The sequence below is a fragment of the Planococcus citri genome, chromosome 4 (genome assembly GCF_950023065.1).
Source record: "Planococcus citri chromosome 4, ihPlaCitr1.1, whole genome shotgun sequence".
Lineage (NCBI taxonomy): Eukaryota > Metazoa > Arthropoda > Insecta > Hemiptera > Pseudococcidae > Planococcus > Planococcus citri.
In genome coordinates, this window is record NC_088680.1 from 56,054,960 (window position 1) to 56,163,153 (window position 108,194).

The 108,194-nt window shown below is 31.7% G+C and overlaps 3 protein-coding genes and 1 long non-coding RNA gene across 12 annotated transcripts; 2 read left to right on the plus strand and 2 right to left on the minus strand.

Moving 5' to 3' along the window:
* The first annotated feature begins 485 nt into the window (after positions 1–485).
* On the plus strand, positions 486–6,706 carry Ktch (Ketchup). Of its 3 annotated transcripts, none has more exons than XM_065363967.1 (9): positions 486–1,026; positions 1,592–1,839; positions 1,899–2,058; positions 2,321–2,382; positions 2,885–3,170; positions 4,945–5,155; positions 5,278–5,540; positions 5,748–5,950; positions 6,051–6,706. In XM_065363967.1, the coding sequence occupies exons 1-9, from the start codon at positions 945–947 to the stop codon at positions 6,396–6,398; spliced, it is 1,863 nt and encodes a 620-aa protein (XP_065220039.1). In that variant the 5' UTR covers positions 486–944; the 3' UTR covers positions 6,399–6,706. The 3 variants fall into 3 exon arrangements, with proteins under 3 accessions (XP_065220039.1, XP_065220040.1, XP_065220041.1); XM_065363968.1 differs by having other exon boundaries at positions 491–1,026; positions 2,897–3,170; XM_065363969.1 differs by having other exon boundaries at positions 491–1,026; positions 1,914–2,058.
* A 92-nt stretch (positions 6,707–6,798) lies between these two features.
* Positions 6,799–94,535, minus strand: Mctp (multiple C2 domain and transmembrane region protein). Of its 7 annotated transcripts, none has more exons than XM_065363962.1 (20): positions 94,395–94,535; positions 38,264–38,527; positions 31,897–32,037; positions 26,165–26,450; positions 19,617–19,768; positions 13,615–13,747; positions 12,813–12,955; positions 12,604–12,683; positions 11,904–12,012; positions 11,680–11,828; positions 11,317–11,472; positions 11,043–11,229; positions 10,524–10,720; positions 10,210–10,423; positions 8,235–8,380; positions 8,007–8,136; positions 7,816–7,911; positions 7,597–7,703; positions 7,279–7,486; positions 6,799–7,195 (listed from the first exon to the last, which is right to left on the minus strand). In XM_065363962.1, the coding sequence occupies exons 3-20, from the start codon at positions 31,951–31,953 to the stop codon at positions 7,118–7,120; spliced, it is 2,628 nt and encodes an 875-aa protein (XP_065220034.1). In that variant the 5' UTR covers positions 31,954–32,037; positions 38,264–38,527; positions 94,395–94,535; the 3' UTR covers positions 6,799–7,117. The 7 variants fall into 7 exon arrangements, with proteins under 7 accessions (XP_065220034.1, XP_065220035.1, XP_065220033.1 ...); XM_065363963.1 differs by lacking the exon at positions 94,395–94,535 and adding an exon at positions 79,787–79,805; XM_065363961.1 differs by lacking the exon at positions 94,395–94,535 and adding an exon at positions 60,587–60,959.
* LOC135843944 (tigger transposable element-derived protein 6-like) lies at positions 62,952–64,581 on the minus strand. The gene has a single exon (XM_065362014.1). It carries the CDS (start codon positions 64,568–64,570, stop codon positions 62,987–62,989), a length of 1,584 nt encoding a protein of 527 aa, XP_065218086.1. The 5' UTR covers positions 64,571–64,581; the 3' UTR covers positions 62,952–62,986.
* Positions 94,536–97,587: 3,052 nt separating the features above from the next.
* On the plus strand, positions 97,588–104,748 carry LOC135843483 (uncharacterized). The gene is made up of 4 exons (XR_010558325.1): positions 97,588–97,977; positions 98,060–98,223; positions 98,320–98,509; positions 98,606–104,748. It is a non-coding gene; the product is annotated as an uncharacterized LOC135843483 (long non-coding RNA).
* Positions 104,749–108,194: the final 3,446 nt, after the last annotated feature.

Consider the following 108,194-nt stretch of genomic DNA (forward strand, 5'->3'; position numbering starts at 1 on the left):
GTGAAGAACCACACAATATGCTGCAGCTGGAAAAACAACATTTGCAGAACGTATACAAAATACATTGACAATAACTCGAGTGCATTTTTGGTTGCCTAACCTCTCTTCAATAAAGGCAGATAAATTCGAAGAAAAAAACTCGATGTGAAAAAAAAGAAAAAGAAAACCGTTTAAAAATGAAGTGTTACACCATAAACAGAAATTTTAAACTTGAAAACTTCCAAATTGCGGTATCAATCGAGTACCTACCTATCGTGTGTGGATTATCAGTCACAGCGTACAATTCGGTGCATTACCCAGCCAACTTGAAGTGCTCAGAAATAATCATCATCATCATAAATAAATCACTCAAATTATTTGAAAAATGTAGATTATTATGTACGAATACTCACCATGGGCACAGTCACCGATATTCTGTGATACGTCGTTATAGGCCGCTGATCGAGAGTAAAAATTTAGAATTTTTCTGATCCCTCGAACAGTGTGAGTACGTATATTCTAAGAATAAGTACATAAGCAAGCAGTACGTGAATCACGTCGACGTCGTCGGTGATAATCAAAGCGTATCGATATATACGCTATTGAAAAAATATACTTTATTTTCGCATTTTAAAGCATTAAGAAAATTCGTTCGAAGGCGTTTCTCGTACATTTATTCGCGGATTCGGCGGAATTGACAAAAAAATCGCGATGTATCCTTGTTCGTGATGTGGTTTTTACTTCTGGAGACGAACAAATTAGTTTCAGATATCTATTTATAAAATTATTGTGCGAGTTGTTTCGCGTTTATTCTTAGAAAATCGTATAGCCATAAATTTTCTAACTATTTTTTGATATATTTCTAAAGCACGTTTACTGTCATAAATTATCGTAAATTTAAAGTGAGTAGCTAAAGGTATGCAATTTTTTCAAGTAGTATTCAATGTATCTGAACGTTTTGTGCGATGTACTCGCGATGCTTGTTGGTTGTTTTATTGATAACTGAATTGAGCAATTGTTCATGGGTGAGGATCGCAGGTCCACCAGGTAAATTTATACTTTTTTTATGGTATACCTATAGTATATGTATGAAATAAGTTTAGGTTATTTTAGAATGCTAGTACGTGAGGAACATGAGTTTTTTCTATTTTAAAACTGAGAATGATAAATTTTCACTTACCAGAGCACGAATTTGTGTGCAGAATTTGACGTGAATTTTAACTTATTAAATTATATTCACTTGAGAAGCATTACCTTCACTTATTATCAACTGAATTGGTAGGAATACATATCATTTGTACCTACTTAATCGATTAATTGTTATTAAACAAGGAAATGTTGCTCGTAAATTATGTTTAATTTATTAGCAAGGTTGTAAATTGACTGAAAATATCTCATAGATATTGAAAAATATCTTGTTGATTGCTTACTCAGTTATCAGCAAGTACTTCAGGAAGGTAGTGCTTCTTCCTTTCAATGCTGTACCTGACTCTAGATATACTTACTGAATAGCCTTAAAGTTTCTTATGCTTATAAATTTCCTTAAAAAATATTTTCCTTCAAACGATGAAATTCAAGTCAAGTGAATTTAATACCTAATTTTTTCGTTCAGCGGATATTCCAAATAACCAGAAAAAAGTAATTGATCATAATACTAAAAATGAAGTTCCTACAACGAGTCTTAAAACATCATCAAGTGAGCAAAGTTCAACGACAGTACACCAGCAAGATCAAGGAAAAAGTACGAGTACTACTACTACCAGCACGAACTCCCCATCTCCAGAAAATATAGGCTGTGGACATTTTTTAACCACTACAACTACTGAAGAAGATGATTGCTGCGGTTACGAGGCATTACAGGTAAGTTGCATTTATTACTTGAAAGATTTTTCAAAAAACTTAAATATTTTGAAATTAAGGACGTATTTCCGCAGAAAAAAGTGGAAAAATCTCTGACAGATATTTCTCCTCGAATGAATGATTCGGAAATATTGAATGAAATATATTCGTTAATTGATGATATGGATGAAAGTATGAATAAGATAGTAGATGATTTGGTTTTTGCCGTCAAGGTGCCAGGTGAGCTTTATTTTTCAATTGTTGGTAGGTAAAGGTATATATATTATGTACATACTAAATTTAAGTTTATCTTGAAAAAAAAAAAAGAGAAATGCACCTATGTATCTCCTAAATAATTTAATGGATAGCTATATAAGTATAATGTTCGTAGAATGAACTCATGATAATGATATTTTCAAGTTGCATCGAAATTTAAATATCTTTGCAGACTTACCCACCTATTTTTTTGAAATTGCTTAAGTGGTTGTTGTTGATTTTGCAGAATCGTTCGATGAAAGTGATATCGATACAGTTTGGAACTTTAAAGAAGAACACACTAACGATGTGAGTAAAAAACTTTAAAATACTCGAGTTCAACTTGTTTTTTTTTCTTCTTTCATTACCGCCAAGAATACAAATTCGTTTATCTCACGTCTTGCCTTTTCAACTTTGAGTAGGTAGGTAAATAATTACCCAAAGAAAATTTGGCTGCGAAGAATAAATATTTAGTTACTAAAGTTAGAGATTGTGAAAATTCAGAATTAGTGACCTATGTTCATTAAAATCGTTAAAACTTACCTATCAAACTTTTTTTTTGTATTTTGGGAAATGTAGGTAAGTCCATAAAAAAAACTGCTGGTACCTTCAATTTTGAATAAAAAATTCATAAAATTGATGAGCCATTTTAATACCGAGCTTAAGATAGACATCTACCTACTTAATTCATGGCCGGGTAGGTATACCTTCATTCTCTCACTCAAAGTTGACTTCAACGTGAAACATATCTCTACCTAGTACCTACATAACCTATGAAATATTTTCCCATGAATTTTTCTATTAATAGCAGTTTTGGTTGCAGGAAATTGACATCAAATTGCCAAAAGAAATCGTCAATCACATGTATTTTGAGAAAATTGACTTTAAAATCGCCATACTGACTCACTTTAGTCATTCCAGTTTCAATACAACAACTGAAAAAGGACAATCACTCAAACATGGACCTTTTATCATCGTAAAAACTACCTCGCGGGATGAAATTTCAATCGGTCAACTCGCGTTAGAATTTCAAATTGATAGAAAGCAACTGGAAGTTCCGAAGGGGAAATGGAACTGTAAATTTTGGAATAATGAAAGTAGGTTTACTTAATTCTAATACGTACCTAAGTATAGGTAGCTAAGCTGTAAATGTTTCAATGAGTGACTTTTTTTCGTAATTGTTTAATCCTAGAATCATAACACGTTAGCTTCAGATTCTGTCTTTTGTATTTTTTTTAATTTGTGGCGAAGAAGAGGGTTGGATACTGTTGCAAAACCACTCAGAAAGCATAAAAAAATAGGTACTAACTACTAAGTAAAAGAAAACGTTTAAATTTTGGTAAATTGCAAAAATTGTATGAACAAGTATTCACTGTTCTGATATAAGTTAATTCAAAAAATCATTAAAACCACTAAAAATTACCAAAACTAATACAATTCAAGTAAAATTTGTCAAAAATTCATAAACAACTTTTTAAAATGATGCACATGAATAGGTAAAGGTAGATACACTACTTACAAAAAGTGCTAAAAAATTAAAAACAAGTTGTTATAAAATGATCTGAAACGCCCTCAACATTTAAATCACTAATAATTATTTTAAAAATTCAGACATTCTAATTCAATTTGCCAAAAGTGCAGGAAAAGAACTCGAAAAAGCATTAAAATTATTTAGAATTACCAAAATATGCCTAAAATTCCAATTAAAATTTGCTTATTATGCATGAATTACTTTTAATAACATAGAAATGATAACCGTACAAAAAATCTTGAATATCGCGTTAAAATGATGTAAAAATACTGAAAAAAAATATATCAAAATATTCTGAAAATTGCCAAGATGAACGGGATTAAATTTTATTAAAATGTGTCAAAATTGCATAATAATTATCAAAAACGTGTTGAAATTTAAAAAAAAAAAAAAATTGAAAAACTCAAAATCGCAATTAAAATTACCCAAAAGTATCTATTAGGTACTTAAATTTCAGTAAAATTTTGCAATAATTCGCCAAAAAAGTGTTATAGAAACGCGCGGATTAAGTGATGTAAAAATACCCAATAAAGTATTAAAATCGTAATGCCAAAAATGATAAAATTTCCATAAAAATTTGGCAAAAATGAATCTTCTACTACATAATAAAAGTGATAAAAACGTGTTGAAATTATGTAAAAATACTCAAAAAATCATTAAAACAAAGTACTTATTAAAAATGGCACAAAAATAGTAAAATTTTATTATTATTTGACAAAAATTCCTGAAAAAGTGTTGAAAACGCCTAGAAATGATGTGAAAATGCACAATATCTTGAGTATTTAAAATCATTAAAATTAACCAAAAATGAATGAAAAAGATTGATTCAAAAAAAAATTGAAATCACTGAAAATTATACTTGCAAAGCTTACCAAAAAATGTATGAAAAAGTGTCAAGAATTAATGTGTCAAAATGATATGTAAAAAAGCACTCATAGTCATAGAATCATTGAAATCACTGAAGGTGATCCAAAATTAACGCAATTTCAATAAAATTTGCCAAAAATACACCATAAGGTGCTGAATTAATGTGTGATTTGGATCACACTATTTTTTAGATCAAATCAGATTGGATTTAATTGTAGATCCACTCTGATGCAATTTATTACTCAAATTTTGATTCCATGGGATTCAGTTGGATCGAATCTCATTAGATTTATTTTTATTCAATTTGATAGGTAAACTTCTTCTCTAACTTATGGTCTAGATCAGAGCTTGTGTCCAATTTAGATCTGAGTAAACTTACTTAGGTACCTATCTACCTTCATCAAAATTAAAATTTGCATGGGAATAAAATATAATTTGTGCTCATTATTCTTCAATGTAGCAATTTTTTACAGCCCTTGATTGGGATAAACGAGGAATTTCAACGATAAAAGACGAAAATTATATAACATGTCAGAGCAGCCATCTATCCGCATTTTCTGTGGTAATGGATCCTTACGCCGGTACCGAAGATGATGATCGATTTCTAACTGTAATCAGCGTGTTGGGATCCTTATTGACTATTCCTTGTTTAATCATTACTGTAATCATGTATCGTCATAAAAGGTAAACAGTGGCAGAAATTCTCGTTTCCCTTTCGGCTTACATAAGTACCTACCTATCTATTAAAAAAAAAAAAAAAAAAAAAAAAAATACCTATCAATAAAATTTCAACTTTTTTGTTGCAGAGCTCGACGAAAGAAGATATCTTCAAAAATACTTATGAATTGCTGCGCATCGTTACTATTGTTGCATTTTTCTTTTTTAATTTATACATTTTTTCGCGAAATTTTCCCTTGTTGGCTTTCGAATTTTTTGGTTCACTATGGAGTATCGTCGACGTTGCTGTGGACTGCAGCAGATGGAATAAATATGTGGAGAAAACTATTCGTCGACATTTTCGACAAAACGAAAACAGTTTTTTATCGCTGGTGTAAAATCATTTCTTGGGGTAAATTAATTTTTAAATAATAATTATTAAGGTAATATGAGAATTAAGTTAAGTATACATACCTACGTAATATAATTGTATTATTTAAATAGCAAAGAACATGAATATCATCCTATAATTTGATTTTAAATCCATCATTCACGTATAAATATCATGAATACATATACCAAATCATTCAGGTGACTCAATACAACTTTCTGTTTCTAGGATTTCCTCTACTGGCCAGCTTAATTGGGGTCATATTGACCGATTACTCAGAAAGAGACGAATGCGGAATTTATTTCAAACACAATTTAATACTGTATTTGCTACCTGGTGCTCTAATCATGATTTGCAATGTGATATTTTTCGCCATCATGTTCATCAACGTAGTATGCAAAAATAAAATTAAAAGCTTGACCGGTAGAAAGGTAGGTAACATACTCTATTATAGGTGGTACCGATTTTCTCAAAAAAAAATGAAAAAATACTCATTGCAATAATTATTTGTGATTATTTTCCGTATTTCAGAAAAAATATATCATGTCATTAGTGCAAGTATTCGGATTATTCTGGTGCATTGCATTTCCTCTAATGTGGCTCGGAGAGACTCGATTTCTCGGACATCTTGTTTTCACCATCCTTGTGGCTAATCAAGGAATCGTTATTTTCTTCGTTCGTTGTATGAATGAAAGAGAAATCAGAAACGAATTAATGGAGTACACGGTGTACAGAAAAATATTCCATCACGTTTTAACAATTTCGGAAGAAAAATCTTCTTATAAAAATGGAAAAACCGAAGTAACCGGAATTTTTTGCATGTCTACGGGCAGTGGGAAATGTATTTTAACGTCTACCGATATGGAATCTAGATTGTAAATGTAGTTAAGTATTCATCGACGAATTGTGATAGTGAAATACCTCGAAGTTCAAACTCATGTTTGGAATAAGTGGAAGTTTAAACTTCCAGTTAAAAATTTTTTTTAAAAAAAATCTAACAAATCACAAATTTATCTATATGTACAGTTCAATTTGAATTATTTTTCTTCGAAATCCTTATTTAATTCCTATTTACGTGATACCTATGATGTTTTCTGTGATATGCTTCGTAACATTAAAATAGTAAGTAAGTAAAAATGATCCAATATTTTCAACTATCTGAATAAATATTTTTTGTTGAAGAATAATCTGTTCACGGAGTCCTTCCCATTAATTTTAATTTACTTACACAGTCGGAGTAAAAAAAAAAAAAAAAAAAAAAAATGGAAATGCAAGAAAATAAATTTGAAAAAATGAAATTTATTTAATTAATATCACAAAATTTAAGTAAGCTCATAAAAATTTTAAAACGCCGAAACTCTACTGGAATGTAGAAAAAGAAAAAAAAAGGAAAAAGAGAAAAAAGAGAAAAAAATAACATAACCATAAATATACCTTATAGGTTATGAAGAGCAATATTTCGAACATAAATAAAAATAAAATGAATAGGTACTTCCAATAATAAAAACAACATAAATGAGATAAACTTAACAATTAAAAAACTAAAACCGTCAACTACATAACAATGAAAAATAAATAAAATTTTAAACAACCATATTTTAGGACGTTTTGGGTTTTTTACGAGATCTCCTTTCAGTATCAGTTGTCGGTTGAGATTTCAGTTCACGATATGAGATCTGCAACAAATAACTCGGGTAATGAAAAGCTACACCGCAAAATTGATTTAAAAAAAAAAATCAAAATACCACAAAAAACTCACTAAATCTTCATCATCGGGCACTCTCGACAGAAAATCTAATAATTCGTTATTAGGAACTGTATCCGGTCTGAGAAGTTTCCTCGAAAATTTATTTATACCCCAGATCATAATCAAGTAACGTACAGGAATAAAATACAGCACTATCGTTATCGTTAGCAATAATCCGATAGCTAAATACGTCAGAAATGGGACAGTAAAATTGAACGTGCTAGAAAAAAAAATAACAATTTTGATTATTAAACGTCATTCATCTACCTATAATAACGTGTAGACACGATATCGATTCGTTCGAGGGAAGGAAAAAAATTGCACAATTACTTTTTCACACTTTCACACAACGATGCGATATAACCAATTGAATTTTGTACCGTTTGAGTGACTTCCTGGACAGCTTGCAAACGTTCTTTCAAACTTCGTTTCTCTTCCTGAAAAAATTCATAAATAACTCGACGGTTTTCGAAATTGCCATCATTACAAATAGATTATCTATGATGGATATTAAATAGAGCAATTTTCAATTCAGTTACTCCTACGTACCTTGTCTTTATCGTCATCGTCGTCGTCATCGTCAGCGATATCTTCTTCGTCGTCAACTGCAGTGTTTGGATTCCAGCCACCGGTTAATTTTTGTACCTAATTGTTGAAAATATTCGAAAAAAATTTCAATATCAGGTTGAATATTCTTTCATTCAGGAAAACTCTTTAGACTTCGGTATAGGTATACTTACAACATAACAAGCCAGAAATACAAGCAGCAGAGCAATTGGTGCCATATAAGGTTCGAAATAGTGACACAGCAGTATGAATATTACTAACGCAATAATACTTTGTATCGTAGATTCCCATTCGAAACAACTCCTGAAAATTGAAAAAACAACGTACATGAGTGAAAAGATGAATGTGTATAACGTTGTTTTTCTTTCATTCCCATTTTGACCAAGTTATAAGCTACTTACTGAATGAATTTACTGAATTCTATGAAATACATTATGATATTTTTCAAACGCATCACATTTCGAACGAAAACCTGCCTTTTGAATTTCATCTCACTTTGCATGTATTTTTCTTCTTTTGGGTTCAAAGTACGTATACAAGCTCTGACCTGGAATAAACATTTTGAAAATAAATTAAAATTCATCGACTACAAATCTGATCTGATCAACGGGGCATCGAAGGCAGAAGAGGTGAAAGGGAAATTTATAAGCAGGAGAAGATGGACAGCTGAGAAAACTATTCGCACCAAGTTTCTTCATTTTATAGAAAGGGGAAAGTCTCTAACAGATTCTTCAGAGGAACCTCATGAACTGCCTGTTTTTGATAAGTGTTTTGAAGTTCTACTGCCAGCTTTGAGCTTTAAGGTCTTAAGTAAAAATCACAATTCGCGGATTTTAAAAATATAAATAAAAATATTAAATGAAAAATCAGGATTTTTAGCAGGACATTTCTAAAAGTATTTCATGGGGGGAAATAGTAAATTTTTTTCATGTACGTATTTTCAAAAAAAAAAAAAAAAAATATTCAACATTTTTAAAGATAGAAAAAATAGTAGATAAGTATGGAGAATTTCAAGGTTTTCAATTAAATAAAAAAAAAATCTGTCAAAATGTTTCCATTTTCAAAAAAAAAAAAATGAGAAACAAGAATAGGTACAATTTTTTAAAAATAATTTCAAGTTTGATTGAATTAGATGAAGAAGATGAACATAACTTTTTTGAAATTTCAACAAAAAACGGAATTTTTGGTCAATTTTTGGCAAAAATTAGACGTTTTTTTTGCAATTTTTGCAAAAAAAATGATTGTTGGCAACTTTAATGAAAAATGAGTTTTTTTTTGCAATTTTAACAATACAGACACAGACAGAACTTTTTTGCAATGTTAGAAAAAAAGACTATGACTTTTTTTTAGAAGTGTTGACAAAACAACTTTTGCGCAATTTGGCCCAAAAAGATTTCCCACTCACAAAAAATAATGGCAGCAGCTAATTTCTGAATTTAAAATGTGTAAAAAATGTGTCGACTTTTTACCAATCATCAAAATTGAAAGGGTGAAAAATGATTTTGTTTTAAATACTTACTTTTTCAGTTTTTCTCGCAATGATTACGTTTCTATGGTTCGAAAAGATTTGAGTTTACGTGAGTTTAAAAATGAAAAAATTTCTACTTCCTTTAATTTTTGTCGTAAGTAAAAGTATAAGTCACGTTTTTTGCTTATTTTGACTTGAAAAATCCATTAGTTTTTCGAAAATAAAAAATTTTTCTCCAAGTTTTAAGCAGAGTTGTACAAAAACGTGTTTAAAACGTTTTTTTTTTGTTTGTTTTAAAACAGTTTTTTTTCTTGTGTACAACTATTTGTTTAAAATGCGTTTTAAACACGTTTAAAATGTGTTTTAAACACAAATTCATTTGTTTTGGGTTCACCAGACATCAATTTATAAAATGTGACGTCATAAAATAGCTATAAAAAGCTCAAGAAATATTGAAAAATTGAAATCAAAACACAAAATTTGTCTCTAAAAATACAGTTTGTTCAATTTCACTTTTTTTCAACAAGAAACTAAAAAAAAAAAATTTTTTAGGAAATTGGAGTTGAAAAAAAACACGTTTAAAACAAAAAAAAACACTGTTTTAAACAGCTTTTTATTTAAAACATCGTTCTGTTTTTTTTCATTTGTTTTAAACGTGTTTTAAACATGTACAACCCTGGTTTTAAGCACTTGGGCTTTTTATTGCAGTCCTCAAATTCAAAACTGGCTGCTAAATTTTTGCGGCATATAGTATGTGATCTAGGAGGCTACCACCTGCACCTCTATACCCGGAGGACAACTCATAAAATTCTCTAGTTAGGTACCTAATTAATTACCCATATCACCCATATGAACATTTGGACTTGGACAGGTTTGTAAACCATTTTACCATTAGAAATATTTATTACCGTATTCCAAACGATATTCATTTCTAGTAAGATCTGAGGAGCATTCCCTTTGGCTCTGCCTCTGAGTTTTTTGTCCTTTAAAGCATACCATTTCTTTTCGTTGTTACGTATCCTGAGAAGAGGAATAGCTATTTTACCTAGGAACTCCACTTTGTGATCTTTATCTTCGTCGTAAACGGTTACTTCTAATACTGAATGAATATCTTTAACGTTACTGAAAACAAAATAAATAAATACATTGAATTTTCTGGATGAGAAATACTTCCATTTTGAAAACTAAACTGAAGGAATAGGAAAGTAGGTAAATAACTTACAATGTGAAAATTTTTTGCCAGGATGGCGTCAATGTTTTATATTCAGTCTGCGTTTGCAATCTGGCGTTGACTAGTTCTATCACACAAAATGGATCAGATTTTCCACAAATGTCAGCTGATGCTAATCCTTGGGCTTTGTACACTTTTACCGTCAAATGACCTACGTCTCTTAAATTATGGAATGTTCTTGAAACAGTCTATACAAAAAAAAAAAAATTGAGTGAGTTTATTTCATTTAATTACCTTCGATTTTGTAGGTTACAAGCAAATTGTTTGAATAAATAAATAAATAAAAAAAAAAAAAAAAAAAAAAAAAAAAAAATGAAACTGCAGAGCTTTAGGCAGGTAATGACTAAAAATCGGTGAAAGGTCCAACAAAAATGAATAACCTAAAATTTCAAAAACTAAGTAAGCATACAAATATAGGTTTAAAAAATAAAAAAACAGATCGCAATTTTAGAAATGGACAAAAATTTTTAAAATTAATTTTTAGCACACAGTACGTATCTCTTTACTTACATATCTGTTTTCAATAATATCCTTCTCTTTTGAATTTGTATCGTAAGTTGTGAGATCAGATATGGTTTCCGATGCTGTCGTTCCACTAATGGTCAACAATATTGAAATCGTTCCACAGCCTTCTTCCAATTCTTTAGTAATTTTGTGCGTCTTCTCACGTTCCAGATCACTCAATATAACTGTACATCTGTGCATAAATTACAAATTCCAGGAATAAAATAATTAATTTTTCGAAGATTAGGGTTTAATTAAATTGTTACACGATTTAATTTACCTTCCCATGAAATCATCAGTTGTCCAGTCTTTATCCCAAATAGTGATTTCCAATTCTTGAGACTGGTCTTCGTATAAATGCAAGTCGAATTGTTCTAACCATTTGGGATTTAATGTTTTATATGCTACTTTACTTTTATATTTTTCGTTACCCAATCTGAAAAAAAAAATGAAAATGTAATACAGACAGATCTACATTATTAACTATCTGAATATTTAATATTTAGCATGAATATTACAGTTCTATATCACCTTTTTTTTCAGTCAATTAGATACTTACAGTTCATTTATTAAAAAAAAAAAAAAAAAAAAAAACAAGAAACAATAAAATATTCTCAAATAAAAAAATAAATATATTACCTACCTAAATTTAACATACGGATCGCTCAACCCATCCGAATCCATCGAAACCAAATTCGTTCCTTTGATTAAAACAATCGTCACAACCGAACTCCATATTTGACTTTTCAGCCTCTTATTATTATCTTGAGATTTCGCGTTTCCTTTATAAAACTGAAAATTACTCTATTTAGTAAGCAACTCGAACAACATTGATTTTTTTTCTTTCTCTTTAACCATATATCTTACTTGCTCTTTATCTTGTTGTGTGCGAGGCCATAAAGTTGCCGTGAGCAGAATTTCGCCTAAATTTTCCGATCCTTTGTTGTCTTCTAATGGTAACGTTAATTCGTGAGGCCTGAACATTGTAAATAGGTACGTTTTAATTATTTTTTTCCTTTTTGAAAAAACCCCTTAGGATGTTTGAAAAAAAATCATCTTTGAAATTCTCGAGACTCGACGAATAAGTATACGAAGATGCTCGTAAGATCAATGAAATTTGATGCCAAGAAAGAAAAAAGAAAAAAGAAAACAACGAAAGATAGTAATCTAATGTTGGGCTTTTAGCCATTATCAAAGTCGTCTTTGTTTTTTTATTATTATTACTATTATTAAAGATTTTTTTTTCAGTTCTTTTATCGGTGTTTTGTTCAAGGATTTATACAAACAGTATTTTTTCAAGGTTGGTTCGATTTTTTTGAAATTCTACCAATGGGACAGCATAATTATTTAATAGTACATAAGCATATTGAAAAAAAAAAAAAAAAAGTAAAAAATATTTAGATAGGATGCGAGAGAAAAGCAGAAAAAATTTGAATCTATAGTAAAAACTGCAATAAATTGATCGAATGAGCAAAATAAATCAGCAGTCAGTAAAATACATAGAATAAGATTTTAAAAATAAATATGTTATACTCGAGTAAAATTATTCATAAAATTATTCACTCACTTTCCAAAATCCAACTGAGTAATATCTAAAAAAGTAGCACCAATAAAATCGTCTTGAAGACCCCAATCGTAATCAAATACCTGAAAAACCAAACAAATTGCATTTCAAATAACTTCATCGCCATTTAGAAAATAGGTATAAATAACTTCGAATACAAAAACGTCGCGTTAACAAGTACCTAAATAATAAAACTGCACCATAATCCTTACCTTTATCTGGACAGGTAAAAAAGGATCCTCAATAGGTAATGTGAAACTTTCATCCCACAAAGGATTCAAATCTCTATAAATAGTTTTAGACTTGTAGACTAGTTTTCCATTAATTTTAAATTTAACATACGGATCACTGGTACCTGCGAAAAAGTTCACCGTAAGAAATCTTCATTAAACGAAGGCTCGTTTACTTTAAAAAACACAGCAATGAAAAATTCATGCCTAATCCGCTAAGTCTTTCTATACAACTAGCTCGGAAGAATAATTTATTTAAAACGAGGACCTACGAGTCGAATTTCTTCGACTAGCTCGTTTTGTTCGTTCGCATTTTTTTTTTTGTTTCTATTTTTTCTATACGAGAAAATTCTCATGTAAGTCTACATTTTTATCCTTTATACTCGAGGGATTTAGAGTTCTAGATACCAAGACTTTTCATAAAGATTAGCATTCAGAGTTCGTGGTAATTCGACCTTCATTACAAATCGCAATATAAATTTCAATACATGTGAGTTATGTATTTTTTTTTTTTTTTTTTTTTTTTTGAAATAGGTAGAAAAAAATTGCTTGATTCCCTTGGTAGGTAGGTAATATATTTTGGCTTAGTTACTTGAAAGATAACCTCGTTTATCAATTTATATATTGACTATTGAGCCATCAATTTTTATTCAATTTTCCATAATTGAATATTAAATTATATCTCAATAACTATCTACTATAGGTACTCAAGCATAAGTATAGAGGCTGCTACTTAGATTAATGATATTATTTTTTTTATATGAAAAAATTTCTGGATACATACCACTTTTATCTTTGGCAATCAAATTCCTGCCACATTTTAAATGAATTCTGAGTTGAAAGAATGAATATTGTCGAAGAGCTGTTTCTCGACTGACGCCGGATTCGCCTTTATTATTCTCTCGGAATTCATCTACCTGTAAAAAAAAAAGAAAAAAAAAATGAAATTTTTTCCAAATGTGAGACACTATCAGTTACTCTATCTATCTATTGATGGGAATTATTTATGATATCAAAACTGAGCTTAAAAGGGGAGGAAATGAAGCTTTACCTATTTAATTGATATATACCTACCTATCAAAAGATCACCCCAATTATCTCACCACAAAAACTTCCGTCTCTTCTTTTAAACTTGAACTCTTTTAAATTACATAATACACATACAAGAACATCACTAGCTTTCATCTTATCTTCAAAATTCATATCTCATTTCTCACCCACGGTATCATACGATTTGAGCATCTGTATCGTTGAAATTCATCAGTATTCGAAGCGATGTTCTTCATTATCATTGTCAATATTCACGTGGTGCTAAAATTATGTTGTTATACTTATGTACACCATTGTTCATATCATGTTTAACAACAGCATCCAAACCTTACAACACTCCACCAGCTGTACAATACGAAAAAGTCATAACGCATCAATGGCCCAGCGAATGCCGTCCACTCAGACCAGGTACCCTTTCAATTTACAACAACAATATCCAACCAGTCGAAGTGCATTACCTCACTCACACCATAATGGATGGTAACGAAATCGTATTCGAGGAAATACTCAAGTCTATGTCGTTCAAAGCTCGGCAACTATCTCAAGATATTCCTATCTCGTATCAGTTTGAGAACCCTCAGCTTAAAGATAAATGGGATGTGAATTTTCGTTTCGATGGTAAAAATTATACTTTCGAGAATAGCGAAATTTATTGCACTTTTAACGACGATAGCAAAGGCATATTAATGATAACGTTTTTCAATTATCGTCGCACTTGTAGGTTTAAAATGGCTGGCGGATTCGAAGTGCCATTTTCTTTGATAGAAACGTAATAACCTGTACTTAATTTTATGAACGAGCAGAGTTTATTTACTTATCTATTCGGATTATTATTTGCACGATACGGATACCTACCTAACTATTTATTTCATTCATTTTTTGTCGACAATGCAACTAATCTTTTTTCCCCTTTATTTGGATGTAGTGAAAAATTATGTTATTAAAGTTTCAAAAATGCATATTTCGGTTTTTAATATAAATTTTTGAGGAATAATTAAAATTTTGAAGGTTGGCGAAAGTTTAAATTAAAATAAGTAGATATTCATTTTTTTTTTTTTTTTGAAAGTAGGTATTCTGCATGAAATTGAAACTTTTCACCTAGAAGATGAGGAAGGGAATTCCAAAAATCCTCAATGTAAATATTTTTTAGAAGAGGATAGAGGGTAGTAAAAACAATTGTGAAAAAGTGATCAAAATCTAGATCCTTTTATTTTTTGTTGCTTTTTATTAATATACCATTTTTGTGTTTCTTGATTCGAATTTTCATTTGGGATAGGGGAGAGAGACCTGAGATGTTCATAGAAGTATTCGAGAGAGTATTGGAAAGCCGAACAAACTTCATTTCATTAGATAAATTTAAAAACAAATTTTTGCAATAATTATAATTTTTCATGGCTAGTGTAGCTAAATTTTCATCAAGTAAACGTTTTTGGTATTTTTATTCAAACACTCGTGGTGGTGGACTTTCAAATACTTTTACTACGAAGTTTCTAAAAAAATTCATCTGCTCAAAGATGAAAAACATTAAAACATTTTTCGACTTTCGTAATTGCAACTATTTCAAATACCACGAGAAAACCAAAGGTTTTAATGTTATTTCACCACAATTTGAATGTACCACATCAAGAAACATGAAGACTTAAAAATCTCGTAGGTATTCAAAGAGAAGAATGCGAAACCTAGACTTTACGCGAGGACACGAATAATAATGCACATTCTAATGAAAACGAATCGAAACGAAAATTTCAAAGCGTTGTTTTAATTTTTTTCATTTCAAAAACAAAAACTTTCCTGTAATTTTTGAAATTCAAATAAAGAATTTTTATAACGAGAATATTTTCTCCACATTAGCATTTTTGCAAAATACGTACTTACATAACTCTAAAAAGTAAAAGTTGTACACCTATTTTTGTTTTATTTCATTCGTTATTTTTTGCAAGTAAGTGAAAATGAGAGAACCGAGAGGTCCTCGGTTTTTGTTATGCATCGAATGTATAAAAATCAAATTGCCTGTTTGAATTCTTCGCATAGTCATGAGAAATTATCAAATACAAGTGTAAGTATGTACTTTCAAATACGTTAACTTTACGAGAGTTTCATTTCCAACAGATAACGTCAGAAAATTGTGTTGAGAAGTGCGAGTGTTTACAATCAATTCTTGGAATAAAACATCCTATCGCTCAATGGTACGTAAAAAAATAAATAAATATAACAAATGATACGTCAAATTTTTACGATTTATATTCAAGATATTTACGAGGAAAAAGATGGAAACATAAAAAATAATCATACTTGAAAATTTAAATGAAAAAAAAAAAAAAAAAAAAAAAAGGGAGAATTCGAAATTTGAATGAAAAATTATGGCATTTTTCTGTAGTTTGAACATAATAAAAATCATGGAGATGAATAACTGTTCCTAGTAAGATCAATTAAAAGAACACGTTTTCAAAACACAACGTTAAATAATACAATTTTTCATGCACTTTTTCATCGTCTACAAAAAAAAAAAAAAAAAAAAAAAAACAGAAAAAATTAATTGATAGAAATTTGAAAAAAAATAAATAATAACAGCTATAAGTAAGTACTTTTTGGGCCATTTCAGGAGAAGAGAGAAGAGAGAGGGGAGTAAAACGTGAAAATCTAGGTATTGATTAAAATGTTACTTATATGTATTGTAAATTTAATATTCGTCATTTTCAGGTTTAGATTTTTGTACCTACCATTTGTACCGAAAATTTTCAAAAAAGTCCTTAAAAAATTCTAAATTTTTTATGTTGATTTTTGGAGCAGAATTACACTTTTCTTAGGTCCACTCATTCTTACAAAAAAAACTTTCAGTTTCTCCCGAAACAAATTTTCAATACCAGAATTTTTGATTCTCGAATTTTCAGTTCCTGTATTTTCAATTCCATAATTTTTAATTCCTACGTTTTCAATTCCCGATCTTTCAGGTTCCAATTTTTCAATTCCCGAATTTTCTACACCCAAATTTTTCAATGTTTTCAAAATCAACATTTTAAACATTTATTTCACAACTTGGGGGGGGGGGTGGAGGTGAAAAATTTACAATATTATGTTGAATTTATTTTTATAAATTTTCGAAATTGAAATTATAAATTTTGAATGTATTTTGAAGCGTGGTAGGGGGGACAGGAAAAATATGTTGATGGAAATTATTCATAATTCGCAGCAAAAACTTTTCAAGTAGGTAATTCATTTGAAAAAAATTTTCAAAATGTTTAATTCTAAAGTTCAATTTGGAATAGAAAAATTACACTCTTTACAAGTCTTTCATGTTTTTCTGAATTTAAATGAGGTAGGTGCTTCGAAAAAAGGAATGCAAGATAATATACGGATGGGACTTTGTTGTAAATTCATTTGCAGCAAAAATTTTCTAGCAAATCTCCTTGAAAAAATGAAAAACAAACAAACAATTTTCAATTCTTAATGTTATTTTGAATGGGAAAAATTGGACCCTTTTCAGGTCTTTTGATTTTTTATAGATTAAACAATTTTGAATTTATTTGGAAAAAAGAGAGGGTGAAAATAGGTTCTTTAAAAAAAAAAAAAAAAAAAAAACAGTGAGATAGATGCAAATTGAGGTGGAAAGGCGAGAGGGTTCAACACACTCGTGATAGTCCAATATCAATTTTTACAATATAAGTACCATCTATCTTTTTGAAAAAAAAATATTACTATTTCTTTTGTTTTTTAAATTAAAAACAGTTGAACTTTGAATTAATTCTGGAAAAAAAGGAACATGAGTAAAATATCCGTGCAGTTAAAAAATGTCAAGGATAAATTAAATACTTCTTTTTCAGACTCAATTTTACAAAAAAAAAAAAAACAAAAAATCATTCTCACACAATATATTTATTTGAAATGTATAAAATGTTCAATTTTCAAGCTGATTCAACTGGAAGGAGGGGAAGAGGAAAGAGAGAGAAAAATGAAAGTACTGCATAGTTCGGTAAAAAAAATTGAAGACAACTGTCTCTTTTTGGATTTATTTTGAAAAACAATCAAAATGATTTTTTTGATTTTTTTAAAATTAAAAGAAAAATCTCTTAGTTAAGATATGAAAATTGTCAGCTAAAATTTTCACGAGTTCGTTTGAAAGCAGTAGAGCCACGAATACAAAATTTAAATTCTTCAATCATGGGGAAAAAAAGTAAAAATAAAACTCCAATTCTCCCTCCAATAAAGATTTTCATCTCTCTCCCCTTGCAAAATAAAAACAATATCTTATTTTCGAAATCAAATGTAAAAAAAAGACCAATTTCCAATTCCAAAGAGAATCATATTCGTACCACATCGATAAAATCCATTCGAGAAAAAAAACCATCCACCTCGTTTCAAATACCTTACGATGAATTCGGTATCACAAAACATTCTATCGCTATCTTATCAAATCAAAAAACTTAATCGCCTAAAACATTCGAACCTATGAATTGAAAATTCAAACCGCGAAAACGATGTTCATCTTCGCCATCGAAAGAAATGTTTTTTAGCCATTTTTTCGTATCAAAAATATGCTCGTTTACTCATGTATCCTAATTATCGGCGTATCGTTCGTGTTAATAAATGAAGCAGCCAAACCGATAGCCAAATCACCAGGTAAGGCGGCAGCCGGAAAACAAAAACGACCAAACACCCACGCGACTACAACGGAAGCACCCAAGAATAAATCCCATAAATCGGTGAAAAATAACGGATCGAGAAAATTCAATCGGACTATTCCACCTTTTCGTTTGTATCAAATATCGAATAAAACTTCTTTCACGTTGAAACCCTGGAACGAGAATGAAAACGGTAAGCTGGAAAATGGCACGATGACTTTTTATAATAGACTCGAACAAGCCGTGACTATTTACGAATTCAAGCATTATATTTACAAAAACGATGAACCTATTTATTCGGAAAAATTCAAGAATATCGTCATTCAGAGGGCTCGTTTAACCGGTGATCTTACTTTTCGTTATCATGATGGCGGAGATCCCAGTTTTACAGATTATTGGACTATATTTTACATAAACAAGGGTCAAAATTTAACCACCACGAAGGAGAGATGTCTGTATAATGTTGGATCTGGTCCTGGAGCTATACTTTTGATTTCGTTTCAAAAACATCTAAGTCAACCAGCTAGGATTAATTTTCGAAGAGTAGGTCTCAATGAAGGTACTTTTTCCATACGTGAAGTGTAATTTCGATATTTTTTTATAAGTCAAGATATGTTGTAATAAAATGTATGAAAATAGAATCCATTTTATTCTTATACTTATCTACTGTAAGTTACCCTAGAATGAATTTCAGATAAAATATATAACCACGAATAATTATTGGTATCAAACAGAGACACTTTTATTTTATGTTCCTATTCTAAAGGCCTCTACGAACACTTTTTTTTTTGCATTTTCCAAAAGTGTGTTATTAATGCAGCTTTTAATACAGCTGATACAACTGCTAATCACGACATTACATCCTAAAAGCGTAAAAAGTTATACTTTATACCCTTTTATGGGTCATTTTCAACACGCCATTATGCATAAATTTTTCCACTCTCGTGACATCGCTGACCAAACACCTTTTTTTTCTGATAACATTATATTCCACAAATTTGGGTAATTTTTACCATTTGGTGTATTAAATGGAAAAAAAAAGGACGCTCTCGTGCTCATGGGGATGATATTAAATTCGTTAAAAATTTATGACTCTAGGTAACTTTTTTTCGCTTACTTTATTTTGATATGAATAATTTTCAGTGCATGAAGGTTCGATAACTTCTTTCATCTCTTCATCGTGAGCATCTCCATTGCGACAATCTTCGAATCTTATTCTTGGTGATATGTCATTAGTTGATTGATTCATTTCGGCTGAATGAATTATACCTGGAAACAGAAATACGAGTAAATAAAAATAAACACGTAATAAAGGTCTAGGTTAAAATACGTCATATTGTGTGGGTTTTTGAAAAAATTACGGTAGATGTCATTTTTGTTCTATACAAGGAAGAATATGGCGTCTCATTGCATGACGAAAATTTCTTTATTTCTATTTCCTCTCGCTCACGCAGATTTACCAAAAATATATTATGTACCTACGTGAATGCAGACTACAGGGTGTTTCGAGTGATCGCGATTTACTGTTTTCCATTACATGATGACGCAGTAGTCTAACCGTAAAGGTATGATACATGAGTTGGTGTAGGCTGATTAATCTGCTTACATTAAAGCAAATGAATTTGTCTACTTTGAACTTTGAAGGGGAAAATGTCAGAAGGAAAGATGATATTTTTAGAGAAAGATGTTATTATATGATTTCCATGATTCGAAATTTTTTTTATACATTATTGGAGATTACTTTTACGTCAATCAAAACGGTTTCACGTTAACTTATTTTTGTAAGTTAGCGTAAGCATTACAAAGACAGCTGGCATGGTATACCTTTTTCTCACGCATATACAAGAAATAACAATGAAAGTTGAAGGTGGTTTTTTTGTTTTTTTTATTCCCATGAAAATGGTTTTCCAATATGTATTTGGAAAAAACAGACCAACAAAAAAATTGCCTTTTTGAATTTTCAAGGTGGTCTAATCTCATTCTTGAATTTTTCAACTGACGTTTTCAAATTTAAAAATTGCTCATTTTTAGAATAATTTATTTCATTTTATTGACTTGTTAAAGTAGCACAGTAAGCACTTAATGTAAGTAAATGACTTGTAAATTCCGCTTGCGGTCCCTTACAACAATAAATTATTTGATTTGATAAATTGAAAACTATGAAATTTCAACGATTTCCCAACGACTAACCAAATCAGCGTCTTCTTCTAATCCCCAATTTTCTGATCGTTCTGAAGCTTTTAGTTGAAAACTGATTTTTTTTTTTATAATAAAAATTTTGAATTTTTTCATAACGAATTTCAAATTTTTAATACTTAGCCAAAACTTTAATTGAAACCCTTTTTCGACCAGTCTAAAAAAAAAAAAAAAAAAAAAAAATGCCATTCCACATTTCAGTCAATTTTAGATAGAGAACTCAAGGGTGTTTTGACTAAGTAATATCTGTATTACTTTAGTTTTGACTATATAAGTAAATAATTCAAAAAAAAAAAAAAGAAGAGCCCAGATGTTTAGTATTGCATGAATCTTTTCATAAGGTATAATTCTGAAAAAATACGTAGGTTGTATTCCATTTCAAAACCAATTAAAAACAATTAAAACCATTTTCCAAAATTTCTGAAACTTTGTCTATAGGAAGTTTTTGAAACCGAAACTAATTCGTAACTACAAAGAAATTGTTTCATAATGATGTCTTTGCAGATCGAAAGGTACACATAAATTTTGATTAGGTATCCATCACCTATATAAAAATACAATTAATCAGCAGTTTTATAGCCAAAATTGATTTCTATCCATTCTAAAAAAAAAAACTGAATTTCTGCAGAAAATCGATTGTGCGCTGCAGGCTCTAGGACACTTTAATCCGGAGAACATAGATTCAGTAGGTTGATAGGTAGTAAGTAAGTGGTGACAAAACATTCAACGTTTCAACTCGATTATATTATGAGTATAGCACGACAAAATATTTTCAGATGAGTCAGAGTGGGAAAATAACAGAAACTGTGAAAAATGAGCTAAAAGAGAACCAAAACAAGCTCGGATGCCTCTAAAAGTTTTGAAAGCTCAACGTAAATGCATAAAACAGATTCAATTTGATGAGGACCGTGTATTGTTGCACAGTTTGATTTTCGATTCGAGAAATTTTGTAAATCAATGTTTTTTTTTTAAAAAAATAACATTAAACGATATTTTTGGAGAAAAACGAAACTATAACAAAAATTGAAAACCCAAAACGAAATAAAAATCAAAATTGTTATACAAATAATGAACTAAATAAGTACCTACAGAACGCTTCGTTTTCGTTTTTTTTTTTTTTTTTTTTTTTGGTCTTATTGTTGAATACGAGTGAACCGAAATGAATTTTTAGCAACTTAAACCTGTGTACCTACAATACACTTTTCATATCATTTTTACGAATAAAATTTTCATCTAAAAACATAAAAAATAATTTGGAAATTAATGAAAATGGAAAAATTTATTTTCTAGTTCTAATTCCGCTCTTTTTAATTTCATGTTTTGCGTACAAGATTTCATCCTCTTTCAGGTTCACGTTCTTATGGTTTTATACAAAAATAAAAAATTGAAAATTATTAAATGAAAATTCTCAGTGGCGTAGCCAGGATTTTCTCAAGGAGGGGGCAAAACCAGATTTTTAGGCATGAAAAATCGAAATGAGGGGTAATTTTCTGGAAATCTATTGTAATGTGTAGTGATTTCATGAAAATGAAGGCAAAGTTACTGCTCGAGGGAAGCGAGAGCGAAAATTTTCGGAAAAAATGGGTCCAAACAACGAAAAAACGTCTATTTTTGCATATTGTTTTCTTTCAAATTTTCGCTCTCAAGGGGGGGCTATGGCCCCCTTCGCCTCCCCCCTTGGCTACGCCACTGAAAATTCTTAAACCTCATCTAAAGTGTTCAACACAAATTCATTTGATGATTTTTTTGGAGAGAGGAGGAACGAGACGGAGGGAGGGAGGGGTTAAAATTTCACTCATCAATTTCTCATTTGTTCGATATGTAGGTAATCAGGTAATTTGGGGTTCATTTTATTTTATATATATATCTATTTGGGGGAGGGGGAGAGGTGTCATGAATTCCTTTGCCATTTCAACTTTGCCTTTTTCACATTTTCATTTAATCAGAAATACCTTTAGGTATGTACCTATTTTTCCAACTTGTCCATTTTTTTCAAAAAACGTAAAATTAATTCTAAAAATTAGTTATCTTTATTTTTTGAAAAAATTAGTAGAAAAAAATGTTTTCAATTTTGCTAAAGTGGGAAGATTTAAAATAGGTACTCCAATGATTTTTTTTTTTTAAATCTGCAGGGGGACATGAATTGAAAAATTCGAAGTCTGATATTGGAAAAAATAATAAAAACGGAATAAAAGTAGGACTTGCAAGCTTAGCAGAACTGTAAGACACCCTATATCATTTTTAATAGCCTCTCATATCAATGACCAATGACCATAAATTAAATAATCACGTACCTCTCTCAAACCATAAAAAATTTCAAACTTTTGCTTTTCTGCTAAAAAAAAGTATCAAAAAATGACAAACAAAACAAAACCGAAATCAAAATTAATAATTATTATTATCCATTAATAACAAAAAATGAAACCAAAACCAAAAAACGATCACAAAAAATAAAAACTTGGCAAACCGAAACCAAAAACAAAAACGAAACCGATGCATGGTTTTACAGTCTCCAATTCTTTACTCCAATAATTCAAGTTTTAAGTATAGGTAGATGTTTCTATCATCAATTATTAGAGTTGCAAATTTTCTCTAAATTTTAAAACTCCAATGACGTCATTTTTTAATTTTTTGTAGGTAGGTATAAGTAATTTTGCTTTATTATTCATCACTTTTTAAATTTTTCTTGTTCTAATTTCACGTTGATTTTTGGTAAGTATTTGTACTTTGCCAGCATCAGAGCTGTGAAGAAGAAGAGGGCAAAAGGGGCAATTCCCTCCAGGTGTCAGTTTCGTGCGGGTCCGGAAAATGTACAACCTTGGATAATTCATATAATCTATCGAGAGAGAGGCAAAACAACATTTGCTTTGAGCCAGTTCATTTTTAATTTTGAATTTTGATGGTCTTGGTAAACATTTTATATGAAAAATATGAATAATGAACGATTCGTTGAGACGATAGATTCATTCACTCAGATATTTAGTTACTTTTCTGAATACAAATTACATTGCAAATCAAACCAAAAAATGTTCTTTAGAGTTTTACGTAAATATGGTAGGTATACGATTTCTATATTTTGCTTTAACGATGCACTCAACTTGAAGCATGCTCACAAACATATAAATTCGCCAATATTTAAAATTAAAAGAGCAATTTTATTCAGTAGGTGAACAAAATTTCTATCATGTAGGTAACTTATTTTATTTAAATTCAAAAATGACAGAAAGAAAAAAGCTCTATAAATGTAAATCAATACTAGGTACATAATTTCCACTTACAATAGGAACTGAACATCAACTACCTACACCTACAATGTGTATGTGCATTTACATAGTGTTATGTGTGAAACGTACTCGTATCTGGCGTTTCACCAACAGTTCACTGCTTTTCATTTAATCTTATATAGGAAATTAAATGTGAATAGATTCGTCTGCTGTTGAGATTTCAAAAGAGAAAAACCCATTCATTTTCGAACGTTATTTTTTCATCGAGCTGTCAATTTATTCATCCATTCGATAGATATTCGCAGATTAAATTTAGGCGCAACAACAAATGAACAAACATAATTTTAGAATGCTTATTGAAACGTCGAAATGGAAAATTTTCCAAAAGGCTGATTTCAGTATCCTTCGGGTCAATAAACGTAGTGAATTTATATGAATCATCGATATCAGATATCATTAGTATGTACATCCTCAAAAGTTGCTTCAATTTAACAAAATTTTGAGTTTAATAAAAAGATACTCAATCCCATTATTTACCTCAGTTAATATTTTTGAGAGGAAAGTTTAAGGAAAGATGGACGCTTGAAACAATAAAAATTTCAAGCTTGATTGGCTTGATCCATCATACAAGGTGATTGAAGATTGAATCAAGCAGAACGAATATATACCTAATCGATAATTTTTTGAATTAGGTAGGTACGATTTTTTTTCAAAATCTATTCGTAAACCTCTTTTAATTCTCAAGTTACTCAAACGCTCAAACAATTAAAACGGTGTTTATTCCTTCAATTTTTAGAATAAGCAGCATGTTCGTTCGACATTTTTTTCAATTCAAATTTTCAGCTCAGTCTAATACTTCCTCAACACCCTGTAAAATTTCTATGGTCCTGGTTACATAAAATTCGTGCTCTTGAATTTGATCATTTGCATGTCGATCATTACACTCGGTGACTCGTGCATCAAAATACAAGTCTGTGGTCTCATAAAAAAGTAGGGAAAAAACAGCAATTGAAATAAATGAAATACTACGTATTTATTTCACTAGAATTGGCGTATTACGAGTAGGTAAGACATAAATATATTCACACCTCTCTACTGAAAAATACCCGCAATTCAATTCTCAAGCAAACTGATCAACAAAATACAAGAGCTACTTTTTTTTTTTTTTTTTTTTTTTCATAAATGAGCTATCGACGAAAATTACAAAGCAAGCATCGTCAAAAGCTTCAAAACTTCGATATATAGACAATTGAAATGGCGTGTTTCTGAGCTTTTAAAGACGCTAATAGATTTCATTGACGTTTTGACACTTTAAGTGCTTCCTTTACCTGTAGAACTTTCTATCTGTCTACCACATAAGATGGATGAAGTAAGAAACCGAAAGAATCTGTATATAGATATCGTCCAATACACCGCAAGAAAAAAGTTATTCATCGTCATAATTCGTACCATTTTTTTTAGGCTAATTTTTCGCCAAATCGTTCATTTTTTTTGCCAACCTAATCCAGTAAAATACGCGAAAGATAATGGTACCCTTTTATTTCTAGAGCTGGCAAAAATATACGATAATGTGATAATTCAACAAGTTGAAAGTTTAATTAAAACTGTTTGAAAGTTACAAAGTGAGTTTTATTTTCGAGCCTTCGAGGGGTACATAAGTACTTCCGTCGTTGTGAAATATTTATCAAAGTTTTAGATAAAATCTCATTTATTTCGTTCTATTTATGGGGAAAAAATTGAGAAAATTTTTCGATTAGGTACGTGAAATATTTCTTTTTAGTTACACGGTACGTCGGTATAGCCGATTTCGATATAAAAATCCAGTTTATCTCGCGCGTTGGAAATGTGACAAAATGTCAAAAAACCTGTAGTCGACGTATCGTCGAGCTTTTTGATACGAAAAATGGTGGCAATTTTGACAACCGAGTTGAAATTCAGTCGTAAATTACAAACGTAGGTATCTAGGTAGGTCATACGTTGACGTATATTTTTTTTCCTCTCCCTTATTTTCTAGCATTAAATAGAAGTTGGTATAGGTATTTTCGTCGAAACATTCGAGTTTCTTTGGATAAACAACACTGCTCTGTTTTTATTTCGATTTTGTTATATTTGCGTTGAAAGAAAAAGCGTACGATTTTGGGAATACGAGCGAATGGTGACTTTCTATTTATTGCGTTGTCGTAAAATTCTTCGATGGGCGATAAATTAATTCGGCGTGAAATAGACTCGACTCGATCGAACTCACCTAATTTTTGCGATAAGGAAGACGTTGTTTTTTGTATTGCCCTGTGAAACGGTGACTGCGAAAGAGGTGTTGCTGAGCTGCTATGATCGGATGAATTATCAGCTGCGTAATCTGTACTGTATCCGACTTCATAATGGCCATACACTTTACGTACTTTGTTCGGCGAATCGTCACTTATGGCTTGGAATTCTTCGCAAATGCCATCGCCTCCTTCGTAGTAATAGTCTTTCTCCGAAGGTGACTTTGAATTCTGCTTATCACGACAGCGACTTTTCGACCATCTCTCCTGTACAAAAATAAACACACCAACGAATAAGTTTTTCGAAATTATGAGATATTATACTCTTTATTTCATCGTCTTATGAATTATTTGTCGTCAAATTTTCCAGATTTGAGCCGTATTAAAATATTCATCGTCTCTGATTCTGCTTTTCTCTCACGACTCGAAATAAGCACACGATGCGATATAGGTATACTTATTTCGATGTTGAAAAATAGGTACCTTCGTTTAACAAACCGTCTCGTTGGGTTATATTTTATTCAAGATCAACGCCAACTAAGAAATGTTGAATTTCAAAATTACTTTTTAATCAACTCGCTCGACGCAGAATCTTGCAAAAATGTTTTCATTAGGGGCTTTTTCTTGCTTTGCTTAATACGTCAACATGGTCGCTTCGGTGAACACATATTAGCAAAAAGTCGAAATTAAACTCGAATGAAAATTAGGTACCTACCTAATGTAAGTAGGTTTGGGTACATTTCGTGGGCCTAAGGGTTTTCAAATTACATTTTAAAACATATGGTAGGAGTCAGTGGCGGACTGGGTCGGTTCGGGGCCCCTGGTGGATGCACTGAATGGGAGGCCCCCCAACATTTTCCCCTTCCCCCTTGAGAATATTTCTCGTACTGTTTTTTTCTCAGGTTTGGATACTTGAATCTAAGTTGTGCAATTGATTTTTGCTTTCGTCTGTTTATTAAATATTTCTAATATGGTAACAAAAAAGAGGAGATTTTTTGAGGGAGGTGGGCAAAAAATTTACCATAAGAAAAAAATACCAATTTTACCGAATAAAATGGCAAGTTTTTAAAGGGAAATAAAAGATGAAATGACAATTTTGTCAATAGATATCATTCGCATTTGGGCTCATGAAAAATTCTTATTTTTCCTTTTGGATGTAAGTATGGAGTTTCAAAAATGGATTTTTTTGGTTTAGAGAAGAGATAGAAATTGACCCAAGCAAAGCATGGACAAAAGCTTTTAAGAATTCGTATTTTGAGAAATAAAAGAAAAATTTGTTCACTTTTTTAGCTCAAAATTATAGAACTTGAATGACTGTTTTTTAAAAATCTCAAATTTGAAAATGAATAGCAAACATGCTCAGAGCGGAGTGAGAGCAAAAGCAAGTTTTGAGAAGTAGAAAATCAATGTTTTTTGAAGTGAAAAGTGTGGTGTTTTTTTTTGTAAGAAAATTTCTTGAAATTTGAATACCTACTTAATAGATTTTTATAAAAGTTCGATCTCAATTTGAAAAAAAAATTTTTTGAGAGGTAAAAAACAATGTTTTTTGTGGTGACTGATGAGTTTATTTTTTCGACCATACAATTTTATAATTTGAATGTACCTACTAAAATTGAACATTTAGATTTTTAAATAAGCAAAAGATAAAAAAAAACTGACCCGAGCGGAGCGAGGGCAAAATTTTTCAAAAATTTTTATTGGAGAAATTGAAAATATCATTATTTTTTAAATTTAAATATGACCCCAGGGGTCCCGAGACGCCAAGGGGCCCCTGGTGATCGCCAGGTAATCATAGGCCAGTCCGCCACTGGTAGGAGTAGGGCTAGCAGCACAAACATTTTAGGTAAGTATTATTTTAGCATGTTTTACTTTACGAGACTTGGTTCTGAGATTATTTGAGAGGATGAAGAGGGTATATTTTTACTGGACAATTTCACTCACGTGTCAACTGTAATATTATTCAGCCAAAAAAGGCTCAAAATAGAGCCGAACGAGTGGAAATCTTCCAAGTAATCTACAAATAAACAGGATTGAAAAGAAATTCTGGAAAAAATAACTCATAAGGAAGGCGTCCTAAAAATCAAAAATATGTTGAATCGGGCAAAGCAAAATTGAAAGAGCTTTCATAAATACACCTCTATCCAAAATTTCAAGTTTTAAAGTGCATTTCTTGATTATTAGTAAATTTTTGAAAATCCAACTAATTGTTGGGCTGAAAATGTGAAAATATCTCATTTTATCAAATTGACTTGGAACGTTTAAATTCGGTTTGAATACTATTTTCGAGCTTCTCCCCTCGATTAGAAATAGTTCCCAACCATTTAAAGCAATTCAAGATTAACCTCCAGCAGGTTTTTAAAATTGGAATTTTTACAAAATTTGATCCCATAAAGAAAGATTAAGTATCTCAGATTTACTTTACAATCTACTTTGAGCATACTGAGTCGATTAAAAGTAATTTCAAGACATTCTGAAGCCTCCAGTCACATTTTGAAAATTCCAAATTTTCAAAAAGTGTCCTAAAACTTGTCCAAATTAGCTTTAGTAGGTACCTCTAAGTTGTAAAGTATTTTAAAATTACGTGGTCATGCCTAATTTCAGAAACTGATTTTCATTTTTTGATTTTTGGAGAATTTTTTGAAAATTTAAATTATTGAAAAAAAAACAAAAAAAAAACCGGACAAATTAGTGTTGAAAACTGAAGTTATACCTACTCAGTTCATAATTCATTATCAACCAAATCCTCAAGCCTCCAACTAATTTTTGGATTTTCCAGTGTTAGGAAACTTATTATTAAAAAAGGATAAAATAAATTAAGCATCTCAAGCATCAGCTATGAACCATAATTTTATAGTCTTTGCCATTTTTTTGATCGATCAAGTACCAATTTTGTAAACCTTTTCCTTGGATTTATTCTTTGTTTTAAACACTAATTTTTCCTGCAATTTTCTTACCAAATTTCACTGAAATTTTATCGCTTTTTTAAAAATGAATTTTTATTGTTTTTTTTGTCAACTTCTCACTTTTAACATTTTTTATGTAAAGTTTTACCTTTCACTAAAATTGTATCTATAAATTTTGGTAATTTTCATCAACTTCAATAATGATTATTTTTTTGTATAATTTCCACACGTTTTTAAAGACCTTTTCGGGCAATTTTGTCAAATATCGGTAAGATGTTCTCACCTTGATAGTTTTTTTTAAAATTGATTTTTTCGTGTTTTTATTTTATTTTATCATTTTAACAATTTTTTACTCAATTCTTATCCAATGTCTTTGAAATGTCATTACTTTTTTTAGTACTTCTCATTTATTGTGATCATTTTTTAGTGTCATTTTGAGTAAAGTAGGGCCTACCATGTTTTAATCACCTTTTCATGCCATTTTTGTCAAATTTCATCGAAATGACTGCCATAATTTTTGTTTGGAAATTTTCTTTGATTTTGAGGCTGTTTTGTGTTTTTGGGCTACCACAAAGTCCAAACTGAGAAATAATAATAAAACTAAAAAAAAAAAACTTGATGATGTTATTTTTGTCAAAGTTCATTAAAATATGTACAAATATCACTTTTTAGTACCTTGAGGCTTGTTTTGTGGTTTTTACACCTATCAATAATTTAACACATTTTAACACAATTTTTACCAAATTTTATTGAAATTTCATCACTTCTTATCAATTTTTATTGATTTTAAAGCTTTCTTATAATTTTTGGATGATTTAACATGTATTTATGGAATTTTCACTCAAGTTCATTAAAATATCATCATTTTTGGGAAGGTAATTCATCATTGATTTTATGACTCTGATGTGTTTTTATAGCTATTTAATATTTTTTAAACAGATTTTTTTAATACTATTTTCAGAAAATTTCATTGAAATGTTCTCTTTTTTTGATTTTAATGCTTTTTTTTGTATTTTCATATCATTTTAACATGTTTTCAAAATTTTCCATACGTACCTAATTTTTTTCGAATTTTATCAAAATTTAATACTTTTTTTTAGTAATTTTCATTGATTATTATTCTATTGATGTTTCATATTAATCAACTTAATCTAAATATTTTCCTATTAAAAAAAAAAAATGTCAAGGTTGGGAACCGTGTTTTTATCCTACTTCTTTGAGGTCTAGACACATCTTTCAGCCTACGAATAATGCGAAACTTTGAAAATACATTATATTCAGTCGTATGTATCGAAAATTCATACAAGTTGAACGCTCAAATTATTAATTCAAATAAACTTTCAAGTGTTTTCATTTGCAGGTTTGTACGTAAAATGACGTCAAACTTTCATACAAAAGTTAAATTTGAAAGTTCGCCAAAACGTTTTTCCCAGATTCGAGTAATTATTCATATTATCATTAAGTGGGTAGGTAGGTAAGTAAACCATAGCTCAGTTTCAACACAACACATTTAAACGTAATCAGTAATATCTAAACAATTACAATTTTACCGAAAGTTTCACATTCGATTAATAAAATTTTCTTTTCAGTGCAAACTGAAACTTTGTTGCCTGACAATTATATTTCTTACAGAAAAGGACTCGTGATAAGGATAAAATTATCTATATCGTGGTCTAGTCTGCTCGTCGGATTGTATTAAATAAAATTTCACGACTTTTCCGGCTCTATATAGCTCTTGCAATGATATTTTGGCTCGTTTTTGTAGACACTTGGAAATTTGTTTTCGATTACAGCCGCTCTGGCGCCTGAAAGATTTTCAAAACTTGGGCTATCAAATTGCAAAATTTGCCCGGATTCGATTGTTTAACTTCCTCTATCCGTTTGTTTGGTTTAACCCACTCGTAATATTCCTATAATACCTTACTTTGAATGAACTGTTCAAGAGAATTTCAATGCCTTAAATTTTATTAAAATAATTTTTTCTGTTACCTACAAATTTCAACTCCCTTTTTTGTTGTAACAATTGCAAATTAACATAAGTAGATAGAAAAAATTTGAGCGAATTTTTTAAATAAATGTGCCTCTCCCCTCCACGGAATATTTGCCACACACACACATAAGGTATGTTTATAACAAAAAACGCAACAGCTCCCCCCCTGCAGCATCGTAGAAGCCCATAATATTCAGAAATTCCCAACCCAAAGACATATTCGAACGTAGAAAATCTACATGCGAAGAATTCCTTATATAATCTGGAAGACATCGTACCCGTTAATCTAATTGAATTTATTCTACCCTAACGATAGGTAATTTTATTTATATAGCTGACTGGTTCATTATATCAAATCATGCAGTTTCTTCTCTGGTATTTTTACGTCATCTCCGTTTTCTCCCTAAACTAACATTATGTGATTCTACAAGTAGGCTTTGGGGATGTTTTATATCGATTTTGAACGTCGTTTATGGTATTATATTTGCCTGGCAGCTTTACAGATGAACATACCAAATAATAAAATCACGATAATAGGATTAAATTTCCAATAAAATCAGCCAATAAGCGTCTGTGGGTACGTGTAGGTTGTCGGCAGGTAACTACACGAGAGTCCCATCTACTTAATTTCTAAATAAGCTTTGAATTCGAGCCAAGAAAAAAATTCAACCCTGATCCTAATGCTTTCATATTATTTTTAAAAATAATTTTTTTAAAAAAATTAAATAGGTATACCTCCTTATTATAGAAATGACGAAATGAAATTAATGATTAAAAACTGTTTTCTTCCTGTTGTCGATAAGTGAAAAAATATACTTACATGGCCAAAATAAATAGGTAACCCACGACCATAAAAACTTGACGTTATTTCATACATTAGCGACACGTTTTGTCCATTATTACTTTCAATAAAAACAATTCAACAATCATCGACTGTCTCCGTGACTTTCAAGATACAAAACTATAAGAACATAATGGAAACTCATTAACAAATCCGACAAAACACTTGGAAATAGTATGAGTGAAATTTCCAAACAATATTTCTTAGATAGCGTAGGTACATTTGACTCGAAATCAATCATTCGAAAGTAACGCATACGCGTTATTGTTGGGACTCATTTCGTAGAAAATTCCACAGCAAAGATGAATTTATTATACGTGATGTAATATTACAGAGGAAATAGGGCTTTGAATGAGTTACTCGAATAATACAAAACGAACATATCCATTTGTACGTCGAAAATCAGCTATCAAAATAAAAATGTATTCAAGTTAAACTTTGGCACGCGTAATAATTGACAATAAAGAAAGTTTTTGGATGAGATGAGATGCTTTAAAAGTTTACAGACAAATGACAGTAGATATTTTCTTATAAATTTCCCAACGTTATGCGTTTAAAGAATATAGACTGGTAGCGGTTTTACAGGAAAGCTTATAAATACGAGCACGTAGGTAAAAATAGAGGAAAGTTTGAAGACGAAGGTTACCCACGGTTTTGTGATATTTTTGACGTTTAAGAATTGTCGTTAAATATTAATGAAATAATGAACAAGGCCTCGTGTCAACTGTTAAGCATATACGAGTAATTTTGCACCAACACCTAAACAAAATTGATGTTTTCATATATGGACGAAAAGTATGGAAAGTATTTTTTGTCAGGAAGGGAAAATTTTGAGTAGGTAAATAGGTATCTTCCTTATAAAGGTAGGTAGGTATATATTTTATCAGAACATTTTAATTAAATATATGCATTGCACGCGACAATGCACGCATTTTAAAACCCTCGTGTTGGTAATTTTTATTTTTGCAGTTTTTTTATGGTTATTTTAGTCAGCTTACGTTTAGTTAAAGTATGAAAATCATTTCAATTTTACGACTGCGCGTAAACGGTGCAGCCTTTTAGAGAATTTTACACGCATAATAAATCATTCGTATAATTTATGAACAGCTTTCACGATGAAAATTTACTCACTTGAAATTTTGTTTTAGTTAACGGTGAAAGCAAATTTTCCCCATCGCGAATCAACTTTATACTTAATATTTCTCACGTTCGATAATTTTTTATTTTTTCTACTCTAATAAGTAACGTTTCTCTACGTTACCTATTAAAAATTGCTCGAAATTAACGTGAAAATAATGAAGCGTAAATGGTTGCTGTTTAACGCGATAGTTTTCGGGATAAGGGCTGAGTGGTATTAAAAATAGCTGATCAGAATGGAATGGTGATAATTTTAAGCTTTTAGCTGCTTGAAACCATTAACTAATGCACGTTAATCGATCACTTTATTTTGTACGAATAACGAAGAACTCTATGGTACATTTTTGTTGCCCGGCAATCGCGTTTAAGCAATTAATGCGACGATGGCGAGATTACTAGAATAAAAAATGAAGCATGGCTTTCTCCGAAGTCTCGATGGAAAATGGGTAGGGAACAAGGGAGTAGGTATAATTAATCATTACCTACTAATTGTGAATGTAGAAAGGACTGTTCAAAAAATTATGGATCAAAGATGGAGTAAGTATCCATGTACCTATGTAGTGAAGTTTCAAATAATAAAAATCGTTTTCCAGTGTAACATCAATGACACTTCTTTAAAGCATCTATGACAGATAATTTTGCATTTTGAAACAAAATTTTAAACAGATTAAAAAACTTTTTCAATGCCAAAATAACCAGGCCCATCCTCAGCATAAGGGCAGCCAGCCAGGGTTGGTAAAACGCTTTGCCCTGGTTGGATGAATTCGCAAATTTCTCCTCTTTCAAACAAATTTCAAAATCATTTTTTAATTTTTTGCAAGTTTGCATTCAAAATAATTGCATATTAAATACTGCCTTGCATTCAACATTATCCCTATTACTGGCTGCACTGACAAACATTTAGTATTCCAAGTTGTGAAGTTGTCCCAGTAGCAAACGTAAAATCAAAGAAAAGGAGCGGTAGGTACAGTGATTTTGTTTTATCTAAGAGTTCTGCTATTCACGAGCAAAGTGATGAAAGACGAGTGTAAAGGACTTTATTTCAAAATTTTGGATATGCTGACCACTGAAATTCAGGAGTGATTTTTAAATAATTCAACGTTGTTCAATTTGATTGAAAACAGAAGTACTCACCTATTATATAATTTCAATTTTGAAACTGGCAAAGATAGGTATCAGAGCTGAAAACGGTTACGCTACCCGCTAATGGGTATCTGGTGAAAATACCGGCTAAACCTGCTAGTGGCTGGTATCAAGTTGATTCGGGTGTAAATAGTAGCGTATAGCGAGCACAACCCGATTGATCTTGAACTTAGTCTGCGCACGCACCCCAAAACTTGATAATGTGTAAGTGGGAGGAGCAATGATGACGTCATGCCAGTACACCAGCAACTCATTCAACTCGCTACAGGTTTTAATGTGAACCAGTGTAAAAAATTTTCAACTCGCTAGAAGCTACTAGCGAGAAGCAAGTCTGTAAGATTTTTTAATGAAAAATGGTAAACTTTGAAAGGGGATTGTGCCAAAACTATTGAACAGATTTTCCTGGAGTTTGATTTATTTTGCTCAAAAAACATTCAAAAGCGAGGGTATGTCGAGATATTTTTGATTTAGGACATTTAATGGCTATGATAGGGAATTGAATGGAGGTACTTTAGATGCTCACATCTCTGTTGGAAAAGCATAATTAGAAAATATGGCTACATACCCTCGATTTCATAGATGAAATATCAGTAGGTATTGGTGAAAAAAAATTGGAAGAATTTTGAAAATTCACGGAGAAATCCCCGTCTGAAGTTTAGATGGGAGCAGGTTGCGGGACATAAGCGTAGTGCAACTAAATTTGTTCACTCGATTACACGCAGTCTTTATGAACAAACAATGAAAATAACGAACAAATCGGCTTCATATTTTGACTGGTTGTCGAATTACAACAAACTGGACCAATGACTGCGACCAGACCCGAAAATGCTAACAAGACCGACTGGACCTGACTGGACCTGAGACCTCTAAAATAAATGAAGAGCTCTATTCCAAAGTGGGTTAAGTCATTTTTAAAAAAAAAAAACATGTTTTACAGAGATTTTTACTTCAAAAGTGAGTTAAGTCATCGATTTTTCAAAGTGATTTTTTCTACAAGCAATTGTTCAATGTCCAAAGAAAGGAAAGGTTCACCGACCTTTTGAAACAGAACAAATTTTAGCAACAAAAATTTTAAACGCATTTTTTGGTGAAAAAAATGACTTAACCCACTTTGGAATAGAGCTCTTCAAATATATGTAAATATTAATCAAACAGATGACCCTCTTCAGAAAAAATACTAGGGACAGACCAAGACCAAAGATGTTTCTAAAAAATTGGACCAATGACTGCGGTTTGGACCTCAGTTATGTTCAATTTTTCAAATTTAAAATGCCATTTTAGGTGCCTATTTCAAATAAATTTCCATTATGATTCAATTTCTTTCAAAGTTTCAATGTTCTGAAAGCAAAAATTCCATTTTTCAACTCATTTAATGTGTTAAGAAGTTTTTTTCTAAAAATTTCTGGTCAGAATGGGGCCGGACTGACCCACAAAGACAAAAAATGTAGAACAGAATGACCAGACTGAACTGGACCACTTAAAAGCTCTAAACAAAGACCTTGATTTTGGAGCAACCGCAAAACTTGAGTGGTTCCTACAAGCCTGTGTAATGTTTTGGCGCATGTTTTTCAATAAATTTCTCTTTCATTGGTACATATTTTACATATTACATTTACAATGACTGATTGCTGAAATTATTAACCAAATTCAAAATTTGTGACCCCCCCCCCCAACAACTCATAAATTTTGGTAAATTTTAATGCCCTAACTACAATTTCATGTGACCTGACTGAAAAAATCCTGGCTACAGGCCTAAAAATAACGCAAACAAAAAAATTACTGTTAATTTACCAAAAAGTTACCTAATTTACAAAAAATTTACTAGTAATTTACAAAAAAAAATCACTTGCAATTTATCAAAAATTACTGGTAAATAATTTAACAAAAGATGCTTGTAATTTAGTAAAAAATTACTGGTAATTTATAAAAAAAATTACTGATAATTTACCAAACAATTACTGGTAATTTACCAAAAAAATTACTGGTAATTTACCAAAAAAATTACTGGTAATTTACCAAAAAAATTACTGGTAATTTACCAAAAAAATTACTGGTGATTTACCAAAAAAATAATTTACCAAAAAATTACTGGAAATTTAGTAAAAAAAAATTACTGGAAATTTAGTAAAAAAAATTACTGGTATTTTAGTAAAAAACTAAAGGTGATTTAAATACAAAAAATTACATGTATCATACTCATTTTCATCAGATGGTGTGATTCTTTCCCGCAATTCGGAAAAAAATGTGCTAATCCATTAAGAGTAGGAAAAAAATCAAAGATTTTAATTTTGCTGAATTTGCAAAAATCATGTACCTACTCAATGTTTTTTGAGTTGATATTAGTCTATAGACACAATTATTTAAGCTCATCGTAGTCACCCCAAAAGACAGTCAAGGCCCAGGGGCTCCCAAAATAGCGCGATTCGATTTTTCCAATAAAAATACATGAAAAAATTTGACGAATATGGTACAAATTCAGGTTGATCGTGAGGGCGGTCTGAAAATTTTGCCACGACGAGGGGGTTCTCACCTCCCGTAACCTCCTCTGCATGAGCTTTCATGTAAAATGCACAGACGAATTTCACAAAGGCTTCCGCTCAAATTCAGCAAATTTCCAATACAAACATATAAAAACTAAAAACTCCCATTACAGTGAAAAAAACACCTGGCACACATAAACCTCAACTCCTTCTACCTACATATACATATATTTCTTCAAAGGCCCACTCGTGCGTGAATAATTGAAAGAAAAAACTACCATCAGTAAAATATATGTGATTTCCAGACACAAAAATATACCTTTTTTCATTTCACCGAACAAAAGGCAAAGTCTCCCAACATTTATCTCGGTTTATGCATTGGTTTTAATTCGAAACGTATGTAAAAATAAAAGCAACGCGACGAAAAGTTTGAAACTTTTTTTTTTCTTCAAATTCACCAATGATTAAAAAAGCCATGCTTAATTTAAGCATGACAAATGTGCACTCAGCTTTATTAAAAAAATTTCAAATTAGGTACATGGTTTTTGAATTTTTCTGCGCTGTGGGCTCAGTGCTGCAGCATTTATTTTTCCTTTCAAGCTAGCTTTAAGGTACAGTAGGTAATTCTCTTGCAGCTTAACATTTCTACGTAGGTTAACTTGCAAAACCGCATACATAAACCGACCTAATTACAGTGGGTATGAAGATGAGAAGCTAGGCAAGATGCAAAAATACTTAATCCGGGTCTATTCTATGAATGAATAAACCACTACGTTTAAATAATATTACAAAGTTTTAAACCAGCCGGTATAATAATATGTAATTTTTAGTTAGCGATAAAAATGCTGTTGGCGACAGAAAAGGTGTTTTTCCAGCCGAGGGAATAATGAAAAATTAATTTTTTGAAAACGTGCGAAAAGTTGAAAAAAAAGGTCGGTGGAGATGTAATCTTATCGTAATGAGTTGACTATCGCGTAAAATAAAAACGTGCAATAAACGAGGTCATTTTTGTTGAAAGGGTTATAGGCCTATTGCATGAAAATAACCGGGAATATTATTTATTATAAAATCAACAATGAACAATTAGATCAATCGAATAAAAGAGACCTAAATTTCAAATGAGAAAAATATACGATTCAGGGATAATAGAAATCTACAAATCACACAACATTTTCATAATTTTTCAATATTTTTCAAAATAGTGATAAGGGCAGAAGAAAGCCCTAAAAAGTCGTACTCAAAAAATAACTGAATATTCAAACTCTGTGCCCTCGAATTGATATTATCGTCAATTCCATCCCTAAAATTCAGCCTTGACCTCATCAACTTGAAATGAATGCAGCTGAGGAAAGTTCAAAACCCCAAAAACTCCAATTAAAGGAATTTCTTGCTCAAAAAAATTCATCTCAGAGGTAAACCTAGGTAAACCTAGGTAAACCTTCCTTATAAGCATAGGTAATGCAAGTCGACAGAACCGAATTCATTACCACATGGTGTCTATCTGCATCTCTGGCACTTGCATTTCAAAACAAGATAGTACCATCGGGCGATTGTAACCTGAAAATAAGATCAAAAGAAACGATTACCTCCGCCTCTAACCTTGAGGGAGGCGAAGAATGCTTGCGTTTTTTGAATAACGGTAGCGTGACGACTCGGCGATTCTTGTTGCAGGACTACGTTAGCACTTTCATTCGACGTTGACGCTTGTTGATTGGTGAACTTGGCAGTATCTCCTCGATGCCTCAATTCGGAAGCTGATTTTGATAAATGGCGTTTCCCCAATTTGCTTTTTAATAACTGGTGCGTTTCTTTTAACGATTTTGATGAAACGTGACTACGGAATTTCGCCGCTGTAAACAAATAAACAAAACGGAATGTTTAGATTCTATGCAGAAGTATTTACTACACAAGTACAGATCATATATTTTTTACTCTGTTGCTGGTTGGATGGGTGCCAGAAAAACATGCTTATTGCTTATATGCGGTTAAGCAGACTGTAATAATTATTCTCTCTATGAGTGAATGACCAATTTATCTTCGAATTTAGTTTTAATTTCCTGCTAATTGGATATATTGTTTACCAACAGACGAAAAAATACTACTTTTTTCAATTTTCAAAAGGCTTATATACCTACACAGTTCGACAGATGTGTTTATAGTTAGCTTTGTTCCCACATGCATGTTTTGTGAGCGGGTACGTTAATGGTTTTGAAAAAAGTAAGCCTGATTGATACATTTGAGGTACCTATTGACTGCAGTAATTAACTTGTCAGTGTTTTTTTTTTTTTAAATTTAAACGTTTATTTTCAAAACCTGTCAACTAAAGCTCTGCTATAATTTTATGGAGTTTTTTCTCAGAAAATTTAGATCCAAAAAATGCACATTTTTTCACTCGCGTCAAAAGGTCATTCTCAAATCGTGATGCTAGCAGTGAAAATAAGTACATACATTTCAAATTCAAATTAATTTTCAACTCCCTCCCAGAAAATTGCTGCGTTCATCCTTTACATCATCGACACTGATTTCGTCATTATGAAGATATTTTTTAGTCAACTTTTACATTTTACCACCATTTAAGTACTTAGGTATTTATAAAAAATTGTCATCTTCAAATTTTTGTTGTTTATGCACAATAAACCAACACTGATATTGTCTCATTATTTTAAAATCAGTTTTCCCCAATTTTTATTCCATACCTAATTTTCATTTTTTACTTATCGATCAATTTTCATTATTTTAATGTAGATTTAGAAATGTTCTCTGTGTATTTACAACAATTCCACGTTATTTGGACGATACCACGCATTAATTTTTATTAATTCATTATGACGATTTTTCCATAAATGTTGCTATAGGTAGGTGGGTACTTTTCTAGCAAATGTGAGTTGATTTTTCCATTTATTTTATTAATAATTTTTCATGAACTTTATTTCAATAAAAAATTATTTTTCATTCAATTTTTAATAATTTATGACGATTTTTCCATGAATCTTGCTAGATGTAGGTAGGTACTTACTTTCCCAGAAAATGTGAGTTGATTTTTCCATTTACTTCATTAACAACTTTTCATGACCTCTATTTCAATAAAAAATAATTTTTCATTAAATTTTTATTACTTAATTGATGACGATTTTTCCATGAATTTTGCTAGGTACTTTTCTAGCAAACGTGAGTTGATTTTTTCATTTATTGACAATTTTTCATCAACTTTATTTCAATAAAAAATTATATTTATTCGTTTTTCCCGCAAATTTTTCCCAGTTTTGAGTGGGTTTCCCAACATTGAATATCATCTACGAGTAAGTATTTATTTTTTACGTAGGTACATAATATTTTAAAATTATTGCCACAGATTTTGATGACACCTCACAAATTAGGACAACTTCAGTAAATCTGTCGATATGTATTTTTTTTGCCATCTTTAGGTACGGCATTTTATGAAATTCCAGAGTCTTTTATCAGTTTCTTCATTTATTTCAAAAGAAATTTTTTCATTTTTTCCCCTCTTGATTTAAATAATTCTGTTCATTTGCTTGAAAATTTTAAAATGTCTAAATCCGGTGGGAAAATTGAAGTCTAAGTCAAAGTGCCAAGATTTTCCCAATGATGCCTGATGTGATAATTGATGGCTGTTCAGATTTTGAGATTTTGAGATTTCAAGGGTGTAATAATTTAACAATTAAAAACACCCCTCCCCCCAATTAGATTTCAGATTTCAAATTTTGAGAATTGAGATTTGGAAATTTAAGATTTTGGAATTTCGAGATTTAAGATTTTGAGATTTCGAGTTTTGGAAATTTAAGGTTTTGAGATTTGATATTTCGAGATTTAAGATTTTGAGATTTCAGATTTCAGATTTTGAAACGTTTTTTTTTTTTTTTTTTTTTTTTTTAGATTTCTTCAGATTTTTAGATTTTGAGATTTCAGATTTTGAAATGTCGTTTTTTTAGATTTCAGATTTGAGATTTTGAGATATCAAAATTTCCAGATTTCTGATTTCAAATTTCAGATTTTGAGACTTCGAGATTTCAGATTTCAGATTTTCAGATTTTCAGATTTTAGATTTTATTGAGATTTCAGATTTCAGATTTCAGATTTTGATATTTAAGATTTTGAGATTTCAGTTTTTGAGATTTTGAGATATCAGATTTCGAGATTTCTGATTTCAGATGTCAGATTTCAGATTTTAGATTTTCAGATTTTCAGATTTTAGATTTTATTGAGATTTCAGATTTCAGATTTTGGGATATCAGAGTTTCAGATTTCTGATTTCAGATTTCAGACTTTGAGATTGAGATGTTCAGATTTCAGATTTCAGACTTCGAAATTGAGATTTTTAGATTTTCAGATTTGAGATGGCTGCAGATGGCTGATGGCTAGTTTCTGATATCTGATTTCTGATTTCAGATGGCTGATGGCCGGTTTCTGATTTCTGATTTCAGATTTAAGATTTAAGATTTTGATATTTAAGATATTGAGATTTCAGATTTTGGAATGTTATTTTTTTTAAATTTCAGATTTTGAGATTTTGAGACATCAGATTTTCAGATTACTGATTTCAGATTTCAGATTTTTAGATTTTTAGATTTTCAGATTTTCAGATTTTAGATTTTTAGATTTGGAGATTTCAGATTTTGAAATGTCGTTTTTTTAGATTTCAGATTTGAGATTTTGAGGTATCAAAATTTCCCGATTTCTGATTTCAAATTTTACAGATTTTGAGATTTCAGATTTTGTAATGTTTTTTTAGATTTCAGATTTTCAGATTTTAGATTTTATTGAGATTTTAGACAAGTCAAGCCATTTTATTTTTAAAGTGCTTGCAACACAATAATATTTTGGTTTTAAAAGCACGTTTTCAGATTTCGAATTTCGAATTTCTGATTTCAGATTTTCAGATTTTCAGATTTTAGATTTTATTGAGATTTCAGATTTCAGATTTCAGATTTTGATATTTAAGATTTTGAGATATCAGATTTTGAGATTTCTGATTTCTGATTTCAGATTTCAGATTTCAGATTTCAGACTTCGAGATTGAGATGTTCAGATTTCAGACTTCGAGATTGAGATTTTTAGATTTTCAGATTTCAGATGGCTGATGGCCGGTTTCTGATTTCTGATTTCAGATTTCAGATTTCAGATTTCAGATTTTGATATTTAAGATTTTGAGATTTGAGATTTTGGAATGTCATTTTTTTAAAATTTCAGATGTTGAGATTTTGAGACATCAGATTTTCAGATTTCTGATGTCTGATTTCAGATGTCTTATTTTGGGATATCAGAGTTTCAGATTTCTGATTTCAGATTTCAGACTTCGAGATTGAGATTTTTAGATTTTCAGATTGGCTGCAGATGGCTGATATGGCTAATTTCTGATATCTGATTTCTGATTTCAGATGGCTGATGGCCGGTTTCTGATTTCTGATTTCAGATTTTGAGATTTCAGATGGCTGCAGGTTGACCTTAGGACCACAGACACTGAAAATGGTAAAATTCAAAAATATTTTTTTCTTGGTTTTTCCAACACTTTGTTTACACAGTATTTTTTTCTCTTTCTTCCTTTCCTTCTTTATTCATTTATTTATTTCGTTCGTCATGTCATTACCGAATAAAACACTAAAATTTTCCATCATGACTTTTTCCACGTCACATGTCTACGTATCCATTATACCTACTTCTGTGCTTTCGACGATACAAAAAACAACCGCAAGAAAACAGGTGCATTCACGGTAGACGATTCCCATTATCTTTTTATGCGACATACAACGTATAAAAACAGCGTAAAGCAGATATAAGTACAAGTCTCCCAACTGTATAGTCAAGACGACATTATTTCAGTGTTAAAAAAAAGTCTAAATCGATTAAAAATTGTGGAAACCAACTACGTGCATAATTATATTTTCTCAAATTTTCAAAATAGGTACTTACATCTAAGCAATGTGATTTGGACTTATATGTTCAGCACAATGCTCACTTTTATTTTCAATCAAACGAGCATTTTTTAAAACCAACAATTTTATTTGGTATAACAAATCGATAAACAGGAGTTGGAGTTTTCGTTTTTATAAAAAAGTGAGATTGCTCGTATATGTACCTGTGTAGACGTACATATAGAGGCAGAGAGGTACATATCGACCTGCATTAAGACTGATTCGTCTTCATTGAGTTTTCATTTCAATACGAAGCCATACATTAACCCTAACACTTGTTATAGGTAGTCTAGACATCGATCTTACTCAATAGTTTTCGAGAAATTTTCCCTAAACTTGACATTTTTTTGTTACACCAAGAGTATTATACCTACACTTTGTATTTACTCGCGTATATATCGAACGAATACCATTGCGTGACCACGTCGCGTGTTATTTTTCCACCAACTTCCACACAACATTAACCTATTACTAATGAACTCCACACCCACTGCACCATGTGTAGCAGCAATGTTTTTTTTCCTCAACCATCGACCAAGTGCAATAACCTTTTGAAAATCACAATTTATATAGAAGGGATGCGGTCTTTATCTAGATTCATAAAACCATATTGCGCAGATACTTATTAAACCTATACAACGTCGTTTCCATAAAAAACGATCACTTAATAAATTGTTAAAACAATGTACATATAAGTTAGGTTTACCCGAATTACAAATTTAAAAATTTTTCCCTATACTCGTACGTGTCTTGAGCTTCTCATTTCACTTGTTAGGCTTTGCAAACATGCAACCAGTGAAGTACTAGTGGGTAATTATATACTACGAAAGGGTAAACTTTCCCTTTCGTTTCATTGAAAAAAGAACTCGTGTTTTTATATCTTAATATCTGTCAGTTTTGAGTAGACGAACCATGGAATTATTTTGAATTTAATGTCGTTTAATTTATCACTCCCGAATATTCGCGTAGGTAGGTAATTTGATAAAATGAAATAAAAACTTTAAAGAGTGAAGGATAAAATTAAATTATGAAATGACTTTCAAGTAGGTAAGTATACCAACTTCCTGCTGGCAAATGTAGAAAAATTTGCATATTTTCGATCAAATTCAGACAGAAGGATGGAAATTATGTGGTATAGCCATTTATATTTTGGGTAACTTTCCAAATTAAGTTAATAAAATTTTATCAAATCTACCACAAAAGTTTATCTTATATTTGCAGTAGATATAGGTATATAAATATTCGTCAATTAATAATAAAGGGTTTCACATCAAATATTGTAAGCACCTTTTTAAATATTGATTTTATTCTGAAAAACAATGTGGAAGTTTTATAGAGACTAATTTTTTCACTGTGTCATCAAAATATAAGCTCTTCATTAGCATTTCGCCAACTTGTGAAAGGGTAGATCGAGTGACGGTATTGTTGATTAGAGTGCTTTCTGTAATAATTAGGTATCTCAATCTTATTATCACTAATTCAGTTACGTAAGAGAAACATTCCTCGCACAGAAATTCGGTAGGTAGGTATTATAATTCGAGTTCTCGTATGCCTATTACATAATGATTGATGATTCTTTATTTACCATGTTATATTCCCAATTAGAAATGATTAAAATTTCAAAAATATAGAAATTTTGATTTATTGTACAAAAAAAATAGAAAATTATAAAATTATTAATTTGTGAAAAAATATTAGAAATTAAAATAAAAATTGACCAAATTATAAAATAAATTAAAATGGAAATATTAAAAATGCTAAAAAGTAAAAATATGTACCAAGAAAATCAGTAAAAATTTACTAAAATAATTTAAATAAAAAATTATAATTAAAACTTACAGATCGAATAGATTCCTCACTGCTCCAATGGACAAGAGATGAACAAATTCTCGAAAAAATGATAGTAAAAATGAAAAATTTAAATATTTACGAAAAGAATTAAATAAATTCACGAAAACTTGAATATAAACCTTAAAATGTTGAAAATTAAATGAATTTGCGATTTCTTTAAATATTAATGAAAACTCACAAAAAGAAGAACTTGGAATTACACACGAAAATTCGAAAATGAACTGTGTTTTAACAAGAAATTAGTTAACACTCGAAAATCCGAAAATGAACTGATGAAAAATTGGAAATGAACTGTGCTTTAACAAGAATTAGTACACACTTGAAAATTTGAAAATGAACTGACCAAAAGTCCCTCCTTTACTTGTATTTATATAAAAATTGGCAAAATTAGACAATACAAATAAGAGGGAGACTCTGGGCACCTGGATGACCATCTTGTCTTTTGGGTCATTTTCAATAGTCAATTAATGGGTTCCAATAGCTATTGAAAATGGCCCACAAGACAAGAGATTTTAAACATAATTTTCATTCAGTTTAAAAGGGGTTTGTTGACTTTTACGAGTCTCTTTTCAAATTTTTCCGTTAGGCATAAATTTTACTTTAGAAAATCACGATCATCTGCTAAACATTAAAAAATTTGCGGAAGTATCTCTTTATTATAAGATTTTACTGCTTTTTGAGTTTATTATTTTTGATCAGAAATAATTGTTCGTGTGCCAGTAGAAATAAATAGCTCCGCTTGTTTCCCCCTTTGAAATTAACTTCTAAGTAATTTTATTGCCTCGTAAAAGTCAATTATTTAACATTTAGTTTGAATGAAATTTTGCTAAAAGCTGGATTTAGACAATGTAGGCTCATCCAGAGGGTTTGGGGCAGGTGTTCATATAACAGTAAAAGAACAGGGGTGATTTGGTTCCTATTTAAAGGTAGGTAACCAATATTTCGTAATGTTGCGAAATACTGGAGACCAGACTATTCCGCAACATTATGAAATCCCTGGAAATAAGACTAGAATTTGGTGGTATATTACAACCACATAGTATGTATGATTCATTACCACAATAACTTTACCTAATTTAAGGTGGTGAATCAGAATAACATGAAAACGAACAGTGAAGAAATTTTGACTCGATATTCTCCTTAAATAAGTATTTTTCTTTTTTTGTGTGGATGAATAACTTTTAAAATTAACCTTCTCACAGAGTTGCCTATTTTTTTTGGCAAATCAAGCTATTGAAAAGAGGAAGGAGGAAAAGGGCAACTAATCGTTCGCCAAAATGGGTAAACACTGATTTTTTTTAGACTGAAGAAGTTTAATTAAAGGACTTGGCAGGATATGGGTCGATTTTAAACTTTGTTAATTTGAAGATGTCAAGCAAAAAGTGTTAATGAATCATTTGCAAAGACCTACGTATTGAAAATTCGAGCTCTAGAAATTTGCAAGATTTTCTCATCTTCCAGTTCCAAAAATCGTTTTTTTTTCCAACTTAGAAAATAATAGGTACATTGCAAATTATTAAAAATTAATTCAAAATTTCAAAATTTTTGTTCTTTAATTTTCAATTTAAGTTTGAACTTTTTAGAGAAAAGAGGAGGTCAATAAATTTCGAGCTTTTTGAAGTTTTTTCAGTGTGAAAAAAAGTACATTAAAGATTACCTATTTTTTTAGAGAATTTAATTAGGATATTTTTGCTTCAAAGCATTTTGAATTTGATTCATAATCATGATTTTCAAACTTTTAAAGTTCGAACTTTTGCATGGAGCAGAAAAGGCATAAATTTTGATTCAAAGAACTAAACATTTTATTATTACACACTTTTTTTTTGGAATCCTTTCGTCACGGCTTTCCCAACTAGACTAGTTGTAACTTTTTGAAAAACGTTTAAAATTGAACATCCTAGAAATAAAATTGTCTACTCATTTCTATTTTTATTTCGAAGCTTGATAATCATTTGATTCCCATGAACGCAAAACGACAATTAAACAAGTAGGTACCTATATCATTTGTTACATTCCTAACCATCGAGTAAGCGTTAGGTACCTATGTATTTATTGGAATAAAATTAATCAACCTAATTGTCACCGATGCCTCACACGTCAAATAATCGGTAATACATGAATAACCAACAACATCTAAAACTGGCAAAACACCATCACCCGCATTTGTGCAAATAATACCAACCTATGTCTAAATTGAGGACACGTCCATAGGATGTAAGAACACGTGAAATCGCAAAATATGTACGGTTATCGTTAATCATCGATCGTGGAATAATTATTTACTCGAGAAAAAAATGAAAAAAAAAATATTGCGGTAAGATCAGAATCGTCTGGCCAAATTCTTCACCTTCTTCGCGATATTTTATGGCAAATATAAGTGCGTACCCAATACCCATGTTAAAGCATGCATAATTAATTTCACCTCCGAACGAAGCGTAGAACTGTTTTGTTATGGTCAATCTCATACATTTGAAAATTCTAAGAACATACCAACTTAATTGAGTGAAAAATTACCTAGAAATCACATAAGGAAGTATTTTTTTCAGCGTGCAATTCCTTTTTTTAACATACCTACTTGTACCATATAGGTAGGTCAAAAAACAGCTCGAGTTCGACTATAATGGTACTCGATATGTCATCGTAGAAAAATAAACCTTTTTTGGAAGACGGTAGGTATCCTTTACTTTCGTGTATCGAACCGCTATGATTTATACGATACACTTTTCTCACAAATTTTACCTAATGGAAAGGAAATTTTATTGTATTGACTTTCCAAGATGGATAGACGCATACTTCTCTTCCTTTCGCAAAAAAATATCCAGGCTATATAGACGACGAGTATAACCTACATTATTGTTGCTACGAGTTGGTGAATAAGGTACCTACTATAAAGGTCGCCCAAAATTTGTCCAGCGGCAGGATGAGGATGAAAATGTGTGACTTACTAGCAGAAGGAAAGCGTTATCACTTTATTTTATCGTAGTTGTATCGTTCACGTTCTCGTTGGTAAAAGGATGAGAACAAATTACATCTGTGGTTTATTTTCAAGATTGCTCGAACTCTATGAGTACCTAGGTATTATTTTTAGAGGTGTTGAGTTTTTGTCACGGTCGGGTGAGACATTCTAGTGTAGTGTTGATAGACGTACTATTTTACCTTCTTTCAACCACAATAGGTACATTAATTAGTGATTTTCAAAATGGCATATTTACTTCTGAATTTCTTTGCTTCATTATCAACCCAGTGTTAACTCGTCTTCTTTTTTTCTCATCTCTTATTAGGTACCTACCTACCTACTAACTACTACCTACTTAGTTCGTTTTTGCACGTTTTGCATAAGTAATATCAAATATGTAAAACACTATAAAACTAGGATAATAATTTAAATACGAGATATGGATGTCCCGTTACAGAATAGCCTCTCTGTTTCAAGTAGGTAATTCTAAAAAATTTCTCAAAAAAAAATTCTAAAAAAATCCTTTGTTCAAAAATATTTATAAAAACTTTTGTGAGTAAAATTCAAAAAATTTCTGAACTAAACCAACCGGCATGAATCGAAATATACATATAAAATACATCTCCATTTAAAGTTTCGAGAGCTAAAAAGTATGTTTTTCGATTTTTGGCGAATTTAAAAAATTCAAAATTTAACCAAATTGACCTACGTGCGCCCAAATTGATTCAATAAGAATTTCGAACAGTTTTGAGCTTGTTCTGCAGCCCCCAGCAGATTTCAAAAATTTAGAATTTCTGAAAAGTACACCCTATGAAGTCGTAAAGCTAAAAAATACTATACCCCAACTTCAACATGCTAATTCGATTGGAGGTGATTGCCCTTCTGGAGCCTTTAGCTACAATATTTTGGAAATTTTAGGTTTTAAAAAAGTGCAATAAAAAACAGGTACCTACTCAAAATTTCACCAAATTGACGTAGAAAGCTAAAATTTGATATGTCTTATATTTCTGACCCACCCCTCTTATCGCTCCATGAATCGATTGGAAACGATTTTGAACAGTTTTGAACAGTTCTGCAGCCCCCAGCAGGTTTTTGAAAGATGAAATGATTGATTTTTACCTATAACGAAACAGGAAAACTGAAATCTACTTCACTTTTCCATTGTTAACATGCTGAATCGATTGAAGGAGTTTTCTTGGCATTCTTGAGCCTCATCCTGCAACCATGTTTTGGAAATTACAGATTTTTAAAAGTTTCCGACTACTTATTATAATCCAGTGGGGAAATTATACCCGTGGTTCTGAATCAGCAGAACCAATTTACGAAAAAAAAGTGTGTAATTGATCAAGAAGATCACCGACGAGTACTAATCATATTTATGCACGCCAAAGTTGATTTAAATACTTGATTTTTTCGCATGTTTAGATCAAATTTGATTTTTAAAAACTCACCAAAAATAAAAAAACCGGACTTCGGATAGTAACTTCTTGGGTGGTGAGGAATTGTTTCATGTTTTTTTGATTTGATTTTGTCTGGTTCAAAAATATGTTCACCACGTGGGATAGGACCACCCTTTTCAGATTATCCAGAAGGCTCGATGCATTGTTAAATGTGAATGCTTCAGGGTTGACAATTTTTATATGTAACTATCAAAAAATTGTTTCATACTGTACCAATTATTACCAAAACATCAAAAAAGAACCTGCTTATCTGCTTATACTTAATATTTTTCAACCCTTTTTCGAAAATGGGGCAATTTTCAGTTGTTGAATTTGATTTATTTTTGTGTTCCTATTTGTATGTATTTAAGGATACTTACATTTTGGATTCTATCAAAATTCCTTAATTTTGAACTTTTTTGACAAAAAGGAAGAAGACAGAGAAAATGAGAGAAAGCAAAGAAACTATATAGTATTGAATAGAAAAAAAAAACAAATTTTCAACACGTATTTTTTAAAGTTTTTTGCTCATTCTTTGGTCCTACTGAAAAAAAAAAATTGTTAGCAAGTACATACTAGGTATACTTACATAATACCTATTTCGAAATTTCAACGAAAAATTTATTGATGCAATTATATTTTGTCAATCATAAAATAATTTTAAATTTTTGGTCAACACAATTTTTCGTTTTTTCATTTTCTATTTTGTTTTTTGTATGAATTAAATGCACCCAAGTAGGTGTTATGGTCAGGGTCTCACTTAAGGATCTATTGCACCCCCTGTCGATCCTCTGGGGCAACATTTTTCTTGTAGGGGTAGTCCTAAGGAACATTTCTAGCCGTTGTTCTACAAAAATTGGCCCTATACTTACAAAATGGCAGCCATTTTGATTGACAGGTCACCCGAAATCACAGATTTTGCGTTCCAACATAGGACTTACACAAATAGTAGATCGAAAGAAGAGGCAGTAATTCATCATCCGACAAAATTTCAAGTGCTAAAGTGCCTTTTTCGATTATAGGTGAATTTTTAAAAATCAAATTTGGGTCAAAAATGAGGGGAAAAAATCAAAATTCTACCAAATTGACCTAGAAAGCTAAAATTTGGAATATACCTTATTTTTGACCAGCCAAATCGATTGGAAACAGTTTCAACCCGTTTTGAGTAGTTCTGGAGCCTCCAGCAGAATCTTAAACCTTGAAATTCCCACAAAATTTCATCAAATGGAGTTTGAAAGCCGAAATTTATTCTGCAAACTAATTTCAATACGCTACGAAGTCGACTGAAGGTGGATTTCAAGGCGTTTTGGAGCCTCCAGCGTTTTTTTGAAAATTTCTGGAGCTTCCAGCAGAGGCTTTCCAACTCCATTTGATAAAATTTTGTGGGAATTCAAATTTCAAAAATTTGCTGGAGGCCCCAGAACTACTCAAAACGGTTTTAAACAGTTTCCAATCGATTTGGCACGTCAAAAATAGGGTATATCCCAAATTTCAACTTTCTAGGTCAATTTGGTAAAATTTTGATTTTTTCCCCTCATTTTTGGCCTAAAAATTTAATTTTAAAATATTCACCAAAAATCGAAAAAGGCACTTGAAATTAGGTAATTTTACAAAAGTAAATTCGAGTAGCACTTTCCTTTATCAGTTTGACTCTGCCTCATCAGAAAAGTGTTTTTATAGGTAATTATGCCCGTGTAGATAAGTATATTTAAATCAGATTTCAAAGAATATTTCTGAAAAATTTCGGTTACTGTCGTATTTGTTGTTCATTAAGCTGCTTTTATAAAATGTTGAAATTTTTTTCTATAGGTAACGAAACTGATCAGAGTAAATTTTCGGGTTCGAGTTGAATTTACGAATACCTATTCACGAGCCTATCTACGTATCATTATAGTAACAAGTTGATGATAGAATTTTGCATCATACACCTACCTATACTCAAACTATAATAATTCTCAAATTAGAGGGATTAGTAGCGTGCCAATGGTAAATAAACGGCAAAAGAAGACACTATACGCGTACATAATTTCTGATTCGGTTGAAAAAAGAAGCTTTTCACGACACACAGTTGACTTCGTAATATATTTACAAAGAGTATAACTACCTAAGTAGATCCCTAATTACTTATTACAAGTTGCACGCGAGTGTTGAAAAAATAATTTTATTCCATGATCTACAGTACCTATAGGTATGTGAGTACCTATATTTTGCTGTTTTAAATTTTAGATAATTTGCACGTCCAATTCAGGAGGAAACACGAGCACACGAGTACCTCATCTACCTATCAGATAGGTATTTATAATACACCTACATGTACATACAATTACATATCCTACGTACGTAGAATACTCATACAAGGGTGAGTTATTTTGCCCTTTAAAACAGAACCCTGTTTTCTCATAAATATTTCGAACGTGTCGCGAGGATTTGAGAAACACACTGCGATATATTAACCCAATCGGTACCTGCGTTATTCGTAAACAAATTCGCGTTTTAAGCGTAGATTTAAATCGTCGTCGACTACGACGACGACGACGACGACGACGATGCGTCAACATGAAAGAATATTTCTCTTTATGGTGTACATTTTATGGTGAGAATCATTAATCACAATGAATTGAAACGCGTGCATTCGGTAGATTAGTATAGTACGACACCACGTTCCTCCTTATTTCTTTACCATATTAATATGGAGCTTCGTATACTACATACGTATACATACATTCTAACATATGTACATAAAATAGCACGTTGCTATCTAGTACGAGTATGTGTACCTCTACCTATCTATAATTAAGTCGAATGGAGTGACTGATACATTTGAAATTGCAGAGTCATTGAACGCAAAAAAGCACTTACTGATTACTGAAAACCTATACATAGATAAGGTCTACGTACGATTTCTAATTCTCAATCTTTCAATAAATTATCAACCATTTGAACCAGGCAGACATTCGTTGGTAGGAAATTTGTTTTTAAATCAACATTATGGCCACCTTGTGTTTGTTTAAAATCACGTGCTCGTGGTGGAAAAAACTCGATCTTGCACCTGGACCAGAGAATCCCATTTCTCGATGGCCATGAAATGGAACTACTCATATTGCGTTTGTCTTTGTATGCTTCTTCGAATTGTTGTAGGTGGCCAGATCAAAGAGGAGACGAGACACGAGACGAACAAAATGCAGACACTCGAACCAACTAAACAGGGTTTCCTAAAATTTCACGAGGAAGACTTCTCCGCACAATGTTGAAAATGTTGAAATATAAACTCAGCACACCTCGGGATTAATTAATCGTAATGAAAAGCCAAGAACTGCGAGATGTTTTTAATATACCTACCCTTTAGTTTCGGCAGCAGTCATTATATCAAATGCCATTGAAAATTTTAATTAACTCTGATGGAAATTCTCGTCGTAAGATTGTTACCATAATTAGGCTTAATTTACGTCCGTATGTTAACTTGTCGCGCCGATTTACAGGATTAATTTTTCACTCGATTAGTCGGTTAATTAATAAAATTCCAAAAAAGTTGTCAAGTTTACTTATTATAAACACTTTGTGTAAGTATTTATTATTTTGAAGCGACGTTAAAATTGATTTTTATACACTCGGCCAAGTCTTTCTATTTGTATAAAGACGAGCGTCACTTGCGTTTTCGGTTTTCTTTGACGTCAAATAACCTACACCCTCTCTCTCTGTGCTTTGAGGAAAACACAAAATTTATTTTAAAATATTCTCAAATTAAAGGTAATAAAAACTATGCGAACGTATACTTACTACTAAAATAAAACCGTAAAAAATTTGAATAAAAATTTTATATCTTCTTTTTACCATTATTTTCTTTTCTTAGAAAATGAGGAAAAAAATTGCCTTAAGTATAAATAAATTTACAAAATGATACACTGTCACGATGAGGCTATAAAACGTCCATAGAGATAAATTTCATCTCATCGTCAAGAGCTAGCGTATCGCGAAAAGTCGACAATTTCGATTTTAAATTATGGTTTTTCAAATCACAAGATAACTATAGAATTATTATATGAAAGCTTACAATATTGTTGAATTTTATAGTATACCGAGAGTGAAGTACTTTTAAATTATGTAGGTACTATTATTCGTTATTCTGCGAATGAAAAAAATCAACGTGAGTTTCCCTTCCAAGGAAAAGCTTTGAAATTGTACGAATGTTCGAGTTTTTTGAGGCGATAGGTAAAATTGACAGTTTGATAATAATAATTGATTTTCAATTTTAAATTCTTTTGTGAATTGAAATATACTTATTTATTAATTTCAATCTTTACCACTTCCCTTTTCAAAGAACCTGTCTTCAGGGTAGAGTGTTTTTTTTCAATATTTTCCCCTCTCTATATCCTCCTTTGCTCAGAAATGTGCTTTCGACACCAGGAAGTGTTTTTAATAAACCATAAGCAAAGATACTATTAATTTTTTTTTTCAAAATAAGTTTTGGTGTGAAAATATCTTCGTATAAAGAAGATGGAGCCCAAACTTCCAAACGAAGCTGGATAGGAAAATCATGAAAAAATATTCAAAATTTCAACAAGTTCATTTCTCGAGTTTCAGGAAATTTTCGAAAGCTATTTTCGAGCTAAAGATGAATAATAGAATCAAAATTTCTCCCATTTGAACTGAAAAATACTGAATTTTATTACCCCATTTAAAAGAGTCCTAAAATTGATGGGAAGCGATTTCCAGCTGCAGTTTTGAGCAGAGGTGAAGTCTGCAGCAGATATTTGAAAATTGAAATCTCATTAAATTTTACCCAATTAAATTGACTTGTGATTATTTGAAGCAGTTTTTGAGTTTTTAGTAAACTCCTGAAAATATTATAAAACGACCCATACTAAAATTTGGCACTTATTAAACGTTGGTAGGTATTTGTTGCATTTTCTCAATTTTTTCAATTTATTTTGTTATAGTACCCTAAAGTTTTCTACATAAATATATCGAAACCCAGAAAACTCAGAAACCTGCTGGAAACTTCAGAGTAGCTGGAAACCATCACCAGTCGATTTTAAAAATTGAAAATTATGAGTAAATTGATTTTTAAATTTTGATATGTACTTATTTCATGAACCAAATTTGAATTTTCAAAACTTTTTCGAGATTCGTAAAATGAAATTTAGCCCTTGAAATGCCATTTATTGAGTGTTTTTGGATGCTTTCTTCTCTTTCCTCGTCCTCGACCTTAAATTTTTTGTCTGCCAAAATCAGTCTCTCGTCAGAAAACAAAATTTCATGCTTATTTTCCTGAAATTTCAAAGCATAAAGTTTCACTGAAAAATCAAATTACATTGAGAATGAGTAACCTCCAACTTTTAATCAAATATGTAGCCTAACCTACTAGAAAATTAGCAAATTAAAAAAAAAATTAAGCTTAAAAATAATTTGCATAAATGAAATGGTTTTTTTACTTTCGTAGAAAACAAAAAAAAATTTAAAAATTTCACTTTGATGTTTCAATGCTTGTTTATAAAACTACCTATTTAAAAGTTTCGAGACCCATTCAACACAGGATTTGTTTGTGGATAGATTTAGGTAGGTAGATTAATCTGGGAACGGAAGGACCGAAGGTTGCGAAGAGTAAAGGATTTCGTACAGATGGTTACACTTCCTAAACAGCTTTTGATCGAGTTCAAAGAACAAATCACATCATTACGACTTTTTTAGTCCACAAAAACACCATCCGGAACTTATTGGTCGAATGCATGGAACTGTTAAACCGGAATTTCTAGGGTACAAGAAGATGAAGAAGGAATTACTGAAACTTTACGCTGGATAGGTAGGGTCTAGAGTACCTAGTACCTACCTGTACCTACGTAAGTAGAGGTACATTGCATTTGTAGGTGCCAGGCTACTAATTCATGTTCGTTAACTCTTCGGATAAGTATCTCGACACCATTTACTTCAAAATTAGATACGGTAACATGAAACTTTAAGTAGGTAGCCGATCGAATACACTCAAACATACAAAACCCTCGATTCAATAAATTATAATTATTTGTTTTTTTTTATATGTGTGTTTCGAAGCCACGTGACGTGTATGTAGTTGAGATTGCGTGATACGTGATCAGTTTCATAAAAATCTCGACCGACCGCGATATAAAAAATTACAAATTCGGAGAGTTTATCGAGCCAAACTGGGCCAGTGAGTAACATCTGAAGGGAATCGATTTTCCGATTGTTTTCACAAAGCCAACAAAAATATTTCATGTGCTATTAAATTCCCTTTCTGTATAACGATACGATAATAGTGAGCACAGTGTGTTACATTATATAGGTATAGCTACATACAGTGTAGGCGATATAGCACAACATAGGAATGCACAAAGACAATAAATTTGCTTATACGCGACCTTTGTTTAACTCGTTCATGTTGTGAGAATAACGTACACAAAACACAATACACATGTGCAACACTTCTTCGGTGTCATTTTTCAGAAAATTATCAACGGTTCATTTCGTCGCGCATTCAGACTCTCTCTCTCTCTCTCTCTCTCTCTCAGAGCAACCGTAACTTTTGAGTAAGAAAATTACAAAGCGAAGGAGGTGTTCTTTTGTGAGAGGTTTGTGAGTATATGAATTATGTCCCATGTGTGTATGAACATCCGAGTATCTGACAGATGATTTGATACAATGATGGTAGGAAATGGAGCAATTTGCTATTTAATTAACAAATCAACCGTGCATGTATAATAATACTAGAATGTCATTTTAGCTACTTACCAATTCGTACTATGTACTAAGTACCTTGAGTATCATTGATGAAGAGGCGTTGGCAGCCCACATCTAATCCAATCCTACAGAGATAATTTTTTTTTTTTTTTTTGAAGAAAAAATTGCATAATTAATTGCCAAATTTTTAAATACGATGATCTTTTTTTTACCAATTGAAAATAATAATTTCTTGTTTCTCCAAGATCTACCAAATAGATACACCTGCCATTGATCATCATATAAATATTTTTTTAGAGGAAATAGTTAGTTTTTATATGTACTTTTTTAACGCTTTAATGCTTAACTAGTTGACAATCGTAAGTCATTCCATAAATATTTAAACAGAATATGAATCAGAATCACTACAATGAAGTTTGCTTTTTTGAAATGTATTATTATAGAAGATCAAATAAACAAAGTAGGCAAGCGAATAATATGCCAAGTAAGTGACAATCGATCTTGATATACCTAATAGCCTGAAACGATTTCAAAATTGTATTCCTGTTAATCTTAACATCAAAGTGATACAAAGTAGTAAAAATTTCAAAACATCAAAGTTCGAAGGCGTTTTAAAATTACAACTATGCTTACTCTTGAAAGATGAGCCAATTTCATTGTAAGCTAAATAAATTTCGAAATCAGTAATATGATACCAATTGAACAATTTTGTACAAATTTTATAACTTAAAATACACAAGCATGAAAATGTAACAAATTCGCCAACTTAATTCCCCTTCATTCCCTTTTCTTCATAGCAAAAAAAAAAAAAAAAAAAAAAAAAAAAAAAATACATAGGTAGGTAGGTACAAAAATAATTTACTTAACATTTAAAACTATATCATGCATTCAAAATCTTATGGTTTTTTTTTCAATTTTCACAAACGAAATCGGAAGTTTAACGAATTGGTTTATAGTTAAACAGTTTCAAATAGAATGAGATATTAACTTATTTTCGATTTTTAGGGCTTCAGAGAACACTTTCCATTTTTCAAGAGATTATATAGAGGTTTATATTGTACCTACTGCTTGCACGTGACCATACAAATATTTCCTAATTTTTTTCTCGATATGTAAAAACTAGTTTTGATGGATTAATCAATCAATCAGTCTTGGATTAACGATTATTAAACGATTATTTTTTATAAATTTTCAATAATCGTTTGTTGATAGATTAAGTAGACAATGTCTTTATTTGAATAATCGATGAATTGAGAAAATACATTTTTCAAAAACTTTACCTCATGGTAAGGAACCAGGTGTACCCAAAGTAGTATTTGTTATTGCCTCAATTTCCAAGTTTAATTTAAAGAAGTTGAATTTTCCATGCAATTGAGTTGTGTAATTTTTCTTCGAAATATTTCAAGTGAAAAACATGATTGCTAACCTTACTTACTCCTCTGTTGGAAAGTTTTAAAATTTACAATTCTGTATCTCGACATTTTTATTTTTGTGTGATACTTCTGATTTTTCCAATAATTGACTTTTGCAATGAAATTTGAAGAAATATTGAAGTTTTCCTCCACAAATAGGTAATCGGTTCAAGTTTAAATTTTCAAATTTTGTTTAAAATAAGTAGGTGCAAAAAAAATGCATCCTAGAAAAAATGAATCACGCTCTACTGATGAAAAATTTTCAAATTTTGTTTAAAATAAGGGAGTAGGTAAGTAGTTATATCTAAAAAAAAAAAAAATGCATCCTAGAAAAAATGAATCACGCTCTACTGATGAAAAATTTTACTCTGCACAATTTTCTTCTTCGTTCTTAATTTTTCTAGGACTCTTGTTTTTTTTTAAATTATTTTTTTTTCGGGAAAGTTTTGATTTTTTAAATTTTTCTATACCAAAAACTAATTTTCAGAGAAAACTGGAAATATAACAAAAGGCATTGGCATTTGTTTAGATTTACGGATTGATCATCTCCCCCCCCCGCCGGTTTTTAAGGAGGAGAGAATTGAATTTTCAGTAAAAAAGACCGTCGAAAGCTAATGCGAGCTGGGGACAAAATATATTGTTTGGCCTCATCACTAAAGAGGAACAAGAAACTAGCAGGTTTTTTCCTAAGGGGACGATTGGTGGTGTTGATTGGAAGTTTTCCAACTCATATGGGAGAATAAAATGAAATTATTTTATGTAGTATTTTAAAAAGAGACATAAAAACAATGTTTTTTTATGCGAGAAGTTTATTCTTTGTCTTTTGAAATTTTAGAATTTTGAATGGTGTTTTTTTTAGGAAGGTGGGCAAATTTTGAAAGGGAAGGGGAATCATGGAGCAAATTAAGTGAAGGCAAGAACTTTCAAAAATTCGTACTTCGAGAAGCGTAAAAACGATGTTCATCATGTAAGAAGTTTGTTTTTTGGGTTCAAAACTTCGTAATTTGAATTGAATTTTTTTTCTTTTTAGAGATTTCAATTTTAAAAAAGGAAACAGAATAGACCCGAGCGATCGAGGTCAAAAACTTTTAAAAATTTGTCTTTCGAGTGGTATGAACAAACACGATGTCTTTTTTATAAGAAGTTTATTGTTTTGCTTTGAAATTTTAGAAGTTCTTTATCACTGGCGTCGCTAACCGGTGTGCCCGGTGTGCACGGGCACACCTGTTCATTCTCCAAAAAAAAAAAATTCAAATCAGTTACTTGGGCATAAAAAAAGTTTGAACTTGCAATTTGGTTTGTTAAATGGTTGTACTGATTCTTTCACGCGGATTCTTAGTTTATTACATCAAAGAAGGATGAGATGATAATCGAAGGAAGGGCAAAACAACAATCAAAACAAAATCAATAGATGTGTTCTTTTTACACGGATTTTGGCAGCTTTTCGAGAATCTGGATTTTGGTAGATTTATAAATCCACAAGAATCTGCTTGGGTAGCAGCTTTTGAAAATGGATTTTGGATTTTACATAGGAAAAGAAGACTTGAGGTTTTCAAATATTGGTGAAAGTACTCTCAGAAATGTTTAAAAAAACATCCAAAATCCAGATTCTCGAAAATCTGTCAAAATCCGTGTAAAAAAAAAACACATCTAATGGTAATAAACTGATCAGAATCCATACTGTGCATAAGAATGACAAAATCAGAGACAAGAGACTGCGCAGGAACAAACCCTTACATCATTTTTAAAAAAAGTAACATTTTTGGGTCAAAATGAAAATTTTGGTGGGGGGGGGGTGGAAATTTTACAACTTGGTTTCATAATTTTGAAAATTGGCACACCTGTTCAGATTGTCTAGCGACGCCACTTGAAGTTGGATGAAGGTTTTAAAAATTTGTGTTTCAAGAAATAAAAAAACAATTTGAAAATTTGTGTTTCAAGAAATAAAAAAACAATGTTTTTTATTCATCACAGGCCCCTCGACGACGTAGGTATTAACAACATTTAGACCTAGACTTGAAAAATACCTAAGAAAATTTTTCATTTATTTTTTTTTGTGTGCAGAATAGCAGAAATGTGTTATTTTTTACGTGTAATCGTAATATTTTAGAAACAGAAGAGAAAAATTTACAAAAAAAATTAGTAATAACTTGCGAATTGGTTATTTAAGTTCATTGATCGTTGTTCGTAAATTATACTAAATGAGTAGCTAGCTACCTATAGTTTGATTCGCAAAAATATTTTTAGACACCTATTTAGTTTTTTTAGTTTTTTTTTTTTTAACCTAAAGAAAAGAATCAAAGTGAAAAATTGTTCCACACGATCTTTTTGAATAAAAATACTTATGGGAAGTATTATATAATGATGGGACCAAATTCTAAACGTCACTTTTTGATTTTTATTGTTTTTTTTTTTTTTTTTTGTTTTTCTGATAAGTAGATATTTTACTAATTTTACTCTACCAAAGTGCACAATATTCTAAGAAAAGCAATTAATCTCAACCTGTACTAAATCACGTATACTTTGATGAAAAAAAAATGGTACCTACCTAATCTTTATTAGCCACTGTTTGAGCTGTATTAGTAATTCCTACATATTTTTTCTATGATTAGTCGAACCATAATATACCTTTTCTACTCGGAAATGAAATAGATAGTTGCTTCGTCATTAGTTTGTGGTATTTGATGACATTCCCTCGTGATAGTGAGGCAATGAAGGATCTCGATGATCCCGTTATTAGAAAAATATGAGTAAGTGATCATCGGAAAAATTGTTACCAAGGGTCAAGATTGTCAATTATAAATGAGGTATTGCTCCACATTGAATCCCTAATCACTAATTTGAAAACAAAAAATGCTAATATGAACAAACCATCGTCGAGAACAACTAGCATCGCATTTCGCTTTGCAGCGTTTTCGTTCCAAGTACGGTTTTGGCGGGAAAAATAATAAGGATTCAAATTATAATAAGTTAATTTAATACACTTCTACTTGTTACTAATCTCAAATTTACATCTTCGCGATATCCTCTTATAATAAGTATCTCATCTCTTCGCACAACAAAATACACCCGGAATACAAAACTATCATCAAAACTTAACTCCAAATACGACATTCAAAAGCTCTAGACCCTTGAAAATGTACACACAAATAGGTTGAGAGGTACCCAACATTGTTAACTAAATCCTCATGTAGATAGGATATAGTAAGTATAGGTACCTCTTGTAACACGTGATGAGCATCACAATGATCCGCCATAGTAATTCAGTTTTCAAAAGAAATAATTCTCAAGCAACTTCAGCAAAAGAAAATCCCCATTACTGAATATCTCCACGTAATAGGAATTTTTCGAACCAGATGTACGTATCTCATTTAACCACTTATATTCTAAGCTAGGTATATGAAAGTAAACTTAACGTAATTGCAGGTTAGTTAGACCCAATTCTAAAAACAGGTACCTACTTACAATGTAGTTAGGTTCATAAGTATTTTTATGACTAACCAAATCGTAAAAATTCCAGTATAATTGGATTATCGAAGTAGGTACCTATTTTAAAGAAAACGAAGAAACTAGAATGATAAAATAATTGCAACTTAACAAACTGTTAGTAATTGAATTTGGTTACTACCTTAGAACATGCTACACTTGAAGAGTAAAATGGTAGGTACCTATTCCTTTCGATGATTTTTTAAGATCACTTGAACTGAACACGAGTGTCGAGTATGGAGGTATTTATTCGAACACTATATTAAATAACACTGCACCATAAGGTATTATTTTTAAACAACCAGGCACCACGAAGTCGAAACTGGATTATAACCAATAATTGAATTAGACACAGAGCCTGTCGTTAGTGATAAAATGCACTAATAATATTATAATTAACACCTCGAAATATTGATTACACAGTGATACCACTATACTTATATAAAAACGAAATTTAAAATGAACCGAACGAACACATCGAAACTAACATGCTGCACTAAACCGAAAACAACTATGTACTGAAAGTATTTCTGTTTGATATTACGTCGGGTCATGTTTTTGTTACCTAGTGGAAGGGAGATGTATCTCGCAGCCGGAGCTTGTGTGCGTAATTTACCATTACTCATCATTCATCTCCACAACCACATCCGATAAATATTTGTTTTCAATTCAATTCAGTAGCATGGGGACACAGAATCACTGCTGCGACCGTTTTCACAAAGTGTGAAGATACAGATTGAAATGTATTTACATTATTCTAGTGGCGAATAAATAACAAAGGGTAGACCTTTAAAAAGGCAGACTGAACTAGGTATTGTACCTATATGTATTTCAGATTACCTTAACAGAAGGCTAAAAAGCACGCGGTGACTATTTCCCTACATATCTCAGTTTATCGTCAGCGCAGAGATTAGTTTTACCGGCTTTTCGAAGAAAAGTCAGGTACTGTATTTGTCTCAACTGTGACAGTTTCGGTCCGGAGTAAATTTTCTTTGCGTTTTGGGGTGTTGGGATCATTGTGGGACCATTAGTTTTTTTTCAGGTTTCCTTAAAGTTTATATATAGGTATATAAATAGTTGTTCGACGGTATTCTGGCATCCAGAGTATATACAGGAGACTGGCATCTTCACATTCAAAAATATTTTTCAGCATGTAATAATACAGCTGCACTACTCCGCACGTGCTTATGATGTAGGAGCACAAAAGCGCTTCGCGTATACGTGGGTAGCGTGAGGAGAGCACTACAACACAGCGCGCAGATGCTAGATGCCACTTTACCACATATACATATTGAACCTGAGGGGTGTGGGCGGTTGTATATCCGGTAAAGTGGCATCACCAAACTAACCCTATTTTTGGAATGTACAGACCTGTAGGATATCAAATAACAGCAATGTTAACGTGGCATCCGCAAAATGATGCCACTTTGTAAAAAAGATGCCAGTTTACCATTCAACAACAAAAAAAGATGCCACTTGGGCCCTTAACAAATGTATAGATATATATATAGCCGCATACAGGTAAACTCATAACGTTTTGTATAAACAGCAATCTCAAGACCCCTCTGTAACTTCGTTGCTGTGCATACGCTCGACGCGTCATCCCATAGGCCTGATAGTACTCGATGTTAGGCCGTGTTATATTCGTTAACTTGATTTTTGGGTCACCTGTGGAAAGGTATTTCATTGCCAGAACATCAATTTTTCAGAAAATCTTTTTTTTAAAAGTCTCATACGTCTCTGTTTTTCGCAAATGCTTTTTTAACAAAGCGTCCTACAGAAAAATAACCAGCTCTGAGCAGAAAGGAAATTTAATTCTCTACAATTTCCTTCAGAGCATTTTTTTCCTAGGGTGCATACTTTTCCCATAAAATCAATGTTTAGATTGAAAAACACGAAAATTTGGACCTGTATAATCAACTTAAAATTAAAATTCAGCAGTCAAAAATTTATTTTAGACGATTTTTGACCACGCCATGTGAAAGAGGACATCTTTAACCACCAAAATCACCAAAAAGAACGTAAAAAACGTAAAAAATGATTCTTGGCAATAAAAACCTTTTCCTCATATCCTCATACCTGTTAATTAGGCTATGTACTCATTTGAAAATTGAGTCAAAAGTGAAATTGTATAAACAGCAATCTCACGTCCCTGCTCAAACTTTGCCAGTAGACTCCCCACACCTTGTAGATTCATATGGCACCTCATCGAAAAGTCACGTCCTAAAAAGGTTACGAGTTTGTCAAAACGTTATGAGTTTGCTGGTTAATCAAGAAAAAAGTTACGAGTTTACCCCCTAGAATATTTATATATACAGTAAAAGCTCGTTATAACGCTCTTCAAGGGACCGAAAAAAAAGAGCGTTAGGTATAAGCCGAAACGCGCTATAAGCAAAAGTCTCGTTTTAACGCTGATGAGCGTAATATCGCGAACTCTCGTTTTAAAACGAAAAAAGCGTAATAAAAAGAAGTTGAAACGTACATTTTATTTTGAATTTTATTTGGAACAACCAGCTGTATTATGTACTACATATGTGGGTACTTATTTAGAAGGAAAAAAATCTGATAATGAACTCTGAGTTTGTACTCTGCTGTAACGGTAAATAGCATTTTCAGTCGCATTGAGATGATCGAAAACGGTTTGTGGAAGTCCATCTATGGAGCAGAAGTAATTTCGCAAAACTTGAATTGCGTTCAGGGATTCGATTTTCAGAGGAGCTTTATCATCAGTGACACTTTCCTCGTCGTCGCTATTGTCTTCCACATTTTCATTTTGGTTGTCCGTTGTCTTTGCAGCAATGATATCATCGATACTATATTCAGCACATGTTACTACGTCATCGTCAATTTCAATAAAGTCCTTTAATGCACAGTTCAGAAGTGGTTGCATTGAGTCTAACCAAACTTGGAAATCACCTTCTTCCGATGGAACAGCTTTTGAAGGGAAAAAGCCAGCTTTCTGGAAGCAGTGTTGAATGGCTGCTGCAGAAACGTCATTCCATGCCCCACTTATGTAATGAAGAGCATCTAATACGTTTAAGGAAACTTTTACCTCGTCTTGTGATGCTATCGAATCAATTTCTGCTAAATAACGTTCAACAACACGACGTCGATATTTTTGTTTCGTTACTTTAATCACTCCCTGGTCTAAAGGCTGTAGTCGACTAGTAGCATTTGCAGGGAAAAACTTCAATTCAATGTTTTTCAGAACAACATCTTTTGGATGCACTGGACAGTTATCAATCAGAAGCAGTATTCGGCGACTTTTTTTCATCATTGTTTGGTCTAGAGATTTCAACCATGATGTAAAAAGAGAAGTGCTCATCCAGGCTGATTTCTGTGCCTCGTAATCACAGGGTAAAGTCTTGACGTTTTTAAAACACAGAGGGTTCTTCGATTTGCCTATAACTAGAGGTGGTAGCTTCTCTGTACCATCGGCATTGGTACACAACAGAACGGTAAGCCTATCTTTGCTTAGTTTGCCACCATGGCAATTCTCGTGTTTGTAGACCATAGATTTGTCTGGCATCAACTTATAAAAGAGTGCACATTCGTCTGCGTTGAACACATCTGCAGGTGCATAACCGGCGAGTAAGGAAGGCAGCACATTTTTCATCCAAGAAGTTACGCAATCGTCATCGACGCTTTCCGCCTCGCCAGAAATTTTTTTATGAAGAACACCATGTCGAGAACGAAATCGATGAAGCCATCCATCCGAAGCATTGAAATTATCGATTCCTAATTTTTTTGCAATTTCCAAACCTTTACTTTTCAAAAGGGGACCGTCGATAGGAATATTCATGGCACGTGCTTGAGTAAACCAGTCCAGTAAGATTTTTTCCAGCTCGTCATGTTTACCACATCGAATCTTTTTACGTTTTGATTCAAATTCTTCCGAAGCATCTTCAATTGCCTTTCTCTTGGATAAAATTGTACGTAACGAAGATGTTGGAATTCCGAATGATTTTGCTAGATCACACTGTTTTGCACCAACATTTTTGTCGCATTCATTTATAATCGAAAGTTTCTCAGCCAAAGACAACACTTTACGTTCTTTTTTATTCGCGTTAGGTTCCGAACATGTTTTTTCACTACTTTTTTGGATTACATTAGGTGAAGAATTCATCGTTACAGCTCGACAACACTACACAAACTGTTTCAATTGAATCTTCTCTCGCTAAAATGGGATGAATTAGAGACCTGCCTTATCGATATTTTTACACAATAGAGTGTTCATTGATAATTTTTCACATAAAAACACGTTCAAATCAACGAAATTGAATGAATATTTCATGAATATTAGAGCGTTAAAACGTGATTTATAATCGCGTATGAGCGTTATATCGCGAATATTTTAACATTGGTTAAATGGAGTTGGTCTAGGGACCGGAGGAAATCAGCGTTATAACGAAATCAGCGTTATATCCGAAAGCGTTATAACGAGCTTTTACTGTACATATATATATGTTCACGACAGCGCACTTATGAACCTATGTGTGGGTTAACCTTGCATAAGAAGTGAACCAGTAGGTTTACCAGCCTGGCTCACTTTGTAAAGGTTAATCGTACATAACAAGTCAGCCACCTGTTTCAAACTAGTTTTGTCAAAGTTAGCTGCGCGCACCAAATGTTTCTCAGAGATGTTCACTAGATGTAGTACTAACATGAGGCCTATAGAATAGGAAGTACTGGTCGGCATACCCAAAGCCCTGTTGAAATTGGGTATGCACGATGATAAATTTGACTAATGATTTTTCTGCATTTTATTGCTCTATGGGAATACTGTTGATACCAAAAATTTTGATGTGGTTCAGACTTTTTGACAACCAAGCAATTTTCACAAAATTCAATATAGTTCAAAAAATTTTAAAATTTTTTTGAAAAAATTTTCTCCAAAAATTTTTTATTCTGTTTCTTGATACAAATAAATTATATATTTCAATGACTGTGCAATTAGAATTTCAATTAGTTAATTAGAACAGAAATTGAAAATGATTTTAAAAATTTTGAAATTTTGAAAAATTGGCTCATAAGCCTACCGCGATGCCTATATATATGTGTTTATGTACCAATTTTGTGGCAGAGTCAACTCGAAACCTATGAAATTTTGAACAAAGTGCTTTATCCCTCCCGACTGGTGTATTGCCGAAATTTTGAGATTTCGAGTTTTATTAAAATCGGTCCAGGCGTTCCCTCGATATTTCAGATTAAGTGATATTTTTTGTCATTTTTGCGTCCTTTTGCAGACTTCCTCATCAGTTTTGTTTTTGGTATACCTATTTTTTTCTAAGAATAAATATTTTGCTTAGCAATAATCAGTAACATCTGTCTTAATATACCCAAACGATTTCTCAGTTTATTTCTTGTTAGGAACTCGATGGAAAGTCGGTTCACGTGTTCCTCTGACAGTTCAGCTTAGGTAGGCCTAATTTATTTTTGGTGGCATTTTTGCAGACTTTTGCAGACTTCCTCATCAGTTTTGTTTTTGGTACACCTATTTTTTTTTAAAGCATAAATGTTTTGCTTAGCAAACACCAATGTCTGTCTTAATACCCAAACGATTTCTCAGTTTATTTCTTGTTTCGAAATATTTAGGTTTTGAGATGGGACTCTTTGACGAAGGGGGAGCACCCCCACCCCCAATTTTGGGTGAAACTTTCAAAAGAAAATCTGGGGCATGTGATATATCGAATTGTATGTTTTCGGTGACGCTGAACACGAATATGACGTCAGATTTTTGATTGGACCCCATCCATGGCCCCCGGCACCTCCCCAAAGGGGGTAAAAATTAAATAAAGTGTTTTGTTCGTGCGACACATGAAATAGTACGTTTCTTGTAACGCTGAATACGAATATGACGTCAGATTTTCTATCTATTATAAATTCTAAAAGCAATTTAATACTAAAATTTGCATATTGAAAGACATTGTTATGAATTCTATTTGAAAAGAACAATATGAAATCTCCAAATTTGCTTTATTGAGATTTTATTTGTTTTTTAAATTTATTTCAATGAATTGAAATATTATGCAAATTTAAAATTAATTACGCTATTGTAATACTTGAGAAACTAGTGAATAAATAACTGACCCGAAGTTGATTACGACGTGGTAATGTTTAAAATCACAATCAAAAATTAACCCAAGAAATTTTAAAATTTTCCAGTCATAATTGAATTATGAACACCCTCGAAAAAAAGAACAATATGAAATATCCAAATATGCTTTATTGAGATTTTATTTGTTTTTTAAATTTATTTCAATGAATTGAAATATTATGCAAATTTAAAATTAATTACGCTATTGTAATACTTGAGAAACTAGTGAATAAATAACTGACCCGAAGTTGATTACGATGTAGATATTTTTTTTATATTTATAAAACTGTTATACTGATATAAATATAATTAATATGTTTTTAATACGTTTTTCAATTCTGAAAAGCCGGTTATCTCACGCTTTTTTGCGTGAGTGTTTTTTTTATTATCACACAGGACGACTCGTATGCTCGTTGCAGCACATTTTGGAATTTTGGAGCTTGTAAAATTGGGTAATGATGCAGTAAAAGTACAAATAGAGGTTGGAAAAATAGTCTAGTTTCATTATACGAGCATATACCTACCCTACCGACTCAATTGTCAAAACTATTTGGGTTTGGGCAATTTAGACGGATAACTTCGTTTTAAGCCCCGGTTATACCATTTATATACGTTGAGAATCGCCGAACGTTATTTTTTTCTCGTATGATTCATGAATAATAGCTTAAGTACATCCGAAAATAAAAAAGGAATATCCCTGCGAGACATATTTCCCAGTTGTTATACTAAAAATTCTTTTCGCCGTTTCTCAAAACATTGCACCGCTTTGTAGTAAGTATTTTATTTCGCGTAGGAGTCGAGAAATTTTTCTTTTTTTGAACTTTGTCAAATTTGAAAATTTATTGGGGTTGATTTTTTGTTTGGCGCCTGATGGGCTTTATATAGTTTTTCTTCGCGAAGTTGACAATACATAAATCGGATTGAACGATGGTTTAGCTGCAGACAGAATGTCAATAGAGGTAGGAATCGAGTTTTTGAAAAAGTTTTGCAATGTTTTACCTATTCGAATCGGTTGAAACCGTAATGATTTTTTGAGAATGTAGGGAGGTTTTGTAACTTTTTATACTCAAAATTGCGACAAAATTAAGTACCCTGTTATACAAATGCAAGATGCTAAACCTAAAGTTGTAGACTTTAATATTTTCCTTCCACTGCAACTGAAGTATTAGGTACCTAGTTACCTACCTACTTTTTCTGTAGGATGATTTAAGAAATTTCCTATCGTGGGAAATTTTAAGACGAAGAGAAAACAAAAAATTCTGGCAAAAAAGGTTCTTGAAAAATACCACATTTTTATGTCTATTTAAAAATATGAAAAAATTATGGAGAGATCCATTTATTCATCTTATTTGCAAAAAATGCAATTTTTGAAATGGAATCACAACACCCCTGTCTCTTGAGAGCACAAAAAAATTTTGATCCAAATTCTTTAAAAAAAAAATTATAATTGATGTCAAATAATTTGTTTTTTCCCACTTCGTTTCGCCTTTTTTTTTTTTTTTTTTTTTTTATATCCAGAATTTTAACTCTTTGCAAAACTGCCAAATTGAAATTTTTTTTAGGTAAAAGTATCTTTAAAATCAACAAAAAACCTTTAAATTGATTTAAAAAAAAAAAAAAAAAACATCTTCAAAAATGAAGAGGACAAAATTTCAAAACAGAATAGGTGACCCGCTCTGACAAAATCGACCATTTCGACAAAATTTCAAAAAATGTTTTTTCTTCAAAAATATGATCTTTCAACCCTTAAAATTCATTTTAAACGTCATTATTTTGGACACTTTTTTTTGTCGAAATGGTCGATTTTGTCAGAGCGGGTCACAAGGTAAAACAAAATTTCTTTCAAGAAACAAGTCCGAGGAAAGAACAATTTTTCAGAAATTTTTAATTAAGTAGGTATGGTAATTTTTTCAACTTTATTTTCAATTTAAAAAAATGTAGGGGCATGATGTTAAAATTTCTAAAAATTAACAAATTTTTTCAAAGTTGAAAAAATAAAAAAATGCTCAAAAACGTTCGAAATTTCATTTTTTTTTAAATTTCCAGAAATTAAAAATGTTTTAATTTGAAATTTTTAAACATATTTTTCAGAATTGAAAAATTGAAAAATATCTGAAATACCTAAATTGTTTTTTAGTCTGTTTTTTTTTTTTTTTTTTTTTTTTTTTATATGCAAAATATTTGAATTTTAACACATGGAAAAATTGTCACATTTACAATCTTTAGAATAGTTATTTTCGCCAAAATATTTTTGCCAAAATTAAATCAAAAAATTGAAGCCTTCGCCTTCGTTGGCATCTACTGTAATGAACTAGGTAATGAAGCTAAATCTTTGCCTTTTGAAAGTTGTTTAGGTTGACCATTCTCCAGTTGTTTTCTGTTTAATTTTTAGTCATTGGTTTGCCCTTTACTTAGGTCTATCAAAAGTCTAGAGATGTGCACTTTTCAGAAAAGTAATTTTGATGAAATGAAAAGTGAAAAGATTATTGAAAAGTGTGAAAAGTAAATCGTGTGAGTCTCATTTTAACGATCTCTGTAAAAGCTACAAATTGATGTATTTTTTGCTTATCCAAACACACAAAAAAATCATATTTTTTCACCTACTTGATCAAAAAGTGGTAGTTTTGAGCCTTTCTAGAACCTCTAACATTTTTAGGTTTTTTTGTTTTGAAAAAAATGTTGTGAAAAATATCAAATTGAAATTCAGCGCCCATACATATATGGGTGATGAATTGCGAAAGTGGAGGAGTGGAGAGAGTGAAACTTGATATTTGACTTCATCAATGAGGTCAGTTTCTCTGATGAGTAAATTGATTGGTCACTCACTTTTTTTTAAAATGAAAACTGAAAAGTGAAATGAAAAGTAGGAACTTTTCTTTTCAATTTTTCATTGAAAGAAAAGTACTTCTCACTTTTCACTTTTCAGACTGCACATCTCTATCAAGACAGCAAAAAAATAAAATGAAATAAAAATTAATTTTAAAAAAAGAAAAAAAGATTGAGCCTATATTTGAATACAAATTGTTGAAATTGTTCATGTACGTTACTTATATTCCAATCTCACATCAGATCTACAAATTACCTCATTGTTTACATGTATCAACTAAATTATGATAAATATTCCTAGTCTCTTTCCGTCAACTGAGATCGCTGTATAATGTGAGTATTTGAGCAGCCAACAGTAGAATAAAACAGGAGATAAATCGAGTGACCTCAACTTCTACGATTTACTCGTAATTTTTCAGTATAAAATTATATCTAAGTTGTAAAAAAAAAAAAAAAAAAAAAAGATGTAGGTATAGGTACTTAGATAAGTAATTGGATCATTACATTAAAAATACCTGTTTTACTTCGATTTTTTTTTTGAAAAAAAACTTTGTTATTTGTTATTTGTATTTAGGTATTTTTTATTTCTCTTTCTTACACCATAAAGTTCAACCAAGTTAGTTGACAGCCCACAGCCACATGCTCCAAAAGTGACACAGATTCATCTGTTCAGTTACCTAATTTAAACTTCAAATCCGTCCGAAACAAATTCTAAGACCCGTAGATAAACCCTCATTATTATAAAATGAGAAAAAATTGTTCAAAAATGTCTAGACCAAGAATAAATAAAATATTTACTTCGCCTTATTTTTCCATTCGTTCAATATATCTGACTTGATCTTTGGAGAGCAAGGTATAGCTAACTTAATTGGGAACGAAGGGATAAAAAAAAAATAAACGAAGTCAAAAATGATGACATAAAAATCAAGCTCGCGTACGTATGTTTATTTTTTACAGACAATTCATAAAAAAAGAAATCCTTTCTTCGCTTCTCACAGTTCTCGTTCCAGCTAAGCCCTAATTCGAAACTAGGCCGCTTAAAACAGGGTTATTCATTATGTGCCGAATTATTACCACTTTGTGTGTCTTTGTTTTATATTCTTCACCTTGACCTTGACCAGTTACTTTAGGGATAAAATTTGGCTTAGTTTTCAGTTTCATTTCTGCAGTACATAGCGTACATATACGATACCAGCATCTAAATAAGCGAGAATCTAACTCTTCGCGTTTCTTCATCTAAGAGTTCAATTTGTGTATAAAATTTCGAATTTCAATTCGTCGGTCGAATCGAGTGGAATTTCGTGTAATAAATGTTTCATCCGAAACCATGTTTTATTTTATCACGTCACGAATTACGAGTACGTAGGCATTTTTCCCTATCTATGCTGGTTGTTTTCCTTATATATTTTGGAAAATTGGATAAATTTATCTATCGTAGCTGCCTATACCTACTCCGTCCGCGTCCCTGGGCTTTTTATACCTATTTTATTGTTCTATCAATACCCTTAAGTAGAGCTGAGAGGAAATGTGTCAAAATTACGAATAACTATTTGCTGTTTGAAAAAATAAAAATATACCTTCCTATATATAGGCATCTAAACTATACGTGTTCACTGCCATGTTCTCGGCGAAATATTCTCGAACGTGTTTTACGTAGGTAACTACCTATCAAATTGTGCCTGTAAGAAAATCAACCTTCATGAGGGAATCGTATGTCAATATTTATGTTAAATTAAATACACTACACATCGCGTTAGCGAAGAAAAAAAGTCGAATATGTGTTTTCTATATGTATCCAAACAGTACAGGTGAATAGGTAAAGGTACCTTGTCCTACCTATATCCTATATACCAATCAACTAATTAATGGTCAAATTACATCGAAATGTTGCGTGTTTGGAATTATTTCAAACTGAAAGATTCAACAGTTTATTAATGTTAGAATTCGAAAATTTCTCCTTCCTATAATAACTTTACATTACATGGAAGTTTTTATATTAGCTAGCGATAATTTTAGGTCTACTTTGTAGTACAGCAATGGTGTGTATATCGAGCGAATATTTACTCGGATTAAAATATTATATTGGTGAAATTGTTACGTTATTTTAAGGTATACCTATCGTTAATTTTTAATCCACGTAATTTTAAATGTAGTTTTTTTTTTTAAAATTATTGATTTTCCATTTTCTATGTGTATTTTTTTGTAATTACTCCTCATCGTGTAGAATTGCTTGCGTTGAAATTATGGAAGGAGAAACGTAATGCGAAAATTTGTTTTAAAATACCTTCGAGGTGCCTATTACGTATTTTTGTACTAAAAAGTACGTAATATACCCTCGAGCATTTAGCAGTAAATTTTCTTCGTGATAGAATAATCTCTTGCGAATAATTTACCAGCAATAACAAAACTAAGTGTAAGGTAGGTATAGAGGTACAAGAGCAGAAGCAGATTTCAGATTCTAACTAAACATACTCGTACCTTTTAATGTTGATTTTACAACGAGAAAAGGTTCCAATTTTTAAATGTTGTTTGGAAAATATGTAATTCTCATCCCATTTTTTGAATTAGGTACCTAGCTAGATTTTCTGAATCACACTTGTATGAAGGTGAAGAGTATGAATGAAAATTAAGCTACCTGAATCTATTTTGTCTATAACAGGTCTCAAATTACTGGCAGGAATACTGCTTTTGAATTTTCGACACGCACGTCAAATCGACTATACAGGTGGAATGTTGAAAGGCTTTTACCTGTTTACTAAAGCGATGGTTTTGTGTTCAAAATTAACACCGTAAATCATGTAATACTATCGGTTTACCTACCTAATAATGTTAATCTTTACATACGTAGGTAATCTTTCCCTTGTTCGAAATGTTCGGAAATTTGATTCGTATCGTATGAGGCTGTTTGTGAACGAGTTTGACAAACGATCTGAGGTAATGTACTTATAATACCTTTACCTGAAAATTGGTTATATTAAACAGCTCTAATGTACCTAGAGGCCTAAAGACTTCAATTCAAATTGTGAAATACCATTAACTTCATTATTGCTAATTTCAAAAAAAAAAAAAAAAAAAAAAAAAAAAAACGAAAATTAACCAAAAACTTGTTAATTTTTTTTTTTTAAATTAATAATATATTTCCCTAATTTCAAAAATGATTTTCTTCGACCCATTTATTTTACATTTGACCTTCCGACCTGCCTCAATGTGTTTTCAATATTATTTGAGTGGATGTACATTTAATTTAGCAACAATCACCAATTTCATTTACCTACTTGCATTCAAATGTCACTTCAAAAAAAATTATAAACTAAATAAAGTAAGAATAAAACTCGAGATAAACATTCAATAACGTAATACTTACCTATCCTATCAATTACAGAAGGACGTTTCTTTTTTTTTTTACAGAGACGATCCTTGCAAAATAATATTCCGTTTCAAAAGCTTGTTTACTCTCCAGAGATATCTCAATAAAGCAAGTGCGATTCAAGTTGAATTGCATGTCATCATCGAGGGCACTTTTGGGAAAAAAATTTTGCCATAAAATAGAAACACAAGTTGGCATTTTGACGTTACAATAGGTAGTTCTAATGCAACTTGAAAATAAAAGCGACGTTGTTGGACGTTCAATTTGTAAAAAGCTCGCGATATTTATTTTCATTAGACACGTGAACTTTAAAGAGGCGCATTAGGTGACATGTGATATAAAACAAATAGACGTTTATTAAATTCTTTCATATATTGGTACATAGCTTGTAAAACAAGATGAAGAACTTGCAACTAGAAAAATATAATTTACTTTTCTCGGAGAGTATGTTGTACGAAATTCTCATTTATTAACTTTTACTATGTAGGTAAGCTTTTTGTAAAAAATTGTCTTTTGAAGAGTGTTTTGGTGTACTGAAAGTGATATTTATGGTAGCTTTTGGACGAATTTTCCATCATCATGAGTGAATAAAAATCTTGTAAGACCTTTTTAGAACAGGTGGAAGCAATCTATAAGCACAGTTCTGAATTTCTTCATTGAGTCTAGTGAGAAAAATTCTCAATACAGTGATTTTTTTCAAAAACGTGTTGTAATGACCCTTCTTAATAAAACATGCACTCATTATTAAAGACTGGCGATCTCTCCCTGGGTGATTTGGGCCCTTCAAAAATAGGTATGTTTTGTTCTGCTATGCCTGGTTAGAAAAGGAATTTGGAGGGGGAAGGGTTGCCCTCAAACAACTAGTTTGGAACACTTTTTGTCACTTTCACTTCAGCTACACCATCCCATATTATTTTCAAAATTTCAATGGTTTTCCAAGTTCAAATTTCGGATTTTAATATTTTTATGGTCTGAAAAGTAGAAGACAGAAATTGAAACAGAAAAACAATTTGAAATTTCGAGAGCTAATAAAGTTATTGAGGACTTATTTTTCTTTAAATTATTATTCCGTGGTCAATTTCTAACAAGAGAATCTTTACAACCCGTCAACTTCGATTGAGCTGAAATTTGCTTATTAAAAAAAGCAAATTATTCTGACCTCAGAACCAAATTTTGAGCTGCCGAACTGCCGAAGTTGATTTTTCAATTTTTGGAGAATTTTTTTAAAAATCGATAACCACCACTTTTGAGCCGATCAGGATTCTTCAAAAAAAAAATTGAGTTTTCTTCAAAAATTTCAAACTGTTCTAGGAGCTATAGGTCTTGTAACTGACTTCAATAACTGAAAATGTAATTCTATCACGGGTTCAACCCTCCGAATCGATTAAGATTACAGAATCGTAAATCAAAGGTGACAGGTTGAAAAAGGTATTTTTCACAAGTTGGAATAAATCTCAAAAAAAAATCCAAAATCGTCAATTTTTGCAACATTCTACTCAAAAGTTGATCTATACTTTCTTAAGTTGACCCCCTGAAGCTTGAATCGATTTTTACCATTTTCTAACCTATTTGAAACCTAACAACTGTTTCAATCCGTAGGTAAATCAAAAATATTAGCGAATACCTACAAATTTTCAAAGTTTTCAAAAATTTTAAGGCTCAAAATCCTTTCTCCCCCTCCCCCACAACCCTTTCCAGCTGCAATTAAAATTTATTGTATCCCCCTTTCAGTCAACCGTAGGCCCGTTTACCCCAAATATGATTGAAATATTTATTCAATTTTTTCATTTGAAAAATCCAAATTTTTCATAGACATTTCAGGAGGATGTGACTCCCTCATTTGTTCATTCAAAGGCTCCTGTGAGATCAAAATATTATTCCACAATGTTTACGTCACACAGTTTTCAAGGTTTAGAGTCAAATCAGAATTTTTGAATACTTTTTTTTGCAGCAATATTTCTAGGTCTGATGCTGAAAGTTTCTATTCTGCTTCAGTACTTTCTGATTTTAATCTCTTCAAGAAGTATGGCTGGAGTTGGAGCACTGCCTGGTGGGTCATCCCACGTCAAATCGACCAAAAAGTGGTAAGGGGGTCGGCGATTTTTTTGAGATTTTTCCTGTAGAAAGACCTTTTGAAGGGGCGACCAATGGCGCAAATCGCAGCCCTCTAGCCCTTTTTTTAAGACTGCTAGGGAGTATCAAAGTTTTCATTGAACTTATTTCAGCAGTGGATTACTCGATACCTAACCGCGATACCTACCAAAATGGAACTTTCTCCAATAGTTGGGGGTTTTGAAAGGCTTTTTGGTGTTGCAACATAATATTAAAAAATTAGGATGGCATTATGTCGAAGTTGACCAATTTGACCCCTATTTTCACGTATCCATTGAGAAAGTTGAAAAAAAACCTTCACTCAATGAAATAAACTCATCACAAAAAAATCAAAATTCAAAAAATAAAAAATAAATGAATTTTAATTTTTTTTGCTGTGAGCGTGTTTTTCATCAGCTTTTTCATGAAATACGTCAGAAATAGGTCAAAATGAGACAACTGAATAAATTTAAACTTTTTTTGATGTTTGGAATTGAAAATTAAATTTTTTCAAATTTTGTGATGAGTTTATTTCATTGAGTGAAAGGGTTTTTTCAATTTTCTCAATGGATACATAAAAGTAGGGATCAATACATAATATTTCAAGTTCACTGAAAACAGTGACACCATATAGCAGCCTTTAAAACCAGTGTTTGTGACAGACGCTGTTACAAACCAGTGTTTGTAACAGACACTGTTTGAAACCAGTGTTTGTGACACACACTGTTTGAAACCAGTGTTTGTGACACACACTGTTTGAAACCAGTGTTTGTGACACACACTGTTTGAAACCAGATGTTTGTGACACACTGTTTGAAACCAGTGTTTGTGACAGACACTATTTAAAACCAGTGCTTGTGACAGACACTGTTTAAAACCAGTGTTTGTGACAGACACTGTTACAAACCAGTGTTTGTGACAGACACTGTTACAAACCAGTGTTTGTGACAGACACTGTTACAAACCAGTGTTTGTGACAGACACTGTTACAAACCAGTGTTTGTGACAGACACTGTTACAAACCAGTGTTTGTGACAGACACTGTTACAAACCAGTGTTTGTGACAGACACTGTTACAAACCAGTGTTTGTGACAGACACTGTTTGAAACCAGTGTTTGTAAAAGACATGGTTTAAAACCAGTGTTTGTGACAGACACTGTTTGAAACCAGTGTTTGTGACAGACACTATTTAAAACCAGTGCTTGTGACAGACACTGTTTCAGACCAGTGTTTGTGACAGACACTATTTAAAACCAGTGCTTGTGACAGGCACTGTTTAAAACCAGTGTTTGTGACAGACACTGCTACAAACCAGTGTTTGTGATAGACACTATTTAAAACCAGTGCTTGTGACAGACACTGTTACAAACCAGTGTTTGTGACAGACACTGTTACAAACCAGTGTTCGTGACAGACACTGTTTGAAACCAGTGTTTGTGACAGACACTGTTACAAACCAGTGTTTGTGACAGACACTGTTACAAACCAGTGTTTGTGACAGACACGGTTTCAGACTAGTGTTTGTGACAGACACTGTTTAAAACCAGTGTTTGTGATAGACATTGTTTGAAACCAGTGTTTGTGACAGGCACTGTTACAAACCAGTGTTTGTGACAGACCCGGTTTCAGACCAGTGTTAGTGACAGACACTGTTTAAAACCAGTGTTTGTGACAGACACCGTTTCAGACCAGTGTTTGTGACAGACACTGTTTCAGACCAGTGTTTGTGACAGACACTGTTTAAAAGCAGTGTTTGTAACAGACACTGTTACAAACCAGTGTTTGTGACAGACCCGGTTTCAGACCAGTGTTATTGACAGACACTGTTTAAAACCAGTGTTTGTGACACACACTGTTTGAAACCATTGTTTGTGACAGACACTGTTTCAGACCAGTGTTCGTGACAGACACTGTTTCAGACCAGTGTTTGTGACAGACACTGTTTCAGACCAGTGTTTGTGACAGACACTGTTTAAAAGCAGTGTTTGTGACAGACACTGTTACAAACCAGTGTTTGTGACAGACACTGTTTAAAAGCAGTGTTTGTAACAGACACTGTTTGTAAAACCAGTGTTTGAAACAGACACTGTTTAAAAAAGGGCCAGAGGGCTGTGATTTGCGCTATTGGTCATACCTTCAAAAGGTCTTTCCACAGGAAAAATTCCAAAAAAATCGCCGACCTCCCTTACCACTTTTTAGTTGAATTGATGTGGAATGATCCTGGTTGAAATTGGATTTTTGAGCTGAAATTCCTTATATTTCATTTTTTCAACCATCAAGATAAACTGATTCAGCTAATAGCTAAAAACGATAAAATTTCAAATAAAATAATCCATGAAGCATAAATAACCCTAAGGACTAACTTGATGTACCTACATCACATCCATTTTGATTGTTGTTCAAATTTTAAACGTTCATCGTAAGAGAAGCGGTAGAAGGGGGGGTAGTGTAATCAAATCCGAGACTCAAAATGATGCAATTTCCCATCCTTTCAAGTTCCAACCAACCAAAAACTAAAACCAACAATCAATTCAATCCATCTCACCAGTCACTTAAACCAGCCTCATCCCAAATCTCTTCAACATCTTCCTACGTAAAATACCCCAAGTTTAAACCGATTCGCATCGCGCGAGTCACGTTAAGAAAATTCAATAAACTCTACGCTCTCATTAATGCAAATAGCGATAATTTTTCTTTTCTTTTAAATGAATAGACGCCTATTAATAATCATTAGATTTTCAAACCTCGAGTATATACTCGACGAGCCTCTTTCATCTTTTTCTTTTCGAATACACCTTTTCGCGTTTTCCGCCTCAAAGTGAATTACCGCATAAGTGTACCTACCAGAAAGACAGAATGCGAATGGCCAACCAACCCAACCTAACGTGAGAGTCGAGTTTATTCTCTTTTATGAAAAATCGACATTTCGCTGTTTCGTTAGATAAAGTTCACGAAGCGTTAAACGTGGAAGAATTATTAAGCGTAACGTTGAGTACAAGACATATACCTATAGTATATCGTATAAGTATGAGCATTTTCTTTCAAAACGAGTTTTTCACACCTTGAAAATCAAGATTTTACTATATAACTTATGACGGAAATAAGAATCCTGTGTCTCGGTAAGGAAACTGAGAATGGTATCTATTCAGAGTGACATAAGGTGTAACGAATACGAAAATTAAGTTTTTTTTCTTTTTTATTGTGTTGGAGGGTTTTTTAAAAATACAGTCAAGAGTGTATTGTGACTGCTTCTCGACTGTATTTTTTTTCAAATTAATAGCACGTATAGTTTTGTATTGTATGGTAAAATGCTGGCCTAGTTTTTATTTTTTTCTCGTAGAATATCTGAAAAATGGGAACGCTTTGAAATAAAAACGAATTTGGGGGAATAAAATTTACCTATCATGATCGATTTGAAATATTATACACAAAGTTGTTCTAGCCAAGTACATTTTAATGTAAGCAGTTCATCGCTTTTGTGTAGTCATCGTTTTACTACAGGTAGGTACCTATTCTGAAAAATAAAAACCATTTTGGTATTATTACAATGAAAATAAGCCTACAAGTTGGGAGATTTTTCTATTGTAGGTCTACTACGTATCTTATCTTTAAACCCATGATTAAAATTTAACACATGATTTAACGCTGATGATGAAGCAAATATATCGAGGCAGTTTACAATGTTTGATAATAGATGAGACAACTACACTTTCATCAGTTCTTGGCTAAAATGTTTAGATTTCACAACAATGAACCATTCATCCTCGTCGAGATAATGATTTTGTAGCTATTTTAATAAAAAGATAGCTTAGAATGATTCGATTATTATTAAACACGAATTACAATTTTTTTTCTCGAATAATATACCAACGAAGCTAAAATTTAAAACAGTAAACGAGGGTAGAAAAATTGCGTAGGTCGACTGAATCCTACTTTGAAGGGAAAATAGAGAGAAAAAAATTAAATCAGTTTCGAAATAAGAACTCAAAAACGAGAAAAATTACGTCAATTTGAATAAATAATTTTCATTTTGTTTATTTACTTGATTAAAAATAACAGTTCGCGAATTAAAAAAGTAAACATTTTTTTCCAACTCCGAATCATTCTCGAAAAAAATTAAACGACTGTTTTTTTCAATGAATAAAATTTTAACATTCTATTTTCAACAAATCTACCTACCATTTTGAGTTGAAATAGCCCATACATAAGTAATTATGAAGCAAAATAACAAGTTTTCGTAAGCAGGTACCTATATTTTAATTAAGCCTAATTTGAAATTATCCCAAAGTACTAATCCCACGTACATATTTCATGGAGTAAAAGTTACCTTTTAAATTAAAACGAAGGTATTAAATTGGACACTCGTTCGTTCGTACGATCCAAAAACTTAAACAACTTGATTAAGTCATGATACCTACTCGTACATTTTGAAAATTTCAAATCTCTCGTTTTGATAAGTTTGGGTTAGAGAAATATGAATTTTATCCGCTCTGTCTCGAACCTGCGTAATTATTTTTCCTCGCGTGGCAAATCCGAAAACAGGAAAATTTAACCACTGATTTATGTAAAACCACGAATGAACTGTAATGACGACCGAATATCTTATGGTTTACATTTGGCATTTGTTAATTTATTAAATATTTGGGAAACGCGTGCTAAGTATCCCTTTTATTTATCGACGATGTCGAAAAGCTCGACGTTAGTTTCTTTTTTCGACACGATGACGACGATGCGGAGAGAAGGAGTTTAATTAATGGAACTGCTATGTCGTTTTAGGGAAATCTGGGAAATTTGAATTTTAATACGTCTCAATCGACGATCGACTATAACACTATAGAATAAATTATCGATACACGACGTTGCATTATAATATTTTTCGAAATCCACGACGACAAAAAGACGAAATTTTCAGCATTGAAAAATATCCCGAGATTAAGTTCTTAACGCGAGAAAGTATTACCTGCAGATTTTCCAAGCACTGATAATACGAGTTGAAGTTGTTATCTTCTATATACTGGAAATTGTGAAGGAAAAATATAAGTACTCGAAATTTTTCGATGGTGCGGAAGAACAGATACGATTAAACGTTGAAAGCTGCGGTAACGTACTGAAATGATTTGTAAAAAAACTGTATAGCACCTAGCGGATCATGTTTCCATCCACCTTTATACTCAAGCTGAATAAATAAAGTAATGTTTGTTCGAACGTTATGTCATTGCAAGAAATTTGTATAAACGCAATAAGTTTGATGATTTTTTTGAAGGATGTGCAGGTTACTAAATTGTACGTAAGTTTAGGTATCGAATCGAATTTTTCAACGTGTTTAACGCTATGATCGTTCTAAATAAGATTGTAATATATTCAGAATCGAAGTTTCTTTCATGAAGTTTTTTTTTGAAACTTGATTGACCAGAGAATCCAAGTACGTAAATTGTGGAACTTTTACTCTGATATTGCAAAGTGAATTTATTGAGAGGTATTTTGCGATAAAAAATGAACAGCAAAAGCTACCTTAAGGAGAAAAATTTACTGAAATAAAATCTTTTCTGTGTATAACTTGTCAAATGTAGTTGTACCTATTTGATTTCAAAATTGGAAGTGAATTTAAGGTGACTGGGGATTTAAAAAATCATCGAGTTCTCGAGTAACAACAAGTTGAAATTTTACTAATAAATCGTTTCTCTCTCACTCAACCATTTAAAAAAAATAGGTACCTAGGTAATTAATATGTACTTCAAATCTTTTATATTTCTGGGGAGAAATGATTCTTATACTCTTTAATTTCGTTTTTTCTATTTTTTTTTTTTTTGTGGTAACGTAAATCCGAAAACATACTCCAATTTTTTTTTAGAATTCATTTTTTTCCTCATATTTTTTCTTCCTCATCTTATACTTACGTACTAAGAACTCACAAAACAATTTTGGGACACTTTGCATAAATTTACTCAGAAGGAAGAAAAATAAATGAAAATTTTAAAACTATGATCATAAATTTTTTACAATACCTACTTACTTAACATGAGTTACGTTCTAAAATTTATTGAGACTGAGAGCACTGAAAATTTTAAAGGTCATTGTTCCTCCTTACGATAAAGGTACCTATTTATGAACCAGTGCGATAAAAATTTCACAAAATAACATTTTCAGCTTAATCGAATGTTTTGCAGAGGAGAAAAATTCGAATTTTAAATTAAAATAGATAAAAGTTGACTATTTTATATACCAAAAAATACGCTTAGGCTGAAAAAATGTGACAATATAACGATACATTTCGAAGACCTTTTCGAGCCATAAATTACATACACTAAATAAAGGACTTTCTTTTTTTGCAGAATTGTATCGATTTTATTTCTGTAAAAGTGTACACTTGAATCATTTAGCTTTTTCTTCTACAGCTCGAAATGTATAGTTTTTTCAAACTAAATTTTTGAACAAATTTTTCGCAATTTTTGAAACTCATAAGTTATAACATTCCTTACATATCCATGTAGGTAGTAGGTACCTATCAGAAGACCTAAACAAGCAAAACATTCCAAAACCAAAGGTTCTGGCCCGGAAAAAAATTTCTTTCGGAAATAATCATTTGAACGAAACAAAGGCGAAAATAGCGTTGGCAAGTTATATTTATTTTTCCCAAACTAAAACACCTTTGCGAAGATACTACATACCTATACTCGCTCGATTTGGGAAAGTTTGCTTCATAGCGAGAGCTCGATTTTATGTAAATTGGAATTTTTCAGCTGAAACTTCAAATAACTTTTTTAATCAAGGGTCGTCCGTGTCGGTGTAGCGTACTATTCGTTCAATGAAACGCGCAATTTTCCGGATTTTACGTTAGATAAAAGGAGTTTTCTTAATGAATGATAAAAGATTTTCAAAATTAACATAAATTTTACTTAAAAGAATTTCGAAGTGCCATAGAAGTTGTATTGTTTTTTTGAAATGGGAAAGAAAAAGAGGGAAGCAAGAGTGTCTATAAATGCAATTTCTTGTAAATTTAAAAAAAAGAGAGAACATTTTTCAATTTTTGGCGAATTTTTGAAATTTGAATTATCGTCAAAATGCCAAAAAATCCAAATTTCAGCAAAATAACCCAGAAAGCTAAAATTTAGCATGTACCATTCTTGTGACCCTTCGAATAGATTTGAGATCGTTTCAAACCATTTTGAGCAGTTCTGGAGTCTCCAGCTGATTTTTGATAGCTGAAATTGTTTAAAATTGACTTGAAAAATGAATAGGGAAAAGCTCTAAAACTCCTCAAAATGATTCAAAAATATTTAAAAGCAATTCAGGGAAGGGAAAGGCGGAGGGTCAAAAATCGTCCATATCAAATTTTAGCTTTTTAAGTCAATAAGGCAAATAATCATTTGACTTTTTGTATTTTTGGCCCAAATTTGATGTTTAAAAATTCGCCAAAAATCGCGAAAAGTGCACTTTGGCATCTTGAAATACATACATATTTTGAAATTCAGTGGTATGCATTTTCGCATGCTCTTTTGATTTATAGCCCAGTTAAAATGCAATTTGACCCAAACAATAAACATAATTGGGATCAAAAGTTTTTTTGGTGAATATTGTCTAGTGTGGTATGCTGAACAACCTACTAAAATTTCCCGCCCCTACCCCACAAGCTAACCCCCCCCCCAGTGGATCAAAGCCCACCAAAATCAGTTTTTCGTCAAGAACTCCTGAAATATTGGATTTTGAGTAAAATGAGCTCAATGATCATTTCATCTACTCTCCAATACCTATCAAATGAGCTATTGACTAACTCCGTAGCCTCAAGGGGGGTGGCGCTACGACCCCTCGAAGTGACGTGATTTTAATATTTTTACATTTTATGACTTGCTACTTGTAACCTGTTCTAATTGATAAAATGAAGTCAAACTTGGGGAATGGGATTCTTTTGGGAGCTAGAGTTGACTTCTGGAGTGGGGAGGGTCAAAGTTGGAAATTACAGAAAGATCATTTTTTGGAGGGGCATACATGACCCCAAATGGATGAAAAGGGTCCAAAATCAAACCATCAGACAGTATTCCCATTGTGATCATCATATCCAAATTTCAGCTTCCTAGGTCATCCCCACTTCCCTTTCAGATGGAAAAACCCGAAAATAGAGGCAAAATAAGGGGATTTTTACCTTAATTCCGCTTTAAATGGGGTGGGGATGACCTATAGGAAGCTGAAATTGGGATATATTGATCAAAGATGGAGTGCTGTCCGATGGTATGATTTTGGACCCTTTTCATCCATTTGGGGTCATGTTATGCCCTCCAAAAAATGACCTTTCTGTAATTTTCAACTTCGACCCTTCCCAGTTTGGTTCGATTCAGAATATTCTCAAGCAGTTGAAGCATCCTCCCAATTCTTCGAATAGAAATTTTATACAATCAGTCCATTTTGAAAAATTGTTCAAGTCAAAATGAGATGGCCATAGGCCCTATTTTATCAAACATTTAGTTTTAGGTGAAAAAACATTTCGATTCTTTTAGTTTGTGCAAAAAACAGGAAATTAAGTAGGTATAATTATTATAAGATGGTAAATTTTTTTTAAAAAAAAGAGAGAAGAAAATATCAATTCTATGTAAAAATTCATGTTGTAAATAATTGTATCGTAACCGAAAATATTGAAAATGGAAAAGATTCCAAGAATATTCTCAAGTAGATATTAAATATTATAGGCAGGTGAAGAAAACATTTCAAATTACAAAAACTTTCAATTTTTTCATCAAAGGCAATTGATTCGAGCTGCACCGTTTTTTTGATTGAAATATTCCTAAAAAAAAAAAAAAAACTTGAAAAAGCATCAATCGATTTTGAAACAAAAATTTTAATTTTTTCAATGCTCCTACTTATCACTTTCAAAAAAACATTTTTCAGAAAAAGAGGAAAATAAAGGCTTGTAAAAGAAACAAAGAAAAACATCATCGTAGAATATAAAATTTCCCATAGTCAAAGCGTCGTTTGATTTTCACAAAAAATTTTGAGACTCAAGGGATCTTCTCTAGACTGGGAGTGTGCATTTCAGTTGAGAGGGTAAGACATTCTCAATTCTTGCTGTTTATTTCTGTAAAAATATTAACAAAAATTGTTTTATGTACAGCATTTTTCTCAATGTCACCCATGTAGAAAAATATTATTAGTTTTGAACATGTCCACTGTAGTGGGCATGTATCTTATCAAGAATTACTAAAATTTAATAAAAGTATAAATAACAGAGGATTTCCATTAATTTTCAAAAAAAATCACAGAACAATAAGTAGAGAGGATTGGAGGCGTTGGAAAAGATCAAATCAAAAAAATAAATCTATATTCGTATTTAACGCTCCTGAAATCTACTGATGAAGCAAACAAATTGTCACACGATTTTTCAATTTTTTCGAAATTTGGTGGGTCAAAAAAGGGCTTTAAAGGATCTTGAGTAAATGAGAAAATGAGTGGACATTCGTATTCAGAGTTATCAAAGACGTATATGAAACGATATGTCACACAATATTGGACTTACAAACTCAAACTTAATTTTCTGAGATTTTTGACAAATATTTTTGAAACTAGGTACTTTCAATTATCTACCTACCTTAAATACCGAAAAAAAATCTTTTTCAAAAAAAGAGCATTATGATGAGAAATTTCAACTGGTTAAAAAACCACCCTTCCTATAACTCCAAAGGGGATTAAGGGGCCAGTGTTGAAGATTTTCCACCTCTTCAGTACATACACAACAAAAAACTTGAAAATATATTCAGATGGGCTACCAAAATCAAGCATGATTTCATAAGGAATCACTTAAAAGCTAGTATCATCAATTTTTAATAGAAATTACGAGTATAAAAGAATATCATTCTGATTCTTTTTCTATCAGAAAAACAGCTATCGAAACAAAATGAAAAAACGAGTCTTAAAAATGGAAAAATATGAGAATATTATGTAGTTAAATACAGTATACAAAAACAAGTATTTTATTCGAATTAAAATATCTTAAAAACTGATGATAAGGTTACGGATCACATTTCGTGGAAATTTTTTTAAAAATTCCGTTCATTTAAAAAAGCTACAATGCTACACGGATCTTATTTTCTCCAACATCGAATACCCTGTTTTCGCTCCAGCATACACATTTTTATTGTTAGGTAGGTATTATATTATTGAATAGGTAATAATAATGTTCATAGATATTATAGGTAGGTAGGTACCAACTTTTTTTAAAAGCATAAAATGTCACGTAGGGGTACCCGATATCAGCAAAGATCCTGAATTTAAAATAAGCGAATGTAAAACAACCCCCTTTGTAAAGAAATTTTAGTCGAGAAGGTGGCTGCTGACTCGTTTTATATCTTTATTTTTTAACGTCATCAAAATTATACCTGCGTAGGTACTCGTAAAATTCAAATGGGCTTATTATACATATTTTGAAAAGTAATAAAACCCATTATTATTGAATTTTCATCAAGTTACATGTAAAATTTAAAAACACGTTGCGTAGTCGTATTTTTATTTAAGTATTTTTTGGAAGTTCAGGTTATAGGTCCTTTGAAGAAAATTACATTTTGTCGATGTATATTCGTTTACCTATAATACATACCAACCTACATCTTGCTACCTATCTATACGTACAATGTATGGCTTTTGTTTCTTGGCTTCAATTTTCTATATGAAAGATGATATAAAAGGAAAAGGACTCGTTTACCAGTAATAACGATGATAAAAGAAATTTACATTTTTCCTTTTTTAAAAATTACACCAAAGACTAGGTTTTAAAAGCTTCGAAGCTTCTACCTCGATGAAGAAAGTTTCCTCTACATTCAAATTAAATTATGTGACGAGCTGGTATGTACAAATTTAGCATTCATTCAGTTGGAAAATAAATTCACCAACGTAAGATATTGATGACAAGTATCACGTGAAAATTGCCGATATAATGGTCGCAATTTATATCTACAAGTACGGGTTTCAAATAGGTACACCAAAAGCCCAAAGAGTGAAGTGGTAAAATGGCAAGTTTGTGAAAATGCATCGCACTTATCGTAGCATACTGTCGCTACTCGCGTATTCAAAAGGTTTCACTTTAATGTTCGCGGGACTATCTATAGCCTATCTTTGCTTAATTTGCAACAAAGTTCAAAAAGAATCGCTATTTTCAACTATTCGCAGCTTATCAGGGCGAACTTTCAAAGATACACTTGACATATTTCAAATTGAATCGCGAGCAGTTGAACAGCTTCGTATATACGAGAACAATTACGAATTGCATATTCACAATTTTTCGCTACAATTGCCAAGACCTATTTTTAATTCAAAGCCATCTCGAGTAATTATTTCACGTAACAATGCAACGAACCATTCGTTTTGAGGAAAATCATTTATTAATTTCTCGAGCTTTGTGTTCTATACACACTTGTTCGAGTTCACCGCTGTTATCCATTTCTTTTAGGTGCTTATTTTTACACGATATAATAAATAGGTTTGAATTTATTGTATGTATACGAGGTAGGTAGGTGTTTCCATGCAACGAGTTAAATAGATATGCAAATTGAAAATGTATTCATTACCTATATTGGTATTACGCGATGAAAGTTTTGACTCGGTAAATTGTACGTACCTTACGGTAATTTTTGAGTTTTCTTTTGTAATTCGAATAATAGCTGGTAAGAATACAGGATGACAAAACCGTACAGTTGTTTACCTAGGTAGGTACCTCGGCAGCTTACCTATTAACCGAATATATTGGAATGCAGCTTTGTTTCCCCGAGTGAATTGTAACCCGAGTTTAATTTAACCGAGAGCGTAAGTAAGACTTTGAAATTTTACAAGGAAAGCATCTTCTTGATTAATTTATCGTCCGAGAAAGTTTTTCCTTTTTGTGTATTTAAATATGAAAATTAAGCTCGACGAAAAACTAATTTTCGTTTATTTTTTATACTTTTAAAAATATAGAGTCGGATATTTTTTTCTGGAACCGTCTTAGGTACTCGTATATAAATGTACATACTTATTATAAGTTTTCGCAACTTGTGCAAAGTTTCTCAACTTTGAAATGATGTATAAGTGGTGTATTAACGAGACCTAATTGAGCGTAAGTTGATACCTACTCTGGAACATGAGCCGATTTAACGAACGATTTCTTGATTTACTCTCTCCGTTTGACGAACGATTTCTCACGAAAAGTTATTTTTACTTATTAAAGAAGTTTTGAGATGAAATTCCTCTCGTTATATTGAAAAGTTGTGAAATGCGAGTTTAAAAGTGAATTTGTGATTATTTTAATAAAATCAATTTTGAAGCAATTTGTAATCGAACTAGACAGTGATACAGATTGGGCATCAATTTTCTATACGAAAAGAATACCTACTTAAAAAAAGAGATGAGAAGCTCCAGGTCGAAGTTCTAAAATGGTGATTATTTGGGAGATCGAGTTCAGAAAGTAGAATTGAAGTTTTGAAAAGTTTATTGTTAAAATTGACGATTTTGAAATTTCTATAGTCCTTATTCCGAAGTTTCTACTTTCCATTTTAGTTCATTTCACTATTGAAAAAAAAACACAGTTTTTTTAAAAACCAAAATCAAGGGATTCTCAAAGTCTATAAAAATTAATCAACATTGAAGGATTTATTATCATGATTTTCTCAGTGACATATTGAGGGGAGACAAAGGGTATATTTCCTCTCCCTCTCAATCGCAGATGGGATTCTTATTCAAAAAATAGGTACCTATACCTACCTACCTATCAAAACAAATTTTATGATTTAATTTTTTCTCATTTTTGAATCATTTTTTGAGAAATTTCACCCACTGTAGGAAAGCATGAATTAATTGAGTAAAATGTGACCATCACACTGTCCTCCTCACCTGGGCCATTCCTATTTCCTTCAGCTACACACTGTATTTTGGAGTGGTCAAGTGGTAAGCGGTAACACAATTTTGAAATCCCCTTGATCACCCAAGTATTCATTGCCAATACAGTAGACTCTCAATTATCCGACTCCGAATTATCCGACTTTCGGGTTATCCGGTACGAATTTATCCGACTTACATTTCGCATTATCCGACCCACCAAGGTCGGATAATCCGAAAAACCCCTAATTTTTGATTTTGGAGTGTAAATAATGATGCAGTATGCAGCATTTTGTATTCTAACAATGTTATTTTCCTTGAAATTGATCCAACTTATCTCAAAAAATTATAATTTGAGTCAGTATTTCATTATCTTTCATGTACAAAAGTACATTATTTTTGTTTATTCTTCATTTTTTTGATTTTTTGTTCCTGCTTTGAGCCAAAACTTGATTTTCTGAATAAAAAATTGTCTTCTCAAGCTTATGCACTTAATTTCTACGCTTTTAACATCCATTTCGGATTATCCGACTTTTTTGGTATCCGACACACCTTACCCCCCCCCCCGATTAGGTCGGATAATCGGGAGTCTACTGTAAGTAAGATATCATCTTTACAGAGTTGTTTGAAGAGTTTATTCACTTCTTGATAGACTTTCTGATCATTTTAGAAAAAATTTTTGGCACTATCAAAATCTGAAATTGACACTCAGTTGGTCAAAAACACAGATTTTTGAAAAAAAGAAGGTACTTAATTTTAGTGATTTTTTTTCAAACAAAGAACGAATTGAAAAAATTAATTGATCACTCCTTATGATCAAATCGACAATCAAACGTCAAAAAAATTGTTTGATAATATTGATTTTCAAAAAAATCATGTTTTGATAATTAACTTATTTGGACATTTAAGGTCAATTCATTGTCAAATAAAAAAAAAGATGAAACAAAACAAAATACCTAATTTGGAATGTTGAATCAATTTTTGGCATCAAATTATTCAATTTTTGATTGAGTGGTTTGTTAAGAGTAAGGTTAAATTGATTTTTTTTTACATTGAACCTGATCATTCATACGAGGTCTAAAATCAAAAATGAATATCTAATTGTGGCTGATAAAACAATTGTACTGTACAAGGGGAGCATGGCAAAAGTCTGAATTAATAGAGAAACAATGTCAGATAAATACCACTCAGAGACAGCTGACGAGGAGTATGACAGGGCTGCATTCTATCCCCACTCCTGTTCAATCAATATGGAGCGAATACAGTGGAAATCGCTTATATTGAGATCGGTTAGTACGAGATTAGATTTTGGATATAACGAGCAAAATGCTCAATCCCGAGCACAATGCAATTTAAACATGTACAATATGGTACCTGTTAGAACAAGCTCATTTATGACAAGAAATCCGGATAGTACGAGCTGAAATTCTTGAAATTTGGTTTGTTTTACCTATTGTTTTTTCTTCCACTTATAACAAGTGTTCAATTGTTCATGCATAAAACATTCATTAAATCCCAAATTTCAGTTTTATTGGTTAATTTGGTAACATTTTGAAATTCAGACAGATTTTGTGGCATTTTTTGAAAAACAGAACTTTCTAAAAAGCTGCTGGAGGCTCTAGAACCGCTCAAAACAATTTGAAACAGTTTATAATGAGAAGCTTTTTATATCCGGTTATTACAAGATACTCCTTATAAATGCAATACCTTTTAGTACGAGAGAGCGGATGCAACAAGCAAAATGTCCAGTCACTTCGATCTTGCTGTAAGCGATTTCCACTGTACTCGTATATAATTTGTGAGACACTGCAGCTGATTGTATCAGAAAGGGCCAACAATGATGGTTCAAGAGGTGAGTGGCGGGGAGGAGTATCAATCAGAGGTGTACACATGTCAAACCTTTGCTATGCTGACAGCAGTGACAGCAGTGACAGCACACCCCTCATCTCCACAAGTGTTGAAAATATGACTGGTTTTCTGAAATGTCTAGAAGAGGTCAGTGCAAAATATGGCTTGTTGATAAATAAGGCAAAGATGAAGATCATTGTGAATTGGTCTGAGAAAGTGAGAACAACTCACCCGAAATTCAGGAAATTGAGGGAATTGAAGTGGTGAATCAATTTTTATACCTAGGATCAGGGCTGTTAAATTACTGTAATTTATTCGCAGGTAAAATACGGTGGTAAAATACAGTAAAATACGGTATTTTATGGTATTTATGGTATTTTACTGATTTGGACATGAAGAGTTATTTGTAGTTTGACTTTGAAGTTCTGAACTTCTGACCTGCCTCTGAAGTAAATTTTCATCTGTTTTAGGTGTTATTAGAGATTATAGGAAATTTTTCATGGACATTTTTTGGAAATTTATGGGGAAAATTTTTGGTAACTTTCAAATCATAAATTTCCATGGAAATTTGGAAATTTATGAAGGAAATATGAGTAAAAAGTGTTCAATTTGGCTTTTTGGTAAATTATGGTAAAATACAGTAATAAACTTTTGGTAAAATACCGTAAAATACCGCCGTAATTTACCAACATAAATTACCTTACAGCCCAAGCTGCCTAGGATCCATTGTTGATAAGTGATAACAAAGGAGGCAGTGAAGCCGAGATAAGACACAGAGCGCAAATCACATGAAGCGCAATCTCATGTCTCAGGTCTAATGAAGATATGGTCATACAGCAGTGAGCAAGACTCTGAAGATAAAGACTTCTAAATGCTCTGGTTTTCTCAGTTTTTCTCTATGTATCAGAAACCCGGACAGTATGAGAGGGAGACAGAAGAAAAATTGATGTGCTTGAGATATGTGGTGCTGAGGAGAATGCTTCGGATCCCATGGACAGAGAAAAGGACTAATGTGTCCATCTTGGGAGAAATCGGTGTCCAGAAGAGGCTGTCAGCAGTGGTACTCTGCCAAATCCTCAAATATTCCACGCATATCACAAGGGCAGATGCGATAGAGTCCCTGTTCATTCAAGGCAAGGTAGAGGAAACAAGAGGGTGTGGACGCTCCCCCATGAGATGGACAGACTCCACACAGAAGGCTATTGAATGCAGCTTCCCAGCATGTGTCAAAAGCGTCCTGGATAGAGACAGTTGGAGGGAGCTGGTGTATCATGTCACAGAAAATGGCTGCCGGAGCATCGTAGTCACGATATCCTTTAGGGGTGAAACGGCACCAAGAAGAAGGAATTAATTTTTTGGGATTCTGTCAATCGATTTTCATGGGATTCGATTACGTACTCAATTTCTTGATAGGATCCGATTATTTAATTTTTTAGGGATCCAATCATTCAATTTCTTGGGATTCAATTTGAGTACCTAGGTATCTGATTTTCATTCGAAAACTCGTCAGGCTTGAAAGTGAATTTTTGAGCAACCATGCAGTAAATTTTATCCATCATGTGAGATTGAAAATCAAAAAATGAATCAATTTTTGGATTGGATTAATCAATTTTTGATGAGTGATGATCAATTTTCGATTGAGAAGTCTATTTTGAAGTTGTTTTTTTTTTTCATTTCTGACTACACGATCGATCGTATGGAATTCGATTTTCTTTCACGATCGTTTTTTTATCTGAAGGTGTAATTTCTGAATAAATGTGTGGGTTCAACTCGCGACAAAAATTTGAAATGGAAATTATTCTGGAAATCAGAGTCCAAAATTTTGAAAATTCCACTGGTAAAAATTAAAACGTGGTCATTCAAAATTAAAAATACGTACAATTGTGACGACTAGAACAATTTTTGGTAGGTACATGATTAGGTAAGTATCTTCTAGTATGAACCTATTCAGATTTATTCAGATATAGGTACCTCTACCTACATTTACAAAAATACTCCAAAAAACGAAAAACCATCTCTTCATGCAAACTTTTCATAAGAAACACAAATACCATGAGATCAATTGTTACATTCGACAATAGGTTTCCTTTTGAAAATTCCTAATACAACATACAAAAAAAGGCTCGACAAAAAAAAACCTCGAAAAATCTATACATTTTTCTTTATAAATATAATTCTTATTCAAAGTCGACGTATTTCACAAAGCTAACAAAAAATGCAGAAATCCTGGATTAAATGCGATTAGTTCCACGAAAACGAATAATACCAGCTACATCTCGCCTCGTCAAATGATTTTTTTTGTCCACGTTGATAATCTCGGTGTAATTTTTCAGTTTAGTGGAAAACAGAAAGAGAAAAAGAGAGCGTTCGAGCTGAAAGGAAAACCAAAAACTACAGAATACTGTTAGGGAATTCGATCAAAGTTGACGAGTTACCTAAAAGTTTAAATAAACTTTTTCTGCGTCGTCGTGTTCTTCGTATTTTTCTTTTCTGTTTTTTCCAAAAACAAAATATACTCGCTCGAGAGAAATTTTTCAAAATGAATTTTCACCAAGATTTCTAATTGGAAAAATGTATCGCCCGTTGGGAAAATCATTTTGAAAACAGTGAGTAGGAAACTAAGTATATTGAATATCAGGAAATGTGAAATGAACGTGCGTGTAATAAATATGCGTATAATAGGTAGGTATCTACTTTTTTCTACCTTATTAACATTTTCATTAAAAACTGGAACTTGGAAATCGTTATTAAGCTAATGAGCTTTTGACTTGATTTAGTTGGTAAATTTTTTTCACTTCTGTGAGCTTTAAATTATAAACTCGCTGTAATAAATTATATACGTTAGAGTAAATACAGATAGAAAATGTAGGTAGGTATGCAGATGAATTTAAATTTACCAACTGTGCCATGGGTATGTTACTTTCGTGACAATGTTTACCTACATGTAACTAACTCATTCACAAAGGGAATTAAGACTATAAACATGTTTTGGAATGCGCTAATTTTAACCGAATACCTATTCAAATATACATACAACAAAAATCCAACCTTTTTGAAAGATTGAAGCTTTGCTAATAATCTGGAAGCTTGATTAAATAAGTGTAGACGGTATAGATGTTGAGTGTGCGACGACTTGTTAGTCAAATTCTCAGTAGATACTAAATTATTTCAAGTATTTTCCTGTTTGTTTATTCACTTCAGTCTACAGATACTATAACCATTCACAACGTATTTTTTCCCCAACCGAATAAAAAATAAATATTATGGCAAAATCGTACAAGATTATGATTTTTAGCCTCTCGAATGAGAATTCAAGACGAAACATCGTGATGAAATTGAATTTTGAGAATTCATACAAATGAAAAACGTATGAATGAAACCAGTAAGTTAAATAACAAATTTCTATAATGTACGAGTAGCTAGCTATCTAACCCTTACAGTGCTTTATTTTGATAGCTCAGCTCAAAACATTCGCAGTTCAGTTTATTGGGCCCAGAAGATTTTGATAACGTTAAAAAGGAACCTCAGAATTTCTTATCGTCGTTCCTTTCCTATCTAGCTACACACACATGTCTACATGTATTCTTATTCTACATCGAGTTCAAACAATGCTCGAGAAAATTCTCTAAAATTACTCAACGACTTTACTTACGTAAAAATGTAATTAAAACTTACTAATTTTCGGCGAACTATCCACGGAATGTGACATGACGAAGAAAGACGTACGATTTAAAATTGAGAATAAAAAAACACAACGTATTAATCAACCGTTAAAAATATCAACAGAAAGTGGTAACTTTCTTTCGAGCACATTTTTAATGTATTTTAAACTAATTCTACTTTACGTTTCGTTAAAATGGTACAAGTAACTGCGAAAGTTTAACAACATGGTATCAGAAAACTCGACAAAACCGAGCTTGCTAAACTACTGCGTTAACTTAGACACCACGAACGTTGAAAATGCGCTTTAATGGATCATACGGAAAATATTGTAGGGGTATTGCAACCCGCTGACACAGGCGCCATCTCATAACTGTATCGACCAAGCACGCAAGCTGAGATCTGTTATGCTAAACGTGTGTATGAAGCCGAATTAATGGTGCAAATTTTGGGGTTTTAGGGGCTAATTTTTTTTTTTTCGTCTCGAAATGATGGGAATTTTATTGGCTATATAAATTATTGTAGAATGATGAAAACTGTAAAACTGAACATGTTTTTGCATTTTCTGTGCTTGTAATTCGATGAAAAAATTAATTCGCTCCCTTTCGTATGGTAATAATTATGGTATGGTGTATTTTTTTGTTTTTAAATTTATGTTGCTTGAATTTGAAGTTTGAACGATGCTATTTTAAATTAATTCTAATTAAATTCATAATACTAGAACCTAGTTACCTACCTAAGCAGTTTCTTCTGAACTGGAAATTGAAAAATAATCGTAATGAATTTTAATACAAAATATTCTCAAACTGAAGTTAAAAATAGGTATTTGCCAGAAAAATAGGTAAGTACCGGTACTTATTTATTTTGTTGAAAAAAAAAAAACGATTCTAATCTCGAAAATATTTGAATCTTACAGTTACCAGTACAGTATTTTTCATTTTTAAATACCATTCTAATTAAATATGGCAGAATAAATATTTCATTATTATTTTCGTGAAAAGACCTAATTTAGATATTTTAGAAAAATGGCAAAAAAGACAGGTCAAGGTCAGAACGAAGTAATTTTTAATTGACAAACTACAGAGCTCGAGTTGTTATAGGTATGTGAGTTTTTACAATAGGTAGGCTAATTTTCGTCAACTTCAAGACGTTGAAGAACTTTTAAAGAACACGAGATTGTCAAAAATCAACAATTAATTATTAGGTAGAATTTTATCCAAAAGTCTTACCTTACCTATTTCGTCCCAGGATAAAATCGTCATTTTTGAACTGGTAGGTAGATATTTTAAAAATGATACGCGATAATTTCACCTTTCATTTTCAACAGGTAGGTATGGCCATGTTGATGATTTCCACTGGACTGAAAAGTAAATACTGAAATTTTTCTTTTGTCCCTATATTTTTCGTTTCAAAAAGTAACATGAATATATTTTCAAATTGAATGTGAATAATGCATGACTTCGTAGATTTTCATTTTTACGTAATAAAAATTCTCATAATTGTAAAGTAAATTCAAAATGTTAAAATTTTAAGCATAAGACTACCTATACGAAATGAAATATGTACGGTGCCAAGTCCAGTAAGTAATTATCTATTGTTTTAATTATACTTGCTACTTAAAACTTTCGTAGGTACCTACTTGGTTATAGCTCAAGCACACTTTGATCATAAAATGAAATAACATGTAAATTTGGCAAGTTTGTTTTTCATTCATACCTACCTAAGGGCAAAATAAGTAAAAAAAAAATGTTTAGTACATGGGTAATAAAAAAGACCAAATGAAAAAAGAAAATAAAAGAATTAAGCAGGCGACATTGCAACACTGACATCGACTTTACATTTTGTCATCTTTGTAGTCCTTGGCAACATTGTAAATATGTTACATTTTACGTAAGTTTTACGTAATGCGCACGCACCAAATCTGTTTACATTGTACAACGTAGCACCCCACCGTATGGTGACATCAACCTGCCAACTTGAATGTACTTCTAACGCATGCGCAGTACGTAAAATTTGCGTAAGATGTAACGCTTGTTCTTAGGGTCATAATCTACTCAGTGTTGCCAATTCAGCGATTTTCCCGCCATTCCTAGTGATTTTGAATATAGAAAATCGCCAAAAATTGTCAATCTAGCGGCTGGGGGGAAGTCTAGTGTTTTTGACTTTATGACCACTTTTACTATTTTAACTCAGGGTAATTCCACATCAATTCGACCAAAAAGTGGTAAGGGGGGGGGGTCGGCAATTTTTTTGAAATTTTTCCTGTGGAAAGCCCTTCCAAAGGAATGACCAATGGCACAAATCGCAGCCCATGTAGCCCTTTTTTAAAGGCTTCTAGGGGGTGTGAAAGTTTTCAGTGAACTTGAAATATTATCCATTTCAGCAGTGGATTACTCGATAACCGCGGTACCTACCAAAATAAAACTTTTTCCAATAGTTTGTTATGGGTTTTGAAATGTTTTTTGGCGATATCATAAAAATCAGTGTTGCCATTTTTTACCATAAGAAAATTTAGATCGAAAAGTTTCAAAACGTAGTTTTCATATCATTCCGACTCTAAAAAATTCCGAAAAAATATATTATGAGCAACTTTTCATGCTGAACAACTGTATTAAAAAATTGGGATGGCATTATTCCGTAAAGTCGATTTAAAAAAATTTGAAGTTTGCGAAAAAATGCGATTTTTTGATTTAAAATATGAGAAAAAGTTTTGATTAGTGACGTTGGCTCAATTTGACCCCTATTTTTATGTATCCGTTGAAAAAGCTGAAAAAACCCTTTGACTCGATGAAATAAACTCATCACAAAAAAATCAAAATTTCAAAAAATTAACGAATTTTAATTTTATTGCTGTGAGTGTGATTTTTATAAACTTCTTTTTTTTTTTTTTTTTTTTTTCAAGTATATTTTTTGTAATAGGCAGCATACGCCGCATTTACAAAGTCAACTTATTTGCTAACAGTACAATAAATAATAAAGATACATAAAAAAAACAAAATAATAATAATGAAAAAAATGAATAATAAGATAAAAAAAAATTAAAAAATTAAAAAATAACATGAAATGGAGGCGCCAAAAGTTAAGCACAAATATTTAAATCTAATATAGGTAGGTATCTTTTAGAGGAAAAAAAGAAAAAAATGAATAATAAGATAAAATAAAATAAATTGAAATAGAGGCACCGAAAGATAAGCACACATATTTAAATATGATATAGGTAGGTATCTTAAAGATAATGGTGCACTCAGTTATGTAACAGCGTCCATATACTCATCTATTGTATAGAATGCTTTTTTTAGTAGCCATTTTTTCAGAGTTTTTGAGAATAATTTTGTGCAGTTGATAATTTTGATTTCATTTGGAATTTTGTTATAAATTTTTGCAGCCATGGAGTCTATACTTGTTTGGTAAAATTTATTCCTGAATTGTGTGCTATGGAGTTGTTGGCTATTTCTAGTATAATGACTGTGTTGAAAAGTATGTAACTTTACTATGCCCTTCTTCACAATTTGAGCTATCAGATATATGTATAAGCAGGGTAAGGTTAAAATTTCATTTAAAAGAAAGACATTCTTGCATGATTCTGTGGCTTGCATTCGATAGATGATTCTAATTGCTCGTTTTTGTATTACAAAAATTCTCTGCATAAGACTGATATTACCACCCCAAAACACCAAGCCATATGCCATATTAAACTGGAACATTCCATAATATGCCATTTTTAAAGTTTGCACATTGGTGACACCTTTTAATTGCCAAAGAAGATAATTTACTGATGATAGTTTCCCAGCTAAATAGTCAATGTGATCAGTCCAAGTTAAACTGGAGTTGATGTATACTCCCAAAAATTTTAGACATTCAACTTTAGTAATTGGTAGTGCCAAATTTAAATTTTGTGAACTGTGACCAAAATGTATCAGGTTTGTTTTCTCAACATTTAATTTCATTTTATTTATTCTGAACCATGCTACCAAATCATCCACAACCTGCTCCGTCAGAAATAGGTCAAAATAAGACAACTGAATAAATTTTAACTTTTTTTTATGTTTGGAGTTGAAAATTGAATTTTTTCGAATTTTGATTTTTTGTGATGACTTGATGATCATTAAGTGAAGAGGTTTTTTCAACGGATACGTAAAAATAGAGGTCAAATAGATTTTTCAATTATTTGTCTATCTCTTAGTTTGCAGTGTTGCAATAATTTTGGGTTGAAAAATAAAAAAACGCATTTTTTAAATGACTTGGGGTTTTAAAAAAATGATGAAAATCTGGTGGGAAGTCCAGCGATTTTGCTATAGGGATGAATTTAGTTGTTTTTAGCGGTTTCTTAGGATCAATCTGGCGGGATTTTTCAATATGACATTGGCAACACTGAATCTATTCGTATTTCCATACTTGCACCTATTTAAGTGCTTTAAAGTACAATACAATGAGGAGGATGTGCTGATTTGGAAAATGAATAAAGGAAGTCGAATTAACGCTGATTAACGTGATGAAAACCGTTGAGCAAAATGTTCAGAAAAATTTTATCTACACTTATTTTGCAATTTATTCTTAATGTGTTATACTGCTGTACAGTACCTAATACTGTAATACCTGTTACCTAAGCTTTGCTACTCTCGGGAAAATCAATCGTAATGTGCCGAAACAATCAATTATTCAATTTCGATAAGAAACATCGTGTTTCTTTGTTCACAAACAATTATATAGTGCTGGTGCATGATTTTGGGCGTGTGAATTAAAATGAAGTGGGATCTGTATGTCACCATCATGCAGTGTGTCTTGTTGGAATTAGCAACGCATTTGAGACAGGTAAATATGTACCTCAGTTTTGATAATATTTGCATCATTGCACTCTGATCATCTAATAACATCCTTAATTTCATTTTTATAGCATCGTTTCATAGTGGCAGTGGTTACAATGCCAAAATTACCGCAGACCGCAGAGAAAATACACTTACTTAGCTGAGATTCTGAATCAAACAACTGGTTGCCTTATAGATTGTTTTTGGCTATTGACTAACTCATGGGTTGAACCTGCGGGCAAAAAAATTGAAGGTATGATGAATTAACACTACTTGGTGTGTACTGACGTAAATTTATAGGCCATAATGTTTTATTTTTTATTTTAAAATGAATGCGTTTTTTTGGTAGGTGTATATCAATTTAGACGGTGCGTGGTGAATCAGGCTGCCTTCTTGAGAAGGATTACAACTCCCATGATCCAATATGACATCAGATCGAAGTTTCGTTAAATTTTAGAAAATACGTGTTATAATTTTTAGCCGACAGACAAGCACATATTTATTGTCTGAAAAAAAAACTACAGGCAAGAAAATTGAAGGTATGATGATTAAAATTATTGTTATAGCTATAATTAATAATTATAAATGTGTGTTAGGTTGCAAGCTATATTATGAATGTGTTTTTTTCTGACTAGGTCTATATCAGTTTGGATGCGAATCAGAGCGGTTTTCTTCACGAGGCTTATGAGTCTTTATGGCTAATATGGCATCCACTTTTATCGAATCACATGGAAGCTAAAATTAATTTCACCATCATCAAGTATGAATACTTCCGTTCCAAAAAACAAAATTGCATTATTGTTTACCATTATGATAACTTATCTTGAATTTCATAAAGTGCAGCTGTTTTATGAAAGTGCTCTGATTGTGGGAAACTGTGTGTGTGAAGTGGAATCCAGAAAAATAATTTAATTAGTTAGGTTCTACCTTTATTCTGCGAAATATATAAAACGAACCAAAACTAAAATGTTGATTATAAATTGCATAAAAGATAAAATAAACTAATAGGTATAACTAAAGATAAAACACAGAAAATAATAACAAAACAAACTAGACGAAACAATTCATTAAAAACCACCTTAGCCTACCTAAAAAGTGAATTTCTTAATGAGGTTAATAAGCTATAGATTCTTTATGGCGAATTTCCAAGTACCTAAAGTTGATAAAGACTCTGACTCTAGACTTACAGAATAATTCAAAAGCTAAAAAAAAGAAAACGAGAAAAAATAAGCGATCAGTGATTTAGTATATTTCAGTTTTCTTTCTTTTTTTTTTTTTTGTATAATATGTGGGCCTTTAGATTTACGTATATAACCATTTAATTTCCAACATCATCAAATACTACTTAAATTAGTTGGATAGAATTTTATACTCACTGTTAGATGAACTTCATGACGCGGAGGTGCTGAAGGAGGAGGGATGCTGAGTTCTTTAGCTTCTCCTTCGGACCATGATGATGACAACAACTTCAATTTGGCATCTCCTTCATTCTTTGTCGGCCATATTGAACAATGAGGTACCTAACTGAAGATTACTTACAATAGCTCCTGAATCGAGTTAAACGCATAATTATAAGAAATCAAAATGATGTTGCATATGCATGTACATACTTAGGTAAATTAATAGATTTCCTTTTTCCAAGTAAGATGAAGTGTAAAAAAAACTCTTACTGTTCTGGATTCTATACTCTTTCTAACAGTACATACACCATCAGACTGATGATGATATCATAGTCCATAAAAATTAGAACAATTATGCCTCTCATAAAATATAAAGGTTCTTTATATATGTAAAATGACCAAACACAGGTCTTTGATTTTTAATAACAATGAATAGGTACACATTAAAATTAAGCCGAGCTCCTGCCCTATCAGGATATGGTATAAAGGGATGAGAAAAATCGCATTTCATTCCTAATCCTATTGTTTCCCCATCTGAAAATTCAAATTGTGGTTCCACTTTTGTAAATCAAGGTTCCACCTCTTCAAATTGTGGCAGTATACCTCTGCACATTATGATTTAATTTCTTCAAATTCTGGTTCAATCTCTGATAATTGACTCTCTTGTATAACATTTTTATCTGTAACATGAATTAATTAAAAGAAATAAAGAAAACGAATTAGAGGTAATTTTATTCAATATTTTAACAAATATACACATTTTAAAATAAAATAAACAAATTACTAAAAATATTGTCCGTCTGAGAATTTACTGTCGAATATTATATGCTGTGACACTTTAAATAAGAAAATTTACAGTAGCCTAATAGGCAGGAGAGAAAAATATATAACTCCGACACAATCAAAAGGAAATAAAATCAGTCCAATACGTTTTTCTATTAAATTAAGTATAAATAACAACATAACAAGGCACACAAAAATGAATACCATACCTACTTCATTACTTTTCAATATTATCAACTAGCATTATTCTCTCCAAATTATAAGACTACGAACAAAAACACAGCAGATGAAAAATAGGTACAAATACATACAACAACTATCATAGAGCAAAGAGTTGCAATGGACATATTTTTTTGATGTTTTTTGTAAAAGTTGAACTTCAGCATGAGATTCAGCTTAGACAAATATGAAGCTTTGCAAAATTTAAGGAAACAATGACTCCTGTTTTAAATGGCAAAATATAGCCTTGCATTTGTGAGGTAAAATCTGGTCATTACATTATTTAACACTCATAAAAATGAACTTGGAAGAATTGCTCCCCACCCTCTCCCCAATTCCTAATGAACTTACTCAATAACAGGGCCGGCGGAAGCCCAGGTGCTGGCCAGGATTTTCACCAGGTGCAATGCACCTGGCAAAAATGTCAAAACATAAACCTATTTTTGTATGTACAAGTACAAATTTTAAAACAAATCAAAATCTCTCGAATTTAAAAATTATATAAATTAAAAAAAAAAAATGGAATTTTTATTTCTGTTGCATACAAAGTACGAGTACATAGTCCTGAATTTTGACAAAAAATTGGTGACGAAGTTTACTGAGAGGGAGATTACCTACTTAGAAAATCAGATCTTTAGTGTTGAAAAAAATACTTACCTATGTTTTTATACAAACCCCTTCTCAAAATAAACCGTGATGCAAGCATTACAAAACTTTCCGAATGTTGGGGAGCACTTGGCATAAAAGCCGTTCATAACATCTGGAGCGCCTTCGCATTCACTGCGCTAAGGATAACAACTGGTTTTCTGTGACGTCATTGACGTACCATTGAATAGGGAACGCCATGAGTTTTCGCAACAAAATGCTCGTAATTTTTCCCCCATTCTAGATAGGAATCTGAAAAGCTTATTGTGACATCCTCCAATGGGACCTATCATTAGGTGCAAGTTTCAACTTAGTATCTCAATTAGGGTGTCTGCAATCGTGTTCACAAACTTTTGTGCACATACAATGCACATACATACATACCTACGTAAATACATACATACATACATACATACAAAACCGACCGATTACAATACTTTCCTTACATCGCTGCGCGCTGTTTGGAAAGTAAAAAGGGCCAAGACTGAATTATGATGAATTGAATTATATTTTTTTGGTTATGTAAATAGGTATCCCTGTATTGTTGTATTGTTTTCAACCATTTTTTTTCTCAAAAATAATAAATTTCAAACATTTTGGCGCTTTTAAAGTGATGGATGAGAGGTAGATGAAACTATTTTTTTCGGAGTTCCAGTTTTCGTTATTGTATTCTTTTAAACATCATTCAATTCTTGTTGAAAATTGACCTTACACGTCCCTGCCGATTGAATTTTCTCAAACTTGGAAAAACCTATCAAATGAAATCTTATCTAATTGAGCAATAGGGATTTGACAAGACAACTGTCGCGCTCTAGGAAATTGTAGTAAAAAACACGGGAACTAACGAAAGGTCCCGTTGTTATCAGCAATTTTCAACAATTTTCCTTCAATTTTCACAACAATACATTCCAATGTTTATTCGGGGACCTTTCATCAGCCAATCAGAAACAAGGCAACACTAGCGCGGCGACCCTCTGTCAAGTTCCTATTTTTTATATCTTTGGAACGTGTCTCATGCATACTTGAAAAAGCTGTGAAAAAATTAGTTTGATCTCAAAAACCTATCCATTTTGGAAGATAGAAAATTTGAAATTATATTTTGTATTGAATAATTCTAATCTAAAGGGGGAAAAACTGATTTTTTTTAAAGCAGTTGATTATTGATTCAGAATATATATTTGAATATTTCTAACTTTCAAAGACCTAATCATTTTAAGATGTTTCAAAAACTCACTAAAAATTAAAGGATCAATAGTTTTTTTTCAGCTAAAAAAAATCCAGACTTCAATTTGAAAAATCAATTCAATTGAAACATTTTCAGTTTTCTTTCCAGCTGTGCGTTTGTATAGACAATGCAGTGCTGATTGCTGCAATCTCACCACATTTTTTTCACCCCCCCCCCCGCTAATTCAAGATTTTTGTGGTTTCTGTTTACCCCCCCCCCCTCCAAATTATTCACACTTTTCACCAAATTACAATAATTTAGAGTTTGCACCTGGCGAGAAATTGAAAAAGTGCCGGCCCTGCTCAATGAACAAGTGGTATAAATATTTCACTGAGAAAATGTTATTATAATTATAATGATGGAATCTGCCCTTAAGAAAAAACACGTACCTTTTCACTAGATGGTATGAGACAAAATATGAAACAGAGCCAAAAATTTGAGGGCTGGAAAATCTTCCAAACTTCAGAGTCAGGTTAGATTATTAAACTTTTTTGAGGGATAGATTTACAAAAAAATAAAAATACTTTTAACACCATTACACATTTTTTTTAAACATTTTATTTAACAAGGTTCATTACAATCTTAAGAAGACCTTAAATAAGTAATGCATCTGACTTTAAACTTTAAACAAGTTAGTTACGTACATGACATGTGCAGGGTTCTCTCCAGTGAGAGTACTCTATTTATTTTTTATAATATCTATGCCCAAGTCGTGAGGTTTTAAATGATGAATGTTTCTTTGCTTTGAGCTTATTTTGTGAGTTTTCAACTTGAGAAATTTTTTTATCCATTTTTTTAAAAGCAGTTCGCAAATGTCTCTTGAGCTTGGCTGCTCTTCCAGCCCACTGGTTCATCTGATTCATTGGTGTTATTCTTTGGAAGGTTTCTTTTGACAATTTTGGCTTGTTCAGGTTTCTGAGTTGTTATCTGCTCCTGGCTTTATGTGGTCCTTTGCTTGACACGATCAGTACTGTCATATTTGGTTCAGATATAACAGCAATTTTTGCTTGATATACTGGACACCTAAGTTAGCTGTATGATCACCATTACAAATTAGCACACTTGGCTAGGTCTTCTTTCTTCTTCCTACATTGCTTTGTTTCATGGTCAAATCCACACTTGACACATCTGGGTTTCCTTGCACAGTATGTTTTGGTATGACCAACTTGCTGGCAGTTTTTACATTGAGGTAGCTCCCTCTTTTTTGCCGGAGGTTCTACCTTCACTTTAGTGTGCAACAAGAACCCCATTTCATAAATGGTCTTGTTGTTTTCTTTTGGGCTAAAATTAAAAAACAAAATTTTTTGTTTTACCTAAACAGGTTTCAAAATTCAAAAACTTTTAAAACATGTTTAAAAGAGGCCAAACTTACTTGAATTTAGGTTTAAAACAATTTTTAATTTTTTATCTGATACTGTAATTGATATGATTGTATGGAATAGATATTTCATAAATTGAATTATGAACGATGTTGATACACACAAAACATACTAATTAATTAATTAAAACTCAACGCAACATCTTACATTAACGTTGCAACAGTACTACCCCTACTTGACAGTATTGTCTTTTTGTTGCAGTCTAACTTCGCCTCTGAGGCCAGCTCAAAGGGTGGCTGAGCATGGTCCAGAGCTGAAAATTAAATAATTATGAAAATTAAATTTTTAAACTATTTGTTTACAATTACCCTACTTAGTTTTTAAAAACCAAGCTGATTGTGAACACAAACAGATTTTTAAAGAAAATTAAGCATTTTGAAAAATTGCAAGTACCTATGTATTTGTAATATTGTAGAGTGTAAAATTCTTTAACTGCTCAAAGTGACTAGTGAGTAATTTTTCTTCAGGAAGTCATGATGAGGAAATAGGTATTCAAGAAAAACTGTTTGAAAAAACACCAGTGAAGAAACTGCCTTAATTAAACATCTGTGAGAATAAATTTTGGAATTTTGAAATTTTTACAGGCATTTTTACTCGTAGATTGCCAAGACTGACCTTATTACATGTACCTTAGTTTCAATTAATAGTGGGTACCAATTGGGGTGGAATTATATGATTTAGTAGACCATTAAGCGCCAAATATTACTGACAATTTCTTGACGAGTGAGGTGAAGAATATTGAACTTGTTTGAGTGGGTAAATCATCAGTAGATAATGTAAGCTGTGTGATTTGAAATATTATTCTACAAAATGTTGAAAAAAAAAAGTCTGCCGTCTAAGAAAAAATATTCCCTTTAAAACATAATACAAGTACATTTGAATAGTTTTACACACAATGTTGTAAGAAATAAATTTATAATAATCAATACTGATTGTAATTTTACGTTTGTGTAGGTACTTATCCATTAGTTCGGTATCTATAAAATTTAAATTGTTTATGGGTAGATGTTTACTTCAGATGCAATAACATGCATCATGTAGTCTATAAAATACTCAATTTCATTTGATGCAGTTGGTATATTATGATGTGCATTGTAAAAAATAAATATTAAATTTTTTTCGCTTTATTTCATTTTTTTTTTGTTTTTTTTGTTTTTTTTTGTAAGAGTAGGCTTTTAAAACGAGGAACAAGGAACAAAAAATGCTCATGAAACAAAAAAGTAAAGCACCTATGGCGTTCATGTCCATACTGATGGTGAGTGAAGACTAATTTATTTTTTGGTGTTTTTTTTTTGGGGGGGGGGGGGGGGGTCAATTTGTTCTCCAATGATAAATGACAATTTCTCATAGCCTTAACTCCATCTACAGGTGTATTTCGATTCACCATTAATTTATGAGTCGCAAAGTTACTCCGTTAGATGGCGAAAGAAACACCATTCGGCCATCTTTAGTACCTATTTCTATCAAAAGATCGCGTACCTATCCCATTTATGATTTAATTGAACAGAAACGAAAAAGTTCCAGTTCATGATAGTATTTTGTGTAGGTAAGACTAGTCAATTTAAAATTTAATAATTGAGATTAAAAATGAGAAAAATGCCTTTTTAAAACTGGCATTACGGTCAAGAAAATTGAAATTCTTCGCATATAAAAATAACCGTAAATTTGGAGAATTGTTTCAAAAGATAGGTTTAATTTCACATTAAGGAAACAACGCATAAAAGTCGAACGGGAACGGGTAAAAATCTAAGTAAAGATTTTCCTAAACTAGAAATGATTCGATGGTGGAAATTTAATATTGCGAAATGATTGAAGGACGCCTGCGGTTGCTTTTAATGGATATTTAAATATAATGGGGAGAAATTGTTTAATGGATCATTACGTATTCGAAGTAGTTTCTCGAAACATTATTCGTTTAGCTGTTTAATGAACTTGGAAATTCTTCAATATTCCGCGTTATCTATTTTTTTAACACTTTATTAAACATTTAGACGCTTTTCGCCAGTATTTTTTTCTCCTCATCGTCTTCTTTCGTCCTTCATTCTCCGCGTGGCTCGCTTCGTTAAACATTGTTTCTTTTAGACAATATTTTCTCTACTATTCCTATACTATAAGGTCGAGAAGAAGAAAAAAAAAGATTAAGCGTGATTTTGACAAATTCACAGTAGGCCTAAGGTATAAAAAATTCACGCAGCTTGTACCTTTGTTCGTTGGTATTGTTTCAAGGGTATGATGAAGGTATCTACAGCTTTATGCTCACCACCGCAGGTGAGTGGGTGGGTAAAACCAGAGCTTGGAATGAAAGCAACAATATTATAAGCTAGGTAAGGTTAATAAGTAAAGTGCACAGGTACTGTATTGTTACTCGCTAATAAAAATCGATAAAAGTATGACATGTTTGGCTGTTGTTTTTTTACCCTTTTTTTTTCTCTCTTTCTTATTTGGTTTATAAGTAAAGTAGAAATAATGTTATTTACACTGAAACCAATATCGTTTCTGGAAATTTTTCTAATCGAATTTTTCGCCAATTCGACTGTTTGAGAGAACGACGACCGTTGAGTATCGTATAGAAATGATATCACCCTGCAGGTTGCGAAGAAATAGAATATTTTCTTTTACCAATGAACTTGTAGAAATACGGTGGAAAAGTTGAACGTGGTTTACCTAAATGTTGTTAACTTTGTTCAAAGTAGGTAAGTACGATGTTCTCAAAAAAAACTGTTCGAAGGAATTCGTCGATGATTTTGGAAATATTTTTGCAAATTTCATTTTCTAAAATGAAAGAATAAATTTTATTGGAGAATAAATTTTTTTTTGAGATTTCTAGTACGTTCAAATTCTGAGGTAGGACTAGGAGTCTTCAAAGTAGGATCTAATGAGAAAAAAAATGCAATTTTCCTTACTTTCAAGTAGATTTTTTTACAAAATTGTAAAATGATTGTAAAAAAATTATTCAAAAATAAATTTAAATAAAAAAAAACTCTCACGCATTGAGCGTGAGAAGACCGACTTTTCGTAAAATAAAAATCTTTAACGAACGAATTGATCCACTTTTATTTAAACATTCATTCGCGAACGAACTGATTCGTATAAGTGATTCGTTCGCGAAGAAATCGATTCGTATAAGTGACTCGTTCGCGAATGAATCGATTCGTACAAGTGAATCGTTTGCGAACGAATCAATTCGTACAACTGAATCGTTCGCGAACGAATCAATTCGTCCAACTGAATCGTTCGTGAACGAATCGATTTGTACAAGTGACTCGTTCGCAAACGAATCGATTCGTACAAGACACAAGTAACTCGTTCGCGAACGAATTGATTCGTACAAGTGATTCGTTCGCGAAGAAATCGATTCGTATAAGTGACTCGTTCGCGAATGAATCGATTCGTACAAGTGAATCGTTTGCGAACGAATCAATTCGTACAACTGAATCGTTCGCGAACGAATCGATTCGTACAAGTGAATCGTTCATTCGTACAAGTGAATCGTTCGCGAACGAATTGGTTCGTACAAGTGAATCGTTCGCGAACGAATCGATTCGTACAAGTGAATCGTTCGCGAACGAATCGATTCGTACAAGTGAATCGTTCGCGAACGAATCGATTCATACAAGTGAATCGTTCGCGAACGAATCGATTCGTACAAGTAAATCGTTCGCGAACGAATCGATTCATATATAAGTGATTCGTTCGCGAACGAATTGATTCATTTACTCAATTTTTGGCGAATCATTCACGAACGAATTGAATTATTTTTTCTGAATCATTCGCGAACGAATTGATTCGTATTAGTGACTCATTCGCAAACGAATTGATTCATAAATTAAAGAATTGATCGATTCGTTGGCAAATATATGGTTCTTTCAAACAATTGATCAATTCGTTCATGAATGATTCACTAAAATTTGAGGGTCGTATTAGTACTTTGTAGAAATCGAGCAAACCTAGCGAGATTTCAAGTTTCATCGAAATCAGTTCAGTCATTTTCTAGGCAATGAGTTTTAAAAAATTTTGAAAAAAAATGTTGTCGCTCGATAAACTTGAAAGCTTTGAGCTTTTGAAACTTGATGATGATGGTGAAATGTGCGGCTAGTAGTCTAGTTGTGAAATTTTAAATTTGATCAAAATTGGTACTGCCGTTCCTGAGAAATTAAATTTTTAATGAATTTTGTGCAAAGTCACCCCCAAAAAATTTAAAAAATCTCAAACGATGAACTCTACTTTTTGTATTTTATAATTATTACAATGTTGTAATATTTTTCGTGAGATGATCTGGGTGGCTGGCTTCCCCTCTCTGCAGCTTTGGTACCAAACTTAAATTCAAAATCATCTCATTTAAAATTTGAAAAACCACCCACTCCCTTTCAAATTTTAGAACATTTTCGATGCTCATAAAGTTTTCCTCCCCTTTCACTGAATTTTTACCAACTTTCTAAATATGGCCTACTTTTGGCAGGACACCTTATACACAACAGCAAGGGTGCTAGGGTAAATTTTATCCACTCGACGATCTCGCACGCTATATACCTAAATGATCACTCATAATGGACGCTTGGTTTCGGTAACAGAA

What these genes read in the sequence shown, in the direction of transcription:
- LOC135843944 (XM_065362014.1), bottom strand. Translation starts at nt 64,570, where the DNA reads ATGAATTCTTCACCTAATGTAATCCAAAAAAGTAGTGAAAAAACATGT.
- Ktch (XM_065363967.1), top strand. Translation starts at nt 945, where the DNA reads ATGTACTCGCGATGCTTGTTGGTTGTTTTATTGATAACTGAATTGAGC. An exon ending in GAGGATCGCAGGTCCACCAG is followed by an intron (nt 1,027 to 1,591) that starts GTAAATTTATAC and finishes TTTTTCGTTCAG; the next exon opens with CGGATATTCCAAATAACCAG. An exon ending in TAAATTTTGGAATAATGAAA is followed by an intron (nt 3,171 to 4,944) that starts GTAGGTTTACTT and finishes AATTTTTTACAG; the next exon opens with CCCTTGATTGGGATAAACGA.
- Mctp (XM_065363959.1), bottom strand. Translation starts at nt 93,214, where the DNA reads ATGTCACATTCCGTGGATAGTTCGCCGAAAATTA. An exon ending in CACAACAAGATAAAGAGCAA is followed by an intron (nt 11,829 to 11,903) that starts GTAAGATATATG and finishes AGTAATTTTCAG; the next exon opens with TTTTATAAAGGAAACGCGAA. An exon ending in ATATTATTGAAAACAGATAT is followed by an intron (nt 10,721 to 11,042) that starts GTAAGTAAAGAG and finishes TTTTTTGTATAG; the next exon opens with ACTGTTTCAAGAACATTCCA.